Source organism: Diadema setosum, chromosome 17 (assembly GCF_964275005.1).
Source record: "Diadema setosum chromosome 17, eeDiaSeto1, whole genome shotgun sequence".
Classification (NCBI taxonomy): domain Eukaryota; kingdom Metazoa; phylum Echinodermata; class Echinoidea; order Diadematoida; family Diadematidae; genus Diadema; species Diadema setosum.
The window spans coordinates 13,180,211-13,324,389 of NC_092701.1; the positions used below are offsets into that span (position 1 = coordinate 13,180,211).

Consider the following 144,179-nt stretch of genomic DNA (forward strand, 5'->3'; position numbering starts at 1 on the left):
TGTACACTGCAAATACCCCAATTTTAACAAGCATATCCCACAGTTTCATTCATTATCTAATAATTTACCTGTATGTATGTACATTGTATGTGTTCCCTATTAAATGAAACACCTTCAAACACAACTTCATTTAAATAACAACTTTGCTGTTGTTCACACTGAATTTGAGAAACAAATTCTACATGTACAATGTATACAAGCTGGGAGATCAGCACAGTATTCACTAGTCTAATAAACCACAATTTACATTCAGACGGTGATCCTTAACTTCAAGGATAAGCTCGTAGTTAAGTACAGGGCACCAAGTGTCACATGGTCTCTTTCGTCACCAAATTACAATTTCGTAACAATAATTATTAAAAAATTTTTTGCGAAACTGTCATTTCGTGAAAAGAGACCATGAGACACCCGGCACCCCATATTTAACTACAAGCTTATCCTCGAAGTTAAGGATCACTGTCTGAATCTTACTAGTATCTATTACAAGAGCTATGTCCAATAGTCTCTTTGGCATAGAAATTTACACAGCACACAAATTAAATGACTAGCCAACAATCATGGAAGCATTGCATTTATGGAAACACAAGATACTAGATTTCATTGGATGAAAGATTCTGCACATGGCTCTGTACTTTTTCTCCTTAATTTTGAAGACAGACAGCGGTCAACAGGCAGCGGTCAACCTAAACCACAGAAAATTCAATAAGGACAGTGGTCAGCAAGGCTGTCTCACTGATGCTCTGCTTCTTGAAATTCATGTAAACTCACATACAGTTTATGGGGGGGGGGTCCTTCAAGTCTGTGATGTCTCAAGACTACTCAGCAACAAAATATTATAATATTATTGAATCTGCAGCAAATACTGAATCGTAAAATCAGAAATCTGATAATACCACGTGGTCATCTAATGATGCAATATCAAGAGCACTTTCCTTACATGTTTTGGAGTTGCTTTTTGTCATCACTGACTATATGGAGTTAATATCACTTCATTTCAGAAAATACTCTGCACAGAAATATCATAAAATGCCACGCTCAGGCCAATGGCCGTTTAGTTCCACACGATAATGATATCCCTCTCAAACTCAGCGACCAACAATGCATATTAAACATAACATAACAAGTGCAGAGTAAAAAAATAATAATAATAAATGGACTTCTATCAAGAAGTACTTTATGGCAGGTCAGTGCAACCCAGCTCTGACAAGAAGGTCATATCAGGTGCAATATAAACAGAGGAAGCACTTGTCCTATATCTGCCAAATCAAAAAGGAATTAAAAAAAAAAATTGGTTCTCTCTGCATAATATCATTCTGAGTCCCTTGATTTGCAGTACGAGGGACCCTCATTACAAAAAGAACCTAAAAACCATGACAATTATCTTGTTATATCAGGTTTCACACTATATCAGGGTGCAATAATACAGGAATATAAAGAGTTAGTACCTTCAAGATCACCTTGTAAGAGAGTATTGTTATATCCAACCTCTTTATAACCAGGTTCCACTGTATTTGTAACTACAAATCATAGCCATTTCTACAAAAACACCACATATTATACTTGTATCTAATCATGTATCATCCTAGTATTCACACATGCACACTTGCAATATCTACTTTGTTTCCACACTAAATGTCTGGACCTACAAAGCATGTCTTACCCATTACTCACTATGCACTGAATGCCAGGGCTGCAAAATTAGTTATGTATTAAATAGGATATCTTCAGCCGTGTAAAGAAGCATGGTTTAATACTTTGCAATTGCTATGACTTTTGGGCATTTGTCACACATTACTGCCACACTATTGTTCTGCGAAAGAGTATTGACCTACAGTCTCAATAAAGTGATAGGTATTTTGTTAGTATCTGTTCTTGTTTGGTACATAATTTCTTTATTTCACAAAATTCAATGAAGACTTACACATACATGTATTTCAGGCAATGTTTTGATTTCTCTTTTTGTGCATGTTTGCATAATCCCTATTACATTGAAGGGACTGTGAGACTTCAAAAAAAAAAAAAAAACCCCAAAAAAGCCAGAATAAATAAGACAAAGAATGCATGTTTAGGTTAAAAGCCTTGCAAATATCTGACCAACACTGACCCAGCTCTGCTCATGCTGCCTTGTTTACTAACAAAAGGTGATATGATAGAATGTGCTCAGTATGTATTGTCCTCACAGCACCAACATTTGTTGGAGGGACTATATATGTGCCAGAAAACTGAACTTGGCAAGACAAACAATGGGTACCAGGAAGGCCTGTGTGGAAACAAAGCGGTGAGGGATTTCCCAACCTACAACCTAGGTACCAGGTACTCCATTACTACCAAAAATATTGGAGCTTCCATTGTTTTTAATCTTCTCATGAAGTGATTGAAGGATAGTAACAAAATGTTTGCTACTAATTTATAATAAAGTATGCCCACTCTTATCCTATCCATACTCATACACACTCTATTTCAAAACTTAACTCAAAATATCCTGTAGTGGTTAAAAATTATGTATGATGTTACACAAAAGTGTATGTTTACAAGTATATTTCATCTTTGATGTTCTTTTCAGCATAATGCTACTTGTCTTCTTTTCTTTTGGACATGAATAAAGTTTTTTTGATAAACTACTACACAAGGATAACAAGTGTGTAATTCTTATGATGTAGAAAATTCTCCAGGGTTGTACCATTCATCCTGCAACTCTAAGGACACATACTGATTTGTATAATGAATATGCACCATTAGCTCAGTTGGACTTTAAGATCCCTATGGAGATTTAAGCATACATTGCTTAAAACTAAAGCATAGTTCTCAGAAGGGCTCAAAATTCATCTTCCATCATTTGGAATTTGCTTGCAAAAGGCTCTACCATGAAACCTGCCTGGCTGATGCAATTTGCGCAGATAATGAATTGTTCTGTGAGATCAAGTGTGCAATAATTTTTATTGTAGTACACAACTTTTATGCCTGAAGCCCCTCCCCTTTCAGCAGTAGGTTCGTGAATGTTACTATATTGCAGTACAATGTACTTAATGATCGAATTGTGCCCTAGCAGTACTGAATTGCATGCAACTAACTAACAAGCTGATGCATATGCGATTCACTTTTGCAGCATGGATACTGCTACAGCCCAACATTTGTAATTAACATGTTCGAATACAAAACATCACATAGCAACCACGATCGGGTATGCCCTGAGATTGCAATACTTTTCGCATACCTTTTTCTGGGTAATATCTCGCGTTTTCATTGTTACCCACCTGAAATTGGGTTATCATAGCGTTATTTCACACATTTCTTAGGCATGTCTCCATTTTAGATTAAAATTCAACAGTTTCTGAAGCTGGATGAGAACTATGTTTTGCCTTTTAAATAGTTTATAATAAATATATATGAGACACAGAGTCAAACACACCGAGATCTAAGAACTACAAACTCTACTCTGCACATTCACAACACACTGTGAAATGCTTGGAACACTCCAAAAAAAAGCCTCTACCTCTGAGTGAAAACTGACCACATATGATGTAAATACATCTCTACGGAATTACACAGTAAAATTGCCGAATCATGTATGTACAGAATAGCACCTTTTAAATTCATCATCATTGCACAAAGTCAGTATTTCTGCTCCACATGACAAATGAAGTAAAACCAGGGCCCCTCACCTCCCTTCCATTTGAGTTAAATCAAACATACTGGTACAAGACCTGCTTAGCGCTTCCAGGGTTAGGGAGGGGCTACCCTATTTCGAGGGCAGCAGTCCAATATCTGTGCAGGATTTAACAGACCCACATTAATGATGATATAGCACAGGAAAAATTAATCACAATAAACTTCACACAGGATAAAAGTCACACTTCATATAAAGTCAATATGGCTTTTTCACAAAGAAAAAAAAAATGCAATAAATGTCACATGTTACAAAATTTCACAATCATAACAACTTGAGACAAAACACCTGTAGATTGACCAATTACTCTGCAAAAGAAGAAACATTTGTTAAGCACCACGGGTAGAAATAGAATCTTGAACCAACTTGGACCGATGCCCTAACAGAGAATTACTTCTTTTGCCACAGTGAAGAAACACACACAATATGACGACAAAAAATGCCCATGTGAAATCAGAGCTTTGGATTTTTTTGTTTAGTTTTGTTTTGTTTTTTTACAGGAGCACACCACAGGTTAAAAAAGCAAGCATACAAAATAAGCCTCACATTACTTTATTTCATGAAAAACATACCACATTTCAGAGGGAAATACTACATGTATGTACATTGAAGGCCTCTACAGTTTGGCACAAATATCATCCAACATTGGTCTTGTCTTTTGGTACCATTTGTTTTGCTTTCTTTATCCCCTCATAAGCATCCGAGTACACCAAGGGATGCACTAATGGCTGTGACTTTCAATTTGCATTACAGTGTCTACGGCATCATGTGTATGACAGGGCGCCACACTAACTTTTATTTTTGGTGGCCCAAAGGCAAACATCCGACCTTTTTTGGTGACCCTATCAGGTAACCAACTTCTTCATTTCTGAAATTTTGGTGGCCCGATGTGTGTTTTTGGTGGCCCCGGGCCACCAGGCCACCGTTAGTGTCGAGCCCTGTGTATGAACATAAAAAAGAACACAAGACCGTCTGTAAAGATTTGAACCATCCTCTCACTCACTGACAGATGATAAAGTCTGCTACACACATGAGATAGAAAACAGTGAGATCCAGCTCCTACTTCAACCAACAAGACAACCATACAGTCTGAGTCCTGCCTTCAAGACAGATTTCCTTCTTTGGATGATCTCACATTATTTATCTCTCACAGCTAGATGAGGGAGAGGTAGGGGGGAAGCCTTCTTAACAAAGGGGGTAAAATAGGGAAAATCTTCCATGCGAGCACCCATCAGCGATGGTTTTTCTGCTTAGAGTTGCTTTGTTGTTTGACTCCTGTTGTTCACTGGGCTCTCTATTCATCAGTTTCAACCCCTAAACATGTTGACGTTTCCAATCAATGCAGTCATTTTCTTGCTCTTTAAAGCCAAGATATTTCATTTTTCTTAGCTTGTTAAAGTTCGAATTGCCCTTTGCTATTTCTGGTGGTGAGAAAGTTGCATCCCCCTCTAATGTTTTTATAATGCAACAATGCACCATAATACATCGACCTCACCATCCCATGTTAAACAGACAAGGCAAACTACATCTTTGATTGCAGCTAGATGATGCGTAGATGGGTTCGCCACACAGTGGAGAACAGGACGTATGAAATTTGCCGGCACCACACCGCCAAAGCGTCAGACTTCAATGTCAAAGGTCAAGTGTGGCTGTAGATAAACAAGAGAAAAGACGAGAAAATGTGATATGAGACTGACAATTTTCATTATAGATGAATCAGAAAATAGTTTTTATTACACTAATACTTTTAAAACCTGCCACTGTGTACACTTGATACTCAAGCTTACAGATAAGAGGCAATTTCGATACTTTGAGAGTTACAGGCCAGTCTACTACCTCATGTGATTGAATTTTTTTCCAGTTTTCTGTGGGTGCTGTTTTTGTCTCCCAGTCACCTTGCAATAAAACTATTTGAGACAGAATTTGATGTAAGAAGACTCAACAGAGCAGCACTGTGAGCCAAATAGCCAAATATCAATTCATCTCAGTCTAAGCCACACAGTGGGAAGTTAATGAGTGTTCCTACAGTCAAGAATCTGCTAGCTATTCAATAATTCCACTTCAATTCGAATGTATTAACTTAGGGCCAAACTGTTCTCCTCATACCCATAAGAAATGTTTAAGATGAAATAAGGATTGCAGTGGTAACCACAATGAATAGGTGATTACTAAAGCAAAGCAAACACAAAAATAAGGCATTTTCATAACTACCTGTACAGCACAAGACAAATTGATTCTTTGCAATAAGAACTGTTCAGTATAGGGTGGTATCATACTGTGGCTACACAAACGTAGGCACACAACAAATTATGGCAAACATACACATGATGCACAATACAAGCATTATCTGTCGTCCACTAATAACATTGTCTAACAAATTGACAGTGTTATGTACAAGATGACTTTCACTTCTTGGTGATCACTGAAACACTCTATTCCTGCGGCTGTGTCTAGTGCAGAAACAGATTCAAGATTTCTCTCCTAACCCAAGATACATCTGGCCATACTCACGCTGTTCTTGCTGAACTTGAGCACAAACTCATCGTCGGAGTCCGATTCCAGGTGACTCTCATCGAGGAGCATGGACTGCATCTCCAACTTATTTCGTCGCCATAGCTTCACACTGCTCTTCCTATGACCTGACGACTTTGAATCCTCATGGCCAACCTGCTGCTTGGCAAAGCTGATAAATACCTACACATATAAAGTGTGCAGACAAAAATATTATAAATTTGCATCAAATATTCACATCATCTTAAGGTCAAGAAAATGAATGAATAGACATGAAGATACATTGTTGATACAAGTGGACACAAAGATGGACACCAGGTATGACACTGAAAAGGGGACAAGTGGACAGAAGGAAGACAGACACAGGGCACGAAGAGATATCACAAATTCTTCTAATGCCATCATGCAACATTCTACAACTTGAAAGTAATTAGTATTTCATGATGTTAAAACTTCATCTGTACAATTGCCCTCATTGTCACTGTCTTGAATAGCTAGTGTCCATCACTGAATTACAACTTGTTTAGCAATACCACCAAGGAAGCACGGAATGTGTGTATTAAAGCAAGCAAACACTGGACATTCAGCTGCAAGTTCCTTCTGGACTGTGCACTGAGGACAAAACGCCTGGCCCAAAGGCACAATCGATGTTTCCAGGGGACTTGAACCAGGGACCTAATGAGAGATAGTTCATGGCCTTTAATCTACCAGTATGTACGGAGACGCAACAACCTCTCCTTGCCAGATTGAAAAGATATAATCGTAATAATGATAACGCACACAGGAAGAGCCAGACTGACAAAGAGCTGGACTGACTTACATCGTCTAGAGTGGTCTGGCTGACAGAGTAATCCTTGATGTGAAGCATGGACCTGACATCCTCTAGCTGGCTAAAGATGGCTGCCAGGTCTACCTGATCAAACTTGATGCTGTACTGGACCATGTTAAAGTGTTCCTCCTGCAATCCATGGACAGAAATACCAATCAGAATTATCCATGCCTTTCATATAATGTGGGTGAAACAGAATTTAGAAATATCCTACAATGTACCTGCTGATTTTAACACATTCCAAAGTACAATGTATCTTACACCTGTTTCAATAGATTCCTAAATGGAAGTCTCAATCATTACACAGTTTTTTTAAGCTAATTTGTGTGTAATATTTCACATGGATGCATTAAAATAAGAATTTTCTCCACTGTAGACATCAGTACATATTTTTACTTTCAGCCTAATTCAGTAGCTAAGTCAGAGAGTCTACAAACCATATTTTCTGTAAACATTAGATCTCATTTGCACCTTCAAAATATTTGTTAATAGCATACGAATTGACAGTAATCATTTCCAACAGGAATGGATAGTTTGTACCATAAGGTGAGACATGAGCACTAACCATGAGAGAGGAATGCGGGAAGGTGTGTTGGAACCAGCTTGTGAGCGGCTTCAGGTTGGGATGGCTGCCCTCCACACGCAGCGTGATGGTATAGCCGTCGCCATAGCAACGCTTGAGGTGCTGGGCACTGCCCAGACACTTGAACCTGCCGTTGACCATGATGGCCAGCCGGCCGCACAGGGCCTCACACTCCTCCATGCTATGGGAGGTGAGGATGACAGAGCGCTGACCCTCCCCTACAATGGACAGCAGACTGTCCCAGAGGAAGCGACGCGAGTGAGGGTCCATGCCTGTGGTTGGCTCATCCTGAAGTGAATCAAGAATAATAAAGTTCTCTCATCCATGACAAGGTCTTCACCAGGGGGGCTTCTCATGAAGAATTTTGCCAGTTATGTTTCTTTGGACAAACTGTTATACATTTGTATGCTACTGAAATCCTTCCATCTGATTAGCTGAGAGCAAATTTGTCCCACAAATTTGATGGACAAAAGGCTTTATGAAATGCCTACCAGGAAAACTGATGCTGTTTTGTTTCTCTTTGTTCGTGTTTTTGGCATTCATTAAGTCTTTGACAACTGGTCAGGTGTTTATGGATAATGAGCGTTATAGCAAAATCAGCCCATCATCAACAGGGTTGATAGCTACATGAATATACATTGTAATAAGCATGTCAAACTTTCTCAGGAGAAACTCTTGCAATGTAAACATGCAAATTTAGCACCACACCTGGGGCCCATTTCATAAAACTTGTCATCAGTGACAAGTTGTCATAGATGTGACAAGCTACTGAAATCCTTGCATCTGATTGGCTGAGAGCAAATTTGTCATAGACATGTGGCAGTTGTCACTGATGACAAGTTTTATGAAACGGGCCCCTGATATCATGTCAAATTACACCTATTTGACCTTGAATAGTACATGAGTATTCTATCATAAGACATATCCTAACTTCTAAAAAAAACTTTAACTGAAAACAAAAAGATTTAAATCATGTGGCTTTTCCTAGTGGCAAACCATAATTAGACTTTCTCGCCCACAGTTTTTAAAATAGAAAAAAAAAATCTTGTTCTGAATGACCTACGAGGTGTATTAATAAATTACTGTATAATGTTCATGTTATGGTGAATTCTAACAAGGTGACCTTCTACAATTGTATGTTCCTTAACCACTGATGAAATGATGTTACTATTCTTCACTGTGGAAAGAGGAAAGTGTGGAGGTATTATCACAATGAGAGAGAGCCTTCTACCAAAGGTACCATAAAGACATTGCTTCTGCACTCAGCACAACTGATGGCATTTCTGCCACACAGAGCTTTTCATCTGAGCACTTTGCAGTAAACCCAAAATATTGTACCACAGCTGAATGGGTAAAATACTGTATGAGTGGAAATATTTTTGATTGTTAAAGGTAAAACTAATTGGTGTATTGATTTTGCAGAATAAAAACAAAAAACAAAAAAAAACCCACAAAATTCATCTTACCTGGCTGAGAGCAAAAAATTAATCACATGAATATGTGCACTTTTACAGTACTCAGTCTTACCATGAATATAATGTCAGGGTTGCCAATGAGAGCGATGGCAGTGGATAATTTCCGCTTGTTGCCACCACTGTAGGTTCCCACAGGTCTGTCGGCATACTGTGTCAGTGCCATCTTTTGTAAGGCCCAGGTGACCACCTATATACCATGGGTTACACAAAAACGATTGGATTCGAATTCCATCATTAAACAAAAAGCATGGCAATATACTCCGGAATTCAGGTTTGTATAATACAGTTAACAAAATTCTAGGCCAAATTGTACACACTTTTTTTTCATTTTCAGATATGACATCAAACCGAAACATACAATGTAAGTTATCTGAATGTATTACAAGATTATGGAAACTTTCATGAGAACAGAAGTGAAAGTACATGTATGACCCTATCATAAAAACGTTAAGTACATGGAAGCCTGAGATATGTTGCTGGCTGTTTTTACCTGTTTTTGATCTTTTCGCTGAACCCCTTTGATTCTTGCGTAGAGAAGTAGATGCTCTCTTGCAGTCAGCTCATCAAAGAGAGCATCAAACTGTGGACAGTATCCTATGCACCTATAGGCCTTCATCTTCTTCTTGAATATACTAGATGTGTCAGAAAGAAAGTGAGAGAAAAACAAATTAGGCAAATGATAATAGAATTAGCATCAAGACGTTATGAAGTCTGCTAGAATGTATTACGACTTAACAGTAAGTTTATTTGATCTGATTAAAGAATACGCAAGGACAAGATTGTACGTAAGAGAGAGAGAAAGAGAAGTAGCCATGAATGATGAAAAAATGGACAGAATCCACTGACACAGGCACAAAATGTAACACAAATGGCAGAACATCAAGGTGATGAATGATTTAATTACATGTCTTGAACATCAGTACCAACTATAATGTCATAATATAGACTAGAAACACAACTCATATCCATTGGAATGACATTTTTTATAACTTTTTGATGTTAAAATTAATTGAAGACAATAGGCAACGATAATGTTACTCCATAAACAGTGTACATGAGAATACAAAAGGGTGACTGTATCTTTCTGTCTGGACTCACCTAAATCCATTGATGAATGCCTCACCCCCAGTAATTGGTAGATCCCCACTGAGCATCTTAAAGGTGGTGGTCTTGCCTGCACCATTAACTCCAAGCAGGCCAAAGCACTGAATGGTGTAGAAAGCACACAACAAACAGAGATATTATTCCTGCAAGAGATACCGGTACTCAATTTTGACCTCCCACAGTCACAACTACAAGCATGAGAACTCACTATGTGAGTCAGAAAAAGTTACTATCAAAATCTGTTTGTTTTTTATTCCTTCAAATTCGTGAAAGTTTCATGCCACAAAAGAAAAGCGTTTGGCTCAAGTTCGCAAAAATTTCAAGCCGCAAAAAAAGGTCTTCAGCTCCAATTCATGATACATGTACATGTACTTTCATGTGGCAAATATTTCTGGGTTTTCACTTATACATTGTATTTCTATACTCTGGGAACACAGATGGCCAGAATGATGTAAAACTCACCTCTCCTTTGGGAACACCCAGACACAGACCATCAACAGCCAAATGTCTTCCCAATCTCCTGGTCTTGTAAACCTACAGATAGAAGACAGCAAGAATAATTTCAGTGAGACACTGGAAATGAGAAACAAGTTGCTCTGCAACCCCACACTTGACCCTGCAGGCTAGTGGCAGGGTTGGTCTGAATTATTTCAGACACATCTTTGCATCACAGATTGGTCTGAATTATTTCATCACAAGAGAGGGTCTCGAGATTACAAGTTTAACAGAAACCACATCTTTATGCCTCCGCCAACGAAGTGGCCGGAGGCATTATGTTTACGGGTCGTCCGTCCGTCCGTTCGTCCGTACGTCCGTACATCCATCACGTTTTGTTTTTGTCGATATCTCAAGAACCGTGAGGTGGTTTTGCATCAAACTTGGTATGAGGGTATATCCTGGGGGGATAATACTTTGTTTGGATTTTAGGGTCACGGGGTCAAAGGTCAAAGGTCACATGTTATTTTGTGAAAAAAAGGGTTGAAATTTCATGTTTTTCTCCATATCTCGCAAATGGTTCAAGGTATCTTCATGGAACTTTAGTATATATGCATGTACCGATGGGCAGTGATTATCTAGGGAAGTTGGGGGTCATGGGTCAAAGGTCAGGTCAACTCCTCAAAATATCACTGCTTTCCTTATATTTATGCAATGCCTTAAGGATTTTTTTTTTAAACTTGATGTATGCATGTATAACCCAATATATATTCTGTGGGAAGTTTCTTGCCAAAAGGTCAACGGTCAAAGGTCAAGTGAAAGTGCTAAATTGCACTTCTTCCTCCATATCTCAAAAGTAACTCAAGGTATTATCATGAAACTTACATATTTATGCATGTTCTACCTAACAGTGAATCTCTTTGGAACTGTGAGGTCAAAGGTCAAAGGCCAGGTTTAGATAATACTATTTTACCATTTGATACTGAAATTATACTTTTTCTCAATACCTTGAAAATTACTCAATGCATAAACTTATAAAAGGGTCAAAAGTCAAGTAAAAATCATCAGTTCCCCCAAATACCTGCACTCTGACGTTTTAATCATTCATCCAATTAAACCTAGTTCTAGGAAAGTGAACATTCAGCACATTTGTGGCAAACCTGTCATTTTAATATTTTGTCAATTGTGTGAAACTTTCATCACACATTGTCAAGACATTGTACTATAGACCTATTAGGAGAACCATGCATTATGGCGGAGGTATACACCAGTCGCCGTAGCGACATTTCTAGTTTTTAATGTGAACAAAAGGAACATTTACATGTACATGTATTTCTGTTACAGAGAGCTCAGTAGATACTGATGTATGGAAGCATTCATCCTACACATAGGTAAAGTGAGACCTACAGCTTCTATATGTCCTTCCAGCAGCATCCCCATTATTTGAACATTAATTTGCTACCTCACACAAGGCATACACACCTTCACCTACTTTTATTTCACTGTCTCGAGGAACACCATGTGAGTGACAGAACAGTTACATGTATATGGCAGATAAACATATATGAAACATTTACGTTCACTTGAATGAAAGAAGAAAAAATTCAATATTTACTGGATGTAATGTTACATACATACTTTTCTACAATCAGTCTGCAATAGGAATGTACTGCAAACAACACTTTTTTCATAAGTGGAACCTCAGTTTTTATAATTCAAACCATTTTTGCACATGCTACACGCTGTATATCACACATCCAATTCCGGGAGGGCCTAAGTAATACAAGCTGTGCTTTTCATTCATGTCCCCGCCCCAGTTTTGTTTTAATTACTGTTTTGTATTACCATTTTTGACTATCATTTACATCATGAAAACAAAATTTCATTGAATCATAACAGTTATTGTAATGCAGTTATGTTTGTCTCTTTGTTTTTGTGAATACAAAGTACAAATAAATTCAAATCAAATTCAATAACACCAGAGGAAAGTAGTGTACCAGGTTCTAGTACACTCACGAGAGAGAGGAGGAAAAAAATAACTTGAAGGTAACATTCTCAAATCAGACTGTCTGCATTGTATTTGACATTTGACATACACTGTACCTGTATACATATTGCTATATTGTGCTGTCAAATGAGATACACATATAACATGATAACTACATTACACAGTGAATGCTCAATTTGGTTGTTTGGAAAAACCAAAATAACTAGAGATTATATTAAGTTAATCTTCAGATTCACAGTCCTGACCTTGGTTAAGTTTTCGAGTCTGAGCAGGTCCTGTGACGCATCCCCCATCAGCACCCTCTGTCTCTCTCTTAGCACATCCTCATCCTCACTGAAGAGCAGACTCTTGTCAACTTTCTTCCTCCGAATGCACGGGAAAATTTCCCTGAATCATCAAACAAACAAACAAACGTCATAATGAATCACAGATATTGATAACAACTTCACTGATGTTGACATATGATGATGGATCTTCAGATTGCTTACAATAACAAAAGAAAAAAAAAAACTTGCCAGGAAAAAAAAAAATATTAATGCAGTTTGCACTGTGAAGTTGATAGACTACTGTACGATCTGAAATTTTCGCGTACAGATATTTTCGCGAATTACTACTAGGAGGACATTTTCACGTGTTGTTAATTTCATGGTTGTGAGGTCTAACTGTACTCATCTATTCTCACATTGTTATTTTCGCGTGTTGTTATTTTCGCGGTTCAAAGGCGATTCGCGAAATTCGCAAAAATAAAACCACCGCGAAAATTTCAGCTTGTACAGTAATTGGTGGTACACACTCCAGGCATTAGTGCCTGATGACCAAGCACATTCACAACAAATTAACTGCTATGCATATCTGACAAAAGGTTGTTCATACTGTGCAACAACAACAACAAAATACTTATCTGGCTGAGAAAAAAAATCACTTGAGTAAGATACAAACTTTTACAATTTTCATTAGTTTTTCAAATGTGCAGTGCACATGTACATAATATACAAACAAAATCAGTGTTGAGAAGCAGTATGTCTAATTTCAAATGTTACAATTATTTCAATACCAAGGAGTTAATACTCCAAATAAGTGAGACTCTTTAGCATGGACATGACGGTTCATATACTGTATTAGCTGATATTTTTGTGAAGGTTTAATTTTCGCAAATTTCGCAATCACAGTTGGATTGCAAATTTAACATGCGAAAATGCGTCCATGCGCTAAGGCTGGGCTCGACACTAACGGTGGCCCGGTGGCCCAGGGCCACCAAAAACGCACATCAGGCCACCAAAATTTCAGAAATGAAGACTTAGGTGGCCTGATCGGGCCACCAAAAAAGGTCGGATGTTTGCCTTTGGGCCACCAAAAATAAAAGTTAATGTGGAGCCTTGGCTAAGGTATTAGCCCATTTACACAAGCATCGGTGTAAATATGCGAAAACAACATGGATTGTCGCGAACATATATGTACTCGAAAATACCAGAAAGTACAGTAAGTACAGTAGGTTCAGATATTGCGCTGTTCTAAGCTCTGCGATACCTCAAGCTGAAAACCAACTCGTGTTCAACTCCTACTCACCATGTTCTGGCAATGTAACCATACTCCCAGAGCACAGTGAAGCTGAATGCCCCAATGGCCTCCATGGCCATGACAAAATACATTCGGTTCAGCATGTCCCAACGGAATGGCGACTTCACATCCTCATACGCTCCTGAGTGGCAACAAACAAAAATGTATATCCATCAAATGTTTACTCACACCTTGCTAGAATCAGCACAATGCCACTGCAAGTTCTACATTGCATGTAATGCATATTGACAGAACTGGCAAGATTACTAGTTCCCAGTGACTTTCTGAGAAAGTTGCTGTATATACCAAACTCTCAAAGGGTTCAACAGTTGCACCTAAAAACTGCAGTGTCATTAACCTGTTTAAGACTAATCCGCAGTATACTGTACTTGGGCAGGTCTCTATGGGAAAAAAAAGTGTTATTACAAAATGTGCTCATCCTCAACAGGGTTAAACATCAAAATTTAAAAGAAACATCCCTTCATGGGTTGGCCAGGACACAAACACAAACACAAGACACATGTACAAATATATACATGTATGTATGTATTCCATTCATTTTAACCCTAAAGGGGCCGGGCTTTTTTGGCTATGCTCAGGCCGGGGGGGGATGGATTCCGCCCCCCCCTGAGATCTCGGCCATCGGTGGCGCGATCGCGATGAAATTTTGCATGCGTGAGACCTGCGTCATAATCTACAAGATTGTGTCATAAGATTTTTTGAAACAAATAATTTCTAATTTTAATTAATTAATTATGCAAATTAAGCTCAAGATCATATTTTAGCCTAATTAAAAGCATTGAGAGTCTAATTTTTGGTCTGTAAATCTGTTGCAGCATATTCAACGATTGTACATCACAAAAACTTCCAAAATTCATTTCAATCCTTATGTATTTTATTGTTTTCAGAATTTCTTATGTATTTCTTTGTTTTTCAACTTTTGTTTTTTCTTTGTTTTTTCATTGGAAATTGTCACTGACCACTTTTCTACCATAATTAGCACAAAACTAATCAATGAAAGTGATTAATTGTAAAAATAATCAGGTTTTTATGACTTTCACGACAGAGCACTGTTTTCCATAGGAAATGTACACAAAATCACAAAATTGTGCCCGTTTTGGGGCGACATTCCGTTACAAAAATGGGCGTGGCTTCGCAAAAGTACGCGCGGACGTCGCAAATTTGGTCTCAAAAATTGCGAGAGACTTGAACAAACAAAGTCAAGAAGCCTCGCGACGAGGCCTTCTCGCGTAACAGAATTATAGCGCGAAACGTCTAGGGGGGGGCGGATTCCGCCCCCCCCCCCCCCCCCCCCGGCCCTTTTAGGGTTAAACAATTCTTACTTCACTCCAATGATACTTTTGGTATCAAACAGCTCAATGATAAATTAAAAATTTTGATAGAAATGTATCATTATGACCCTGATATAACTGTATTTTAAGTTTCATTTTCATTGTATGAGTGACTGGTCATATCTGCTTAGGGTCCTCCTACACAATCCTCCACAATTCAGGCCTATGGCATGTAAAATTCAGATCAATGGATGCATTCACAGTGCACTTACCAATCTTGGTGTAATATTCATTCATGTAGTCATTGTAGGCCAGATCCATCAACCCCCTTCCCAGACAGTAGTTGGGGAAAATCAGGTACACTGTGTACATGGTGTCATACACTTGCTTCAATAGCTGCAGCAGAAACAAATTTGATAGGGTTCTTTCATCAATGACAGAAAGAGATATCTGGTATTGAAGTCTTCATAGATTCAAAATGCCAACAAAAAAGAAACAACCCAAAAATGTGTTAGAAAATTATGGACACTTGACTCTTGCTGCCAAAGATTCCATACAACTAGTTAAATTGGTAATGCTGACCTATTTGTTACATTGCCATCAATCTTTTACAGCCAAGAGCAAGAAGGAAAATGTGCAATCTAAAACCGAATATGCCATACATTTCACAGGGTTTTATTTCACTAATTCAAGTGCTAATTGGAGACACATCGAAATATTAACTCTGATCCGGACATGAATGTGACATGGATGCATAAATTTCTTAGTTCTTAACTGTACTCCAAGATCACACATTTAACCAATCGAAAATTGTCAGGAATTCCCGATATGCAAAAAATTAGACTCATTATCAAATATCTGGCGTATACTGTCATAAAACTCGAGCATAACGAAACTGTCAATCAGAAAGTGCTAATTACAATGATAAGAATCTACTGAGCAAAGGAATCATTTCACGGCAGATTTGAGTCACTAATCATTGTGAGGATTAGGGGGAAAAAGGTGGTACACATGTAGATTTTATATTAATCTCTCACTCAATAGCAGCAACAATTCACTACATTTTTCAATCACTCCAGTTCAGCATTCCTACAGATCTATTTGGTTTCAGTGAGTTTTTGTTTTTGTTTTTGTTCTTGTCTATTTCAGCCATGACTGGGGGCCTCAATATGCCTAACAAAAACTGATTTATGCACCAACACAGCGATGCACCTGGCTTAATGCATAACCCATTGAATCATCTTTCCTCCTTATTTTGGAAGCTCCCCCACTTATGGCTGACATTTTTTTTTTTTTTTTTATGTTTTCCAAAAAAAAAAATAGGTCTATAGATTCACTTTGCATAAAACAATCACACATGCACAACTGACAAAGACTAGCATACAAATGTACCTCATCATCCAGATTAAAGAGCTCCACAAGGAAGCTACCACAGATGGTGGTGATGCCGATAAAAAGGTTGATGACAATCAGAGAGACGTAGGCCAGACTGGACTCTTCAAAGTAGAAGGAAGCCGGGTACATCATTGGTGTGATGGAAAACCTGAAGGTGGGTAGAAAAAGACCTTTTTAAACCTACTGACCATGATCTGGAAAGTCCACATTTTGAGGACATACCAGTAATGTAAGACGTTAAAACATTGCATGTTATTGTACCCACAGTGGCTTGAGGTGCACTCTATGTGTAGCTTTGATTCCAATGTCAAGAGAATTGATACATTGTCAAGCCACTTATGCAACAAGAAACTGGAAAAATCACTAATATCTTGATCATTATTGCACAATAAAGAGAGATGTGATCATGCAGATTACATGTAGTTCTGTTCAACATTCTGCTCTTTTCTAACAGTACAAAATAAGTGCAGAATTGAATTGAAAAATGCAACCATTATGCTTACTACTGACACATCAAAAGCAAATGCACTTTGTAAATGCCAATGTGGAGTAATATTACAGTCACAAACTTTCAAAGTTCATTGCTTTCAAATATCAACACTTACAATGTATCCGTATAGTTTCACCTACTGGGATAAAGTAATAATAGGTACATAATTTTGCGAATAAAAGATTTGCAGACTTACTCCCTTACTCATCATTTTTTTTTTCTTTCCTTTTTTTTTTTTTTGGTGATACTTGCATGGCAACATCTCTCTGACATTTTGCCTACATTTACCAATTATTGCTGGTGCTGTAAGCACTTGATGCACATGGCTAAAAGAACATTTCAAATATTGAAGTCATTAGTATGAATTGCAAGTTTCTATCTAAACGACTACAAATACACTCCTAAATTTAATATGAAATATCACTTGCATGCAAGTTGAAATCAATGAAGCAATAAAACAAAATCATCTTTCCTAAAACCACAAAAATCAAATGAATCACGGTATTTCTGAGATTGGATACAAATAAAAAAGATCTGCTGTAGTGTCTCACCCGTAGAGCAAGAAGAGAATGATGACAGCGGGAAGGTTGGTGGCGGAGGAGTATGCTGGGATATCAAAGGCTTTCAGGATAGTCACACAGCAGGCTGCTGGAATCAGGTAATTCATCTGGAATACAAAGCAATAAAGTTAGGACTCTACCGTATAAAAAAACTGGAAATATCTTCACACTTTTTCTTTACATGAATGGCTTCACGAGCAACTGCAACCCTTAGTACCCAAATATGATAATCTTGAGGTGAGTGTATGAAGACGTTGACTGCCAAAAAACAAACGAACAACAAACAAATGGGAGAATATAATAGCACTACCCCATTCTCTCTGATGTGGAATGATTCAAGCAGGTAACCCACTGGAGAAGGCAATGAATGAGAGGTTGACAAGTACTGGGTTTGAGCCCATATCTAACCCTACATTCCTTCAAGTCATAAACCATGCTATGACTTTGTCACTGAATACACTGGAGGTTAATCAGCAATGAGATTGATACTGAATGTCACTGGGAGTCACAAACTCTATCACTATCACAGCATTAGAAATGCACTGTTTGAAATTTCTATTCCACTGTACTTTACTGGCTACCATGCTCATTGTAGGATGACTGGGGAAAAAACAAACAAACAAACAAAACAAATAAACATTGGCCAAATTACCATGTCCCAGAAGAAATTGGAGAGCCAGTAGACAAGGGGGCTAACACCACTAACAAACTGGAGGTGTTTAGCCTTCGACGAGCGCTCAGCGACCAGGAACACCACAAAGCTAGCCGGTACAAAGGACATTGCAACTATGATGAACATTGCAATCAGCACCTGGGAAGTCTCTTGTACACTGGAGAGGGAAAAAAATAATACAAACAAGAACTAGAAATGTCGCTTTGGCGACTGGTATGCCTCCGCCATAATGCATGATTTTCCCAATAGGTCTAGATAGTACATGTGGACAATGTGTGATTACATTTTCACAAAATTGGCAAAATATTGAAATGACAAGTTTGTCACAAATGTGTTGAATATTCACCTTCCTTGACCTAGGTTTAATTGGATGAATAGGAGAGCATGTATCTAGGGATTTAAGGACTTTTAACTCGACTTTGACCCATTCATACATTTAGGCATTCAGTAATTTTCAAGGTACAGGTGTGGAAAAAAAGTGCAATTTCTGAATTGAATAGTAAATTGTTACCATTTTCATCTGGCCCTTGACCCTAAAATTGATAAGATAATCACTTTCAGGTAGAACATGCATAATATGTACTAAGTTTCAAGATAACTTGAGCCACTTCCGAGATATGGAGGAAAAAGTTAGTTCAGCACTTTCACTTGATCTTTGACCTTTTGACCTTTGAGGCAAAAAAAGAAGAAAAAAAAAACTTTCCAGAGAATTTCTATTAGGTTACACATGTATGCATACACCAAGTGTAAAAAAAAAATAACCCTGCTGGCATTGCATGATAGGAGGGAAATAGTAAAATTTTGAAGTGTTGCACTTGACCTTTGACCCCTGACCTTTGACCCCATGAACCTCATGAACCCCATGAAATATACTATGTTCCATGAAGATACCTTGAACAATTTTCCAAGGTATGGAGAAAAAAAAAAAGAAGTTTTAATATTTTTACTTGACCTTTTGACCTTTGACCTTTGACCTCATGACCCAAACTTTCACCAGAGAATCTTGATTGGGTAATACATGTATACACTAAGTTTCAAGAAAATATCTTCACGTATTCAATAGATATGGTGGAAATAGTGAAATTTTATGTATTTGACCCTGACCTTTTGACCTTTGACCTTTGACCTCATGACCCAAACTTTCACCAGAGAATCTTAATTGGGTAATACATGTATACACTAAGTTTCAAGAAAATATCTTCAGGCATTCAATAGATATGGTGGAAATAGTGAAATTTTATGTATTTGACCTTGACCTTTTGACCTTTGACCTTGAGCATGTGCACCCAAAAGTTGATAGGCACAACTTCACCCCCTAATACACATACATGCCAAGTTTCATTAGGATACCTCAACAGGTTTCGATAGTTACCTTGTCCACAAAATTCATTACGGACGGACGGAAGGACGGACGGACGGACGGAAGGACGGACGGACGGACAACCCGAAAACATAATGCCTCCGGCACCACTTCGTGGCGGAGGCATAATAAAAACATTTCACATATTCAGCTCAAATAAGACTTCCTACGAACATGATTTTCAATTTCACCCATAAGAATGCCCATAAATTCAGCTAGGTAGGTGATTTACTAGTATAGAGCAATCCATTATGATGTTTGATTTAAACACTCACAGTAAAGTGCACATGGACTAATCTTCCGAAGCATCTCAGAAAGGACAGGTTACAGAATCTTTGTACTGAGATTATTCACAGGCAAAAATAAAAACCACAGAGTACACATTAAAACAAACCCTTGAGAGAGTATGTGAAATGTGAATGTGAAATCAGTTGGCAGGCTACAAGATGATTACGTACAACACAAACTTGTAAATAAAAGCTTGAAAGATATGTCACAATACTGTTCAGAACTTTGACATGATCAAACTACATGTATCGCCACTGAAGCCTGGTACATTTCTTTTTCCTGACTTTGCACAGCTTGGTTTTGAATAAAAATCATTTAATCACAAATTTGCCCTTTGAGTAATATGTAAGGTTGTATGACGTACAGCATAGAATAGTAAAAATATATCCTAGCCACCACCAATGACCACTTACTTGTAGTCATTGAGGATGGAGGAGCTGGTCTTGTTCATGGGATGGTTGATGACTGTGATGCCGTAGGCGGAGGGGTTGCCATGGATACTGGGGTCAAGGTTAGCCCTCAGGATGGCATTGTTGATGACGTTGAGGTAAGTGGGCAGACTGTGAAAGCCTTTGTGGTTGTACCAAGTCTGCAACAAAAACAGGAATGTATGTACACTAGTATCAGCCATTAGTGATGGAAGAGCTGTTTTGAACTGATCTTTCAGAAGAAAATAAGTGTAAATGATTACCATTTCATTTCATTTCATTTCATTTCATTTCATGAAAATACAAATTATACAACATAGAAGAAGGTGAAACAAAGTACGATATTTACAGAAAAAGAAAATGATTTTGTACTCAGATTAACTCAAAATTGGGGAGGGGGAGGCAAAATCATTGTCGTGTCAAATACTTAATTTAAACTACATTTAACAGTGCTAAAGGTTGTTTGTTGTTTTATGCATATTGGCATAAAAATGTACATATTCATATAAAATACTACTGTACAAGGATACATGGTAATTCAAAATCGTAATGGGGTCAGTCTAACCTCAGCAGAAAGGTTGATACTTTTTTTTCCAAATAGTCCTAAAACCAGTGACTGATGGTCATAAACTGGCCACTGAACTTAAAGAATCACAGAGGTCTATTGTCCTTGTAAGATGCTGGTAGTGGGACACAGTTCTTGAATAAATCACGGGCATGCTGGGCAATACTTTTATATACATGTATGTCTTACTGTTTGTAATGCTGTCTGTTTCTGTTATATGTTGATTTTTATGGAAGTGTTAAATAAACCTCAATCAATTATTATAGTCACTATATCATTTATAAAATGTCCTTTTTATTGTTCGTGCCACAAGTGTATACGGTAGATTCGTGCAACTGCCACTACACTATACAATATAATACAACACGGTTTGAAAGAAATAACCTTCCTATCGTTTGCACTGACAAAGATTTAATAAAAGAAATAAGATCAGCAAATCACATATCAAAGCAACATCAAGCCTTCTGCTACTGTAAAAATGGGAACTACCGTGAAAATAAAAGCATGCAAACATTTCTACATGTTATATGTTCCACTTTTAAATGTCTTGATTCCACAGAATTAAAAATATGCAAAATTCATCTGAAAACCGTGAAAAATTACTTGCATAAAACTATCTACTTTTACAGTAATTCATACGGACTCACCATGGCTGCATTACGCACTGCAATCTTCTTGTATGTGGTTGGTACATCATCATTGAAGGTGGGAGGAACAAAGTTTCTCACATTCCCAAAGGAAATCGCTCCATATCTAATGGTTGATGGCAAGCAAACAGCAACATACACAGATTCCATTACAAAGAAAATATGATATGATAGATTGAAATAAAAAAAAATCAACTCAATTCAAGAAAGATCTAAACGTGTCTAGGCTTCTGTAAAGCAGCACTTTTTAGTGCTTTTGCCACTATAGTGTTTTGTAGCTACAAAATATGTTCTCTAACATAGTGACAAATCACACAGCAATTTGTGTGTGCTCCTTAGATCATTATCATTACACAGGGCTGACATCATTCACACATTAAAACCAGGGAGATTCTCAAGAGATTTCAGAGACTGATACTTGTATGTTATATGCACCTCAGTGGGCCATCCCCAAAACAGGCAGGTTTTTCACCTTTTCTGGTCAGGACTAAAGTAAATGGTGGAAGTTTAAGACAGCCTCCTGTAGGATCAGGAAGACTTGGCAGCTCTGCATGCTCACACTAAAAAAAGTTCAGTTTAGAGTTAAGAAAGGAATCGGCTTACCTTTGCACATCTCAAACTGATGGTACACCCTAAGAGAATTCACCCAACTTACCTGTGCAGCCTGAACCTGTTGGTGGTGTAAAGGAGGTACTCGGACAAGTTCCGTCCACTAACGTCCAGCAGCCTGTCGCTGGTGATCACCTTGAAGCTAGCCGGCTCTGGCGTGCCCACATTGTTAGGACACTGGAAGTTCTTCCTATCTTCTGTGCAGACACACTTCACTTCTTTGATCTCCATCCCACCATGGGCCTCTATACATTTGCATTGTTTGGGGGAGAATCAGGGGAATGAGAAATAATTGAGTACCAGTCTTCATTGGTCACCACTTTTAGCTCTTAAATGGCATACAGGGATTTTCTCCATAAGAATACCAGTGTTTTTCAGTCACATCACATGGATCTTTACTTGTCTTTAAACCTAGTACAGTGTACCTGTCCATACACATCCAAGCATCTTTGTCTGTATGTGTATCTCAGACTAAAGATTAATTATGTTATCCCATGCATCATGGTTGTATAAAATGAAATTTGGGGTTTTTTTAATCCATTTGAAATGATACAATAATAATCTATTCTCAACCATATATTTTGCTTTTTATTACCAGAGCATGCCTAAAAAACATATCCTAAACTAATGATTTAAGGCAGCATGTTATTCCCTAAGAAAATTTGACATATGCAAATGACTTGAGGTCAACTTCTGCTTCAGTAAACAGCAAGCAGGCACTTTAAAGATACAGCTTTATAGAGACAATGAAGTTCAGAATATATTGAAACAATTACTCCTGTCTCTAAGAAGTGTAATGAGTGATTTGTCAAAATTACATATACTATTAATTCATATTTATTCAGCTTTCTATATTCTTATCTATTTAATCATGTCTTTAACTGTTTATCTAGCTATCTATCTATATATTCATTTATTCATTATGTACTTGTACCAGTACATACTTAAGGCTCCGTCTGCAATGCAATATTTTTTTTTTCTTCCCGGCACTTGAAACTACTAATGGCGCAAAAATATCTCAAGAAACAGTTATGTGGTATGCCAACACTTAATGGCTTCAGTGTTCTAATGCAGTATGTAAACATTCAAACACTCGCTTGGTGCTGCAGTATATCATGAGTATACAAGAATAATTTCAGAATTGATATGAAAATGAATGTGAGAACACATAAACTACATTTTTGTCATCCACCACTGCATAAAGAAAAACATAGAAGTCACCACCTTGAATGAAATGTGAAGCAGACAGTACGCAATATTTAATAGCAGTATTTATGAGAGCACTTGTATGTTGATTTTCTTCTGCAACACCGCTAAAGAGTAGAGTGAGATGTTCCACAATAGAGTAACAGGAAGCACAAGTACACACAGAATTTTACCTACACCTCTGCAAGAATATGAAATTTAAATACAACGTTTAACTTTGTACACTTTGGGCGTCAGTTGAGTTGGTCATCCATCTATATCAGCACAAAAATTCCACTTCCCCAAGTAACCATCAATATCACTGCATATCTCATCGTCATAAAACAGCACACAGAACTGGTTAGAAATCCTACTATCCTCCAGAAAACTAAACAACTTTAATTTCACAACATCAAGAGTACTTCTCTGCCTGCCAGCAGGTCCCTCTTGTTGTTGCTGTTGTTTTTGTTGGTTTTTTTTTTCCAAATCCAATCATTATATTCCATCGGACATATGTGTGTTAACTTTTCTCCATCAAGCCAGATTAATGCTTCCCTATACATGCATCTCTAACCTTTCATATAGCACACCTAAAATTAATTTGTTTGATTTAGTTAATTACCTCTCTCAAATCTGATCATGTTTAGGAGCATTTCTATACATTTTCAGATGCAAGGAATTGACCTAAATCTTTCATTCATGCTCTAATAGAATTAAGCTTGTCCCTGACTTTCTTAGGTCATTAATCTGCCAAACAGAGTGGATTCCATTAAAGTTGATTAGAAAATTTTACAACTTTATCTTGCACTTTGGTCTTTACATGTTGTTTTGCAACAAATCATATCTGGATTTATCATGGATGGTTGGTGTTAAAGAAGGTAAACAGAAGTTTATACGAAACATTCAACAAGGAGAGGGACAGTTTTAAGTAACCCCACACCAGTCTCTCTGTTATGGCACTCAATCTAAAAAGACATTTATTCAAATTCAAATGTTAGTCACAGTTGAACAAAATAAGCAAAATGTCTGGTATTCCGACTATTCATCATAAGCTACTAGTATGCTCTAACACAGGCTTTCAGCATCAAATGCTTCATGAAAGGCTGGTTGACAATAAAATAAATAACCTCTATTTCATGAATTTTGACTATTGTCTGCATGACCAAAAAAAAACAATCACTTTGTAATGGTATCACTGCACACGCACACACACACACACACACACAAATTATTAAATTTCTTAGAATATCTCTGAAGTTTCAATTACCTAAAAACAAAGAAAAGGTCAGAGTTGAACAAAATAAAGGGAAATGATAACAAAAATTGGATGTCTCTTGCCAACCATTGCATGGTAGCACAGAAAGAGAGAGAAGTTTTTAGTAAGTACCCATGATAACTCATTATTTGTAGCATTGTTGAGATCATGTGCATCTACACAGAGCAAAATAAAAGAGTGCTGTGATGGTGTAGTTCATCACATATCATCAACAGACAATAAAGACTGAATTTGTATAGAAGACAAGGCAAAGCAGTCCCAGACACTAGCATTAGCATACAGTGGAATACCACATTGAAAGCAATCTGAAATGCAGCCTTTCTATGCGAAGCATGGAATATTTTTGCACTACTGCAAAGCGAACATACGGTGTGGAAGAATCTCACTATTCACATTCATAAAAAATATCACCTTAGTAACCACATCGGTTGACATCGTCTTCAGATATTAACTCTATACATTCCAATTGTCACTCACAGTAACACCACACTACCCCATCTATAGTGAGCGTCAGCAAGTCTAAAAAAAAAGTCTGCATACTCTAGGTGAACAGCTAACTTAAGGTGAAAACAACCAAATCCAAAAAAAAAGAAAATCATGGCTGTGAAATAGTGAAGTTTTTGACCTTCCAACTACATTTGCACATGCAGGTGATGCTTGATGAACATTTTGTAGTTCAAAAGCAGTTAGTTTGTGACAGCTACTTTGTTTGTTTGTTTTTTTCTGTCACATTCCCTCGACATCCAACGGCCTCATACAGGGATGTTGTATTTTGTACACAATAGATCACTGTCATACATATTTTGTAATCGTTGAGGTTGTGTTGTTTCTTTGTACTAGACTCTCATTGAAAGGGAAAGCAATCAATGCAATAAATTGCTTCAACTTTTATCTTTTTGTCACTTATGTGCAATTCTTTCTGGTCTGAATAGTGTCATAACAACATCATAAATAATATAACAGTATTGAACATATACTATAATTTCTTGTGTATGCATATGCAAAATACAAAACATAATATTACTTTTTAAAACAAAGAAAGAAAGAAAAGGAAGGTTTCAAAGTGAAAAAAGTAAGACTAGAAAGCTGAATAAAAATTTACAATTTTGTAATGGTGCAAAAAAAAAAAAACAACAGTGCAACTAAAAGCGGTGAAGTCACAAGCTAGGCACAAGCAACATCTTTTTTTTTTCATGCTGCTAGACAGCAAATACCTTGTTAACATTCTTTGGAACGCACATTTCAAGCATGCAATGTACTTTAAGCTTGAAGTGGAACACAAACTTCTGCTGCGCATTCATCCCACTGTGGACTTGTTTACAAGCAGTGAAATATTTGATGCATGTTGCAACACATGAATGAAACTCTAGCAAATAAAACATCTTTAATGACCCTAGAAAGTGTCTGTAATGTCTTGCTGCTCACAATTTTTGTTAAAGAGAGCGCAGTGATAGTTTGTACCTACAGTTGAGAAGCAAACATCCTGGGCCCAATGAGTATAGAGTACCAAAGTGTGATGTCACAGCCATTCATCACCATGGACACTGGTTCTAAACAACTTCACCTGGCCCAAGTGTTTCTGCTTGCACCTGGTTCCATCATAAATGACTGTGACATCATCACTTTGCTACTCTATGATGTCATCATGAGCAGAACACACACCCATTGTAGTATACAGTGTACTTAAGAGCTGAGGCTGCTATCTAGTGTCATTGCTTCACAACCAAACCCTTGGTACAATGTATTCCAAATGTGAAAACATCACGCTCCCTTCAACGGCAAAAAAGGTTATGTGAAAGCATCTGTTCTATTACTAAGTGCTTGAAAATGTAAAATCTAATACAAAAATCCATGTACTCACTGTTATACCCATCTAGAGCAAGGGTAGAAAAACATACATGCAATGGAATGCAATGGGAAACAAACAGGGAAAGGTTGTGAGGTTATTTGGGGAATGAAGCTGCAATCAAAATAATCAGAGGGTACATTCTTGGCTAAAGCACTGTTAACATATTTTACTACAGCATATTATAGGACTTACGCTCGTAACATTGTGCAGGAATTGTTCTCATGCTTTGAAGTGTACCGTAAAAACAAATCACTGGTTGGCCATGGTTTGCTAGCAAAATCACTTGAACATTACATTCACACCTTTTTTTTTCAGGTTTCATACAAAAAAAAAAAAACCCACAAAAAACCCACAAAAAACACACAAACATTATCTTTTTGAGTAAGTTTAACAATAAATCATCTGAAATTCCTTTCACAAATATACCACATCAGCCACATATTTGAACCCTTTTACACATAACACAAAGGTCAATGAGTTTGACCTTTGAACTAAAAACAGACTTTTAGCCATGCATGCTGACGATGCTTCTTGATTTCTATCCCCTGAACCAAACCACATTGAGAATTTCCCATCTTATTTTTTTTTTTAATTTCTGACACAGAAATCCAATTTCTATTTAAAAGTTGGTGACCTTTGACCTTGCTTTTGACTTTGCAACCCCATCATTTCATCTCAATAATTGTTCATTTATTCCTATCCTTTATACCACATCATATTACCATTTACTGGCTTAAGTTACAGCTTTACATGATTTTTAGGCCAGCGGCAACACCTTCAATTTAACCTTTCACCTTTACCCCTAAAATTTAATACTGTCTGGAAAATGTCATTTGGCAAAAAAAAAAAAAAAAAAAAAAATGACAACAACTAACAGACTTCGAGCTTTGATCTTAAGCACTTTATCCTATGACTATTTTGTATGTCATGCATATCTTATATTACAATACCACAACCATTCATCAAAAAAAAAATAATAATAATAAATTTTTCCTAACTTTGCTTGTTCAAGAGATGTAAGGATAGATGAAACAGCAAGCTTCCATGAATAGTACCTTCTTCACAATTTAGGGTGTGGGCAAGAAAAATGTGAGAGACTGAATTAAGGATTTGTTGCATTGTTGTTCAAGAGTGTCAAGAACATGTCAATGAATTTGGGGGTTGTTGAGGAATTGTGGCGGATGTCATTGATTGGTAAATTAAAGCTCAATCACACACATGAACAAAAAAATATTCTTTATGTGTACATACACATATATACAATTCTTGATAAAAATCATTCTTCTCGGAACTTGAAACACACACTAACAAACACACTTACACATATTCATATTCTTATGCATTTATATATACTTATGTATCATTGATAGAGAATGTAACAGGATGCTACATAACTTTTTATACCACTTACCGATCAGGCAAGCAGAATTTCAAATTGCAGAGCTGCCAACTTTTGTAAAAGCCTTTCAGTACTATGATGGCTGAAAATCAGTAATTTGCACCTTTTTTGAGTGAAAATCAGTAATCCTTAACAGTGTTATAGAATTTATCACAGACAATGATTTCTAAAATCAGTAATTTGCTTGTAACCTTCAGTATTCTTGTCCAATTTCAGTAGAAATTACTGAAAATCAGTACTAGTTGGCAGCTCTGAAATTGTTACAGTACACTTGCTTGAACATGAATTTTACTTGCCCGAAAAGCAAGTGCAAAATATTAGAAAATTGTATAGAAAATCACTTGTAAGTCAAGGGCTATTAAAACACAATAATCTGAATGAACAGCACATGTTGATTCGCATGCTTGAACACATTGGAGCATTCCAAACATGGTTTGATCGAGTATTGGTGCTGCATTGCATTGGAGCATCTTCATGTAAGTGTTGTAAAGTTGCTCAAGAAATTAAAGTGCATTGCATTACTAAGTAGTCATTATCTTTGTATGGTTGACTTCATGGGTTTGTAGAGGGGATAAAGTGCACAAAAAAGGTGGCTTTAAAACTTTTTGTTTGCCCAATTCAGGCAGGCATTTCTGTTTCCTCATTGTTCCAAAACTTTGATTTTCACTTCCCCTGGGCAATCGAGTAAGTGCTTATGTAGCACCATGCTGTAACTATAATCATATTCTTTTAGACACGCAGAACAATCTGCAGGAGTTAAATGCTGTTTCAATTCATAATTTAGAAGTCTGTTTGATCAGTGGTATGTAGACATCTGCATTTAATGATGGATGAATGGAAATTCTGTGTGCAGTACATATTCAATTTAAGTGTGAATTGTGCCCCTTGCAGCTATTACCTTCAATTTCCTTACTGTATTATTGACTTTTTTGGCAAAGCATACAGCAAGGTGACAACAGTGAATGCGAGCAACGTGTTCAACCTATCAGCATTCCGATAAAGGAATGCCATTAATCCAACTACACTGCACTTGGTTAGCAGTAAAAACATACGCCACTAAGGCCAGAAAAGACATTGTTGCCTTAAAAATTTGAGTTTGCATAATTGGCATACTTTTTGTAGCTTCACCAAAAAAGCACAATTCTAGACTACAAAAATATTGGCCAAAAAACAAATTAGTTCTACAAGACTCATTTTCATTGAAAAACTAAGTAGTCAAGAGGGTAATGAAATGCAAAAAATATCTACAGTGACACCTTTAGTCAGTCATTTTATAGTGGTTAATCTTGAATTCCAACATAGAAATCTGAATGGAAATATGAATGAAATGGTTACTGGAGACTCAAAATCTACTACAAAAAAGAAACAGAAAAAAAGTATTATCAAAAAAAGTAGTATAACAAACTGCCCGTAGGAATAGCTGTGACCACGTAGCATACTCATTTCAGGTCAGGAGAAATTGTAACAGAGGGAAACACACTGATTGCATATCCAAATATTATCACAAATGGGAACTTACCATCGATGATTTCTACATCCGTGCGAGCTTTGGAGATGGGTGGAGTGGGCACGTAGTTGGACAAGGGTTGTCCCTTGCGGAAGGACTGCTTGCACATGGGGTCGTAGTACTGTGCCGTCAGGCCCACTGACCGAGTGTAGTTGGCCGACATGACCAGCTGGTCCAGGGTGCCATTGAAGGGTGTCTTCAGCACACAGCTGGCACCCACGCCGGCCGGGAAACGGAAGGTGTCAGCCAACTGCTGGGGACCAGCGTCGCCGCACTTGGAGTGGTAGATGCGGTAACTTCGACGCTTGTTCAGTGCCTCATCTGCATAGGGTATGACATTGCCTGAGGGAAGAGAATTGAGAATAAAAAATTCCCTATGAGTAATCATCTTTGACAGGCATTCTTTGCATTTTTGTTCCTTTTGAACTGACATTTGAACCAACCAGCCTTTTTTTTTTAATTTCATGACAGTTCAACAGTTAAATCTTATCACACTAGTCTTCTGAAAAGCACTATTTGATATCTTGCTCAATATGTTAACTACAAGTATGTCCTAAAATTAGATAGATAATTTCTCTTGTTTCTATATTCAAACATCAAATAGCATCAACCCTGGTTATACAGCATATAAATATACATTTCATTTAATTCTGAGATTCACTCTGCCCTCCAAGAGTCTCCCACATGCTGAGACAATGGGTGTAGTAATCAATGTCAAGTTCCTTCTGTACAAGATGTCGGAATTGATGGAATTTTGAGTGTAATATTCCGCGTCAACAAACTTATTCGAACAAGCTCCTACCTTCTGGGTACTCGAAAGGGTGGTACTGTGAGGGGGATAAAATGAGGGCTGGCAGGTCCCCAATGTGGGGCGCAGAGAGGGCCACGCTCATGGCAATGGTGACAAAGAAAGCTGGCAGCAGCAGCTGGGAGAAGAGGCCCTTCTGGTTGCGTTTGACGTGGTGCACCCGCTTCTTTAGGAGGGCCATGAAAGTGATCAGGTGGTGGAAGAATCCTGTGTACCTAGTGAAGATGATGTCATTGGCGAGATGGGCTGCATCTGGGAAGAAATGAATGTGATGCATTGAGAGATTTCAATTCAATTCAACTGATACTTTACTTCCACTGAACAACGGGTAATAATATATAATATATATATATATCAAATAATATATAATATATAATGCAAAGTATAATGCAAAGTATACATATGACAAATTATGACATTCTAAAAATTTGTATGAAGAACAAGAACATAAGGTAATGATACATTATTACATTGTTTGTACGAATGAATATGCTACATGATGAAATTTGAAAACGTTATGTTTAAATAGAAGATATACTTAACTGCATCTTTACACATGTTGTACATCTAGAGCCTTTTTACTAAAAACTGTATTCCTATATTGGTCAGTTTTCTCAACTATCTTATAATGGGTTGTTCTGAATAAAGTGGGCTAATTTCTACATTATCACAAAGCTTGATAGCTTGAAAACAGGGGAAAACAAACAAAGATTAGAATACTGATATATACAATGTAACATGCTTGCACGGAAACAGACCATATGACTGTACTAGCCAGGCAAATAAGCTGAAACATCAACACCTACTCTCATCTTGCGGGGATGTGGCTCTGTGGTGTGCGTCCCCGGTGACATCCAGGAGTGGGACGTCACAAGTACTCTCGCTCTTCTTCTGGCCTTTCCTCCTCCTCCACAACCTGGTGAAAGCTCCCCTAGCTCCTCCACCACTGCTACTACCACCACCGCTCCCCTCCTCTCCTTCGTTCCCTCCTGTTGCACCTGTTTCAGCTCCTTCCGTCTCCCCAAGGGTGGGGCTGCTCCTGGAGGGAGACTCCCCTGATGCATGCAAATTCTGGTCCCTGAAGAGAAAAAAACAAAACAAAATGGAAGTCCAGCTTGATAACAGTGGAGTCCTGAAATGCAAACACTTCTTTTTATCTTCTTCCTTTTTTAATTTTTTTTTTCATTGTGGACCTGCAACTGCATCAGCATTCTATCATACAATTTTTAAGTATGAATTCAAACTAGGGCTCCAGGCCACTGGTTACACCTTTCTGTGTCCGGGACTTTAGACAGTGAGTACAACTTTGTGGGATTATCTGTGCCAATTTTCACTCAAAGCACACAAAGGTTTTGGTAAACTGGCATATATTCATAAAATAGAAGGGTAATGTAGACTACCACGTATGTGTACATACGTCAAATCAGTGAGGAAACTTATCAACAAATTAAAAAGGATCATCCTTGATGAGTGCATTGATCCTAAAGGGGGTACTGTATTTGGTGCACAAGTCTCTGCTTTCAAAAGGCAATCATTTAACACACACCCCAAAGATTCTTCAAAAACAAAAGATTTCTTGACATGCGTGTGTGTGTGTGCTTAACTTCAAAAGGCATCAACACAACTGAACTGAAATAAGTACTTCCGCACTCCATCACTCAATGGTACATCACCCACCTTGTAGTATGGGATGAAGTGCTGCTCTGTGTCTCATAGGATTCACCAAAGCTCCCTAATCCTGAGGATGAACTGGCTCTTGAGGGCACATCTAGAAACAAAGACACATGTACATTGTATAGTGAGCCAAAGGTTTACCCACATTGCCAAGATTCTTCAAAACAAAAGACCTCTTGGCAAAGCAAACAAACTAAGACACTATGAATGAATGACTAGTTACACTTTTCTTGGGGAATTAGAAATTCATACTGACTCTTTGTATTGTTCAAAGATTGTGGAATTCATGTGAATAAGGCTTTATGAAATGCACTTTAAAACAATACAACTTTCAGTGCTTGAAGGAAAATCAACTCTTTACATGTTCATGAAAGTATGTTTACGAAAGAAAAGTATGAATAAAAGATATTACTGCAGGTATAAATAAAAAGAAAAATAAGTTGATTTTGTTATGCCTAACATATAAAAACACCAAAGTTTCCTTTCCAATAAAGCTCATGTTTGAATTCTTATATTCCATTATTTTGGAATTACATCTGTATATACAGCACCTTGCTTATTGGCTCCGGTGTTTTCAGCTACTTTCAGAAAGACTTCCTCCAGCGTGGTGTCAGAGAGGCCATAGCTAAGAATGTGCAGCTTCTCCTTCTTCTGCTCCAGGGCAGTGAAGAGCTTGGGGAAGTATCCGCAGGCGACGCCATCGAAGGGCAGTGTGTAAGATAGCTCCCTCAGTGACTGGCCCGAGAGATAGGCACCAGGAATCAGGTCAGTGATGAATTGGGTCACTGTCCTCTCGTCACAGTGGGACCGGAAGGAGCTCGCCGCTGCTGAGGCCGAGTCATCTGGGGGGAGAGGTGGAGGAGAGAGAGGGAGGAGGATGAATGCGAGGATTTCAGTGACTTCTTCATTGTGAGACAGTGTCATGTGGCACATTGGAAGAATGAGAAAATATACATTCAATATCAAAGAGATATAAGTTTGGATAATATGAGGTGCTGAAGGATTCTCTTTGTCTACCATGCAATCGATACTTTCAGTTCATGCAACAGCAAGAAAAAGAACAGCACATTCAACAACTTCACATAGTCAAGTATGAAAATCAGTCATCCTGTCCAAACAAAACTTCATGCAAGAGGTGATGTAAAAACACATTATATACAATGCAATCTGGAGGGTTATAAAGAGTATGACAGATGAAGTTCTAAGGCACTTTTTGGTCTTCTGGCTATACACAATGTCCAATGATATGCTGAGATTTGTAATGAAGAACTCACCAGCTATGCTACTGCTGCTGCTACCGGCATCAAAGCTACCCTGGCTGGGCAGTCCAGCAGGCTTCTTGACCAGGGTCAAGTGGTAGCCGTCTCCAAAGGTGGTTTTGAGGAAGAGGGAAGAGCCAGCACACTTGACTTGGCCATGGGAGACGATGGCGATGCGGTCACCAAGGAAGTCAGCCTCATCCATGTGGTGGGTTGAGAGTAGAATGGTGCGACCTGGACAAGCCAAGAGAAGAGTATGTTCATGAATTAATTTTGTATTAAGTGACTTCTATGATTTCTATGACTTCTACGAGGATGATGCAACAGCACTTATATACAATGTAGTGCCATTCATCTGTAGAAATACTCCAAGGCACCTGGCTCCCACAATGTGTCGCACACCACTCACAAAGTTGCCGAAAAAATAGGTCATCAGTTCAGATTTGAAGGTATTGAGGTTGTTACAATTCTGAAGTAGGATTGGTAAGCATTGCACATTGCACAGTGTAAGCATAATGGTAATTGGAATGCTTGAATGTATAAAACAATCAACCACAGGACTGACGGCGTTGATTCCCGTTCAAAGGACTAGGAAATGAGGATAGATTGCCTTGAAAAGGGACACAACTGCTGCAGCCAGGGGAATCGATCCTGGCACATCATGATTGCTAATCCATGGTCTAATCAACTGAGCTACAACATATTACAGCTCCACATCTTGTTTGTCACATGCATTATATTTTACAATCACTGACAAAATGATCCATCTAATTGCCACATGCAAGAAGCTTGCAATGTAGCACGCGGGTAATTTCATTCACAATTACCAGAGAGGATATTCAAAATATCTGCTTTTTATCTTTAAAATAAACAACACTGGATTGAATTCATTACGAAATCATATTTTATCCAGATCCTTGGTCAGCATTCTCACCATGTTTGTACTTGAGCAAGAGATCCCAGATAGCCCGTCTAGCACAGGGGTCCACTCCCGCTGTGGGTTCGTCCAAAATGACGGTGCGACAGCCACCAATGAAGGCGATGGCGACAGACAGACGGCGCTTCATGCCGCCAGAGAGGCGCTCCACTGGAGTCTTACGCTTGTTGTTTAGGCCAATGTCTCCAATGAGCCTACAACAAATGTTTGTAAATGTTGTAACTCTAATCTTTGTTGCCCATCATGTTTGACATTTCACACATCAGTTTTATATCTTGGCAGAAACAAGCATTCAACAGACACACAGCATATGACATTGAATTGTATTGAATGAAAACACACACACTACAGCTTTTGATATTAGTGGGTGTGTTTACACCCACTGAACTTCTTGTTATTTCATTAACAGTGAGTGGGACAAATCTGTAGAGTGAATGGGTTTGAGGTAAGCACGCTTGGCTACTGCTACTCATTAATGAGACATGGTAATCAGCAAGAAACTAATTTACATAGAACAACATGCAACATAGGTATCAAAAGTTACTGCGCTGTGATAACTCCATAAAAGAATCAAATGAAACTAAAATTGATCTAATTTTCTGTTTAATCGAGCATTTGGCTATTCATTTCATAATTTTCATGTCAAGGTTTAATCTATAATTTGCTCTTTGAATTACCAGTTACCAATTCCTGTTTGACCTACATAACCATGAATGCAAGTATGAACTACACAAAATTCTGAAGAGTTTCACTTTCAATCCAGAGGTTCCCTCAGAGACATCACAATAACTGTATAACTGGTTGTCTTTCTTTTGTATTTAAAAAAAGAAAAAAAACACCAGGTGTATAAAATGGGTACCTGGAAACGCTGGGGTAGTAATAATGGCAGGGCCCTCTGGTAAAGCAGTGGCAACACTGAAGAGGCTACCCTGGATAAATATGATCTTATTATTATTATTATATATATATATATTTTTTTATCTATCAAAGGGAAGTATCGTTTGGCAAGCTTACTTGTTAGTCTCCTCTTTGATCTGCCATTTGGGCTTGCCTTTGAGCTGTGCATAGAACCAGATGTGGTCTTCGACACTCAGTCTGTGGGCAGATGTCAAACATAACAGGTGAGTGAAATATTCATGAGTCTCAACAACTGCCTTCCACTGCCTATCAGCCATCATAGAGACATGTCATAAGAACATATACATCAGAAACATCTGTATGAACAACCCATCAGCAAGACATACCACACAACCTACATGACTGATGGTAATCGGAGCATTATCTAACCACAAGTTATGTTAGAAATCTGTCTGAGAGGATGGCCCAATGCACAGAGGTAAAACAGAACATTACACAAAGCAGGTGCAGATTTCACATTGTTATCAAAATACAATTTTCTCTAGTTTCTAAACCTCACTCTATAGGCCAATGCAAAATTCAGAGTTAACAACCATCTGAACAAAACTGTCACTCACTTGTCAAAGAGGGCATTGTGCTGTGGACACATGCCCAAGCTCTTTCTGATGGCTGTCATATCGGTGCGGATGTCATGGCCGTAGATCTTTGCTGTCCCTGACGTTGGGGGAATCAGGCCAGTGAGAATGGACCTACACACAAGAAAACAGAGCCAATAGAAAGAAATACAAGTACATGAGCGATAGAACAGAAAGTCTTGTATCTCTTACCCCTTCCTTCACAGAAGAAAAAAAAAGCTTCATTTAAATAATACAATTATATGAGTCAACATAATCTAACTGTATAGAAAATTGTGCAATTCAATGATTCTTGCATCAAGTCGTTTTAACAGGAAAATAAATTGCTGTTTATCAATTAGAGAAATATGCACACATGGATTCTACAATCACAACAGAATATTAACAGAATAACTTTAAACTTTCCAACACATGTAGCAGATTGAAGTTTCTTTAAACTACTACCAATACAAGATTTTACAACTTTAAAATTCTTCTTTACTTCTGTATGCATTTAACTGAAATGCGTGAGTTGGACAGGTTGTCTTTATCACTAGCTTCTACAAATTGTTACATTTTCTGTTACATAAATTACTAATTGTTGCCTCATCTTGTATGTAGTCTTCAGACATCTACTCACATTGTAGTTGTTTTGCCTGCCCCGTTGTGTCCAAGAAAGGATGTTATCTGGTCTTGATATAAATTCAGACACAGGTTGTTCACAGCCAGCTTCTTCCCTGTGCTGTAAACCTGAACACAACCACACAGAGATAGTATCAAGTGATTTGTCAGATACATCCTGTCACATAGAAGTCAGAGTACATACATACAATTAGCAGGGATTCACATTAGTGGTGACCTGGTGGCCAAATTGATGTTGGACCATTAAATTTCCAAAAAGGCTATCTCTCAGTGGCCCGATCAGGCACTTAAGATTAACAACTGACTGCCATGTTTCTGTTTATTTTGGGTCACCTCATTCCTTTTTCAGGTTACCACAATTTCATATCAAAAGATTTTGGTGGTGCAAACTGGCCACCAGAAAAAAAAAAAAAAAAAAAAAAAAAAAAAAAACGCAAGTGTCAAGCCCTGCTATAAATCTTTTATGTGTTCCACTTCAAGTAGTACAGAGCTTCATATAGAGCTTGCTATATACATTACATCACAAAGAATAAGAGGAATCTCTTGCATATCATACAAGGCTATCACACTTCTTTCTCTCTGTCAAAGTAATGTAACTTGAATTACATTCTTTTTCTTGCCTACAGTCATTTACTGGAGAAACTGTCTTGTGTGAGAGGACCAAAGTACCATGACTCTTGACAAATCACATCTACTATTTCATTTCATAGCCCCGAAGTTGATTCTAGTAAGCAACAATCACATCATGTGAGAATGTAACACAGGAATGAGAGATGTTGGAATAGCAGCACATTCATCCTGTCTAAATCTTTCTGGAATTCATTAGGAAATCTCTCCCACCTTTCACTGCCTAAATCTCAATAATGTCTGATACAACTGGTCATCATCCTAATGGGGAGCAGCTCTCTGTGATACACAGAGCATACAATGTCACATACAATGTACCTTTGTCAGGTTCTCGATGGTTACACCAAGTTCTAGATCCACAGGTTCAGGTTCAAAATCGGGTTCTGTGGATAAAGAAAGACACATCCATAGAGTAACTTATCATCATGCAAAGAAAGAAGCATGAACAAAGCATAACATTACTTCCACACAAAGGGACATATGATGTACCTTCCCTTTTTGGTATCCACTCCTTAGAGGTGTTGAGTTAATATATCAAACCATGCAAGTATATAAAGGTCCCATCTGGTGGAACGAACTTACCATCCTCAGAATTAGACATGGCGATGGCTTGATCATCCTCCGTTACGGAGATATGAGAGTACCTCTTGGGCTTCCAGAAGGACTTGGACATCATGCTTCCCTTGAAGCAGTTGGGACCAAACCAATAGGAGGGCTGGACGGGGAAGTACCATGGCCTGGGAAGCCCATACGCACCTATGCACGATTGGAAAATAGTGCATGTGTACAAATTATGAACATTAAATGGAGAAGCAGTAAGGCAGCTATCTTTGCACTTTCAATAGACATGATGCATGATGTTTGACAAATGTAATAATTATCAAACAACATACAAGGTGTAGCTCATGCATCAATCAGATTGATTAACTTTTTTTTAATAATTTTAATACATTGAAAAGAAAAACTTGAACACATTTCTCAGAAGGAACATAAAAACTTTTTAAAAATTGGGTTCTTCATGACATTCAACCTCTATGTGCCCATGCTCTTAGAAGTAATTTGAAATGCTTTCCATTAACATTCAGATGATTTTTTTTTTCAAGGTTAACAAACTAGGAAGGTTAGCCATATATTCAGGAGGAACAATGTGCCCCAGTCTAATTGGAAGGCCATAGTGATAAAATAGAGATTACAGGGATTAGATAATCTTTATCTACTGATGATTAGTTTCCAAACATTGGTACTAATTGGTGAAGAAAGCAATCCTGCTGATGTGTCAAATGGTGAAAAAGCAGAGTATGGGGTTAATAAATCTCCTCACGAAGAGGACAGCACATAGAAAGCATCAGTGCAAGGCAGTCACCTGGATGTACGCCCTCAATATACCACGTGAGGAGCAGGTAGAGGACACTGTCTATGATGAGCATCACAAACACCTGCTGCAAGTTGAAGTCATCATGCTCTACCGGACTGAGATGCAGGGTGTGCCACTGCACCCCAACGCCTCCGATCTCATAGAGGGCAAAGTACCGGGCCCCAAGACCAAAGGCAGTGGTACAGGAAAGGGACTGAGGGGGAAAAATAAGACGCAAAAGATTGCAAAGTATCCACAACTTCTCATGAAGGTTGATAAGGCTGTGAAATATGTTATGTTGCTTAAATGTTCAGGTATGGCATACACAGCATGAAAGTGTGAACAGCAACCTCTGCTTGCTACTTGTAAAGACATTTCTTAATACGAAATGAAGGCCCTGTTTAATCATCATGACAGAAAATGTCCTCTCTTTTTTTTTTCAGCACATCAGGACCTTTCAATGATATCAGGCATTTCAATAGTATAATGCATCATCATGATTATTCATTACTATCATTTATCACTTGTAAATATGTACACAAATATTCACATATATTCCTCACTGTACCACTGTATATCTAAACTGTCTCACATCTCATTACCTCTTCTTATACTTATACTTATAGTCCTATACCTGTGCATCATTTTGCAACATGAATGCATTCTCACCATGTGATCTACACTACTTCAAATACATGAAATGAATTATTGCTATTTATTGATTTGAAGAAGAAAAAATTGCAGTTAACCATTTCAGTGCTAATGAGTTGACTGTGCACAAATTTCACACACAAACCTACACACAGATAATTTATGTGGGACACAGAGGGTTCAAGAGGGAAATTAATGAGACTTACAGCCAGAGACTTGACGGAGGAAGAGATGGTGGTATAGGCCCACGTCTCCTCTCTGATCTGGATGTAGATGCAGGGCACAAAGCTGGTGAAGTACATGATGCCTGCACAGGCTGCAGCCACTTTGGCCTTGGAGAAGAGAGCACTCACCAGGAAACTGAGTGGATAACAGAAGAGGGGAAGGAAGAGAAGTGATGTGAAGTCACTTCGGATTTAACCTAACAATCTTCAGACCCTTCACTCATCATTTCTCAATGAAATGAAGAAATTATCACTTGGAGCTTTCCAGAAGGGATGTATTTACTTCAAATGTTGTTGTTCCTTTTTCTGGAAGACAGAAGGCAAGTAGGATTTGTCTTCTACAAGTCCCGAGGCGCTCATTGTGGAATGGAGCAAAGGGATCAATGCAATAACTAATCCTTTACTTTCACATGTGAATATATTACAGACATATACAGTGCATGTAACAAAAAATTGTGGAAATTGTCCAAAATTACCAGACTGACTAATGCAATTTTTGTGAATACAATGATAATTAAAACTGACTTAATCGTAAAGCAATGCCATACAGAGAATTCATCAAATCATATCATATATCACATCACATCACATCACATCACATCACATCACATCACATCACATCACATCACATCACATCACATCACATCACATCACATCACATCACATCACATCACATCACATCACATCACATCACATCACATCACATCACATCACATCACATCACATCACATCACATCACATCACATCACATCACATCACATCAAATCAAATCAATCTAATCTCACCTGAAGCTGATGACGCAGACAGAGAAAGTGGTGAGGAAGAGCCATACGATGACAGGGTTACTGTTGGCCAGCACCTTGCCTGCAATCAGCATGGCTGTGAGGGCGCCGGTCGTCACCGAGAGCTGTAGGAAACTGGTGATGAACCAGGCCACCCAGTGCACTGCATTGCTTAGTCCCATCATCTTCATTACCTGCACAGCCAGATTCAACATCAATGTCTCTCATTTGCTACAGGAAATCAGGCATGGAATATCTACTCAGTATAATAACAGACATCCTCTTTGAAGAGGTAATTATCCTCTGTACACTGAACACAATGCTGACAATGCTGACAATGCACACCACATCATTACTTGAATGCTCAAATGATACATACAAATTAATGAATCACTATGATTGTTGTGCACTGAATAATTAACACTTAACCGCATTCAAAGGAGAAATTTAAAACAAAACAGGCATCTTCGACAATAATTACATGTAATTGTTTGAGTTTCAGTATATTTTTCTCCACAAATGAAATTGCTGTCAAAAATTATTTGGGCAGGTACAGCAAACATAAAAATTGACAAAATAAATTACTCTCAAATGATGCAATATTGACAAGAAAGGATAGATCTGATGTCAAACACCAGAAAATTATTAGAAGCATAGTTTGTACAATCTGTGTAGGTCCCATTAGTGCGAATAAAGAAATCTTACTGCTATGACTCGGAGTTCATGAAATGCATATCATTCTTCAGCATACGTAGGTGAGAAGACAACAAAATTTTATGAACACAAATTGGTACATAGTTAATGCTCAGCAACAAAGGAAAATAAATAACACAAAACAAAAAACTCTCTGAGCACACACATACCTCTTTGAGACGGAGCTCCTTCTCATAGACAATGCTCTGGGTCAGCATGGCTACAGAGTACACCCAGGAGATGACCATGACCATTGGCATGACTTGCTCTATGGTGAATGGGAACCTTGGCAGAGGAAGAGTTAATATGGCCATTATCAGACAAGCCTAATCAAATAATTACATCATATTGCTAAAACATGGTGCACATGAAGAGTTTGATGGTAAAACAGGTGAACTCCAGTCATGTTAATTTGAGATATTTACGAATGAAGCTGCTAAAAACAAAGAAAATATTACTAATATTTGGGAATTTTATTTTTACTTTTTTAATCATAATTTTAAGAATATTCCTTGTTATACAACAAGTGAGGTATCATTGGAAAGGTTTTACTTTGCCTGACCTGATGACAGACAGACTTAGTTTTAAATCTTTAAGAAAAATATTTAGCATGTTTTACGATCAAACTTCACATACTGCATATCACTATCTCACAGCTTAAAATACAAGTAGAGAATTTGTCATACATGTAAATGCTTGATAGTGTTGCTTGGACGATAACCAGTAGTAGATTTGACAGGCCTAAATGAGCAATTCACAGAATTTCTTTGGGGCAAACCTGTGCGATTATTGATAAAATAGTCCACTGATTTTATACTCACATGTCAGAAACATAACAAGGATAGGGGAACTCTTGTGAGTAGCTGCCTGGCTCAATGACAGTCCGCCCCACCCTCTTATCTATGAGCGCACGGTCAATGATGTCCTGCACCCAGACAAAGCCATAGGTGTAGTAGCCGAGGATGCGGTGGTGGTTGGCCCCGGGACGCCAGAATCGTCGGCGCACCAGGTCAGTCCTGTCGGTGAAGGAGGAGTTCTGGCGGATCTTGTAGACAGTATGGGATGGGAGATTACCATTCTCATCTGTCTGGAATGCGACACCTGTGAGAGAACAGATTGGAATACAAAGGTTGGTGACACAGGAAACAAGTACCCAAGTATTTTTCCAGGTCATCTTTACTTTATCTTTCTCCTTCTCCCATTGTTTGGGATGTGATACTGTAGAACACAATATATTCGCGGCATAAAAATTTCATGAATTGGAGCAGACAGCGTTTCTCGCAGCATGAAATTTTCAATTGCCACTTGTACCCAATGCATATTGTGTGGGCAAGAACTTTCGCATGCATTTTGATTTCGCGAATTTTGGCGCTCCCAAAATTAACAAAATTAAAATGCACATGAACACTCCTTGTTTTACAGTAATGCCATCTAGTCCATTCCCGTCTTCCAATATAGGATTCTGTACTACAGTACTACACACTAAAGAGTTTATTTAGCTGAAGACATACAGTGTTCAACAGGTTTGATGATCCTAAAATGTACATGTACATTGTAGGTAGAGGACCAAAGGTCCTCAATTGGAGTAGCTGCCATGTCACATTCTGTATGTTTGACCTGAATGCCTCAAGAAAGGAGGCTTCAATATATTCATTTAGATGTAGAGGTAAATGGACAAAATGCATTTACAGAGCAATTACTGTAAATGTGGACCAAACTATGGTGACGATGAATGTACTAAAAGAATATATAACCGTAGTATTCATCCACAAAAATATAAATGGGTAAAACTGACTGAAATGGATTAGCACAAAAATCATTTGTCCAAGAGTTTCCTCTATCACAGAATATCACTGAAGGCAAAATTGATAATGCAGAATATATAGTCAGATAGATTTATAATGTCACAATACCATGAACTTTCTTTTGACAGTTTCTTCATCTTTTTCCACCATTAGTTCATACAATCAAAATGTTCTTGACGTTCTAGACGTTCTTGACATTTCAGTGACCTGTTTTATAAAGAGATTAGGAAACATGGCAAGCTGGAATAATTGTTTTTTAGCTTCAATGGTAGCAGCAAAGATCAAGCAGCTAGCCTCAGGCATTAGGTTGTTGCTATGGTCACTGCAGCAAAGACTGCAATTTACAACAAAATGCAATCAGTTTTACAGCATGAGCCTCAAGGGCCCGTATCATAATCATAACATAATTTCACTTCCCTACAGATGTTACAAAAAAAGGGGGGGGGGGAATGACCACAAGATAACACTGTATACAAACAGGATTATTTTGTCACATGAAAAACTCCCCTTTCACAAAGATCATTTTCCCTGGTAGCAGCCAGGAACAACCCACTAGCCTCTGACATTACGTTGTTGCTTCAATGGTACATGACACTGCAATGACTGCAATACACAAATTCAATCAACTTTAGAGCAAAAGCCCTACGGGCCATATCATATAACACAATATCACTTCTCTGCATATCTGTAAATAGGGGGGGGGGGGGGGGACAACTAGAATCAACTTTGTTTCTAACACTGTTTACAAACAGGATTATTTTGCAATGTCAATGCCCTCCAGATCAGAGATCATAATGAAACAAGTCAGGTGGCTCACTCGCAAACACTGTCCTCCCGTCAGCGGTTGACTCCTCCAGGGCATACTTCACCATAGTCTCCTCATCTGGGAAGCCCACAAAGAAGTCCCATTGGATGGGTCTGGTAAGCTCCAGCCAGGCGCAGGCAGCGTTGTCGATGACGTCGAGGTGATTGCGGATGTAGGGCACGGAGACGAGGGAGCTGTTGGTGATGAAGGCCTGGAGGTCGGGACTCAAGGTGGAGTTGCTCAGGAATTCTGGATGTTCACTCAGCTCCTCTTCCATCTACAATATAGGCAAGGAAAGATATGACAATGCTGTTAACTGGCAATGGTCCGAAGGTCCCTCACCAGTAAAAATCACTATCGGACAAGCAATTATGTCAGGAATGGACAAGTAAAACAAGGAAAAACTGGGTACTTACTGGTCCGACAGACAAGTCAGACCAGTAGAAAATATGGGTTAGTGTGCAGCCCTGGATATGGTTTGTTGTTATTTACTCCTCACACACATCATTCTCTGACATTTATTCCATATAACATTCACCAACAGTGTATAATCTTGAATCCATTTTACAATATCATATGCACAACAGATCTGCATAATTAGCTCAAGTGCAATATCATTTCATCTCAGTCAAAATAGAATAGTAAAAGGGATAATTATGCATTGGAGTGCATACAGGCTAGAATAGTGGGAGAATGGCCATGTACTATTCGTTATTGTTAATGAAGTGTATTTACAACTTTGATTTGTCTAGGCCTGATGTGGATACTTAACCATATTCCTAAACTGATAGTGCACTATTCAAAGCCATAGATAAATCACATCAGCTCAGGATCTGTTCCATAACCAATAATAAAAGCCATTGTTTGCTAATGGAAAGAAAAATAGAGATTGCAAAATGAAACCACGCATTTAGAGCATAACTGAAACAATGCTCAAACACGATGGAACCTTGCCAAGTTCTTTTTATATACATCACAGTCTTGTTTTGTTTTGTTTTGTTTTGTTTTGTTTTGTTTTGTTTTGTTTTGTTTTGTTTTGTTTTATTTTTCTTTCTTTCTTTATCAATCCATCTAGACTCATCAACCTTGAGTGAGTATGAGCTATGCAGCTACACACAGACAGATCTCAATTGTAGAGTCCATTTTGACTCCAGGACAACTCACCTTGCCCAGGAACTCCAGAGCCTGCTGGGTAGTATTCTTCTCCAGGTACTCCCTGATGGTGTGGGAGACATTCAACCACACTTCAGCACTGTGAGAGATGTTCTTGGCCAGGTAGATGAAATCACTTGCCTTTGGAAGGAAAACAAACAGGAAATAAAGGGAAGGGGAAATATTTCAAAACCATTGACTGATCAACATTAAAGGCATAATTTACCATTTGCAGATGAAACAAAAACCCAGCATTAGTGCTTTAAAATAGTTCTAAAATGTGAGCTAGGGATAGAAACAACCACTGTAAAAATTTGAATCCGCATAATCAATGTTAAGTGCTGTTAAATACACAAAATGTGAACAACAGTTATAATAAAAATGTTTCCAGACTAAACCGTCTACAGTTGTGGTTTATTGAGAAAAACACTGATAGCTCCATATATTTTAGGCTTTATTGCGAAAATGTATATGGTAGGACGTTTTGTGATACAACAGACCTCTACACATATGCATCAAATGTGATATCTTGAACATTTTTTAAATCACTGCTCCCAAAGGTAAACAGGACCATTAACATTTTGTGTGATTTGAAGTGATTTTACCGTCTCTGTCATGTAAATCGGCAGGGTGAAAATAAACTTTATAATATCCTGCATTTGACATAATTCAAACTGCTTGTAAAATCTAAAACTTGAAAAAAAAAAAACCTTCAGTGATATCATATATAAATGAGCTTTTTTATACAATTGAGATATTAAACTGCATGACTGCATAAAGATATTGAAGACAAGGTAATCTTTGCATCAAAGAGATGGCATAAAACTATTATCAGATGACAGCAGTTCTTCTTTGATATCCCTCATAATTCTGACAAAACTCACTCCAACACACTAATATTTGCTCTGCCAATATTGAGTATTTTTATCCCTGCATTGCTTCAAAAGTGTTGAAAATTGAGAGAAAGTATAACTTTTTTTTATGTCTCATGGTCTCTGTTACTACTTCAGTTGCCTTTTTTAAGAATGTGATATTTGAAATCAATCTCGGCCATTTCAATGCTTTGTCACTGTCAAAAGCTGAGCATTTCCATTTCCTTCTCTAGATTCTGCATCAATCTTAGAATGCCATCAATAATTCCTTGAGTCTCCAAATCAAATATTGAAGCTGACTGCATGACATATGGCCTACTTTGTCTATGAGGTCCCGCACATCTGGTGTGTTGGGGGAGTAGAGGATGGTTGGTCGGCTGAACAAGACGTGGAGGAGCAGGCCAAGACTCTTCTTCTGGACACGAGTCAGCTTCAGTCCCCTGATGTCTCCCTTGGCTAGCAGTGCCTCGTTCACCCTGGGCTGCACCCCACACACACTGAAGTTCCAGGGTCACAAAAAAGGTTTAAGAAAATGAAAATGCATAAAATTGGATAGAGAGAGCAAATGGCTACTAAAAGTCTTGCAAATATCAGGTAGAAGATGAAAATATATACAGCACTACATTTAAATGAATTGCATTTAATCATCCAACTCTGGAAATCACTGGAAAGAAAATTTCAGAATATTATACACACAGATTACCTCTTATCCTGGACATTGGCATTTCTATTTAAAAAAAAATAAAAAATAAAAAATAAGATAAAGATCACATAAGCCCAACAAACAAAAGGGAAAACTGGTTTCTCTGTGAGCAAAACACACCAAACAAATAATGAAAACAAACCTGTACTGCATCTTGGCCCAGAAGCGGTAGAGCTGCGCCACTTTCTCTTTCTGCTCCTCACTCTTGGTTTTGGGTTTGACATTGGGCTTGGGTTTGGGCTTGGGTTTGTTGATGGGTGTGCTGAAAACGGGCGTGGGGGTGGTTGAGGGAACCTTGGTGGAAGTCACATTGAACCATGATGCATTCCAACTCAAAGATGCGTTGGTGAAGTTTGTCAGGAAGTCATGGCCAAGTATCGTGACAGATGGCTGGGTGCTTGTGTCCATGGACTGAGAGGTATTCCCAGGGACAGGGGAGCCAGGGCGTGAGTCGAGGGTGGGGCCATCTGATGTGGATGAGGGGGAAGAGGAGGGCGTCGTTGCAGCAGGGGTGGTTGGCGCCTCTGTGGGGGGAGGCACTGTGGTGGGGGCTGGACAGGCATCTCCGGGAAGTTTCAGCGCAAATTCGTAAACATCCTGCAGGGTCTGCTGAAAGCGAGCAAACTTTTGGACCTATGTTGTAAGGAGAAAAAAAATCAAACAATTATCTGCATCCCAATACTGAGCGCACAACCAGCACACTCATCATAACTGTTTGTTTTGTATTTATCTTGTGATTAAAACCAAGGCAATATATTTGAATATTTTTCATCCAATGACACAAACAGCTTCAGTAACAGTAGCCTATCTTCATCTCCATCCCCACCCTCCCCCCCCCCCCTTAAATAAAAAAGAGAGAGACTCGTCAGTCTAGCCTTCCCCTGAGCAGTGCACTTTATGTATTATGCGTGTTTAATACTACTGTTTGTGTTACTACTTCCTGAGCTAAGATCATCAAGGAGAAATCAAACTATATCTCTGCTTTTCGCCTCAAAAAAAAATAATATAAGAATAATGAATCAATGCATTGTGAGATTTAGAAATAGAGTTTTCGCATGCTCCTTGAGGCTTTCATGCTTTGGCTTTTACCCCCTCTTGGCTCCATTCTATAGATCACTTACCTCTTTTGATGCCAAGAGAGCCTTTATCCTACTGTGTAGGAGATCATCATCGGTGAGATTAAGCTGTTAAGAGATCAGGGTATGTCATTAAATTCAGGCTTTTCAGTCTTGAAAATCCTGAGCTGATAAGGAATTTCATTGTGCAGTATGTTGAAGGTTTATTGAGATTACCCAACCAGGCGTCACTCGATGTACAGGTAGAGAAATTTTGTTTACTGCCAAACCCAAAGTATCTTATTTACGAGCAAACATAAAATGATACCACAAATTTGAAATGATTTGCAGAAACTACATGTACCAGCAATTTAAACACCTGCCCTCCTCACCCCCCCCCCCCCTTACCCCACACACAAATTCTGTCCTTTGAATTATAAGGACTTTCTGCTACAAGAATACTGAATTGTGCAGTTGTCAACTACACACCGTTATTACATATTTTTACTGACTAAATTTCTGTCATCTGCAGGACAATTCAAAATGTCTTGCGTGATAGTCGATACCACTCTCACAGCATAGACCACGAAACATCTTGTTGGGAAAAGCTGAATAATAACAAGTTGCTCTGGATAAAGAGGAAAATGATGTGGGCACATGACAGCAATTCAATATTCAACAAATTCTCTCCACAAGGACGGTAGCCTCATTGACATTAATTCAAAATCAGTTAATGTCAAACTTCAGTATAACTTTCCAATTATGTGGTGAACCCAAACAGACAATCAAACCATGACATTTTCTAAATCTATAAAGGAGTTTATTATGGGCAAGGACATAATTTTGATGTACTGTAGGTACATCAAAATGAAAAGAATAAGTACTTTGGTTTTTTTAGCTGATGTATGATTGCAATCCTACATTAAAATATTTGAAACTTTAACAGAGACCACAACGCTCCAACTGTATCTCACAGACCATCCTAACATAAGGTATCTTTAGAATATTTACAGTATTATCGTCATGCCATTGGATATCAGTGATTTTCCTACACTGCCATCCTACCTGGTCTATCAGCTTGTCGAGATCAATCTGTCTGTGCAGTTCTTGAGAGAGACTGACAAAGAGTGGATAACTCTCCTCATGGTTGCACACTCTGTCTCTGAAATCAGCCTGCAAATGATACATTATATCATAGAATACATAATCTTCACTCAATCTACTCACTCGGGATTCAATATACACAAGCCTTCATTGCAAAGTCAACGAATGAAAACCATGCATCAAACTATTGTAGATACACAATGATTTCGTGCTTATTATGGTGATCATGGGATGTGACGTGCAAGTACATCGTTAACCACAATACACAATGTAGAAATATAAACAAAGATAAACTTGGTTCATTTAATAGAAGCTCAATAATGTTACTGTCAGGTTCTTCATGAATACATTGTATCTCTTTACGCTCGTGGTATCACACATACGCGTGTATATTCACTACAACAACTTTCTTAATGCATTTAAAACTCCAATTCCAAGGAAAGATGTTTATTATCATGACTGTATGATGATAACAATACATGTATAACAATCATTATCGCAAGAACCTGGACCCTGTTTTATCAAAAGATATAATCATTTTTTTTTTTTTCCTTACCACACAGGCTGCCATATAATAGAAATCAACTTTATAATCAATTTTAACTCTTCACAAAACAGGGCCCTGAACAGGGCCCTGATCTTCTCAGGCTTGCCTCTCCAGTTCCTTGTTGAAATAGTGTATACAGTATACAGCTTGCTAGTGGAAATGACAAAGCAAATAGTCTAAGCACAGAAGACAAAATTGTTATCCTGTTTTGCATACTGCAATGTACAAGGCAACAGAGCTACCTGTGTGAGGAATGGAGTCGCGAGTGAAGCTTTTATTTTACTGTAGCATTTGCCAATTTATCAATCGGTTGGGGCAGGCTTGTGCATTTGAGCAAAATATGTGAGTTTGGTACGCCATTAACTGAGTGGGACACGAGAATGTGGCACATAAAGAGATAATACAATTCATGTGCCATACACAGAGCAGTTAACTTTAAATACACAATTCGTAGCATTTCAGTTTCACACCTCTCCATTCACACTTCTACTTTCATTTTGCTTTTCCAATGATGGAGTACACATATCATATGCTTTAATACTGGAAAAAGAGCAGTCATTATAGTTAAAGGACAAGTACACCTTCATATACATGACATGTGGATTGAGTGAATGCAGCAATATTAGTAGAACACATCAGTGAAAGTTTGGGGAAAATCGGACATTCCGTTCAAAAGTTATGAATTTTTTAAGTATCTGCACAGTCACTACTGGATGAGAAGACTACATGTACTATAGCGTATGATGTCACATGCGTACAACAATATAAGGAAAATATAAAAAGAATTTCACAAAATTTTACTTTTTGAAAAAAAGTGCACATTTCTCCGACTCGTCCCTGACGTATGTTAAGGGTAATATTATTCTCCTTGCCTTCTGAAAGAGGGAAGTCAAGTGTTCTTTTATTATGCAAGAAAAGTGAAAATATCTTGAATTTTCTTTATATTTTCTTTATATCATTGTATACATATGACATCACAAGCTGTAGTAGTCTTCTTATCCAGCAGTGACTAAGCAGAAACTTCAAAAATTCATAAAGCTCTTTTGAATGGATTGTCCAATTTTCTTCAAACTGTTGCCGGTCAATGTGTTCTATTAATATTGTGGCATTCACTTAATCCACATGTCTATGAAGGTGAACTTGTCCTTTAATGTTTACTGCTTCCTTGATATCACTACATAAGGAGAAGACACAAGTTCACATCATTTTTTTATCTGTCTCACATCCTGGCGCATTACATATTATCTTTTCATGTCATTAGTCCACTCATAATTCTTCTTTGTTATCTGCTAGTATTCTCAAAATACTTGACATACTTTTATTATGCTTCATATAATGCTATCAGTTCATGTACATATCATGTAGGTATTAGATTGCACTATAAGACACTCTAATGAGATACGGAGTGCCTATGACCCCGTTTACAGTGCGAGGCTCGGCCGGGGCCGAGCCGGGGCTGAGCCCTCCTTCATTTCAGTGTAAACGCGCAAAAGGCCAAATGCCAGGCCAAAATTGGCCGCGCATTTGGCCACACTCTGGAGGTGGTCTCGGCCTCTTCTTGGTGTAAACGCAAACTGGGCCAAATGCGCGGCCAATTTTAGTCTGGCTTCCAGACCCTCTGCCCGTACTATTTCGCTATTCACGATATCAACCCCCTCAACGTCGAAAACTAGTATAGTTTAAGGTGGTTTTGTCCTGCAAAGGATTTTTCCTTCGGCAAAGGCCTTTGCCCGAACGGCGACTTCATCGCCACGGAATCCAGTTGGCAAAGGGTCTGAAAACCAGGCTATACCAAATTGCGTTTGTTTACAAGCAGAGCCCCACTACGACAAAATATTGAAAGGTTTGAAATAAAAGCGCGGCCGAGCCCAGCAGTGTAAACGGACAAAATTGCGGGGCTCAGCCGCGGCTTGGCCGCGGCTCGGCCCAGCCCAACACTGTAAACGGGGTCCTAGATCAGGTCAGATGTCTAGTGGTAGGAGTACCACATTAAAATGTGGTTAACTTGAGGGAAATGATTTCAGAAGCACTGAATGACAACAAATCAATTAGTGCTCAGTAATGAATCATGATACAGCAATTTACTTTTTTTTTTCTTTATAGAGCTAAAAGGTGAAACAGTCTTGATAAAATTGCATTTTCTGAAACAACTGACAGACTGACATCAGTTTCAGACTGACTGTAAGGTATGACACTGCAATTCAATGGTATCATGTGAGAAAGGTCTGGTGAAAGTTACAAAATGTACAATGTACATGTACATTTTATGCAATCCAGCACAGATCAGCATCTGTTTGTTATGTATTAATAACTTGAAAGTGAAAGTCATTCACTTTTGCACACAATGCCTCACCATATTTCTGCTGAAGTTTTGTTTGTGGCATGACAATGGCAACCTTTCCATGCACTATACACACCCAGACACTACATTGTACACATGGTGTATGGTAGGCTCTCACTGTTTATAACATATATTCACCCCTTGCTCACATCAACTCTACATTGTACAGTCATACATTTCACATACTGTACCAGTTCTTTTTTAATCAGATAAAATCTCACTGAAAATAAACTCTAGTCAATGTCTTCTGGAGCAAGCATGAATCCAGAGTGAACTCAAACAGCAGTATCTGTATGAAAGATAATTCCAGTGACTGATAACATCCTTTCTGGCTTAAAGATAATAAAAAGTTTTGGTACCTCAAAAGTTTCCCTGAATTTCCTTGTCTTAGTTTGTGTTTCAGGTTAAAGTACGTTGTCTGTGAGACTTACTCGCCCCAAAGTGCTCTCATGTCTTAGTAATCATGCAATAATGGTTTCGTACCAGAGCCGCCGCCGTACGGCGGCGAGGTAGTATTGTACGAAACCACTGACTGCGACCAGCAGCCCCACACGCATAGCGTAATGGGGCTTCGCATTGTAACATTCAGGATCATGACAGATTTAGTATCGCGGGTAAATGTCAACTTAAAATCCAAAAATTTCTTCAATTTGAAGACTTACCAATTAAGTTGAAGTATTGAAAACAGGCTTCGGACAACGTTTGGTTCTGCCAATAGTCCCTTTCTGTTCGAATTGATGATTGAATGTGACTCGGTCGAGAGGACCTTGGGAGAGCTACATACATGTACACTGAATACTACGGCCAGCGCATGCGCACACAAACATCTTATCCGTTCATGGATTTGAAATTTGTGCGCATGTGATGTGTTCGCGATCGCATGCATTGGCTGTAGTATTCAGTGTATGTACAATTGTAGCTCTCCCAAGGTCCTCTCGACCGAGTCACATTCAGTCATCAATTCTAACAGAAAGGGACTATTGGCAGAACCAAACGTTGTCCGAAGCCTGTTTTCAATACTTCAACTTAATTGGTAAGTCTTCAAATTGAAGAAATTTTTGGATTTTAAGTTGATATTTACCCGTGATACTAAATCTGTCATGATCCTGAATGCTACAATGCGAAGCCCCATTACGCTATGCGTATGGGGCTGCTGGTCGCTATGCGTATGGGGCTGCTGGTCGCTGTTGATTTTGCATGATTACTAAGACATGAGAGCACTTTGGGGCGAGTAAGTCTCACAATGTTAGTTATATGAAAGGTACTTTAACCTGAAACACAAACTAAGACAAGGAAATTCAGGGAAACTTTTGAGGTACCAAAACTTTTTATTATCTTTAACAACACAGTGGAAGGAAGTAGCGTGCCAGTGTCAGAGGTACAGTTTTGTAACATAAACATTTATTGTCGTAATGTTCATTCACGATCCTTCCACTCTCAAATCATAAACATCTCCTTATACATAATCTGTACTTGGAAGCTGAAGAGAGTTACATCCTACATACAGTACCATATAGTATTTTGTTTTTTATCTTTTTTTTTTTATGCAATAATGTAGCATTGTGGGCATGTACTACATACAGTAGGACCTCAATTATCCAGCCATCAATTATCACAATTCTCTGTTTTCTGGACGTCGACTGGCTAACAAATCTGTTTATGTTTCCATGCACTTTTAGTGCCAATCTCACTCAAACAGATGTTCAACCATTATCATGCGAATACACGGCGGGACACATTCCAATCATCACAGCAGACTGTTAACTTTTAAGTCAGTTCTTAAAACGAAGTCAATGACTGGTGCCGCGCTTGTCACTGACACTGAGTTCACAGCAGCGGTTACAGTACAATGCAGCGGCAGGATTCGATGAGTCTCAATATTGATCTCATTGTCAGTCAATGTCAATCAAACAAACAATACATGAAGGGATATTTTACTTATATTCAATTTCCATTCGGTATCAATTTAAAGTATGAAACATGACAATGCAATGCAGATAATCATAATACTAGTGAATTGATAATAACATGTATATACCCCTAGCACGATATGCCAGAAAGTGCTGCATTTGAGCATATCTCTCTTATCCAGCCAAATCGATTATCTGGACGCCTGCCGGTCCCAACGTGGCCGGATAATCAAGGTCCTACTGTATTTAAAGATGTTTCTTAAAAAAAAAAAAAAAAATGAAGCTGAAGTTTAGATGTTGGTATTGCAATAATGAATCAGGCTACTTGTTAGCTCACCGTTGAGTTCTGTGGGTTGTCAGAGTCGGAGGTATAGAGAAGAGTTCCCTCCCCATCACTGCACGTCAAGTCTTGGAGTTCATCTGGGCTCAACAGTTTGTCCTGGTATTGTAGGGGAAATAGAGGAAGACAGTGTAAGGAACCAATTCATCCTCTCGGGAACTAAACTTTCTACATCACTGCATTTGTTTTCAGCATGAATTTACATGAACAAAACAACAGCAACACCAAGGTATAAAGTTAAATATTACACTAGAGTTAATATTTCAATGAAGAGCTCCATATCAATGCATTGCAAGAGACTTTTCCTCAGATCTTTGGATGGATAGCAAATATTTTTTCAACATTCTGAATTTGCTGAAAGAAATAAATGAATTGAAAGCATACTACCTTCTGAAAATGTCTTTGAAATTACAAAAAAAAATGGATTAAAATGATTTCTTTTTACCGTTTATTCTTAATCTTTGTACCATTCTACATTTCTGATTGCTATTTAGGTATGCAGGTCCCCTTGGAAGAACAACTTGTACATTGAGAAGGGCTACAATACTTGAAAAAAGATTGAATAAATAAGTATAACATAATCATACAAGTACTTCCACCTCTGAAATTCCAAAAGGCACCAATATGTAAAACTTACATGAATTGATTCTACAGTGCGATAAAGTCATTTTATCACATATGTCCTGAGTACAAGAACTTTTTTTTTTGGGGGGGGGGGGTACATGTACTTGTACATGTACAAACAGCAAATAACAATCGAATGAAGAGTGGTTAAAAGACCTGCTATTTCTAAGATACATGTGTAAAACAAATATTTCGTTAATCTCTCAGAATCATTTTTGTAAAAGAACTCCTCTCAGTTAGCAATCCCATTACCAAAGTGTCCAAGTCCATCCCATCATGAGTTTAACATGTATACATTTATGCAACTTGTATGGTTACATTCAGCAGAAACACTAGCCAAGAGTTGTGTCCCTATTTTTGAGGGGTAGAGAAGGAGTAGGTGGGATCATCTTTCAAACCAGTTGTACATTTACATTTTTTTACATTCCTCTATCACTAGTGTACATATATGAAGGGTTTGTTTGCAAAAACCGATAAGTCCATTTTTGAAGATTTTGAAATACGATATCTGTCATAAAGTACAAAATAATACCTTTTAAATGATATATTGGTCACTACATATAAAGGTATATTTTTGAAGTTATGGTCAAAAGAAGCAAAAATTTTCTTATTATTCTCTTTATTTTTCTTGACCTTTAATCGCAAATATCTCCATTTGGCAAATATGGACTTATCGGTTTTTGCAAACAAACTCTTCATATACATACATGTACATATGTATGTAGAGGAGATATGCATATCAAGACCATATTAATGTACAGCAAATACAATTGAGAAGATACATGTAGACAGCCAAAGAGACTATAAGTTAAAGCAAATAAATGCAGTCATCATCATAATAATACTCTCTGAATACCAGGATAATTGGATACCATGTAACCCAGAGATGACAACCAGGCTGTAAACAGCATTGGAGTATTCTGAGGGCTGAAAAGGCATATTATTGGTGAAAAAAACAGCATTTTTACCTTTCCCGTCTGATCTCACATTGCTATGTTGTGTAACAGCAGTCCATCAAAGATACCCCTATCCCAATACATACCCGAATTGTAATAGCTATATACAGAATGAAACTCCCTTCACCAACACGGGTTGGACTTGCTGAATTATGGCTTATGACACAATTCACATACACAGAGTCCATCTATGAAAAATCAAAATCTAAGATCCCTCAAAAAGTAGACGTGTACATTTTGTATATGATGGGCTGCACACATAGCTAGGCAATAATTACAATTTGACGTTTTATCCTTCCTAACCACTGGAATGGTTCTTGCAGACCTAAAAGCTTGGGAGGAAACACATCAGGGGGAAATGATAGATTAATGCTGGGCACTAATTCATTCTCTCACAAACAGTACAGTGCTACTCATTCACATGTATGAGACCTTTATTCAATAAAGCTGATTAATGTTGTGCAATTATGATAGAATTATAATAATTTTTGCTAGGTCATTTGGGGAATGTGGGAAATAATCCAATCTTTGAAGCAATAATGGGCTAGGTGCCCACTTAAATGCAAATGACCTGGCAAATGATTATATTTCTTTCATAATTGCACAACATTAATCAGCTTTATTGCACAAAAGGTCTCATACATGCGAATGAGTAGCACTGTACAGTTTGTGTGAGAATACACTAGCAGGCACTTGGCCCATTGCTTCAAAGATAGGATTACTCCCCCAGAGTCACTGCATCACAGACCCAGTTCTCACTTTAAACATGATACAATATATTGTCGCTGGGGGGAGGAGACCTCGTTCTACAAAAGGTCAAATGTTCAGGGGAGAAAAAAAAAAACAATGACAGCCAAAGCACTATATCAAATGGGATAGCCTTTCCTTTGACATGCCGTGGTGGCTCCATTTGGGGGTAAGACAGCTACTGTGTAGGATTTGACAGGGCATCACTTAACTTATTATCTCACCATTAATCCAAAAAAAAAAAAGTCATTTTCACCGAAATTTGAGATACAAGGTCTTGTCACCCCAGCGAATATTATACAATCTATTATATCTATTTCATGAATCTATAGTGTGTATAGTATGACATTTTTGATATTTCAGATGTTCAAAAATGTCATTCCTATGACATCCATTTTCTCCATTATTCAGATAGCCCTAAATCTGTCACACTGAAAAGCACTATTGCAGCAATGGTGGGAAGAATCATGTGCTTGCAACATAATATCATGTGCTTGTTTTTTACAATTGCTATGCAGGACTTCTAACTCAAACAGATCAATGTCTATGCCATTTGTGAGCAGGAAATTACAAAATACAAAATACTGATTGTAAAATCCACTATTAAGTGGTACTCAGACTTACTACAAATTTCTGAGGTTATGCCACTGAAATTTCGAGCAGTGGCATACAATTTTAGAAAGCATGATAGTGCAAAGAGTAATGTTACTACAGCATGATGCAACTTCCTGTGATAGCATTGTACAACACATGCACAGTATGCTTGGCGCATATATGAAAACAGACATTTCTGTATATAAACATGTGATGCCAGCTTCACATGGCAAAATTTTACTTGGCCTTACAACCTCTTCGCACTTCACTTTGGACTTGTAGATTTGTTTCTCCAACAACAGATAAAAAGTTCTTTTGGAAGGTCAACTGAATATCTCACAAATATCAATCACTCATCTGCTGATTTGTGTTTTATGTAGCATTTCAAATCATCACAATTATGATAATGCCAAGGATTATTTCCTTCAGACAAGTTTCTTGACAATTCATGCTCTTCCCAGACAAAAAGAGTTCATGAACTAGCAGCACATCCTGTTTACAGTCTGTTTGGAACTTGAGGAATGTCGGTGTAGAGCACCATTTTATTCCAAAATTCCATTCCCCCCCCCCCCCTCCACTTCCCGGCAGTAATGATTTTATCTGGCACAGTTTTGTGCACATAACAGATATTGACTTTCAGCATGTGGTATTCTTTTTGACAATAATAAGGTCTTTATTATTGTTCATCAGATAAAAGCTAGAGCAAAGTGACTGCCATCCACAAAGACAAGGGAGTCACCACCATCCCATTTGTATGTGGCAATTACATTGTAAGTGCAAAATTTTGTTAAAAATGAAGGCAAAGTACAGTGACCTTGACCCCATTGTTTGTGATTTTTATCTTTTAAAGGCATTGTTTACCATTTGCAGATGAAACAAAAACCCAGCTTTACTGCTTCAAAACAGTTCTGAAATGTGAGTTAGGGATAGAAACAACCACTGTAAAAAAGTTACTCAGTATGATCAATGTTAAGTATTGTAAAATATAAAAAAAATGTGAACAATAGTTATGATAAAATTGTTTCTGGACTGAACTGTCTACAGTTATGGTTTGGTGAGAAAAACAGTGACATCTCCTTATTTGTAGGCTTTATCGTAGAATTTTTATATGGTAGGAAGTTTTGTGATACAACTGACCTACACATGTGCATCAAATGTGATCACTTGAACTTTTTAAATCACTGCTCCAAATGGTAAACAATACCTTTAACAAAATACTTGACTATTCACTTTGATCTTTCATAATTGGTTTCCAAGGCTCAGTAGGGAGCTCTGTGATTGGCGAGTATGTTTCTTTGGCTCCTTGGAAAGTTAAATGTCATAGTAAAGCCTAGCTTTTACTATTAAACAGGACACACTCCACATTTTGTGACATCCTTGCATTGACGATTTCATTGTGCTCCTTACACTACGGTATACATGTACATGTATTTGTCAAGATGTACGTAATATACACTATGTGCAATATTCCACACTATGAAGATTACAAAGACGAGTTGGTTTGGGCTTTACCTCAAAGTATTGGGCAAGCTGCTGAGATGCGGACACATTGTTGCCCGTCGTGTCGGACACTCCTGGACTCTGGCTGAATACATCCACCAAGCCATCCATGCTGTACAGGTCCCCAGCGCTCACTGTCCTGTACAGGGCTCCTTTCTTCACGTGGCCGAAACGGCGGTCGAGGAAATCGCTGAAATCTGTGGCGTTGTCCACTCTGTAAGGATTACTGCTATTACGGGGCTCAGTTCCATACAAGGATTTGAACAGCTGGAAATAAGCACACATTATCATTAGTAATCATTAGGCCTATGTCACATATTGTTCTTGGGATGACAAAACCTCCTATCTCCAAATGTCACATGTACAGTCGTACAGTCCACAGTGAAAAAACATGGCAGCCAAAGCACTGCAGCTAAAGGGATTGTCTTTCCTTTGACATGCTGTGTTTTTTTTTTTTTTTTTTTTTTTTTACATAAGGCAGATAGGATTTGGACAGGACATTACTGAATTGATTGTCTGACAATTAATCCAAAAAATAATTTCAACAAAATTTGAGATATGTCTTGTTACCCCAAAAACAATATATTACAAAAGATGTAGGCACAGAGGCAAGAGACAAGACCAAAGAAAGAAAAAAAAAATATCCTGGTGAATAAAAGAAGTCCTCACAATACCTCCTCAAATGATAATACATGTACATATATGTTATGTACATATTTCAGTTCTGCTCCTGAAAAGCACATACAGGAAATACTGTAAAACATGAAATATTCGCGGCATGAAATTTTCGCGAATTGGAGCCGAAAGCCTTTTTCGTGGCATGAAATTTTCACGAATTGCTACTGGCATTCAATGCATGTAGTGTAGACAAAAGCTTTCGCGTGCATTTTAATTTCGCGAATTTTGGCACTCGCGAAATTCGCGAAATTAAAATGCACGCGAAAATTTCTCGTTTTACAGTAGCATTCTCACATTTCGGGCACGACAAAAATATCACACAAAGTCACTATACAGCAGAAATTTTTGCGCAAGAAATTTCTTGCGCTCTGCTGGGTAAGATTAATTTTTCATGATTTTAATTTCACAAATGGTCACAACTATTGGGCAAGCTCTTCACAAAACTCACCACTGCCGTGGCAGCGAAAATGAGTTTGCAGAACATATTACTGTAAACTGGTCTGCATTACAACAGGAAATTCACTCACACTACAGGACTAGCACACATGAAGAAAACTACAAATAACGTAACAGTTTACCCCCACAATATGTACACTGAGATCAAAGATATAAAATACACACAAGCATTTATTAAAAGCAAAAAAAAATATGGGTACCTTTCTTTTTGTATTCGTTTCATGTTGCACAAAATGTGTACGAAAATTTCCACTTTCACACTATATGAGAGAAATACGTTGTAACATACACATAATCATGATCAATAGTGAGGTGTGATCACTGCAAGAAAAAAAAAAGAGACAGACAGAGTAGGAAGGTGCATATCAGGTTCATTAGAAAATCTAGAAAACAAAACAAAAACACTAGCATTGGTACACTCCGGTGTACAGTATTCCATCAATAATTATTTGATGGAAAATGACATCATAGCAAACTTAAGGTAATTCTTCTTAAGATGCTGACTATCATGCATGCAGCAAATGGAGAGGAGCAAGAATGAAGGTATGATATACAATGAATCTCCTTCACACTAGTTAAAGGGAAGATAAACCCCAAGAACAATGTGAATTGAGTGAAAGCAGCAACATTAGTAGAACACATCAGTGAAAGTTTGAGAAAAATCGGACAATCGATGCAAAAGTTATGAATTTTTAAAGTTTTGGTGTTGGAACCGCTGGACGAGGAGACTACTAGAGGTTATGACGTATGAGTGGACAACAATACCAAGAAAATATAAAGAAAATTCTACAAAAATCCATTTTTCATGAAAATTACAAATTCCATCAACTTGATATTGACATATGTTAGGGGTAGCAATTATTCCCCCTGCTTTCTGAAAGAGGTTGGTCCATTGCTCTTTCATAATTCTAGAAAAGTGAATTTTTGTTGAATTTCCTTTATATTTTCTTTGTATTGTTGTCCACTCATACGTCATATCCTCTAGTAGTCTCCTCATCCAGCGGTTTCAACACCAAAACTTTAAAAATTCATAACTTTTGCATCGATTGTCCAATTTTCCTCGAACTTTCACTGATGTGTTCTACTAATGTTGCTGCTTTTACTCAATCCACATTGCTTTTTGGGTTTACCTTCCCTTTAAGTTTGTTGTCATTTTCAAAAGGCTGTTTGATTTGATATTTTCATTTTGCTTGTCTGCCTCCTTCAAGTGTTTTGACCTGTGGTCATCGTTGTTTGTATTCATTCACACATGGATTCAAAGAGAAAAATTGTTATGTGGAAGAAGGTTACAAAGATTTCACATTAAAAGCACTAACCCCTTTCCCTCACTAAACATACCGGTACATTAAGGAACCAGCCTATGGGATTTAAAGGGATAGATCCAGCCAAAATCTCTGTTCTTCAGGAGTTACAAGTAGTACTACACACCTGTAGTTCAAGGCATGTCTCAGTCATAAATGAATTATCTACATCTTTCAAAATGAGAAAAAATGATAATTAAAAAAATAATAATAATATATTATATATATATATATATATATATGTAACAATGCAATAGCAGATTATGTTTAGAAAATCCTTCTTTACTGACACTGATGTAATGATGTCAGAGTGAAGGGGAAAAAATCAATCAAGCATACACAAATTGAAAAAATATATATATATTTATATTTGTAAGCAATCTTCATCATGGTATGTATTCAAAAAAAGTCACTACGTTCAACTGTTTGAGCATGATTTTTTTTTTTCATAGCTTCAAATTCACACTATATCAATGATGTATGTAGTATGTACATGTACCATGTGAGACCAAGCAACTCATATTTCTTTGTGCTGAAAACACCATTTCACAGTGCCTCAAGCTTGGAGATGGCTTCAAAATTTATTTCCACACCACAAAAAAAAAAAAAAAATGTTGCTCAAAATGAAATTTGATATGATAACAGCAAATTTTGGAGATCAGCTCATTAATTAATTATCACATCGTCTTCTGTACAACAGGGAAGGTGAGTACAACATCCATATTTCCTGGGTATTTTTAGAAAAAGCCCTAGACAAACTGCAGCTCATTCAATATTACGCACACATCACTTCAAAGGATTGTTTATTCATGTGCAAAGTACAACAATGCTGCATGGGCATACTATGGTTCGATTATTGTCAGAATACACAGAATGCACAGTCACACGTGAGGAGATTTTTCCCATTAATGCTAATGAGGGGGAGTTGGGTGGCAATAGAAACTCTATAAACCAAACATGATTATAAGTGCTTCGGCTGAATGAGTCATGACCCAATACCTGTCTGGTGCTGATGTTGTGATGAACGATGTGGTGTGCATCGCCCCGACTGAGGCTGAGGTTCTGCACCAGGAACCGCTCGAATCCGTCATCATCATTGAGCACAGCAGACAAAGGGAAATCTGTAGGGAAGAATGGAGGACAAATGTACAAACATACAGACGATACAAACAGACAGAGCAATGTTATGATGATAAGATTAAATGATAACATCTCTCATTTTTCAAATTGATAGGAAAAGATAGGTGGCCGTAGATTAGAGTGGTCTATCGTATTATGAGTGCTTATCATCTGTCTTTGACAACATACTGCTGAATTCACTACAATTACATTTAATCCAATGAAGTAATTCTATTGAAACTGCATCACACTGTAAATGCTGCTATGTGCTCATGAGAAGCAGGGTTTAGTGTAATAGCAGGAGCTACAAATGTACAGTTGCTGGTAATCAACATCAAGAATCAAGGTATTGACTCACAAAAACCCCATTGGTTTTACATGTAGCATTTAGTTTAGGACAAATGTATTAGTAAAAAGATTTAGCAGCTACGCCCCTACTCGATCTTCAGAATTTTACTGTAAAATCATTACAATGATGGAATAATTTGATGTATTAAAGATACAGCTGTACATTTCCTTCTACACATTTAATCGATAATTTTCTCATTTTGAAGAGATTTGTGCATGAGGCAATAAGAGACTACACCTCATTTACATTAAATACAGTATGTAGTTGTGATTGAAATCATTGTTTTGTGAAATTTGTTACTTGGTTTTGACTGAGATGGGGATTCCCATTTTTGTGAGATACATTTGTAATTTAAACCCACTCATATATGAAGTATTTACGTGCATGCAATTTCAAAAGGAATCAAAAGTTTATTTGATGACAATTGGTTTAGAAATGGCTAAGGTATCCAAAAAACAAAGCAAAACAAAGCAGTCCTTTTGAAATAAAAGGTGGGACCGACCTTTTCTAAGGACCACTTTACTATTTCATACAATACTGTAAGTGGTTTCTGATTGTTGTCTCACATCTCACATCTCAACCAGAACTACGTGTACACTGTATACCATCCCTTGTAGCAGGGCAGATATGTAACAAAATTTGGCCGAGATGCTCACATCCGGCGGAAAGTATGAAATTTTGCATATAGGGGTATTTTGGGGCGCTGATTTCAAATATTGCCGGATCCAAGAGATCTGACCACGGGGTCGGCCGCCATTTTGAATTCCAATATGGCCGCCATCACAAAACAAATTTAAAGATCCCTACCTTCAGTTCTGAATGACCTGTGGCACCAAAATTTGGCACACATGAGCGTTTTAACATATTAAATTTGATGACAGATTGATTTGAAGTGTCTGACAAACATCGAATGGCCGCCATTTTGAATTCCACTATGGCCGCCTCGACGAAATATTCAAAATCCCTACCTCGATTTCTAAGTGGTGAGTGACGCTGAAATTAGGTGTAAACGAGTATTTTAACATACTGAGTTAAAATATTAACTACTGTTGACGTGTCTGACAAACGCAATGCCTGCTATTTTGAATTCCAATGTGGCTACGAAGACAAACACCACGACTAACATTCACGGGCATGTCAAAAACTGCAGCAAAAAGGAAGCATAATGCACCTTTCACTGACGTCACAATGTAAATACAGCAGCGCGCACTCAATCAGTTACAAACGCGCGCTAAATCAGGTAGCCTAATTTACAAACCCGAGATAGAGATTTTCAACACTCCAACATGACAACTTTGTATAAAAATTCAAATTGGCTGCCGTGCAGCTTGTCAGACATACAAAATAAATCTGTTATTGAAGTCATCATATCACCATGCTTTTATGTATCAAAGTCCAATGGCTTAAATGCCATTCAGAACTAATGATAGGGATCATTGACGGCGGCCATATTGGGATTCAAAATGGCAGCCGACCCCGTGGTCAGATCTCTTGGATCCGGCAATTTTTGAAATCAGCGCCCCAAAATACCCCTATATATGCAAAATTTCATACTTTCCGCCGGATGTGAGCATCTTTTTCACATATCTGCCCCACTATGAAGTGTTCTGCAAAATCAGGGAGACTAAGCATTCTCTGTCTTCACTAAAAATTCAAGAACATTCTCATTTCTGGCAACATTACTTTTTCATTGATGAGATTTTGGGTAACATTTTTCAGACTCAAGTATGTCCATTATTTGAGCTAAAACCCTGCTGATCCTCTCCACATTACAAATGTCACCTCAACATCTTTCAATCATAATTTTAAATTCAGGGGACACTATGTCTTCACCTGGGGCAGAGGCGAACTTGTATTCCACAGAGTTTGGGTCAGCGAGGATGTCTTGAAAGACATCGGGTAGGAGAGACAGGTCCTCATGGGAGAAGCGCTGGGTGAACAAGGTATTCCTCTTCAACAGCCGATTTAGCTGCTCTAAAAACATTGATGCCCTGCAGGGACACAGAGATCAAGAGGTTGCAGGTAATGGAAGGGCATTGTATACATAGTACATGTATACAAACTCTACACGCTAATGTGACATCATTGAGCTGACATGATCATAAATACGCCCACTAGTGCAATTGGAAAGGAGGGTATACTTTATGAGATTGTATTACAAGTAAAAGCATCATCATCAGATCTAATGCCTGTATGAAGAATGGAGAACTTTTCTTTGAAACACCTGACATTTTTTTTTTCTCTAGTTGGAAAAGTACAAGAAATCTAAGTAACTACAGAGTAGGATAACAATGATTATGATCACATCTCAACAAATGTTCACGCAGCTTCCACTCAATTTTCACCTGTGTCTGTACTAGAACAATCAAACTCAGGTTTTGATGTCAACCATCCACACTGCAATAATAAAACACACACACACACACACACACACTGATTTAAATTCATTCATAGGGCAGTTCAGCGTGCTGACTATTGCCAGTCACCTGGGGCAAATTACACAGAGTGGGCCCATCACTGAACATGTTTTAAGGCCTACATGTACATCCTGTCCCTTGTGACAAAGTGAATCCAGATTTTTCATGTGCTTGAAATGTAATGTGCTCACTCACTTAATGTCATTTCCATGGGGCAAAAATGATTCACATCTTTTTCAAAATTTTTACATTCTGAAACATAATTTCTTTCCCGGAACTGGTTACTGGAGATGGTTCGCTGAAATCCAGCAATACTTTACACTACAATATGTACATAGAATACATAATTCTACAGGATCTTGGAGTGATAAGTGATGACAAAGCTGCAAATTTCAACATCATATCAAAACTGTCTGTGAGGCAGCCTACATCTTATACAAAATTGTAGGTGTATTTTGGGATTCACAAAATTTAGTAAATCAGGACTCAGACTTCGAAACTACCCCATACCTTCATATCCCCCATCTTGATTTTTTCTGGTATTCCTGAATTAATCACATTTACTTCCATTACAAAGAATTCAAAATACTGCTTCAAGAAAATCAGAGACACACACAACATTTCTCCAATCTTGCATTCACTTTAATGCTCCCTAGACATCATTTTGATCATAAAGTTTTCCTTCAATACATTGTTAAAAACAAAATATCCTCCACAGTCATGCTCTTGAAGATGTATAGTATGTACAGTATTTAAGTATCATGTAGACCGATACATCATACTGTATGTCTTTAAATTCTTCTAGTGCTGTGAGATCTCTTTGTTCAGCTCGTGGTTAACTTCTCTTCCCCTGATTCGAGCTGAGCTGCAAATAAAGGCACCCTTGTGCACTCATATGTGATCTTTCTTTTTTTTTTTTCATCTGCTTTTACACTACAAAAAAAAAAGAGAAAGGTAAAATTGCAGCTGTCATATACATTGTACCTCCAACATTGTTTGCAACACCCTACAAACTAAGATAAAATCATTAGCCACTATTTCTAGATCCACTTGGAATGTGCTATGGATGACTCACAACTACATTTGTGTTATAACATCATACAAAATGTACACACCAAAGTGCATAATGCACTCTTGATATGAAATTCTTATTCTTATTATACTGTCAAAAAATATTCAGTGTGTCCTCATAAAGAAATGACAGGTAACCATTTGTTCTGGAGTGAAAAAGAAATAAACACACTTAATGTGACATACGCTTTGTAACAGCGATCTACAAGTATCAGATAACAGAAAGAGTTCTTGCATTCTCTGTTGTCTAAAATGTGTGAGAATGGCACAGGCTTGTCTTCCATTCTAGGAAGCAGGACAAAAGGTGTAAACAAAGACTGAAATTGTGTGCTTCCTCTGGAAGTGATTCATTTTACCCAATAATCAATACGTGGTGAGATAGGCCCAGGAGAAGCACTCAGTGTAGGGGAATCAATGTAGTAGCTCTGTGCTAACATGTTACTTACAATAGATGGATCAATTCACAAAGAACCCTTCCTCAACTATCATTATCAAATTACATTCCATCAATGCATTAGCATGTCAAATTAATTTGGTATTCAGGCATATCAAAGGGTGCGCATGCATGAAGGGAGAGCCTGGGAGGGAAAAGGGTGAGCACTGTGTTTAAGCATTTGGAGAAAGCAAAGCCTTCAGACTTCAGAATTCAATCCTGCCATCTTAATCACCTCAGGCCAATACATGAACATGATATGATAAAACATTGTAGCAGTAGAAGGTGATTAAAGGGAAATGGACCCAGAATTTAGGAGGGCATGTACAGTGTACATGTTGTACACGTAGCTGCTGCACGAACCCAAACTTTCATATCTGCCATGTTCCACGTGTCCAAACAAAACGGGTTTGTTTGTGGAGTGATTACAAACAAAAATGGTTGAAATAATGTTAATCTCAGTTCACCTCTTGATTCATGCTGTTCTTGGCTGGTTCTGCCTACCATAAATGTATCCTTCACAGACCAATGCTTGTTTGCAAGCTAGCCACAAAAACTTGCACACATGTAAATAAATTAAACTGGTACAGTACGAAGTAGTCAATGGATTACTACAGTTTATAGGTTAAGATTGGATTGCTCAATCTTAGAAAGATCAAAATGATTGCTCTGGTCAGTTCAACATGCACTGTATAACATACAAGTTTTAAAAACTAATGACAGCAAATCATGAATGACTACTGAACATCCATGTTCAAAAGAGAGCTCGTGCAATATTCGACCGTGATTTCCTATGATTGACAGTTTAAGCAGGAAATCAGTGATCTTTATAATGAAGAAGGTGGCAATCACCATGCCATCCAGCAGTGGAATTTTAAAGGCAGAATTTACCATTTGCATATGAAACAAAAACCCAGCATTCATGCTTCAAAATACTTCTAAAATATGATTTAGGGATAGAAACAACCAATGTAAACATATGAATCAATATAATCAATGTTAAGTATTGTCGATACAAAATGTGAACAATGGTTATGATAAAAATATTTCTAGACTAAACCGTCTACAGTTACAGTTTATTGAGAAAAAAAAGTGATATCTCCTTATATTTCAGGCTTTATTGCAAAAATCTTATATGGTAGGATATTTTGTGATACCACTGACCTACACATATGTTGCATCAAAAGTGATTATCTTGAACATTTTTTTTTAAATCATTGTTCCCAAAAGTAAGCAGGACCTTTAAATCCTGGACCATGTGTGTCCCTTTAAGAACTACAATTGTAGTAAACGGCCAATCAGTGATACGCAATGTGTGAACGAGCTTTTGGATAGATGAACTATTTCCCCTACCATTGCTAACTACTTTATTATCACCAATGATAGGTTTAGCTTGTGAATATGAAATGGATGTACAAGTACACATTCTTGTATTAACACTGGGTGCATGAATATCAGACAAATAATGTTCCTTGTCATAATACGATATGTCAGCATGAAAGTCATTCATTAAACGATATCCTACCAGTGATTGTCAGTTCATTTATAAACACAGAAGTCTTCACTAGCTGCAAAGATCAAAATATTTTCTGTCATAATAATAAACTTCATTGGTCTGGTTGGATGCATGTACGAAATGACAAACTACATACATTTGTAAACACCTACAGTAGTAATACAGTACTTACTGACATTAGCAATGCTCCATGAATCCTCCAGATGAATATCTCCAAAAATGTTCAGTTGTATACTCTACTATAAATATGGTCTTCATTTGTGTTAATCATCTTTGGTTTGCAGTACATGCACACATGTATCAATCATTACAGAAGTACATCACTGTGAAAAATATTAAAGTTCAAGGGGGGGGGGGAAATCAAGGAGGACATTCTAAGCTACAGGCAACTCCCATCAATAATGAAGTCCTCAAACCAGCAGATTCCTTTCATTACACTGAAAATTTCTTATACCCAAACAATATAAAAGTTTATAAAGCTAAAGATGACAATTTTGGAACCTGAATTTTCACTTGTCTTTAAAAAAAAAAAAAAAAAAAAAAATTGTCATAATCATGTTCTAGTGTACATAATAATGGGAGAACACAGTACAATGCTAGCATGAAGCACAATGTTGTATATCATGTATCTTTATGTATAACACTATAAGCCTTTATGATTGAATGACATAACATACACGTTACTTCATACCAAGGGTATATGAGCACATACATGTAGACATTCAAGCTTAATTGAACTGAATATGCAGATTTAAGTCATCACAGTTATCTTAAATTCATAAATGTCACAGAAAAATTCACAGTGATGCACACACACACACTCTTATACACACAAGCCCAAGCTGTATACACATAGCTTACGTTCGATGTACATGTAGCAAATCATCACCTCCTACAGTGTATTGTAGACTGGACTGTGACCTATGTTTGCCATGGCCCACCAATGTAACTTTACAGTATCATTAGACATAAAACTGTACATGTACAAGTACAATGTACAAATTCATTGTACAGTACTGTACATCACATTGTAAGTCACCTACAGTATCATGGTGCATAAAAAACGGACAATCACACTACTTTATCACACTTTAGATACTCTTCATCATTCATATCTAAGCAGAAAAACACAGTGAGTGCTACAAAATCATGCCCCAAGTATCAAACATGCACCTGCATGCTTCAACATGTCCTTCACTAGTCATAATTTGATAGTGTGTGCTAGATAATGGTTATGAGAGGAAAAAATAAAAACCCATAGCAATCAGGCTATCAAATTGTTTCTCCAAGGGACCAAGGTTTTCATAACCTAACAAGACATTGTGTTCAAGCCCTAATAGAGAATGCATGAGACAAACACAATGTACATGTACATACATGTATGATACAGGGTACATGGTAGAGATTCTGTGGTTGCCAGCTAATTTTCATTTTTACTTAATTTATGACCTCTCCTTTTTATAATTTACACTATCATCAATCATTTCCAAGCATGTCAGACCTTGTTTAAAAGCAAATTTAGTGAAAAGACAATATTCAAATAAAAGTTAACCCACATGAAATACAACATACCTATTTGAAAGTAATTTTCAGTTCCTATCCAACTTGCATTGTAGCATTTCAAAGACAAATCAAATTCCTAAAACTCTGATAATTAGCTAATAACAAGGTATTTGAGTAAAAAAACAGAAACCTATGATCACACAACACACTCAAAACTTATACATACCGACAAATGGGCATCAACAAGCTACAATGTGTAGACCTCTTTTTTTTTTTTTGGGGGGGGGGGAGGGGGGTTACTGATGTTACAATAATGATGACACTGAAACTACAAAAAGTTGTACTTGTAAAACAGAGATACAGCAGTACACTGTAGATAGCAATTTCTACACATGTCTAGGTATCTGTTAGGAAAATCACAGACATGTAAGAGCAAGAACTACTGGTAGAAGGTAATGTAAATACTCACTCCGAATTTGGGTGGTCAGGTAGACCAAATGGATCCCGGACTGCTGTTGGACAGAACACTTGCATTACTGGTATCACTCCTGAGGAAGGCAGGGGTTGGGCCATGTAATATCCTGGAAAAATAAGAAAAGATAAAACAATTTGTACAAACTGGAGTGCTCTCAATGGCACAAAAAAGTGTCTGAGATTACCATAAATTTCTTCTATTCCCAAGTTTTTCTCATGTACAACAGGGCAATGAGCAAAACCTCAGCTTATCAATCAATTAATCATTGCTCCCATTTGACATCAAGCATTGGCATCATCAACAACACAGGTGGTTTTTGTATTGCAAAGTTTAATCTATTGGTTGAAATGCCTGACAAACTCAACAGGCTGCCCCAGTCTGTGAGGTTAGAAGAAGAAAGTAAAACTGACAGAATGTTGTAAATCCAGAGCACATTGCAAAGGTGGCAGGCAATCACTAGCATACATGTATATTAAAATGACAGAAAATATAGAACATGAATGGTAACAAGTAAAATAAACATTGTAGTTTTCAACCTGAGAATGGTCAACAAAGGAAAGGAAACAAATCATATTTTTTTACTGTTTTGAAATAAATGGCAGAAGAGATACATTTCATGTCACTTTGAAGAAAAGAGAAAGAGAAGAGATCCATGCCCCCTTCATCAATGGAATATTAAAAGATTGCAATAATTATTATACTGTGTAAACCCTGTTTACGTGCAACTTTGTACATACTGTACTGCAATGTAGTAGGTAGTACCTGTACTGGCGAAATACAATATGAATGTACATAATACAATGCACTCTATTCAGCTCTAACCAGAGTGAGAGAAGCACTTTCTGGAGTAAATTTGAATTACATGTAGCAAGCATTTGATCATACATGTAATTTTATCATTCTGTTCATAAATACAACACCTACAGCTTTACATATTGTACAAAGATTCTAGCTTTAACATTGGTTGATCACTTGCCATGTGACATCCCACTGAAAGCATGCCATTGCACACAGGCCATGTTGAGCTTGCAAATTTTGTCAACTAGTTTTGGATAATGCACTGTTGACATTTACTGTGCTTCTTTACACTTACTCCCGTGGTAGGCTCATAATTAACTGCACTTTCCCACTCCTGTACCACATGATGTACATTCAATTTTTCATGTAAAAATCTCTATCTCAGACCCTGTTTACAGTGAGTTAAAAGGCCGGGCTCGGCCGCGGCCGAGCCCGGCCTTCATTTCACTGTAAACGCAAACTGGGCCAAATGTGGTACCAAATTTCGACCGGCGTGCTCCCAATATAGTCATTTGTTTACAAGCAGAGCACCACTACGACAAAATATTGAAAGGTTTGAATTAAAAGCCCGGGCTGAGCCCGGCACTGCAAATTGACAAAATTGCGGGGCCGAGTACTGCAATTGAGGCCGGGCTCGGCCACGGCTCGGCCGCGGCTCGGCCCGGCCCTGCACTGTAAACGGGGTCTTATTGATCAGAAGAGAGGCTTTCTCATTTTCACAATTCTCAGTGTGCATACACAACATTCCGTTAAAATTTCTCCTTTCAATTAAGACAGTCTTTCCAACTATATGCTCTTTTTTAAAGACAGCAAAAACTATTTTTCAGAAAAGTCTACAGAAGATAATCCTTCCACATTTTTGGAGAAAAGTATTTCAAATGTCTCCACGGCAGTAATGAGAAATGACATGCATGCAGTATTTGAAATGCCACTGTAAAGTGCAAGTTATTCATTTGTAGTATTTACATTGGCCCTACTGTCTAAATTACTATTGTATGTATTTTAATTGGTAAAACACATCAGCGAAGTTTGACGAAAATCCTGCAATCAATTCAAAAATTCATGAAAGTTAAAAATCTTGGTGCAACCTATCACTAAATGAGAAGACTTAAAGTGTTCGTGACATCACTGTAGAATGAAAATATATTGTAAGAAAACATGAAATATGAAGAGGGCATATTCCTTAGACTGGTTACTGACAAACATATTTATCAGGTAAGTTAATTGCTCTTTTATTGTATTAGAAAACTGAAAATATGTTGAATTCTCTGTTTTTTTAATCAAAATATCATTGTTCGGAAGTACTGTATGTCACAAACTGTTGAAGTGTTCTCATCCCGTGATGATGGCACTAATACTTTTAAAAAATCATAATTTTGAACATATTGTCTGATTTTCCTCAAACTTCACTGATGTGCTCTCTTAACACTGTTGCATAAAATTCAATCATCATGAATATTTTGAGGAACTTCCCCTGCAATCAAAGTGTATCAGTGAACCTACAGTGCTGAATTCTTTGCAGTTTAGAATGCATCCAAACAAAGAGCTACAGACTCAAAAAGAGCCATGGACTCAACTCATTGACGATGCAACTGCCTCATGGAAACTATATAGACAGCAATACAAGGTTACCAGGGTGCTAGGTATCCAATAAGCACTGTCACACAAGTGCAAAATAATGGTACTGTACTTGCTAGCCAGATGTAGTACATTCATACAGGGTGAGGAGAAAAATGTCTTTAGTCAAGCCTTGGCTGAGGCTGCAGTACTTGTTCTGTGGTGTACACCATTCACAGCACATTCAGCTGGCATACCAATACATCATGTAGGGGACAATTATGTAGAAACTATTTGGTATCAATACTGATTTGTCACTCTACTACCTCTTGAGACTGAAAGTTCTAGCAAGGAGGTTCGAGAGATGGAGTCACAACTGACTATAATTATCCAATCAGCTGTCAGTTTTCTATAGATGGACAAAAGAATTCCACAGGTGCATTTGTGCCTTTGATGTTCGATGCTTGAAGCTGCCATCTTTCTGAGCAATCTGAAGATTCATTTTTAACGCTAACATAATATTGGGTATATGCTGCTCATTTATATATCAAATGCAATGAAATTTCACCTAATGATAAAACATATAAAACAAAAGTCAATTCCATTCAAAAATATGTGCAAAAGTGTAAATCTGAGTTGTATTTTGTGAAAGTGTTTGAAATTTTACCCTCATGGAAAGCCGGTTTTATCACTTTCCTCCTTATTTCCGCCAAATGAAACTAATATGGTGTCATCTTCAAGTATAGTTCTTTATAAATTAATATGTCAGATTAGCGTACAGACACATACAGTCAAGTAATTTTGATATCTATTTCAGCAATATTTGAGCAATTTCTATTTGCGCATCCCCGTGCCTTTACCATTGTCTACCGCCCATCGTTTGTAAGTAGGGATAGCGAAAAGTAGTTACCATCACAAAGACATATCTTCCTTGGAAAGTGGCTGGTGATTATACAATGAGACACGAGTCAATTGTCTTTGCATCTGAGCGGCAGATCCAGTTTGACACATACTTCAAATATTTTTGAGTGGCGGCTTAGAGCATGGCATCAAAGCAAATAAGACTGTTGTGACTCCATTTCTCGAACCTCCTTGGTTCTAGTATGATTGCTGCTTCTCAATCAATTCATGTTTCAAAAGGAATTGATAGTCAACATCAAATCAAAAAAGAAAGTAACTAAGTCTATTAAACCTCTCATTCAATGATGAATGCTTCAGTTCTGCTCCGAACTAGATAGACTGAACTTTTTGCAAGAAGCCTGGCAACAGAATTTAGGACTCTTTAATATGTGATTTATTTCATTAGCTAATGGAACATAATTATGGCATGCAAAAATATTGTCCTGCTTTTGTTTTTTCACACTAGCCTCTGGGTGCGCAAAATGCGCAAAAATTTCCACACTACAAAAATTTCCACTTTTACAGTATATGCCAATTTCTTCTGCATAAATACACATGACAGACTGTGTATGCCGACCGACGTCCAACAACAATTGCGCCTTGACAAGCACAAGTCAAGGTATGCCTATTTCACGCTTGTTTTAGTTCATGGACTAAATTCAAACCATGGTCTAAATCTAAACCACCTCTGTGAATTCACAGTAGTTGTTCAGTGATCACTGCTTGCACAAGATACTGTTGCACAATCAGCACACTTCATACTCATGCAGGTGAGAGCATTGTGCTAGGAGCCATGATATTACAATGTACTCCATGCTTGACAAGAATGTCCAAGCCTTACTGAATTCAATCATATTACACCTGTGACAGATGGTAGTGCTAGAGCAGACAATTCTAGTTTTACTTCAAGGTGTAATGCTTTAAATCTAACAGGGCATTGCATAGCATCATACACATTTAATATACATTCATGATCCTACAGTCCTTGCTCCAACATCACAGGCATGTACTTGCCCAACTGCTACTACCACTATATAAACTTACATTTCAGGCTCAACAGCAACATCCATATTTGGAATGAAAGTTGCTGTTGCCTGTATACAACAATGGTAATATTCCTACATATTAACCTATTCCATAAGGGAACCTGGTGACCTGCATATTACGCCTAGATGGGCATTTCAGAATTCAGTATGGAACAGGTTAAAACAATTCATAACACTAGTTTTTCAGTGATGTTGGGAAACCAGACTCAGGTGATATACTGGTACAATACAAATTCCACATGGCCTACATCTTTGTATGAGGCATAGAGGAAGGGGGGGGGGGGAAGCTGAGATCATGATCACACTGTTTGCAACAATGTGGTTTGAAAATTATGTCTGCCTCAAATAGGTGGACTTACTCTGACGCTCAGGAACAGATGGCTTGTGATGGCGGAGAGACACGAGAATGAAAAACAGCGTCAAGGGTATGCTGATTTCCAGCAGGAGCACAATCTGGTAATGAAAAAAAAAAAAAAAAATTGGGGGGTAATACTGAAAACATGACCATATGGCTTCAAAATCATCTTCTTCAGATAAGGCTGTCATCAACATTGAGGAAATGATTACCGGTACAAGCATCATGTAAAAGTCTCTTGAAATCTCAAAAAAAAAAAAAAAAAAAAAAAAAAAAACAATTAACGATGGACAACCAAAGTTAGATATACATGACTGACATTGATTTTCTGAGAAAACTATGTGACTACCATGTCTCTAAAACACTTGTACATGAGGAAATATTCCATGATGTATGCACAGTAGTTTGTTTTTATTTGTTTGTTTTGTACAGTGTCTTCCATTGAAAGTACTCTACTCCTAAACACGAAACTTGCTGTTGATAAATATTTGCAGAGGTAAAGACCAAATTTCTTTACATGTTAACACCTTAATATGACTGTGCAGAACCATTCCATTTTTAAAGAAAGATAACTTCAATCTTCCTAGGCCTACATTTTGAATCAACAATGTGTATGGAGTCAACAACAAATGAGCAATGAGGGCTCAGAGGAAACAGAAAGTAAAATGGCCAGTACTGTGGATGTGTGGGTTTGGTTTTACCAGGTACTTCTACCAACTTGTACAAGGGAAAACAGTTCATTTCATGCGTAAAATGTCACAGCACGCTTCACCACTTCTCTTCCGAACTCAGCCACGCAAAGGCTATGAAAAGGAAGGCTCTTCTCTCTGAACTTTAAATGTACCAATCAGGCATGAGAAGTCAAGTAGAGATGTCGTGTTCTACTTACTGGACTCCTCCTTTTCAGTGTCCAGTTCTTCCACAACAGAATGAGCAGTTGGTGATAGAACCCCATGGTAGACGGCACTGGTCTCTCTCCACAAGTGTCAAAATTGTCCTTTCTCCTTATTCCTCACAGCATTCAGCTAGTGATCACACCAGTTGTCTCCTCCAATGCCCAACTCCGAAGACTAATGTGTAAGTTGGTGCCAGTTGTTTGGGCAACAACTCTGTTCCCTGTTGACAAAGAAAGAGACAGAAAAGCAGAATAAAACTGATGTAACAAATATGCATTGCTACAATGTACTAGTATGATACATCCTATAGCAGGATATCTCTTTACTGTACAGCTGTAGTTATGTTTATTTACTTGAGAAATTTGAAAGTTTCACTGTTTCTGTTTGAGACCATGTTTGATAATCCACTACTTCTACGAAGATACTCAGCAGGATCCATAAGTCAGGATGTAGTGCTGGTCCTCCATGTGTATATATTATTCATTAACTGTCCATCCATTCTTTAAATTTTGTGGGTTACAACTGCATGTTCTTCACACTGAAAAATATCATGTTGTGTCTTACAAAAATGTACATACATAGTCCGTAGATAGGTTAGGTCAAAATGCAAGAGGTACATGTAGGCCAGTAAAAAAAAAAAAATAAATAAAAAAAAGCAAGTAGTTTTTCTCATCCAGATCTTTTGAGAGGTAATGCAGGAGGTCCTTACTATTTGATATCTTATGGATTTTCTGAACTGAAGCTGCTATACATGGGCAATTGCAAACTAGCACAAGGCACAAGTGTACTACATGTAGTATTGCACCCCTTTACATTAGACATCATGTGTATACGATGATAAAAATCTGGATGAGGAAATATTTCCTATTTTTTACTTGACGTAATTCCTGCGTGACATCAAAATTGGTACCCGGTATGCCAAATTCCAATACTATTTCAGCCACCCTCAAAAGAGTAATATCAAATAATTGATGTGGATGACTTTTGTGGAAACTCAACAAAGATGAGGAGCACACATGTTTGTTTGTTTTTTATTCCATTTTGAAAATGGTCAATGGTAAAAAAAAAAAAAAAAAAAAAAAAAAATGACATGGCACCAAAACTGGATATCCGCAAGGACAAGAAATTACAGCATGCTGGTACTTTCATTTTTCACTTGGCCTCATACTGAATGTCCTTTGCATTGGTAATGAACAATGACGGAACAGGAGTGAAGGGTGTCTGTTCTATACTCTATATACAGTACATATTGTATAAAAGGCCATAATGCGCACAATTTGTGTACCACATCATGTGTTTTTGTCTTTTGTTTTTCAAATTATCATTAACTGATCATCTCATCCCCACCTGCAACCCTTGTGAGTTAACGAATCAATTAAACTAGATATATCGCTACGGCGACTGATATGCCTCCGCCATAATGCATGGTTCTCCTAATAGGTCTATAGTACAATGTCTTGACAATGTGTGATGACAGTTTCACACAATTGGCAAAATATTAAAATGACAGGTTTGCCACAAATGTGCTGAATGTTCACTTTCCTAGAACTAGGTTCAATTGGATGAATTATTCAAATGTCAGAGTGCAGGTATTTGGGGAACTGATGATTTTTACTTGACTTTTGACCCTTTTATAAGTTTATGCATTGAGTAATTTTCAAGGTATTGAGAAAAAGTATAATTTCAGTATCAAATGGGAAAATAGCATTATCTAAACATGGTCTTTGACCTTTGACCTCACAGTTCCACAGAGAATCACTGTTAGGTAGAACATGCATAATATGTAAGTTTCATGATGATACCTTGAGTTACTTTCGAGATATGGAGGAAAAAGTGCAATTTGGCAGTTTCACTTGACCTTTGACCTTTTGACCTTTGACCATTTGGCAAGAAACTTCCCCAAAAATATATATTGGGTAATACATGCCATACATCAAGTCTAAAAAAAAAAAAAAAAAACCTTCAGGCATATTGCATTTTAAGGAAAGTAGTGATATTTTGAGGAGTTGACCTTTACCTTTGACCCCCCTGACCTTTGACCCATGACCCCAACTTCCCTAGATAATCACTGCCCATCGGTACAAGCATATATAATAAGTTCCATGAAGACATCTTGAACCATTTGCGAGATATGGAGAAAAACATGAAATTTCAATTTTTTTTTCACAAAATAACCTGTGACCTTTGACCTTTGACTCTGTGACCCTAAAATCCACACAAAGTATTATCCCCCAAGGATATACCCTCATACAAAGTTTGATGTAAAACCACCACACGGTCCTTGAGATATTGACAAAAACAAAACGGGACGGACGGACGTACGGACGTACGTACGGACGGACGGACGGACGACCCGAAAACATAATGCCTCCGGCCACTTCGTTGCGGAGGCATAAAAAAAATTGTTGGGCTGAAAAAAAAAAAAAAAAAGGAAAAGTAGAAATTACGCGGTGCGTAATATATGTCCCCGCCGGAAGTAGCATTTAGTAGCAAAATGTACAATATAGGTAAAAAGATCAAGGTCAAAGGTCAAAGAAGTCAAAGGTCAAAATTCTGTGTAGAAGTTTTGAAGCCCTCACCTAGTGCCATCACATAAAGCAAACGGAATCGAAATCGGGTTAGAAATGGCAAAGGAGTAGCATTTTGTAGCCAATGTACAATATAGGTAAAAAATCAAGGTCAAAGAAGTCAAAGGTTAAAATTCTGTGATGAAGTTTTGAAGCCCTCACCTAGTGCCATCACATAAAGCAAACGGAATCAAAATCGGGTTAGAAATGGCGAAGGAGTAGCATTTGGTAGCAAAATGTACAATACAGGTCAAAAAATCAAGGTCAGAGGTCAAAGAAGCCAAAGGTCAAAATTCTGTGTAGAAGTTTTGAAGCCCTCACCTAGTGCCATCACTTAAAGCAAACGGAATTGAAATTGGGTTAGAAATGGCGAAGGAGTAGCATTTTGTAGCAAAATGTACAATATAGGTCAAAAATCAAGGTCAAAGGTCAAAGAAGTCAAAGGTCAAAATTCTGTGTAGAAGTTTTGAAGCCCTCACCTAGTGCCATCACATAAAGCAAACAGAATCGAAATCGGGTTAGAAATGGCGAAGGAGTAGCATTTTGTAGCCAATGTACAATATAGGGCAAAAATCAAGGTCAAAGGTCAAAGAAGTCAAAGGTCAAAATTCTGTGTACAAGTTTTGAAGCCCTCATCTAGTGCCATCACATAAAGCAAACGGAATCAAAATCGGGTTAGAAATGGCGAAGGAGTAGCATTTTGAAGCAAAATGTACAATATAGGTCAAAGGTCAAGGTCAAAGGTCAAGGTCAAAGGTCACAAATGAAATTCTGTGTAGAAGTTTCAAAGCTCCCATGTAGTGCTATCATATAAAGCAAACAGAATCAAAATTGGCTCATAAATGACAGAGAAGTAGCAAATTGAACATTTTGATCACACACGGACGCACAGATGGACGGACGGACAGACAGACGGACGGACACACAGACACACACACGTACGGAGCCCGTTTCATAGTCCCCTGCTCGAACTCGTTCAGCGGGGACAACAAACAAACAAACACACACATCAGCTCAGGGTCTTCCAATTATTACTGTCCCATTTCTATGTCATGAACTAATATGATAGAATCTCCTGTGCTGTGGTATTTAGGGCTGACGTTTGACCGAAAGATCGGTCTATATCTGGTCGTCAGGGATATGTTCCGCGGAGACTGCATCTGGCTTCACGGTTCGGAGGAGAGCGATAACGTCAAAAAAATAAAAGACTCCTCCGGACAGACGGATCTTTCTGTCTAGGTTGACAAGGAAGAAATAATCTTCAAAGCATAACTGCATTGCGGACCTGCACACAGCTCGCTGTTTACAATAATACAAAGCATCGGTAATTTATGTCCTTTTACTTTGTCTTTGTAAGCCAACAATCCAATGACCACTGCAAGAACTGACAATTTATTATACACAACTAGAGTCTACTAGTTCTAACAATAACATTAGTCAACTGAAAATCTAAGTGTATACAGTTATAGATCTAGTAACTATAAATTTTACACAGCCCTGTGTAGCTTAGCGCACGGGGTCTGGTCGGGCTATAATAGATCTAGCATACCCAGTGCAGTCATTGGGTGTCCGGACAGGTTGTACCGGACGCGTACTGTAAAGTGCGTCTGGTTTGACACGACGCGCCTACATAAACAGTTGTTTGTCAGTGAGGAGCTGTGCGTAAATGCGTATTCAAAGTAAAATATTAAGCAAGTCGGTACGCGACAATCTTAAGTGTCCGGACACCCAACCCCCCATCCTACCACTAGACCTAAATTTATCTCTTCCCACCTCAACCTAACTATGCACAGCCCAGTTGCTGTAAAACGTCGCGTTTTTACAGCGACTGTGCTGTGAATTAGATCACCTTATGTGACCTAGATCTATACTAAGGGGTAATATAGTAATAAAGCATAACTGTTAGAGGTCTAGTTACCCATCTCCCTGTCTAACGTTGTTAGACCAGTTGCTGAGTTAGACTTAGGTATAACGCGTATCATTCAGCAGCTCAAGACACTCGACAGTCACACGCACCACACTGGTCAGTGGTATCATGAAGATACAACTTACGTCTCAGTTTCTTCCTAACTCCACTACGTAGGACTTCTCTCTGTCTTCCATCATAACATCACAAGTTTAAAGATTGTATTATGCAGGATGCATCAGACGCCGCAGACGATGTTGGTTCACACAGATCAGCTGCTGTCAATAAAATGACCCTTGGTCAAGTGACGTTGCTGCCCTTGCAAGTATACAGTGATACCACAGTAGACAACAACACACCGGTGCATTGGCAGTGCTCTACTACTGGCGATGCTGCGGTAAAGACGTGCCTGTACGGATGCTACTTGTGTTTCTTCTGTTGGTGTCTGTGTAGTGTATATTTTTGTATGCGTGTGTGTGTACCACAGAACTAAGGTGGTGTGTACAGTGGTATGGATTTGTTGATATTTTCACAGAGACATGGTACCTTGCACTATCAAGATGGCGCTGTGCCACTTTTTGTGGAAAGACGCTTTGAGCCTGCACATCACCCCTTCGAGAGTGGGTTCTAAGGGGGTGTTGCAAGAAAGTTGCAATTAATTGCAACTCCCCAAAATGTATTGCAAATCCTGCAATCAATTGCAAGCTCCCTTCTTTCGATCTTGCAACAGCAACTTGCGATTGTTATGTAAGTTGCAATATATCTATTGCAAAGTTTGCAATAGATATTTGCAATTAATTGCAACTCTATGCCCTATTTTCCTGCAACACCCCGAAAGACTGTTATTTACTCTTCCTCCTATATTAGACAGCTTATTATCACATAGCGGAAGGAGAGGAAACGAGAAAAGCAAATTAAGAGGTTATTAGATATCCCCCTCCTTTTGAAGTAGTCCCGATTTAGATCAAAACTGCATTCCAACAGCATTTCGTCAACTCCCAGAGCTATCGTCCCGACAAAGTAACCCAAAAAAAAAAGTCAAATCCCAGGTACATTGATATAGGCCTACTAGGTCCTAACTAATTGTGCGATGTTATGAAATTGAACTTCTGAAATGAATTGTGAGAAGTCGCAGATCAAAGTGGCAGTCAGATACAGTACATGTATATTTTACAATGCTTAAGTATCATACATGTGGCTATGTACAGGGATGACTTTTTCAGGGTATAAAGGGAAAATCCAGTCCAAATACAAGTTAGTCTGATAAGAAAGATCTTAGTGGAATAGGCCCTATTGCGAATTCAACGATACAAATTTGATAAAATAATCGAATAAAAAATAAGGAAGTTATGACATTTTGAGGTTTTGCTCTTTTTTTTTTGGGGGGGGGGACAGTTCTTGAACAGTCAATATGAATATGCAAATGGCAAAGTGGGCACGTCATTCCCTCACAATTTACCATAAAATAGTTTGTACATAAAATGTTGAAATTTCCAGTTTTTCGTTCAAATTCAATTATGCCCGAGGCTCAAATCTTCATATATCTAACTGATCACTATTCAGAAGTTATTCAACCAGGAATAATGTCGTGTTCCAGACTTCACGCAATGACAGAAACATTTGATTTTGTCATTTTTTTTTTTTTGTACACGATCAAAGGAAAATTTGTGAGGGTATGACATGGTTATATTGCTCACTCATAAATTATGCGTATACGCATATTCATATCCACTATATACAAGAACTGTTTTGCAGAAATTAGCAAAATTTCAAAATGTCATAACTTCCTTATTTTTCATCCAATTTCAGTCAAATTTTTACCGTTGAACTCGTAAGATTTTACTCTTTTTTTATCAGACTAACTTATATTTAGACTGGATTTCCTCTTAACGGTCCAGGACAAAATGGATGCATGGGATCGAATATTAGGTCCTAATAGCAGTTAGTTGTTGCTGTTATATAATTATATCATACAGGAGAGCTTAAAGGCATCATTTACCATTTGCAGATGAAACAAAAATCTAGCTTTAATGGTTCAAAATAGTTCTAAAATGTTAGTATAGGGATAGAAATGACCAATGTAGAATGTTTAATCATTATAATCGATGTTAAGTATTGTTAAAATACAAAATGTGAACAATAGTAATAATAAAATTGTTTCTCGACCAAACCGTCTACACACTCTAAAAACGCAAATGTTGAATCAACATTTAAAAGGGCCGAGGAGTGACAGCATTTTTTGAAGTGTTGCATCCAACTTTTAAAATAACATTTTATATGTTGAATCTAGCAGGAAAACCAACACTTTCAAAATGCTGTCACTCCTCGGCCCTTTTAAATGCTAATTCAACACTTGTGTTTTTAGAGTGCAGTTATGGTTTAGTGATAAAAATAGTAATATCTTCTTATATTTTAAACTGACCTACACATATGCATCAAATGTCAGTGTTTACTATACAAGAACATCTTTTAAATCACTGTTTCCAATGGTAAACAATGCCTTTAATCTAAATGCTTAACATGAGGCATGCAAATTTCAAGTCTAGCAGTCAAGGTGGTATAATATTTGCCAACTTCACCATTAGACTCTGAATTTAGAAAGTCGTTGCATGAACTACGGATCACGCCTTTCCACTATAGCTGTGATGGAGAAAAGAAAATATACTGGTACTGATAATCTTACGGGTACAAGGCAATAATGCGAAGCGAGCATTATAAAGACGGTTATAACGTGTTACAAATATAATATATGATAGTTGTTGTTGTTGTTGTTTTCTTAATGTTTGGCATCGAGTTTAACGTTGATTTCTGTCAATGATAGCAGAACATCAGCGTAGAAATACAAATGTACCACTAGGGAATTCAATGTACCAGATTCTGTTAAATTTTCGCGGAGTTGACGACAGCAAAATGGCCCACAGAAAAGCATAAACAAAACGAAAAACGCCGGCTAGAAAGCCCCAGTGCCTGTGTTTTCCTTGGCACTAACCAGGGAGCTAACAGCACTAAACAACTCAAAGTCGCACTTTGTATGCTTTTTTCATACACGCACACTCACACACACTCACACACGCACACGCACACACACACACACACACACACACACACACACACACACACACACACACACACACACACACACACACGAAACGTAGTGCCTACAGTGGCATATTACACAAGTCCGGATATTTTGTTGCCGGTTCAGATAAGATCACAATGTCATGTGCTGATGTTTGCATTCGCCTTTGTTTTTGTTTTGTTTTTGTTTTTGTTTGGGGGGATATTTGTTATCTTTTCAGATGGATATTATACACGAACGTAATCCAAGGTCGGAGTTCAGAAACGACACTGTCAGTTGTTTAGGCAAGAACCGGATGCAGGTCTTAAAAAAAAAAAAAAAAAAAAAAAAAAATCCATTACAACAAAATAAATGAAATACTGACTGACAACATTAAACAATGCGTTCCTTTGGTACTTCATATTACCTTTTGTATCGTGAACATGCATGGTTATCTACCACGTGAAATTTAAAAAAAACACACACACACACACACACACAAGAAAAGAGAAGGGTTTTCAACACACTCAGACTTCATAACTGAACTTGTAGGAGCTATGTAGTGCAAAAACATGTGGAATTGTATTGATTGATATCACCTTGATTATCACTCTTAAGGAAAGGTATACGTGCCAACTGTCTTTTGTTAGTCATCGTACTTAGCTGTGATTGACAGATGATGTCCCTGGCAGAATCTCGGTTTGAAAGGTCGTTTTGGGGGCGTATTCAAAACAATTCTGAAGAAAAATAATCTACAAATTAATCACAATAAAGATAGCAATGGCACGTACTCATTTCGCCGCATAGGTGATGTTGAGGGTATCATGAATCACCACAAGTCAGCCTGCATTTGCGATGCATAGTTTCTTCAAAATAATAATCAACCAACGCCCATCCTTCTCCCTGTTCTCTGTACACTATTTATGTAGATATAAAGTTCTTCCTGTCATTCACTTTACTTACATTTCCTCTTTCTTCTTTTACACTAGAGCTGCCTCGTGTTAATGTGTGTGTATAATGTGTAGTCCTATATATATCGTTTCTGTCTACACCCGGTGCGCTCGCTCCCCCTGGATTCTCCACTGCATGTGTGATGAAGAAACAATAATTATTGTAACAGGTTACTCAAAAGCAAAAGAACATTTGAGAATCACACGTGCGTGTATTGATCAGTATCTTTGATTTCCTGTGTACACCCATATGGTAATGCTAGATTAGCCCCACCCTAATAACTACTCGATTTATATCTTTGATTTCCTGTGTACACCCATATGGTAATGCTAGATTAGCCCCACCCTAATAACTACTCGACAGAAACGGTGACACCCCCCCCCCCCCCCCCCCCCCGCCGTCCTACCGGGTTCGGCAAAAATTATTTAAGTCTTCGGAATATACATTATATCATATAGTGAACAAAATTTATGATAAATTTTCAACTATTTTTCTTTGCAGATTCTTGGATACATCTACCAAAAAAAAAATAAATAAAATTAAAAAAGAGAGAACACACACTTCCAAAAGGTACTCTGATGTTAATAACACTAACCACCATCATTCCAAGACATATAGAATGCACCTTCCCCTAGACCGAGCATAACTTGTATGTTTCCCTGGTGGAACTATTGTCAATCATATTAATAACATGTAGGCATGCATGCAAGTAATGCTCATAGAGTCTAGGGAAAGGTACGTTCCAATGTCTGTTGTTAGTCATAATGTAGCTGGGTGATTGACAGAATCTCCGTTTGAAAGGTCGATTTTTGGGCGTATTCATATATTATCTGAAGAAAAATAACACACAAGTCATAATGAAAGTACATGCCACGTGTTTAGATATTCATTTATCTGCATATAGGTGATGTTGAGGGTATCATAAATCAACAATTAATGTCAGCCTGCATTATTTGTAACTTATAGTTCCCCTCTATGTTTAATGGTGGCATGCGACTTCATTCCAACTTTTTTTCTCTGTATCAGATTCGTTGTTTCTGGGTATCCCGGGTTTGCTTTTCATTCTTCTCCCTGGCAAGAGGGAGCTTTCGCTATACAAGACAGGAAGACCAAGAGTACAGGGAAGCAATCAGCTGTGACAGTCCCCGCACTCGGACTCCCGTTCCCATATCAAAACTGTTTCGCTTTTTTTTACGTGGACTCCACTTACTTTTCCTCTTTCTTTCTTTCACACGAGAGCTGCCTTGTGTTAATTTATGTGTCCTTGTGTACTTTCTCTCTCTCTCTCTCTCTTACTCTTCTTCTGTTTTAAGATAATTTATGTAAGATTTTAGTATATCTTTACGGGGACTGCAATTTTTTTTAGCAGTCCCCTCCATTTGGAACAACTTCTTTGTGTGTTATGAAATTATGGTATTTGTCGTGAAATTGACAACATTGTATCTCAGTTTACAGTTTGTTTGTTTTTCATCGCATTGTTGTACGTGAGTATTCTGATGAAATGAAATAAATGAAATGAAATGAAATATATATGGTTAAGTAATTCATCCGGTTAAGTTAATATTTATGAGTTAATCTATAACCATTGCTTCATGGGCGATTTTTGCCATTCCGAATTAAGGATCGTGAGTAAGAAACTGAAATGAGGTTCGTTATTCCGAAATATTGTTATTCCCTAACAAACTAATTCCTATACCTATATAGATGTTCATTAATCGGAAAATTAAATAGAATTTGTTAATCTAAAAATGAAAAGAAGGTGCGTAACGTACCTTTGGAGTAAAAAAAAAAAAAAAAAAAAAAAAAAAAAACTTTATTTCTTTTATTTTAAGATTACCTATAGCGATTAGTGAACCATATCTCTTCGGATTAACAAATCGTCGGAATAAGGAACTGTAACCTGCTTTATAGCGATGTTATGATATATTTACAACTTCAGTTTTTTGTCACTATACGTGGTTTAATTTAATGGGGTTTTTTTTTTCTTTAAAAATATGCTGGAATTAAACAAACAAACAATCAAACATATCTTCTAAGATATGACAAAGAAATGTTAGAATTTTCACATAAACAAGATTATACAGCAGATTTTCGAAGGTTTGGCAATCATGCTTTTAGCATCCATTCGCAAGCACATACAGCAGAGTGTGGTTGGAAATGACAAACTCAAGCATTGTCAAGTTTTCCCAAAATTCTGTTAAAAACCACAAGAATCCTCCACATGGCCACAGTTTAGTCCAAGAGGTGAAAAGTGCTGAAATCACACAGCAAAACATGACAATCCCCTTGATTTTCCACAATTCTCAACACTCCATTTGCATCAACAGTTTTGCTGTAATTTCAGCAAAACTTAGAAGTGCATCTAGGAAGATACTTACTTCTGGAGTACTGCTATCAGCAAAACAAGTTTTGCTGTAATTACAGCAAATCTGTTGGACCGTTGCAGATGCACACTGAACACCATGCAGGTGGGGTCTTCCCTTGCACACTTTTTTTTGTGATCATTTATTTGTTGAAAATAATTGTATTTGGAAAAGACTCCTGAATGTATTAAAAGAGACTTAAAGGAAACCAAAACCCAACGAGAAATGTGGATTGAGTGAAAGCAGCAACATTTGTAGAACACATCAATGAAAGTTTGAGGAAAATTAGAAAATCTGGTGCGAGTGATGACTTTTTAAAATTTTTGGTGGTGGAACCCCTGGATGAGGAGACTACTAGAGGATATGACGTCATGCATGGACAACAATATGAAGAAACTGTAAAGGGAATTCCACAAAAAGTCATTTCTCATGAAAATTACTTATTCTATCAACTTGATACTGATATATTAAAGCGTGTATATACAATATGTACAATATATTAAGGGTTTAAACTAGTAATTATTCTCCCCTGCCTCCTGAAAGCGTTTAGTCAAGTGCTCTTTCATTATGCTAGAAAAGTGAGTTTTTGTGTAATTCCCTTTATATTTTCTTTATTGTTGTCCACACATGACATCATGGCCTCTAGTAGACTCCTCATCCAGCGGTTCCAACACCAAAACTTTAAAAATTCGTAACTTTTGCATTGATTGTCCAATTTTCCTCAAGCTTTCACTGATGTGATCTACCTGCACGTACTACACAATCAGACCAGTCACACAACTAGAGAGGCAAGTCGGTTTATGACTTGTTGCACGACTCAATAATGCATATGATCAAACTACACATACATGTATATAGGCTTACGGCCGTTATGGTTTCAGTACATTATAATGTAGCATGATTGACAGAAAGCCCATGACCTGTTGTGAAAATTGGACATGTCAAATCTCTCCACCTGGCAATAAGACCCAGTCACATGACTGAAAACTGGCAGACTGGTACGCTTCCAGTCTTAAAGGGGAAGTACGGTTTTGTTGGCCATGGCACATCTTTCTGTTATTTAGTGGTACCGGTATTAGCAGAATACGTGATAACATTGTGTTAACCGGTAATGTGGCAAAGGCATGAAGTGTGTGGTCTGACTTAGGACGTTACAAAAGCTTCTATATTGTGAAATCGGGAGACTTTCAGCATACTATAAACACTTCAGCATGCTATGAGTACGTATGGGTAGAAATCGGGGGCCCGTTGCATAAAAGTTACAATGGTGACAACTTTGCCATCCAATGGTAACCGCCATGGCAACAATACTCAACAGTCAATCACAATCAAGAATTCCATGGAAGTTACCATTGTATAGCAAAGTTACCATCATTGTAACTTTTATGCAACAGGCCCCAGTTATGGAAGAACAAGATCAGTGATGGAAAAGAGAGCTCTGCATGCTTGGTGGAGGTCTGCACTCTCAGAGTGCTTCTCTAGTTAAATTTGTTATTGAATTACAATGTAATGTGTTCATATCCATTCAATTTCCAGGTTGAGTAATGAACTTGTATGAATTTTTGAATGATTTGGAAATATATAGTGTGCAAAAGCCTCAATGATGGAGCATATCACTTTTAGCACTTACATGAAGTTAGATTATATTTGTCTCCTAGACTCAATCTTTCTTCATTCAAAAGTATTTGGGGGGGGGGTGAATTCAAATGGATTGAATGGATAATAATGAAGATCTGCATTTCCAATGCATTGATAAAGAGTGCTATTGTATTCTATTACACAGAAATGCAGTTGAAATGTAGTTTGAAAAAAGAGTACAATTAATTTAGCATAACATTGATTTTTTTTTTTTTTGTCAAAATGAGATGAAAAATATGGAATGAATGGCATTTTAATCCTATCCCCACCTGGGGGAGGCATTTTGGACCCCCTTGACATTTTGCATGATCATTCCGCAACGCATGATGCTCTCACTGCGACATTTTATAACTTTTTACTTTCAAGTATCACATAACTTTTTAGACCAAATTTGTCGCTCTCGTTTTGAAGCCACCCTGTATGCCCCTTTGAAAAATATTTGTCGACCCCAAAATTGCTAAAAAACATAATTTTGTGTACAAATCCAATGTAGATTGTGTTTTTGCATTTAATTCTTACAAAGATAAATATTTTTACTTTCAATGGCTGACAAAAATTTATTTTAGGCTGATAATGCTTTAAAAAGTTTCTGCGACAAATTTTGACAAAAAACAACAACAAAGAAATACATAAGACATTCAATAAACAATAAAATTCGAAAGAAGTAATTATAAACCAAATTTTTGCTTCAATATTATTGTTAAGGATACTGAAAATAGTATGTTCACCTAAAAAATTTTATCTGAAAAAAAAATGCATAAATTAGCATTTATTAATTTAAAATACATGAATCAAAATGTGAAAAATCGAACCATACAGTCTTGTAGATTACATTGGCCTCTACCTTAGTGCAAATTTTCGCGAGGACCACGTGATCCACAACTGAGATCTGAAGTGGGGCCAAAAAGTCGTCCCCCCCCCCCTCCCCCGATGGTTTTTAAGTCCCTCAAAAACCAGGTGGGTGTAGGGTTAAAGTTCTTGAAAAGTCAATAATGAATATGCAAACAATGAAGTGATGTTGCCATACACTCTAAAAACACAAATGTTAAATTAGCATTTAAAAGGGCCGAGGAGTGACAACATTTTGAAAGTGTTGGTTTTCCTGCTAGATTCAACATTTAAAATGTTATTTTAAAAGTTGGATGCAACACTTCAAAAAATGCTGTCACTCCTCGGCCCTTTTAAATGTTGATTCAACATTTGCGTTTTTAGAGTGTACCCTCACAACTTGCCATACAATTCAAATTTTGAATTTTCTGTTATTCATTTAAAGGCAAACATGCATCAGTCTAAAATCCTGATAGATCGACCTGATCATTGAAGTTATTTAACCAGGAATAACATCACTTCAATACAGAAAATTGAATCTTATCATTTCTTTGGACATGATCAATAGAGAATTGTAAGGTTATGACAACATCAGCTCACTCATTTGCATATTCATGTCAAATACATGTATGAAAATGTGTAAAAACTGTTCTGCAGTCAACAGTTCTGCTTTCAAATGTTTGAAAACTGTTCTGCAAAAATTAGCAAAACTTCACAATTTCATAACTTCCCTATTTCACTATTTATCCAATTCTGATAAAAAATGTTCACTGTTGTCCTCCCAAGTTTTTACTCTTATCATACTATACAGGCTGATTTTACTGAGCATGTGAACCATTTGCAAAGGATGTAAATGTCAAAAATGGCAAAGTCCAACATTCTGAAATTTTCACTTTCTTTTTTCATTTGTTGCGACAATGGCACTGAAAATAATTCTCATCACGAGTAACACACAGCTAAACATTTGTAAGTAGAAAAGCACTCGGAGAGCGCAGACCTCTGTCAAGCAGCTCCCACTTTCCACCGTCATCTTGCTCTTCCATAGAGATCAGTGATTTCCGTCCACTGAAAAAAAAAATCACCCGATTTCACAATATAGAAGCTTTTTTAACGTCGTAAACCCTCAGATGCGCGGCAAGCCTCGCCCTAGCAGAGATTAGAGCGTGCACTTAAGTGCCTGCATGGAAACCTCAAATATGCGCAGCCTGAACTCCCAAGTACATTGACCCTTCCTGCCAAAATATCAAAAATCCTTTATAAATTCCCCAAAAATTCTTGGATCACTACAAAAAGTTAATCGTTTATTACTTGTGTCGTTCTCAACCTTTCCTGCAAGTTAATCCGTTAATCCCAATCCCAATCCGTTAACTACTTTTTGAGTTATTTTGCGCATGGACAAACTAACTATGTAACAAACAAACCAACGGTATAATGAAAACATAACCTCCTCCCTTGGCGGAGGTAGTATAATAATGCCTCAAAAGGTATGTGAATAATTTGCAGATATGTTGTAAATGAAATGAAAAACTTCACAGATTTTGCTATTGACATACACGAGATATTCTACAAACTGTTGAGTTCCATATGGAAGTTCACAAAGATTTCCAGAGCATTATGCACGTCTTGTGAAGGTTCTATATGTACACATATGACAAGGCTTTAACACCCTTTTTCAGAGCAAATTATGAGCAGATCACAAACAAATGTGCAAATGCACAAGAAATTGTCCTATTTTTGTTGTTTTTTTCAAAAACTAAAAATGACACCCACAAATATTTCACAACACTTTCAATTCCCTGCTTAGGTTTTGCAATCATTTGCAAACTATTAAAAATGTGAATGTTGAAGTTTGCTAGTTTTTCATCCACATCCTTTGCCAGGTTTACAAGCTCTGAAATCAGTGCTTGAACCTGGAATGGAATTCCTGCTTAATATAGGTTTTCCCGGCCAATTTCGCACTTTTGTCAGTCCATTTGATAAAAGGTTCATTCAATTTAGCGAAAATCCTCGTCACTGCACATTCTGTCATTCAAAATTGCAAGTTGGTCGTTCAATTTAGCATTTCGATCAATGAAATTTGCACATGTGCCATTCGAATTCGTAAAACGAGCATTCAAATTGGCACGTGCTCTTCAGTCATTCAAATTCGCCAACACTGGCCGAAAGGGGTATTTCAGTCATTCAATTTCGCGTATGGGCAGTCAAATTCCTAACATGTTCATTCAAATTAACGTCATGTTATTTCTCTTTTGAAAAGGTGATAACATTTAAACGCGTATTTCTATGTGACTTTTTGTTTCATCCACGCACTGTTAAGCAGTAAAAGTATCATATTTTTTACCATACATAACTCGGGTTTGTTGTTCTGTAACGCCCCTTTTCTTTCATATATGTCATTTTAGGCCTACATGTACCAATACTACAGATTAACTTCATCTTCTTACAGTCATGACAGCACAAATTAGATACATGTGCAGACGTATTTCTCAAAAAGACAGAAAAAGAATTATAGAAACATTTGATGATCATAACCTTGACTTCCTAGAACTGGCCGACACACTCGGAATAAAGCACTCAACGGCTAGATAAGTTGTGGCCACATGATGTACTAAATATTGGGACTGGAAGAATCACTAAGCACATTGAAGAAAAAAAAACTGTTGCCAAAATCTCTAAAATGAGTACGAAAATATGAAATGTCATGACGCTTGCAAAACAGTAACTGTGTTGACAAAAAAAAAATAAAGAAAGAACCAAAGCATAAACATGCGTGCTAAATTGACTGCAAAAGATGTTAAATTAGATGCCCAAAAATGAATTTGAATGAACGAGTGCGGCATGTCCGTGATCACGTGACTATATCATTCTAAATTGAATGAACGAATAACGAAATGGTGCTAATTTTACGAATTTCAATTGAAAAAGTGTTAATTAGAATGACGCTAAAGGTAATTTGAATGCTCCAAAATGAATTTGAATGAAGAGATCATAAAATTGAACTACCGAACATGTCATTTACGCTAAACTTTGCTAAATTGAATGCAGCAATTAGGAATTGGACTGACACAAGTGCGAAATTGGCCGGGAAAACCTATAGTAAATGTTACAAAACAGTGTAATAAGGCACCAATATGTGATATGTGGTAGACTTACCATTATTGTGTAGGACTTAAAGATTTGAATAGAAATAATATTGTAATTAATTAAGGATACTTGTAGAAAACTTCTCAAACAATTAGGAATCTAAGGAGCAAGCATTTTGTATTTTGTTTGTTTACAACTTTGTTTAGTCTCTGGCATCACAGCAATGCTAAGCTTTAAGGGAAGAAATGAAAATGAAAATTAATGTAAAAATATGTTGCGGTACATTATTGTAAGCTTTACAGAGCAGCACACTGTTGCTTTGTGAAAGAATACATGCTGCAGTTTTTGCAGAACTCTCCTCCGCACAAATTTTAACTCTTCTCATTTGTTCATTTCATTTGTAGGGTATCAGTTTGATGGATTCCAGCTTCACGCAACATCACCAACAAGCAGCATCAGTCCAAAGTTTGATGTAAATCCAGGGGCATAATGGTCGCACCTTCAAGTATCTGGTAGTTTAACAGATGCATCAGTTATCACAGAATGCATACTGGTGTGCCACATGATTTAGGGTAGTACAGATCATTATAACATAAGAGTTTAAAAATCTATGACTGTAGCTTAAAGGACAAATTCACCTTCATGGACATGTGGGTTGAGTGAATGCAGCAAAATAAAATAAGTAGAACATATCAGTGAGAGTTGGAGGAAAATCGGACAATCCGTTCAAAAGTTATGAATTTTGAAGTTTCTGCTCAGCCACAGCTGGATGAAAAAACGATAGCTTGTGATGTCACATGTGTACAATGATATTAAGAAAGAATAAAGAAAATTCAACATATTCCCATTTTTCTCGCATAACACAAGAACACTCAACTTCTCTCTTTCAGAAGACAGGGGGAATAATATTACCCTTTTATACTTCAGTAATAGGTCGAAGAAATGCGCACTTTATTCAAAAAGTGAAGTTTTGTGAAATTCTCTTTTTTATTTTCCTTCAATCGTTGTATGCAAGTGACATCATACACTGTAGCAGTCTTCACATCCAGCAGTGACTGCGCAGATACTTAAAAAATTTCGTAACTTTTAAACAGATTATCTGATTTTCCTCAAACTTTGTGTTCTACTAATACTGCTGCATTCTCTCAATCCTTATGAACATGAAGGTGGACTTGTCCTTAATTGTCTTATCACAGAATGATACAAAGTGTGATTTATAAATTCAAGTAGGTTAAAAAGAATGGAGTCACGACCATCTTATGCCAGATGTTGCCAGATGTTCGATGCTGCCACTCAAAAATATTTGAAGCATGTGCCAAACTGGGTCTGCCGCGCAGATAGGAATACAATGGACTCGTGTCTCATTGTATCACCAGCCACTCTCTGGGGAAGATGTGTACATCTTTGTGATGGTAATTACTTTTTGCTATCCCTTCTTATTAAAGACAGGTGATATAATTATGATGGTTAAGACACAGGGATGCGCAAATAGAAATTAAAAAAAAAAAGGAAATAAAGATGAAAATTACCAGACTGCACAAGTGTCATCGAAACCAGACATAAGACTTTTTGTTAACATGAAACAACGATTTCTAGCGCCATACCCTAAATCCTAACTGTACTTGGTCTCGTTTTATCTTTGTGATGGTACTTACTTTTTGCTATATCCCTTCTTATTAAAGACAGGTGATATAATTATGATGGTTAAGACACAGGGATGCGCAAATAGAAATTTAAAAAAAAAGGAAATAAAGATGAAAATTACCAGACTGCACAAGTGTCATCGAAACCTGACATAAAACTTTTTGTTAACATGAAACAGCGATTTCTAACGCCATACCCTAAATCCTAACTGTACTTGGTCTCGTTTTATGAAGAGTTAGAATTGATTACAAAATTGACTTCTATCATAAGTCTGTGGCAGCAATTTAAAATCAATTATATCTTTTGATTAAACAGGGTTCTAGATTATTTTGAACCATGGAGATACAAAGGTAGATGTACAAGAACCGTTTTTGTTAGTATCGCATAATGCGTTGCCATGGCAACGGCAAATTTTCATAAAAATCTTTAATTGAACTACTCTCATTTTTTGAGCAATTAACCCCAAATGTGGCATGTGTAACTCCTATCAAAAGAAGATGTGGAAGACACTTTCTTCATTGGTATAGCCTGGCGCATTGCCATGACAACAGCAAATCAAAAAAAAAGAATACAGAATGTTGTGGATGGAAGCACTCTTTCATTTTTTGAGTAATTGACCCGAAATTTGGCATGTGTGACCACTTTCAAAGGAAGATGTGCAAACGCTTTTTGTTAGTGTTGCATAATGCATTGCCATGACAACAGCAAATTTTGACAAAATCTTATACATTGTGGTTGATCAAACTACTCCTCAGTTTTACAGCAATTCAGTTGAAATTTTGGATATAAGATGCCGTCAATGTAAGGTGTAGTTCTGCAAGATGCCATTTATGTATGTGTGAACAAATATGTTGCCATGGCAACAGCAGTTTTTGTACCAATCATACAAAAAAAAAGAGTGGATTGGCCTAACTCCCTGTGTTTTTGGAGTACTTGACTTGAATTTTGGCACATATGTGACGACTACTGTGTGTAGAAGTGCAGAACAGATCTTCTATACACGTTTATCAATACGTTGCCATGGTAACAGCATTTTTTCATTAAAAGCATACCTTTATATGCTTTTTTGCTAACTCCCTATTTCTTTGAGCATTTAGCTTGAAATTTAGCCCATGTGACTGCTATGATAGATGTGAAAACTTTATCTTTGGCTATTGTTGAATGATGCATTGCCATGGTAACAGCATATTTTGAATGAAAATCGTCCAAAATTACTGTGGATTCAGTCAACTTCCTCAGTCTTTGAGCACTTGGCTTGAAATTTTGCATATGTGACCACTATAGTACGTAGATATGCAAACTTAATCTTTCATCATTGTTGAGCTATGCGTTGCCATGCTAACAACATTTTTTTCATTAAAAAGCATACAAAAATACTGTGGATTCAGCCAACTCCCTCAGTCTTTTAGCATTTAGCTTGAAATTTGGCCCATGTGACCACTATGGTATGTACAAAATGTGGATGTGCAAACTTAATCTTTTGCCATTGTTGAACAATGAATTGCCACGGTAACAGCATATCTTGAATAAAAGTCCTACGAAAATACTGTGGAAACAGTTAACTTCCCTAGTCTTAATAGAGCATTTAGCTTGAAATTTGGCACATATGACTGCAGTAGTACAAAAATGTGCAAATTTAATCTTTTGTCATTGTTGAACTATGCGTTACTATGGTAAAAAACATTTTTCCCTATAAAGCATACAAAATATTGTGGATTCAGCTTACTCAGTCTTTGGTCATTATTGAACAATGTGATGCCAATGGTAACAGCATAATATTTTCAATGGAAATCATGCAAAAATACTGTGGAAACCTCCCTGAGTCTTGAGCATTTAGGTTTAAATTTGGCACACGTGACCACTATGTTATGTAGATGTGTGAACTTACAGGTGTTTTAAATGTGAGTGAGATAATATTTCTACAGGGTCATTGGCACCTCCATGCCTTCAATTGTCCTTGATGTTGGGAACTTAATTAATAATTTCATGAATTTTTACATGCAAAAATAGATAAATAAATGAATAAAATGAATACAAACACTTAAAATATGAGAAAGAGCAAAGAAATCATTTGCAAAGCTCATCAAATATTTTTCAAAGAAAAGAAATGTATCCATTTTCCTCCATTTTTATTTGTTTTTGAGTGGGTCCCTTTTGTGTTTTATTGTTTATCTGTAAGTTTGTTGAGTAAGTCTCATAATCATGTGAAAGTATAAAAACAGCTAATTATCTCTATTTAGAAAGACTTACCACCATTCTCAGAAGGAAACTTTTGTGAGGTAATTTTTTGTTTTGTTTTATCTGTTCGATCAATCAATGGGAGCAGTTTTATAAAATTTGTACAATTATTATTCATAAGGCCTGACTGTTAGTCATTGAAGCTATTTAAAAGTTAACAATATGACAAAATTATTTTGAATGAAATTGTGTATGTCTTTTATTTATCCTAAGTTTGTATCATTTGAGCAATTCATATCCAAGATGCCATAATGATTGCAGTGTTTTTGAAATGATGAGAAAACACATGCAGCATCCTAGTATTTTGCATGAGTTCTGCCTGTAAATGTACATCATGAATATTGCCTATATTTAAGAATTGTCAGTATTCTTCTTTTCTGATACAGCATTTTTCTTTTTCTTGTATAAATTCCCATGTGTATTACAAACGCCACATACATGTATCAAGTACCAAACTGTAACACACCCCCCCCCCCCAAAAAAAAATGGAAATAAAGAAATGTCTTTCAACAATAAACACAAATCTAACTATATCATTTATAATTATTTGGTATCTATTGATAGATGTACTGAGATATGTTTTGCGGAGTAAAGAGGAAATAGAATGGAAGACAAGACATTGAGTTGATGAATGACTTGTCTTACTTCTGTCAGCTATATCATGGAGAGTGAAAGCCTAAACATGTTTGAAATCCATCATATGAGACAAATCCATCGCATTTAGTTGACAATTACATACTAATATTGTCAATTTCAACAAATTAACCATGACATATGCATAATAAAAAAAAAAAATACGCACTCCAGTATCTGTCCAAAGACCTATATAATTTTGCTGAAATTACAGCAAAATTTGGTCTGCATGGAAAGACCTGCACATGCATCATCTTTCCTGAGCATTTGTGACGGTCCAAGAGATTTGCTGTAATTACAGCAAAACTTGTTCTGCTGATATCAGTACTCCAGAAGTAAGTACCCTCCTAGATGCACTCACCAAGTTTTGCTGAAATTGCAGCAAAACTGTTGATGCAAGTGGATTGTTGAGAATTGTGGAAAATATCAAGGGGATTGTCATGTTTTGATGTGTAATTTCAGCACTTTTCACCTCTTGGACTAACCTGTAGCCTTGTGGAGGATTTATGTGGTTTTTAAGGGAATTTTGGGGAAACTTGACAATGCTTGAATTTGTCATTTCCAACCACACTCTGTTATAGACAGATTGACAGAGGCCATTGTGCACCATTCTACAACTATTATTCAAATTCATGAAATTCTTCCGTTTTTCATTGCAACTGATTGACAAATTGCCCTGCAGCGACATTAACAAGCACTGAATTGATCAGTGTTTTAGTAGTAGCCATGATAAAAATAAACAACATCATGGACGTACATACTCGAGCAGGATTCGAACCTATACGACCTCCTAACCTCCGGATAAGCGTCATCTCCACTAGACCACCGAGCTTCCACCCGACAGCAAATATTAGGTCTAATCCTTATAGTTTGTAGCGGGTACTGCGTAATTATTCAAATTCATGAAATTCTTCCGTCGTCGATGTAGGGCTATTTGTCAGTCAGTTGCAATGAAAACACATCTCGGCGGAAGAATTGCATGAATTTGTATAAACAATTATGTTTTCTTCATTAAACAATTCTTGACTTTAACAGTAGGCCTATGAACTGCATGCCGTAATTTCATTTTGATAGATTTTCAGTTCAAGGTTAAAATGCATGTGAATGCATCAAATTTATATGTTGATATGCGAAGACAGTCTTTATGATTTTCGTTAAAAAAAAATGGAAAGGAAATACATAAAATTTGTGCAAAATGCACAAATGCGGGTATTAAAGAAGTGAACGTTTTCAGCCCTGACGGAAATGCAGCTGATAACCTTCCATTGTGATTGATTAAGTTTTTTCATAAAAATATTGCTATTTTGAAAAACACACTGCTGTTTAGTGTAACCAGATCGCTACACTGCAAATTGGATGTGTAAAGTTGTGTAAAATATTCTTACACATCAGGTTAACACAACCCCACAACCCGGGTTGTGTAAATCTTACACGGCGTTGTGTATCACTTTTTACACAATAGTTGTGAAAAAACCTTGCTACACAACAAGTGATGTATAATGTTTCCAACAACTGTTGTGTAAAAATTACTGGTTGTGTACTTGAGATGTGTAACTGCTGTTAGCAACTGTCGTGTAAAAATTACTGGTTGTGTACATCCAGAGCTTCAAGAGTGGGGGTTTGAGCACTTCATTCCACATTTCCAGCCTAAGTACAAGTAATGGGGCCTTTGACTTTTACGAGATCCACGTAGTCTTTTAAAAATATATGATCAGAAACAGTGTAGCTTTTGGACCCCACTGACACAAATGAGGCGAAATTGTACACAAATTGTTGAATGATAACTGCGCCGCAGACAATGGATGCAACCACATGCATGCATAGCTGCATGGTAAAAACACACGCGTGTGGCTGTATACAATAATATTATAGGTCTAGGCCAGGGAACGAATTTAAATATCAGTGCGGGCAAGAAAGGGGCGCCAACAATCAGTCGTGTCTTTTTACTAATTGTTTTAATTAGATAGAAAAATGCAGCCTATCTGAACAAGACTCATACGCACTGAGTTACCATTACCATCACCAGAGCAGTGCCATTATCTTCTTCTTCTCCTTCTTCTTCTTCTTCTCCTAGTAATAATTCGGACTTTTCTTCCTTTGAAGGAGAATGTAATGCACACACACGCACTCACATATATACGTATATATGTATATACGTGTGTATATATATATATATATATATATATATATATATATATATATATATATATACATATATATATCTCGGAATTTTCCACGTGTTGGACTTCGAATGTTATAATTATAAAAGAATGAGTTTCAAATACACCATCTGTAGATCCAACAAGAGGGTTTTTATTCACAAAATTTTCAACCCGCCTCGGGCCTTCGTCAGTGTAGTGTATATACTAGGACAATAATAAGTTTTTGCAAACATAAATCACAGATGGCGTATTTGAGACTCATTCTTTTATAATTATATACATATACAAAGTAATATATGATTATGAAGATACATGATATCAAGATGATCAGACAATCCTTTCAGAAGTTACGAATTTGTAAATTTTCGGTGCCATCATTGCCATGATTGCTGGATGAGAAGACTACAACATTTCGTGACGTCACCGCAGGGCGATAAGGAAAATATCAAGCCAATTAAGCATACTTTTTAGCGTATAATAATGAAAGAGAACATGACTTTTCTCTTCAGTGAACAGGGGAATGAAATTAACTTTAACATGCAGTGGCGGATCCAGAGGGGGGAGCAAGAGGCGCACGCCCCCCTTCTTTATTGTTAAAAACAAAAGAAATAAAAAGAAAAAAAAATGAAATGAAACCCGGAAGTGGCACCAGAAATATTAGTTGCGCCGCCCCCCCCCCCCCAACTTTACAGAATTCCTGGATCCGCCCCTGACATGTGCCAGTAACAAGTTGAGGAAATTTTTGTTTTTCATTTAAAAAAAAGATGCAATTTGTGGAACATAAATATTTGTTTCATTCTCGACTATGCTGACCCGAATTATGATCGATAATATTAAAGAGGACAGAAAGTAAAAGAAAAAAAAAAAGATGACCTGCAGATGAAAGAAATATAGGCCTGCTGCATTATGCATAATAGTCATGAAATGGCATGGCAATGTACTTTCACTTCCACATAGCTCATTATCATCTATAGTGGCCTCGTGACCGGAGGTATAATGGGATTTCCCAACCCATTTACTGCAGAAACGGAACACGCCCTGCAAGACCACGTATTGTATAGCACTACGCCTAGCCACAATGCTCTTAACAAACAACATCAACAACAACAACTACAACAACAGAAAATGACCTTAGAACCTCATGAAAATAGCGTAATGGATTATATGCAAGGTTTGTGAACAAAGACATTTCTCGTTTCGCAACTCCGTGATTGCTAACTGAGTTTTCTATTATTGTTCTTCTCTTCTTATTATTATTCTCTTTTTTTTGCTCAGTTTAGCAGATGAGTAAAAAAAGAAAATAATGTATATACATTTATATAAACATAGTTAGATAGATAGATTGGCACCTGTTACTTTAAGTGCTTTACGGGATCATCATTGTTTTAATACTATTGTCATTTTATTTATTCGTTTATTTATTCATTCATTTATTTATTTTGTTTCAGAAGGGTAGCTCTGTCAGTGGCTTTACAAACAATGTTATTCTCAGAGGCCCTACACATACAATACTATACATCACAAACATACATTGTAGACACATTAAAATACAAGGAAAATAACATAATATGCAATGACGGTACACTTATAACATGGCCACAATATATATTTTGCATGAGTGTATATATACAGTGTATATATATATATATATATATATATATATATATATATCGATTGATTGATATTGATACCGTGTAACTTTAATTACTTTTTTGGATCATCATCGTTGTAATTCTTTATGATCATCATTGATATTCTATGCATAATTATGCATAGCAATGATAAGTCTAATAATGTCTATGCATAGATACATAAGTATATAGATAGACGTATAATGTTGTCGATATTGAAAGTGATTCTTCAGCGCTGGAGAGTTCCCTGCTAGCAGTGTAAGAGACAATGTACAGGATATATATGGGGAAGAGAACACTATACAGAGAAACTTCAAAAACCGCAGAGGAAATACCAAAAATCCCCGTATGGAATCCTTTTCTTTTTTAAAGAGAGAGAGAGAGAGAGAGAGAGAGAGAGAGAGAGAGGGAGGGAGAGAGAGAGAGACGAAAGTCACAGAAATGTCGGTTCTCTTCCGATACCTATTGTGGTTCTTGTGGCCTTGCATTTTATAGTTAGGCGTGAAATGAAACTAGTAAAACTATACAGTTTACATGATTACGTTATTATAATATGCAAGTGTTGATCAACCATTCATTCAATGTTCGCACGCCAGAGCAAACGGGCTAAGGGTCAAATGTGTCTCTTTCCTGGAGTTGTGAGCTGTACAAACCACATCGGTAGTCGTAATACCTCCTGCATACTGGTAAGTCGCACTTAGCTACATTCTTATGATATATGTTTTTCTTGTTAAATGTATTTGTTGCAACCAATAGGTACTATAATAAAGAGATTGATCTTTGAGACGATTATTACTCGATCTATTTGCCTGAAATACTTCATATTTGCACTCCCTTTCCGTTAATCAATTCTGTCACTAAACGTTCGCTTCAATACTATTTGGCAATAGACTATATACATATAAAGATACATTATCAACAAGCTAAAAACGACATCTGGAAAAAGAGTTGCTTTCTGTATTTTCCGTTATTCTAACGTGTCAATGACAAGCGAGTTTTTTAATCTTTCCGTAAAATAACCTTTTATAATTAATATCCTTATCTCATTTTGAATATAATAATTTAGAGCCAAGATGGCTGAAAGTTTGTGATAACCCAACTTAAGGGGAAACAAGCTTGTAAAGCAGACCACTTTAAACATAATAATTTTCAAATACTTTCTTACTTTATACAATTCCTCCAGCCCAAATCTGATGTCCTGCAGTATTCTTCTCCTTCCGAAGATGATCCATTCTAAATTCAACTAATGACTCTTCCCTCCACCCCCCCCCCCATTTCGTTTAGTTTTGTCGTCGATGTCATGATCACTTTAGATACGTTTCTTTGCCCGTATATGCAATATGGTAACATTTTCTGTATCTCGTTAATAATGACTTTATAGCTTCTCCTTCATTTTCAGCATTATTTATGAAATATCATGCTTCTTGGCTTCACAATTCACTAGTACATTGTGAGTTCATATTACATTTCAATAAATTATGAAGAATGTGTATATTTCTTTGTTTGCATAATGTACTTTGTACACTTTGACCCCGTTTACAGTGCGGGGCTCGGCCGCGGCCGAGCCCGCCTTCATTTCAGTGTAAACGCGCAAAAGGCCAAATGCGGGGCCAAAAATGGCCGCGCTTTTGGCCACGCTCTGGAGGTGGTCCAAAGAGAATTTCTTTAAGGTGGTCTCGGCCGCGGCCGAGCCCGGCCTTTTCTCAGTGTAAACGCAAACTGGGCCAAATGCGCGGCCAATTTTAGTCTGGCTTCCAAACCCTCTGCCCGTACTATTTCGCTATTCAGGATATTAACCCCCTCAACGTCGAAAACTAATATAGTTTGAGTTGGTTTTGTCCTGCAAAGGATTTTTCCTTCGGCAAAGGTCTTTGCCCGAACGGCGACTTCGTCGCCACGGAATCCAGTTGGCAAAGGGTCTGAAAACCAGACTATACCAAATTGCGTTTGTTTACAAGCAGAGCGCCACTACGACAAAATATTGAAAGGTATGAATCAAAAGCGCGGCCGAGCCCGGCAGTTATTAGTTCGGTGGTGTAAACGGACAAAATTGCGGGGCTCGGCCCCGCAATTGAGGCTGGGCTCGGCCCAGCCCCGTACTGTAAACGGGGTCTAAGAAGAGGCCAGGCTCGGCCGCGGCTCGACCGCGGTCGAGACCACCTCCAGAGCGTGGCCAAATGTGCGGCCAATTTTGGCCTCCCATTTGGCCTTTTGCGCGTTTACACTGAAATGAAGGAGGGCTCGGCCGCGGCCGAGCCTCGCACTGTAAACGGGGTCTGTCTTATATCATTTGCTGAAAATTATTTTGAGCAAATAAAATGCAATGAATTATATCTGAATTAATAACGGTCGTTAAACTTAATGCCGTGGTATGCATGAATATCCATACTGGTGTAATGACAAATCTGTTAGCTTATCAATATCGCACGATGTAGACTTCAATTGCTTCCATTAGTATTATCATAGTATATTGTCAGAAACTACAACAGGGGGAGCATATCTATGAGAAATACATATTACTCTGTTCGTGAAATGGAGTTTTATCGATTTCTTGTTCGCAAAAAAAAAATAAATAAATATCTATCAGGGTTTAGCACAGAATTAGCTTTGACTGACTAGGGATATTTTGATATAAATAATGATAATAATAGTAAGTTGATTCGAGAACTCTTTATCTCCAGATCGTGTAGATATTGATGATTAAAGGTCATTTTCCAAGCATTCACGTACTCGGAGTTAAAAACATGCTTTGTCAGAAAGCAGGCCGAAAATAATCTATCAATACTAAAGCAGACAAAATGTTGGAAATACAATCTGTATGCTGAAGACATGACAGAACCATTTTGAAGTCATTAAAACAATTCACACACACAAAAAAATGATGACATCGAATATTTTAGTCATAAATATGGTCATAACGCACCGAGTAATCATTTTCGACGTTATAGGTATATTAATGAGTAGTATACACAGCATTCTGATCTTACATTTACAAGTTTGTACTGAACGCAAGTATAGGCCTGCGCCATTCAGTTTCATCATTTTTGCTGAGAAGACAAACAGGTGAAGAGGTCAGTAATTGCGCTGGTACTGAACAACGGGAAACAAAGTTGCCTTAATACTTAATAGAATGCAATAAATGGCATTATAACAACTTTTGTCGTTGTCTCGGACACGAATAGCTATTGTAGGGTCTCTCTTTTATACTCAATGAACTACCGTGTGTGGCAAAAGCTGTAGAGTGTCATCCATGCCCGTAACACGTGTTCTGCATCCCTTAACCCTGTATATTTGTGTGTGTGTGTGTGTGTGTGTGTGTGTGTGTGTGTGTGTGTGTGTGTGTGTGTGTGTGTGTGTGTGTGTGTGTGTGTGTGTGTTTCAAAAGTGGTTGATAGGAACTTGACTGTTTTTCGTGACTGGTCATTAGGCAAGAATTCAAATTCAACATGCTTTTGATATTTTCTTCCTTTTTAAATGAATGCATGAACACTCGTTTACGGTGTACGAACTGCAATCTGCCACAGACTGATTCATGTATATCATATAGGCTGTATGCTGAACATAATTCATCACATTTCTCATTTTATGAACCCACAGCGTGTAATGCATTGTCAAAGGAGCTTCTTTCATCACACGGAGTATTTTTATTTCTAAAATTGATCATTTTGAGCTTGATGAGTGCAACTGTACAGTACCACATTGGAAGTACATGTATAATACGCATATGAAAGAAAATATCATTCAACGTCCAGCTGTAGGTTATGGTCAAATGCGATTGCAATATTCTTGGAGAACCCTCTATAGCAATTCTTCTATAGATAAATTCACCAGTGCAAATATGGATTAGGCCTATAGAATTTAATTATACATGCAGAAACAATTGAAACTGCGGGTCGGGATATGATAACGTGTGCATATTTACACGTATAAACTGATAGTCTTTGTTGCACAACCGTTCATTAAACCCACTCACGGCTTTTGACGTAGCTAAAACACGCTGATCCAACTCCATTGATACGAATGATAGCATAATGTGGATGAAGCGAAGCTTTAAGATTTCAGATGAGACTATTAATAGGCTTGATTTTTCTTCTGTTCATTTTTGTTTAGTTGTTGTTATTGCTTTTGTTGTTCTTTTTCTTGTTTTTGTTACTAAAATCATTAATACATCCATCGTAACATGAGTATTGTGTCTTCATGTTCATGTAGAGCCTATCTACTGGTTGTCTTTAAAATGAAAATAAAGAAGATTGATAGGAAAATCATCCCTATCAACGTAATTATGTGTGTATATATATATATATATATATATATATTATATATTATATATGTATATATATATGAAGAGTTTGTTTGCAAAAACCGATAAGTCCATTTTAGAAGATTTTAAAGTACGGCCTCTGTCATAAAGTACAAAATAATACCTTTTAAATGATATATTGGTCATTACATTATAAAGGTATATTTTTGAAGTTATATGGTCAAAAGAAGCAAAAATTTTCTTATTATTCCCTTTATTTTTCTAGACCTTTAATTGCAAATATCTCCATTTGACAAATATGGACTTATCGGTTTTTGCAAACAAACTCTTCATATATTTATATTTTTATGTATATAAATATGTATATAGGTGTAAAGTGTGGGGAAAAAAGTTTTTGTAACCATGCTGAAAGAAATTGAGCCGAACAAAATACACATTTAAACAAAACAGAGAAGCATTGGTAAGGATTTCTTGAAAAAAGAGTGGCTGGTCGTATATACTACATAAACCATGTCAGTACGAGATGGATTTTCTTTCAATACTAGGTTTATCCTCAACAAAGATTTATTATTTTGTGAGGGATGTGAGACGAAACTAATATTAGCCATGACGTCACTACTACCATTATTTTAGTGAGACATGTTCTTTGAGGGTTTGTGAAACGAAACTAATATTAGCCATGACTTCATCACAATATTACTGCAGTATTACAATTTCAGGGAGACATAATGTTCTGTGAGGGTTTGTGAAACGAAACTATTATTAGAGATGACATCACTATGCACTATCATGATTTCAGAGGGAAGTGGATTGTTGGCACTTAAGAACCAAGTTCACTCTTACGTCAATGTCGCTAATATTTTCGTATAAAGAATGCCAAGCCATCCAAGACTCATGCGCTGTTGCATGGAATCATGGCTGAGAGAAGGCACCTCGCTTCACTTTCAAAAAATAATCCGGTTCAACTGCACGTATACATGGCTTCATTAATGTCTGTGTATGAAACCCTTTTTCATTTTCCTTCAAAGCGCTCATGGCAAATGTGTTGCCATGGTAACCACTCGTTTTTGTATCAGATTGAACCATTTAATCTACGAAGGTGAAATTTGGTGTGTATGATGCTCTTTAAGTGTAGTTTTGCAAAATGTCCTTTGTATTTGTATCGGACAATGCGTTGCTATGGTAATCGCATTTTTTTAATCCTGTGGAGTGAACTTCTTTACAGTTTTCAAGCAATTGAAACCAAATTTGGTAGGCATTATGGCCCTGAGGTATAAATGTGGAACACATAATTTTTGTGTTTGTCACACAAACCGTTGCCATGGTAACCACAATTTTACCAAAACCTTGCAGATCGAATAACTTTTCCGTCATTCAAGCAATTAATGTCAAATTTAGTATGTATTATGATCTAGAAGTGTAGTTTTGCAAGACACCAATATGTTAGTTTAAGGAAAATGTGTTGCCATGGTAACCACTCATTTTTGTATCAAAATAAACCATTCAAGCTATGAAGGTCAAATTTGGTGTGTATGATGGTCTTTAAGCGTAGTGATGCTGGGGGAAAGCATGTTTCCATTTGCTGTAAGTTTTATACTCAGTGTCAACTCTGTAATTGTACAGTAAACTAAAATTATTCTGTTTCCAATTCGACAAGTGCACAAACTTGGTATCAACGGCATTGCCCTCATGACATCACATACTATAAAGCAACACTAGGGGCGGGGGAATTAATCACCTTCAGTGATAATTCTAGTTATCTCTGTTTCTATCATCATCATCATCATCATCATCATCATCAACATCATCACCATCATCATCATTATCATCGCCATGTCATTCTTGTCGTGCAGGAATGACAAAATTTAGACAAATTAGAAAATGGGTCTGGAGAAGAATCTTCTCATTGTTCCCCACATCGAGATTGTAATGATATATTGTCACTATATAGTCATTTTGTCTTTGCACGATCAATACTATCTACTAACTTCAGGAATATTACTTTTCCGATCCTTGTTCTGTGAGCATGATTGCTCTCTCTTTTCCTTTTTACAAATGTGCACGAAATAAGCCAGTTCGTAATTAGCTCATTGCATGTAGGCATTAGTACAAATGACCTTTCTTTTTTCTCAGTTCGTTAGGCACTTCACTCGTTTTCAAAGCGGCATAATGCATGAGCTTGCCCGACGTTACAATTTATGGAATTCTATGTTCAAATAAAGAATGAACTAACACGAATACGGAGACTTCGAGGTTGTAATCTCGGTAATGGGTTCCAGTAGTATAATATGTTTCATAGATTTCAGGGCTCTTCCACTTTTGGGATCATGTACAAGTACAATTAAAATCTTCGTATATAAGTGCAATTAAAATCTTCGTAAAAGAATGTAGTGCTGTTTGTATGAACATAAATTCATTCGGTATAGGAGTAAAACGTTGTTACAAGAGATTGAGATGGCCCATATCTTATTTAATTGCAGTATAGGAGACATATACATACGACAGTACTATATAGGAGTTGTATCGCATGAAAGAGCCTTTCGTCGGCACTTAATTCGGCTTTAATTTTCATAGTTTAAATCTTGTTACAACTTTATAACTTGTGGTCGTTCCATTTTATGTTACCATTTGGCAAGACTCCACCAAACATGCTCTCTTTCTTTTCAAGCAGCTGATGGTCTACTGCTACCTGTCTTATGACCTAAACATAATCTTCCTTTCTAAAAACACATAAGGAGGTTAAAGAGATGGTACAGTATTGATGGAGATGAGAATTGGGCTTATTACTTTTTGCGAGATACCAAGAAAACACTTATGATATAGTACAAAACATACCATTTTAAGAGGAATTCAAAGTTTACTTGATGAAAATCGGGTTTGGAATGACTGAAACACCCAAAAACAAAGTAAAACAAAGCGATCATTAATAAGTGTGGGTCCCACACTTTATTAGAATTTTTTTTTTGGATATCTCATCCATTTTAAAACCAATTTTCATCAAATAAACGTTGAATTCCTCATAGAATTACATGCTCTTTCACATTTCATAAAGAGGTTTCTCATCATCTCACCAAAAAATGTAAGAAACCTGAAAGTAGGTCTCAACCAAAACTATACGATCCTTTTAATCTTCTTGATGTTTAGTGATAAGTTATTGCAGTTGAACAGTTTTGGACAATTTGGTCTTAAGAATTCTTACGACAGTTTATACATCTATGTTTGAGGGTAATGCACAAGTGGCATTAGCAAAGATATCATAGCAATAACTCGGGGGGGGGGTCATCCAAAATTGATGTAAAGTATATTGTTTGCAAATCTTTTTAACAAATTGGAGAGACTCGGGAGAAAAGAAACAGGTCGTTTGTTTGAAATAGCGAAGGAACCATCTTTTATACATATTGTTGTGACATTTGTGATATGTATGCGATAGGAAATACCCCGGGAAAGTGCTAGATTACAAATGTGTGTTAGTGGTGCTGGTATGAAGATATATACCACCAAAGATTTGTCTTAACAAGTTTACACCCACATGCAAGAAAGTTTTGATATATTATGTTGGAAGTGATTTGATGTATTTATTTAACCCTAGGGAACCTGTGATATGTTATGACAATCCTTGTAAACTGAGACCCATGTTAGTTATTTGTGTGTGTGTTAGTGTGTTATTCTTAATTTTCTCTCATAAGTTTTGTTTGTAGTACTAAATAATCTTTTGGTAAATTGAAAATTGGGGGTCTGGGAAGGGTTATAATGAATTGATATATTGCATAATGTATATTGTGTAATAGATTTGTAGGGTGTTGTTTGTATTCATTGTGCGTGACATAGACATATGTAATTGTGATGCGAGATATGTTTGTACTGTCATGATTATTTTGGTACAATGAAATGTCAATGGAAACCAAATTTCAATGTCTGACATTGACCAATAAAGATGAATGAATAAATGTATGAATAAATGAATGAATGAATGAATGAATGAATGAATGAATGAATGAATGAATGAAAGTGTAAAGTAAGGCATTGTCACATCGATTCGGCAGGAACATCTGAGTCAGTATGACCTATATTGGACCAAAACGATCGAACTAATCTTGATAATATTGTCAAAGCAATATGTCATGTCTTTTGGATCACATGACAAGTGTCCTTTGTGCATTTTATGATAATAGGCAACATTTCTCTCTTTGTCCAGTGCTTCATGATGACACTGCGTACGTGACAAAATTGCCATCGTCGGTATGATTTAATTGTTTCCTGACAATTCCGTCTCGAGGTTACCTGATAAAATTTGTTGACTTTTTCTCAGCGCTTAATACGTATTTTTTTGGGGAAGTTTCTCAGGAATTACGTAGACTACGTATCCCGACTTGGTGCTTTCCCTCAAAGAACACATCTGTATGGTCCTTGGTTTTCCCCGTGTATTTTTTAAGATTTAGGGACAGTAATAATAGAAAGATTTCCCCCCCCCCCCTTAAAAAAAAAGAACCTCTCATTATACACTTTTAAGCTAAACTTGGCTCACTGCAATCCATTAGCCTATTCCAAGTATCAATTTTGCAACTCATTGAATATAGCAATATTCACCGGAATGAATTATCCATGAGCTTTTTCATGGTCTTGGGATGATTCATTTTACCACACATTAGGAATATAGACAAATGGTCTGAAATCTCACTGTACAAACAGAAGCCAGAGTTTGGTTTGCCTTCATTAACATCAGTAAATGTAATTTATTCTATCAGTAAACAAACTGGCACTTATTGTCCATGCGGCCTGGTTTCAGGATGCGTCTGTAAGCAAGCGAAATCAGATTCACGGAAGAGAAAAGAGCAGGGAAATTCAGAGTGAATATATAGGAAGTTACATGTGTGATCAAGAAGTAATGCGATATCATAACTCATCATAACCACGAGTACCATCTAAAAAAGACGACAGTTATTATGAATGCCTGCATATTTGATGGTACGGCATTAAACATGGGTCGTTCCCATCAAGATCGTGACTCGTATAGGGTCCGCCTAAAATCTGGCAACCTGCAGGTATGTAGATGGGATAAATAGCTGTAGTACAGGTCTAACTGGTGACTCGGGTCAATCTGACGTCATCAGACATCATCGATTCCCATCGTCCCGTGCCTGTCTTTTGAAATCAGTAGAAAAAAATAGCCTTATACACACTTTGAATATGGTGTATATAATACACGCGCGCGTGTGTGGGGTACGTTTGTATTTGCATATGATACCTTAATGAACTGGTTCGCCTCTTGGTCTCTACTTCTCACGCATCATTTTCCACTCTGTTTTCTCCGTTTTATTCTGGGGGCTCACGTTCACATGTTTCTGGTATATCTGTTTTCGGGAATATATGTATGATCTTGTGCGTTCAATATCTATGCACAGTGGTCTTGCTAATAAAATCATGGTCGTCAAGAAAGTGGCTGTAATCGGCGGAGGGGTCAGCGGCCTTGTGTCCATCAAAACGTGTTTGGAGGAGGGTTTTGAACCAGTGTGCTTCGAACAGACCGACCAATACGGTAAGTCACGAGAGATGTTATTAGCTCTTTAAAATCAAATTGAATTTAACTTTATTCTCCGAAAACCTTAGATGGAGAAATACAATCAATCTGTTCTTGTGAACATATATTTCAAGCCATGCACTATTTTTGGTTACGTCGGGAAAACCTCAGCAAGCTTGAGATAAATTTTGATAATGAAGGTGTATACAACTGCATAAACACGAAATATTAGTAATCGGTCTATTTGTGAATCGTAAGGTTTGTTGTATTTGTCGATATACTTGATGATCGACGATGTATAAAAATCAAATAAAAATTAAACGTATGATCAAGGCGCATTATAGGATCCACACTATATCAATGACTGCTTTTCCATTCAAAGTAAACTCCCACTCCAAGTTCGAATCGATAAATGAAGTAAACTTAAACAGAAACACTACCGTAGAAGTTTCCCATTCTCTTGCACACTTGCACAATCTTCATTATATTTTGTTGTTGTTGTTGTTGTTGTTGCTGCTGTTGTTGTTGTTGTTGTTGATGACATGAATGGAGAAATGGTGGCCTTACTATTATCAGCGTGATCAATTTTTTGCTACAGATCCAGCAGTCTGGTAATGTCGAATTCGCTGAAATATTCGGAGAAATTGTTAAAGATTTCATGAATGTCGTGAGACGATCAACATGTCAAGATTGCATGATTACCCTTGAAGTCCCCGTTCGGCCACTCGCTTCTGAATTAAGTTCTACAAATCGTACACGATTTTTTTATCTCTCATCATTTTTCTGAGCACTGAATACTTTTCTTCGGACACAGGTTTGGCAGAACTATCTTTGATTTTCTTGCCCGTCCATATATTTGTTACTCTTCATTGATCTCTTGTTGTATGCTGTAAATGTAATTTGTGTGGAAACTTTATAAGATAATGAAATGAAATGAAATGAAATATCAGTATAGAAGAAACTTACGAAATGTCATGGTCATCAAGTAGGCCCTATCACACATTTGTTTACACATTGATTCATAGATTTATATATTCGGGTTTTCATTGTTTATCGTATTCATTATTACTTAATTAGTTTATTCACTCATTCATACATTCATTCACTTCACTCCATACTCTTTGTCTATTCCACAGGTGGAATCTGGGTGTTGAGGGATGAGAAACCCAGTGGGCCATGTCCTGCGGCTGGTATATACGACAGCCTCCTTACCAACTCCAGCAAGGATATGATGTGCTTCAGCGATTTTCCCTTCGAGGGAAGTTTGCCTCCATATCTCCGGCGCAAAGATCTCCTCGAGTACTACCGGGCATACACCCTGCAGTTCGATCTCGAGCGATATATACGGCTGAACACGTTCGTCAAAGCCGTTGAACAGACGGACGACTTCGAGCGAACAGGTGAGGAATATATATATATATATATATATATATATATATATAAAGGTTTATTTATTCATATTATATCTCGTAGCCCAGGGGCTAAATTGCGTGTAACATTACAAATAATTTCAGACAGTTACAAAATAAAGCATTTACAGGCATAAAAATAAAAATAAAAAAATGAGTGAGAAAGTATCATAATTACACAAATCAATAGGTTGAGCAATATCCGATATATAAAACGCACGGTAAAAACATATTCCACATTGGTCAAAACAAGCAGAACTATATAAAAAATACTGTGATAACTGGTTTGCCTCTACTCCAATAAAACTACAAAACATCATACACAGGACATCAATTTTGCATGACTAATAGTAACAATAAATAAGATATTTAGAAATATGTAATTGCACAACCCCAAATATAATTATATCAACTGTTTATATATTTCAACTAGATTATCCCGTGAAACATATATTTGGGAACCCTAGCATTCTCACCCGACTCCAAGACCCCGTGACCCACATCAATTTCTTCTTTAAACATCGTCCAAATAACAACATCAAATTTTTCAAAATATTTTTTTTCTTGACTGTCCCGAAATATACATAAAATTTCATATAACTCCATTCAGAATTGCAGAAATATAAAGGAAAATAACATTATGAGAGTGATTCTCAAAGCAAGTATCAATACGGAAGAAGTGTGGAGTAGGGATACAAAAGGGATAGGGGAGAAGGAGAGATAAAGATAGGAATAAGGAGATATGTGTATACATTACACACACAAATACACAGCCATTTGCATGTACACGAATATACAGTGTATATATACGAACATTAATTTGTATGGGGGGGGGGGGGTAGAGTGAAAAAAAAAAACACATTTATGGCCTACTTAGCTTTCTCAATAGAATACATATCATGGACCACACATATAAAAATTGGAAAAATAAAAAGATAACTCGGTTAACAGCAACATAATCAGAAAGATGGCCCCCATCAAAAACAAAACAAACAAAAACAAATAACATTATCAGTGAAAGTTTTTGCCTGACGGAGCAGATGGGAAGGATGGGGCAAACTGAATAAAAAGGGGTCTAGTAAACATGTGGATGTGAATATGTGAATAGGTATACACATACAAACACAGCCGTATGCATGTACACACTTATAAGTCCAACAGCAACATAATCACGAAGGTTGTCCATAAAAATGATGAAGTTCATATGTAATCTGGTAACGATATAGAAGTTATGACGTTGAAAAAAAAACACTTTTCTAAACAGGAAAGGAGGAGGTAAAAGGAGAGAAAGAAGTAAAAGGCTGAAGTAGAGAGAGAGAAAAAAAAAATAAATAAAAAACCGTAAGGATTGAGTATGAGGGGTGTCATCGTTCTGAACAAACATATATAAGACTTATCAGTCGTCTTAACCCGGGATAACAATTCAAAATAATTTACATTACTTTAGAATTCAAAAGTCTTGTGAGGTAAGGAATATGACATAGAATTTAATGAGAACACAATCCTTTCAGTCGTTGACTCTTGCTCGGGCATTACCGTGGTTCAAAATTTATTTCTCAAGGAGTAGCGCAGGGAAATATCATGTGCCCCGCTTGTTTTCAACTCAATCATAGATTACTGATACTTGCTAGCACTAGCATCGTGTTATTATGACGTCATAATTAACTATAGAAATGACGACTTATGTAGGAGTTGGGCTTCGTAGTCATGGATAATGATATTATGATCTGTGCTTGTATTTATTTCTGTTTCTTACCAACGAGAGAGTTTGTAAGGCGGTGGCAAATTGCCTCATCTAATCGACACAGACATCCATTGCATTGTGATATACGTAGGACTTTCTAAGTCAGAGTATGAGAAATGACACGTGACACTGCTTCCACCTCAATTCAATGACTACTGTATTCAATTCAAATGAAATTTTATTGCTAATAGCACATGTTTGTGGTCGATACAGATTCAAAGAAATCAAAACGTACAATGTATTACCAAAAAAAAAAAAGAATCTATATATGGAACTAATTGTTCAAAATAGTAATATATTATGTATAATAATATCTGAATATATTATTCAAAATGACCTCCTCTCTATTTAGCCACCAAAGATGATTGTTGTTGTTGTCGGTGGTGTTTTGTTTTTGTTGGGTTTTTTTTCGTTGTTGTTGTCTTATTTTTAAGAGAATTGCGTTAGTACAAAAGGCATGACCCGAAGCTGCTGAGCATCTCATTCTGGTTCAAGAAATCTTGCTCGATGTGCGATGTTCGATGCGTGGACGCTTGTCACACGGTTGAATGTGGAATCAAAAATGGCGTCGAGTAATGGCCATTTAAACCACCCCGTTCCCTTACTTTTTAATTTCAAAAACTTTTAACGCTTTCAATGTCATGCAAATTTATTTATTAGTAATACTCCAATACCGATTGCGCGCATGCCAATGTTATCATTTCCCTTACGGATGGATTGTGGCATTTGACACTTAAATCGTTGTGTGAAACCATATTGAGAAAAAAGGCAAGAAATAAATAAATAAATGTGATAAGTACTTCAATGACGATATCTATGTACAGGTCAGTGGCGGGTTACAACACAGACGGAAGGGCGATGTGAGGAGGAGGAAATATTTGATGCCGTATTCGTCTGTACGGGTCGGCATACTGAAGTGTCCATACCGGACGTTCCCGGGATGTCAGACTTTCGCGGGAAAATCAAGCACAGTGGCGACTTCAAGAATGGACGAGAGTATGTCGATAAGACGGTTGTTGTCGTAGGTAAATTAAATCATTCTGCCTTTCACTGAGACAAAGTACGGAGCCCCCTTATGTAATAAAGATCTGAAAAGTTTTGCGGCTTAAGATAATGTGCCTTGTTCACTGTCAAAACTTCCCCTGTTCCAGTGGCGGATCCAGGCGGGGGCGCATCGGGCGCCCCCTCCCCTCCCTTCATTTTGTGTTAAAACAAAAGAAAAAAATACGGTGCACCCCCTTTATGGAATTCCTGGATCCGCCCCTGCGTTCTATGGGAATTATACGAATGTCTCAAATTGATAGAGTAAATTGGCATATACTGAGGATATTTTACAAGATGATTTATGACACTGTCAAGCGCTGAAACCAAAGCGTTTTAACTGCGCCTCCGATGTAACTGTTTTCACCAGCTATACTTTAACTCTGGCAACCTCGAATGATGCATTCTGCATTCCACCATTCTGCTGTCTGTTAACATGAATCTATACTAACCATAACATAATCATATTGTATCTAATATGAATTGAGAGACAGAGGGGAGATGGCTGTTGAACGTATTCAAATCAATAATTCACAGAAATCTGGGCATAATGTATGTTGATCATGAATTTAGTTTTGATATTTTCATTCTACTTAGGTGGGTCACATTCTGCTGGCGATGTAGCAGTTGACATTAGCCGACACGCAAAGCAGGTAATGTCACCTTAACAATTATTTCAGTGTTTTTATGATTGCAATGCAGAGGTTTCGAGCAGATATGTTTTCCTTGTCTGTACAGCTGTAATATATGTATAATGATTGTATGAACCGAATGAATGTAACGCGAACCGACTACAACCTGTTGGTTACGTGTCATCAAGTGAAACACAATTAGAAACTGTCCGGGGAAACTGTGTGATTGCACACTGTCATATTGTTTTGATAGATTATTATTCACTTCACGATGAAAAGGATAACTGAGATGTTTATTCATGTCAGTCATACTTACCAACATGTATTATGGATTTATGTCAAATTGATCCATAGTGCTTTCAGTGCTGCTGTCAGAGCGGAATTCTGGTCTGGTTGTTTGATTTGGCGACGACCAAATTTTGAAATTGTTGTCTCAGACATTAAGATACATGAAATTGTTGTATGTTTTCCCCCATCGTCTAGACGTATCTATTGTTTATCCCCATCTTTTAGACGTATCTATCCACGAAAACAGGTGCATGGGTACTTCCCCGGGAGGGTCCGGGTGGCACGCCCATTGACGCCTTCGTCAACCGACGGCTGGCCGGACTATTACCGAGGCCAGTGTTCCGAAACTTGATTAGGCTGCACGTCAGAGAGCGCATGAACATGAACCAGCTCGGACTGCAATCGGAGAGACCGCTCTTCCAGACCACGAGTCTTATGGTCAACGATGAGATTGGGGTGGGTGCAAGTAAGATCGTAACCATAGCTACGTTTAACCCACTCGCCGGTTAAAGAGATGGGACAGTATTGGTGGAGATGAGAATTGGGCTTTTAACTTTTTGCGAGATACCAAGAAAACACTTATGATATAGTACAGAACTTACCATTTTAAGAGGAATTCAAGTTTATTTGATGAAAATCGGGTTCGGAATGACTGAAACATCCAAAAATAAAGTAAAACAAAGCGATAGCAATAAAGTGTGGGTCCCGCACTTTATTATAATCGCTCTTTTTGGGATATCTCAGCCACTTCAATGCCAATTTTCATCAAATAAACGTTGAATTCCTCATTGAATTACATACTCTTTCATATTTCATACGAATTTTCTCATTATCTCACCAAAAGGTGTTAGAAACCTGAAATTAGGTGTCAACCAAAACTATACAATCCCTTTAAAGACATTAATTGACATTGCGATGGCTAGGACTATATTTCTGTAATAGTGTCGATATTTCCAGACAGAACTGTACGATGATATTCAAATGCATGAGAAATGCTAAAACACCAAATCATACTGAATTATCATAGTCTGACACGGGAAATATTGAGTACGATATGTAGGGCCTATTCTGTCACTTACAAATATGCAAAGTATTCAGAGTTAAGTTTCAACACATTTCATTTTAGTAGCTTCATATAAAAAAAAAAGCGGGACTTTAGTTGGTGTTTGTGGGACCGTGCTGTTATTATAGACTCATTTTACACAGAGGGTTACACCGTGACAAATCATAAACACACACACCAGGGGCGGATCCAGGAATTCCGTAAAGAGGAGGCGCCATTAAAGAATTAAAGGAGGATGCTGACGCCCCCCCCCCCCCCATTTTTTCTTCTGATTTCTTTTGTTTTAACACAAAATAAAGAGGGGCGCGCGCCCGGTGCGCCCCCTCTGGATCCGCCACTGCACACAACAGAAATAAAACAGTATAGGCCTAAAGGGAATAGAACTTCATCAATTAATCTTTACGAGGTCAACGACGATGGGACAGACAACGACAAACTCTTGTGAAAGCACTTCAGTTAACCTCAGTGAAAATCTTCCAAGAAGCATTTCTGAAGTACGTTTCCCTGCTTAAATTTCTTTGAATGATACCACAGTGAGAGTGGGATGAGATTTATACAAAAGAGAGTATTTTTTTTTCTTCTTCAGGACCTGGGTATCTGTTCCAGGTTTATCGTGTCACTGCGGGCAACCAGGTATAGCCTGGTAGTAGTGTCGCTGCCCGGAAGGCATGGGAGGCAGAATGAAAGGTTCGATTCCCGCCGGTTCCCTTTTCCGACATGTTTGTTAACCCGTTGAAGACTGGTCCCGAGTGTACTAGTACTCGGGCAGGTGTCTATGGGAAACGTGTGTTATAGCACAATCAGCGGGTTAAATTGTTAAGATCAGCAGTAGCGATCTTAACAAATACATTTGTACAGAGGTTGACAATTGAGATTAGTGTTACTATAGACATTAGGTTACATCATTGTTTTATTTATTTCCCCTCCAGATTCGCATCTGGTGCGGCTCCTTGAAGTCGAAACCAAAGATCTCCAAGTTTACCGAGACCGGCGTCGTATTCGATGACGGCACTGAAGTCGATGACGTCGACGCAGTCGTTTTTGCCACTGGATTTGAAGCCAAATTTCCGTACTTGGATGCATCCATTCTCAGACGTGAGTCCAGCCACAATAACTTTCCGTCAGAATAACGTTCTGAGAGCAGATTACTTCGTCACCCACAAATGTATTTATCCCAATGGTGTCTTTTTTTTTTTTAGCTTCACCTTACCTCACTCCCCTCCCCCTCCCCGACCCGCCCAGAATCCCTACAAGAAAATTAATTGGAACACAAGAAATTTATGACTTCATTGATTTTGTACACTTTCCCCGACCAAAGATATTGAGGATACAGTGTACTGGAATAAGACTACTCTAAAGCTTTATCCTGTCACATGCTTAACATTGTAGAAATCTTTGGTTGCCAAGAGGCAAACTGATGAAAACGCAAAGAAAACATTAAACTTACGGCAGGAAGTTGTTTAACGTTTTGAAACTATACCGCATAAACGATCGAGAATACGCCCAAAATGTTGCGGGTAGATTAGGAAAATTTTACAGAAATACTGGTACATTCTCAGTATTGAAAAAACCCGGGATTGGTGGATAATATCAAAATTGGTGTTTTGATCGTGTAGTAACATTTTAGTGTAATTTTCCGTTTTGAGGTTAGGTCAGCTTGGCAGACAACCTAGGGTATACATCAGATAGAAAAAAAAAAGATGAAGAAAGGATTTTGGAAAATGGGGAGATCTTGCACAGAATTATCTACTTCAGTTGTAACATGTTTGGTTCTGAATGTAAACAATGCAAAAGTAGTTAAAACTATTAAGAGTTTAACTTATCAAGTTGTTAGAGCGTGATAAGGTTTTGCCCATAAACGATAATTGAATCGAAGAAATAATTCCGTCGTCGGAAGCACAAATGAAAAAGTAACGTTGCTAAAAATCTCGTAATTAAGCTCAAACGCATGTCGTTTTATGTGTGTGTGTGTCAGTGTGTTGTTCTTGTTGTTGTTATTGTTGTTGTCGTTGTTTTGTGTGTATGTGGGTTTTTTTGGGGTATATCTTTTTTCTTTTCTTTTTTTTTGGGGGGGGGGGGTTAGGATAGCTAATTAAGAAGAGTTCGAATATTGTACCGCAATGAAACATCAATAGAGGAAGAAGCAAATTAATGTGTCAAACCCATACAAACAAAGGTCAGATAAAACAAAGACTACAACTACCGCAATACAAGGAAACGAAGTGGTCATTCAATAACAGAATGAAAGGGTGATTAAGTTAGATGTAGTTCAACTCCCAACCATCCCCAGTACAAGGAAAAGTCTCCAGTTCTCTGTGGACTGCCACAATGCTATCTAATGGTTTGCCGCGGTGTTTTTTGACGGGGGAAGGGGAGGGTATTTACTTTCGTTGGGCAGTCAAGGTAAGTCAATAAAGGTGATTAGTAATCACCTGCAATGAAATTGTGGAATATAGGAATATGAAATTACACTCATATCAAACTAGTCAAATTAATTTGTGAAAATTGAGCCAAAAACGGTATATGCCAGAAGTGGTCTGCTAGTAATTTATCATTTTATCACCTTTCCCTATAGGGTCGAGTCTTTCTGAAGGGACTTAAAGTGCTGAATGCTCCCCCTCAATTTATAATGATATACACGTATATACATTAAGAGAGTGATATGATTATCAGACATTTTATACTGATGTTGAAGATTTACTGAAATCAGACATTATAGGAAAGTTAGAATTTTGACATTTGCTTGTTTTTGGTGGGTTTTTTTTTTTTACCAAGCACCGGCATTTGTCCACAATTATAGATACAAATCCCTTGATTTGATGATGCAATAATTTAATAGCTATTTGTCTAAAACTTCTATTCTAATATGTTTTCTACGTATCAAACTAGTATATTTTTATCTGCATATACTGCCTTTTTTTAGAGAAAAAAAATCATATCGTCCAGCATTATCATTTCCGAAATTCTGAAATACTTCAATGCAAAAATATTATTTCTTCTCTTTGGATGAATTTCCGTTCAGGAAATCAAAGATCTATAAATCATATGACTGTACAGTCATATGACTAAATTCTCCATCAAATTTGAAAGAAACTGTCACTACGCTGTGTAATTCATCATATTTTGTTTGTAAAGAGAGTTTAAACATAGCTTTCACATTAAGTTTACTTTAAGACTGTATAGATGAATATTACAAACCAAAGTCAATACTGAAGATAACGTGCAATGATCTTTCTTCACCTAAAATACAGACAACCATCCCGACCCGGAGCTTTACTGGCACGTCTTCCCTCCCCGCCTGGCCCGTCACACCATGGCAGTCATCGGTATTGTGGCCTCGGTCGGAGCTCAGGGACCAGTCTATGAGATGCAGGCACGGCTGGCGGGCCGAGTCTTCAAGGGAGCAGTAGAGCTTCCAGGCCAGGACGAGATGCTGGCAGATGTAGCCAGAAGAAAGGGCATGTACTTCAAGAACTTCGGCAATCACAAAGTATTCGTAAGTTAACCCAACTACAACCTTGTAACGTCATTCGCATGTCGCACTCATTATCAAGAAATTGAGAAAATATAGCTTTCTTATAATTTAGACATGGCACACAGTAAAATTCATTTCATTTTTCTTTACTCACTTTCCTGTTATCAAGATTTGCCTTTGATATTACTAGATTAAAAAAAAAAAACAGAACCTTTCAGTCACACACGCCATCTTTGTCAAGTATGATTTTTGCGTTGTATTGAGATATAACTTTTGTATAACTTACATCTCTTATTTCATTTTTGGGTTTTACTCTGAATGTTTGTGTATGTGTAGGCCCTACTTGTTTAATACTTTTTATACAAATCTCCTACAAAGATCGTTTAGAGTGATGTCACAATAGTATACGAAGTTGAAGCATGTTATTACAGTTAAGGGACTTGAGGCTGCCTTTGTCTACAACTTCAGAGACATAAAAGGTAATGCAAAGGTGGTTAAGTCAACTGCTCAACCCTGCTGTACGACAGACTGCGTCGTGTTGTGTGCGCTACTGTGGATTAGCATAACATGAACACGGTTGTCCCTGCGACAAGCCCTCAGCTGTTCCAATATTTGACTAATTCATTCATTTAATCTAATTTAATCTAATCTAATTCTTTCATCTTCATGAGCACTATTTCGTAGGGATGGAAATCATTTGTGTGACGTGGTAGGACAAGAATTTTCATTTTGGCTTTGACGTCCTGTTTTATCATTTTTGGAGCAACTTTTTGTTGATTCATTTTGTTTTTCATTTATTTTCCATGCTCTTTATCTCGTCAATCAGTTTCCACCCATACCCTACATGGACATGATTGCGATGAAGATAGGATGCAGACCTGCCTTTAAAGATCTCCTGAAGACGGATCCATCCTTGGCATACAAGTTTATATTTGGGCCAAACTACCCCATGTTCTACCGTCTGGTCGGTGCACACGCCTGGCATGGTGCGCGGGACGCAATTTTTCGCGCGCCCGCAGACACGGCGAAGGCAACGAAGACGCGCAGCGTGACGAGCCCCACCCCGGATATCCCAGACACTCGCATCTTCGGAAAGCTCATGATGGCCGTTGTGTTGATCGTACTGCTCATTGGCATTTTGGCGTAAAGCAGGGAAATCAGGAACAAATGACAATGAACTAAGAAGTATATTTTAGAAACTATGCTGCAAACAGATATGCATTGAACGCAGTAACCCAGCTAAGGTCGAAATGATGTGAAGGCATAGATTGATAGAGATTATACTGAAGTACATACATGTATGATATTAAATATCTACGTGTGAAGAGATCCAAAGTAAACAGCAACAACCTACAACTCGCTGTAAGAAGAAAAAGAAGGACAGATGCATTAAGAAAACCCCTACATCCTGCTTCATCATAATATAGCCTTGTATTTGATAGTGCGCTGACTTGTCACCTTACAATGATCTTTACGATGAATACACTTGGAATACTGGATGCAGCGTATAGTTGTCTTCCACCTTTTATCAATGAAATCCTGTACCGTGTACTGTAGAGTTGTAATAATGTGCTTAAAATAAAATGTTTATGCAGCACAAAACCACTGTAGGGCGATAAACTTTGCATGAAATGGTCCAACATTATCGGTGTATAAGACAGATATGAGTTGTATTCTATTTCATGTTCAGAAGATGTGAAGAGCAACATCTCAGTAAATATCGGAAAGTAATTCAGATTTCATTTTCATATTCAGTTGCTGAGCCTGTGTGTTGGGGAAATGTTAGGGCCAAGCAAAGATCCATCCTGGAGCTGAGCCAAGGATTCTTATATCAAATTCTCTAAATGTTGCAGAGAGGATATCAATTATTTAAATGACATGCCCACTTGTTGAAGATTTCATAGAGACAGAATTTTTTTAATCTTGTAAGATCTGTAAAGATCTGTAAAAATATTTCAGTTCAGTTCAGTCTATTTCTGCATTCCGTTTTCAACACAATGTTGTATAAAAAAAATTAACAATATATCATAAATCATGATTGTGAATTGTTCCAACGCGTTAATACACATTTTGAGGTACGATTGCAGAAAGAAAACAAACAGGGAGAAAAATATACGACAATTTCGAATTGAATATAAATTGTATGCTAAGGATTGAGTTTAAAGAATATATAATAAACAAATTATACAATATCATATGAAATTGGAAATGCAGCTTGACTAGGAAGATGGCCCCAGATAAAATTATGACATAGAATGAAACTATATCTATAAGATACAGCTCTTCACAATATGTATAGTGAATATAGCGAATAGCAGTGCTGAAGGTGCACATGTACTGTGAGGTGTGCGTTGTGCTGTGATAATATTGATCTGTAAAAGTCACACAGCACTGTATATAGTTCATAGTTGGGTAACAATAGATCATCACCTCAAACTTGTTATTCAGAATGAATAAAAACAAAACTTATGACATGAATTTATCTAAATTTCGGGAAAATATTGAGAATTTAGGCTCAATGCTTACAATTTGTTTCCTCTGGCCAATTGTATGTATGTGGTGGAGTTATTTGGGGTATCTCCTCACAACACCTTTACTTGGTTGAGATGTACATTCCGTATTCTATTATCACAGTGTCGTTGTACAATTATGTAAGTTAACTGTCGATAATCTGTATCTTCCATTTACCGCTAGGTTATTTGTAGCTTGTAATTAACTTTCCTTTACTGAGTATAGGCATCATGCATATTTGGGCTACTCAAATGTTCTCTACGATCTCGGTAATACATGGAAGTTTAGTTTTATTACGGAGATTATGTATATACGATCAAACTGATTGTTGAGACAGAGCGGATTCTTCACGTGACATAAAGCGAACTTTCCCAACATAGAATTGTGTTTAAAGTATTTTGTTTTGTCATTGTTTTTTTACATTCACTCTTATACTGGTAACTGGTACATTTTCAAAGTGTGTATGGGTATATATATGATGCCCAAGTTTTACACTGTACAGAAAATGATACAAAATGGTGCAATTGCAAACGAAAATTAACTGTTCTAATTACCAGCCACTTCATTATGAATACGAAGAGTGATGAGAAAACTTCATTGATTGACCGTGATGTTGATAAAGAAGATAATAATGATCCTCACAAAAGTAATCTTGTTCTCACAATTTACGATATACACGATCTATAAAATTTACATGTTGTGTAAGATCACTTCAAAACGATTATTAACTTTCGTCGGCCTTATGCCAAAATGACCTTAAAGAACTTCCCCTATTATGCCGAAAGGGCACTAATAGTGTACAAAGTCTATAGTGTTAAGGGCCATTTAGCATAAGAGTGGAATAGGTTTAAGGCCCTTTTGGCATAAGACCGACGATTTATTGCTCTGTATTTTCTAAATTCAAAAGAGACCTGATAACTAATTGAAATTTCTCAAAAAAGTAACTAAATAAAATAACGGAAGAACAGTATAACGAAAAATTGTGAACTGTAAAACGATATTCACTGTGATGTAGCTATGCTATTATTGTGATATTTTTGTGATTATTGATTTGTTTATATGTTGAATCACCATAATGAAATAAATTTCTCGTATGAGTAAAATATATATGATTATGTGCGTTCACTACATATAAAACAATGACAATATATACAGCGCCTTCGGAGATATCGCATGAGGAAAAACTTTAAACTTGATTGGTGTGAGGCAGCTGCGCGGGTATATTCAATCCTAGTGGTAACTTTTCTGCTATCATCCGTATATTATGTAATTAACTATTTAATATCACTTTCTGACTGCAATCAGTATTCATGGTCAAGATCATCCTTCAGCGACTCTTTGTGAGTATGTGAAACATTACTATATAGTACCATGATTGTAAAGTGCTTTAATATGTTGTAATCAACAATAACTGTGACTAAAAGTCGAGAATCATTGAAAATAAGATGATTTGACAAAATACAGAAAATCAGTTTTCATTGACAACTTGATAACTCGACTACACCCTAACCAAACTTTTGAATGCATGAATGTTTTCAAATTCGAAACGTTTTGTTCTGTAAGCAGCCAGTTATCCTGGACTTGATATTTCGTCATAGGAAACTACAGAGCCTGATGAATTTAAAGATATCCGAGTTTTAAAAAAAAAGAAAGAAAGAAAAGAATTAGGTCGGTTACTTCATCCAGGCCACACAATGTAATGGTAACGTGTTTTATGCTTTTCATGTTGTTAGCTAATTTTTGTCATGACAAATGAAGCAAACAATATGGCATAGTGACAAAGCGGACGCTGGCTTTGTCGCTGACATAGATAATTATTCAAATACTCACCACTCTGATACACCTCATGCACGTCCTGTCAATACTGAAGTTGAGATAGGAAACTGAGACCTTAGCTCTTAGAATTTTTATGTGAACTGGTGCTCATGCTTAGCACTTATGAGTGAATTCACACTGGCAGATCTATTTATTTCGTTTGACAGGAACGATAATGATGACAATTTTTTATCCATTTCTTTCCGTCTTTTGGTCTGTTTTATCAACATTTATCTTGCACATGTGAGTTTTATCCCCTGAAACTAGTCGTCCATAATGATACCAAATTGAATTTCGAAAACCGTTACATTAAGGATCACGCATGGCCTTTGTCACTTAGCCCATACGTGAACTGACCGTGACTGGGGTGCTTGCTTGGAGAAAGGATGTTGGTGTGTAAAAATGAGATTATTTCTTTGGTTGGGTTTACTTAATTTAATTATCCTCTGTCTCATTTTACTGAAATCTACTTTTTCCTTCCATGGGTAAAAGTTTCAAGAAAACGATAGTTGCTGAAGGATCAATTGAGGCTAAGTTTTTTTTTTTCTTTTCTTTTCTTTTCTTTTCTTTGGGGGGGGGGGGGATTGAGTAGACTGGCACTGGCGGGTCATCAAGCGTGCATCAACCTCTGAAACCTATATATCAGCATGTATAGATCCTATGTTTTTATTGTACACATGAACCTCGTCACTTACTCGGTACTTTGCTACTTGATTCACTGTGTTATGTTTTCCGTTAGTTCAGAGATACATATAGACCCTACATTGTTTCTCTGAACATTATGAAAAGGTTGACCAAAAAGAATAGATTAAATGAAAAGCTCAGAAATGCAAAAAAGAAGTCTAATCACTCTGTTCTTCGTCATCTGGACTGCAGCGATAATCTACAAACCAACATATTGCACTTCATCCAAAAAAGAACGATTATCACAGTTTCGCAATCATGGGGGATTCAGTTCTGTATGAAACTTTTACGGTTGCTGACCGCAAACTCAGTGACCACGAGTTACATGGATATTGCACAGCTGAACGACCAAAATGGTGGCGCTCTTGATAGTGGGTATGGCAGTAAACTTGCAGAGTGTACCTTTGAATAAAACTATTTTTACCCGGGTGTTTACCCAAGGAACATGATTATGTATTAATAAGCAAGACTTGGTGACAGTTCGTTATTCCGAAGGTTCGTTATGCAGTACACATTGTGTTAAAATTTTCTGATTAACGAATATGTTTGTGTGTTTTTTTTTTCTCGGATTAACGAACCTTCGGAATAACGAATCTTATTTCATTTTGATTTTTCAGACTAAGGAAGAAACAATGGGATAACGAACCTCCGGAATAACGTCACAGATGTTCGGATTTCTGATTTTCGGATTAATGAAAATTATGTATGAGCAATTTGTGTCGTATTATCGAACCTTCGGAATAACGTCCTGACGTCATTTTGCACAAACGTTGCGGTGTTAACTCCCTTATAAATTAGCAAACCCACTATGGAGAGCGCTACCATTATTGGTCGCTCAACGGTGCCATTATCTGACGGGTTTTGAACTGTGTCACGCCAGTACATCGGTGACATGCCTCTTACAATACAAAGGAAATTTGTGCATTGGCGGTACCCCGAATTAAATAAAACGGTTATATCAATATTTCCTTGTCGGTTTGTACACAAAATATCTTAAGAGTGATGTTTTTGTTGATAATTTAGTCCCTACATCCTTGCGATATGTACTTGTTGATTTGAAGTAAACAAGGGGGAAATCAGTGAAGACACAGGTTTGTGACATACGAGGTAATATCCGTGTATAACTTACGGTGACACGACATTTGCTTCTGCGAAAATTGCTCTTATTCTTATTCTCTTATTATTATCAATTTTTTTTTTGGTCTTATTCTCTCTAAGGACTTAGGTTTAGGGTTGTGATAGGGTTTTAGATTTAGTTTGATGTGAGGATTAGGATTAGGGTTCGGATTATGTGTGTGGACAGATATTCTATGTGTGATATGGGTTGCAATAATGTAAACTCTAATATTGTTGTTTTGTACCCCCATGTACGTGTCTAAACCTGCCATTCGTTTTGAATGAAACGGTGGACCTGGTTCTTTTGTATACTTGTTATTCTCACACTTTCTTGAACTTGAATAAAGTCATGATTAAACAACAATGTTTGGCTTAGCGTGCATAATACTCCATGGGAACAATTGTCGCCGGAACAAAATGTGTCATGGAACCATTACTTACACGTGGTTCGTGCCATAATGCCATGGCCGTTTAGTAGGGAAAAAAGTCTAAGCTGTAAGATTCCAAAATTTCTTTCCTGTGGGTGAGGTTTTGATGATTTATTTTACCCATTATTCATGCTATTAACGTAAACATGGGACAGACTTTCACTTTGTAGCTCAGCGGGTCCGGCGATGGCCTAGTTTCTTTTCTTTTCATTTTTTCATGCAGGCATCTATCATTTTTTGCTTCCCCTCTTACCGAAGTTCAAACTAAGAAACAAAGAAATTAACGGTACCAAAACATTAGTAGAGCATGGCTATTTATGCAACCACATTTTATCTTATATGGATTGTTCAGGATAAACATGAATACAATAAATCCTCGAGTTCGAAGAAAAGCACTTGTACAATGTACTCCAAGTTTGATGATTTATTAATAATAACAATAAGAAATCTTACATTGCGATACGTGGGGTTCTTAAACATTTCATAAATCACTTAATAACATCACGTTACAACACAGTGTTTTAATTACGTCCCCAACCTATACTGTTACATGAACATTTCCAACAGAAGGAGAAATAACTCCTTGTAGAAAAACTGCTTTGGTAGTTATATAACCATTATACATTTAGTTCTGAAAGTTGTGCCATAGTTCTTTGTTAATCTCCTGGTCCAAAGAGAACAGAAACATCCTTTCTTTGTTGATGAATATTTATAGTATTTGAAATAGGTCTCTACCAGTTAATAATGGTGTATTTGAAGAAAAACACCCAATGCAATTTGACATCGTAAAGTACTTATAGTACGATGACAGTACGATACGATACGTATAGTACAAATCACATTTCCAGATTTATATAAATAAATGGACAATAAAATTGTATTAAACTGAATTTGAACAAGATACAAACATGAAGTGAAAGAAAACTATAGTTGTTTAGCCTGATTTAGTTTCACATCCTTCCAATGTCAATGAACATCATATCAACGCCACAGAGTATCACAATACGACATTTAAAAGTTATATCTGTATTTTTTCCTTCATAATTACCACATCTGGATATCCTAGGTGACTGTTCTTAGTCATTGGGGACATTAAAAGGGTAAAATAAGAACTTTTTGCGAGCAAGAATCTCACATTGCACGGAACCGAAGATGAGTGTGATTGCCATGGCGTCAAAGAGGATAACAATAATAAAATGTTTCCCACAAAGTAAGGCAGTCCAATACTCCCCATATAAATTTGTAGAATGACTAATTCATCTTCGGTCAATTTTATATCCTGTTCCATTCCTAAGCGCTTCAACTCTGGAGCTACTGGATGTTGCCCGATGTATGTTACAGAAAGAGCTGCACTGTCAAATAATTTACAGACTTTATGGAACCGTCGCTCGAGTTTATGCAGTGAGTCCATGCATTTTGGCGTACCTGGAAGTGACGAATCTCTTCGATTTTCGGAGACTTTAATAGTCAGGACATTGCAGTCTGGAGAAAACTGGTGATCTTGATACAATACATAATAGGATACGTTTTGACCCCCATCACCCCCCCCCCCAAAAAAAAAAAAAAAAAAAAAAAAAAAAAAAAAACACGCACACACGCACACACACAAAAAAAAAAAAAAACACGGCCAAATGAATTCCTCCTTTGACAATGAACTGTACGAACCTGAACGTTAAATAAAGCCATAATATACGTACTGTATCTTCATCTTTTTAACAGACGGTTCTTTCCCTTACCCCACCGCAATCTTTCACCCCTATCTTTTGTCACTGTTTAACTTCCACAGCTCTTGTTCTCTTGCCCTCGATGTGCCCATATTCTTATTCGACTTTTTATGCTCGGATGTTTCTTCAAATATATCCTTCGAAAGTATAAACTTGAATAAAATTGGGAAAGCCCAAAAACAACGAAACAAAAGGAAGGCTACATACTGCTAAGAGGATCTGTTGATATTAGTACACACACACACACACAAACAAACACAAACAAACAAACAAACAAACAAACAACAACAACAATGTATGTATGTATATATATATATATATATATATATATATATAATCCATTTTCGAGGAACCTAGTCCTAACCAGCACCATTATTAGACTTGTTGTCTCTTATTTTCTACCAACTAATGATTGAGCATCATAGCGCACAAGGTTCTGTGCTCTTCTTATTGCTGCCTGCGTTGAATGAGTATTGTTACGTTCCAGTGTTCATGATGTTATTGTTTGTTTGTTTTTTTAATTCTATCATTTGTCCTACTTTTTTTTTTTTTTTTTGGTGACACAGCTGCAAATGATTGAAATGGGATGTAATACAAACGGGTACTCACAATAATCCTTCGAACTTTAACGCTTGCGGAGAAGAAAGCCAGAGAATTCAACCGACCGACTATTCTAACAGGAAAGACGCTGGACATAGATGGAAATATCAAGTAGGGCTATTTACATCTAAGAGGTTTCTAGATCGCATAACTCTCTATAATTGATACCATTAGCATAATTTGAGTGAGTTCCATGTGTTTACTGCCCAACATGATACTGATGTACCAACTACCATTCTATTACGTAATACTCGTATAAGTCTTCAGAGGTTAGCATTTCCCAGGTGTTTAAGGCAGTGAAGTCACATAATGAAATTCAAAGTAGGTAAAAATTCCAGGCAGTCCCAGTTGGCTATAAATACCCGTGTCAGTGAGCAGTAAGCATCTTTTTCAAGTGTGACGGCAGTGAATTATACCAGGGAGGTGAGACACCTCCCTGATTATACATCTCAAACTCCAATGTCTAGTGATCAGGGAGACGACGCTACCTCTCAGCCCCCATCCCCGCGGGGAGATCAGGGCATGGAAGGCCGCCTTGAAGCTCAACTAGAGAGACCGAGATACTCTCCCGCTTCATGGATAGGGCGGCGGCACACCGTGGTAATGACAAACGGCATGCGAGCCATGCCAGCTGGTGCAGGAGAGCTTCTCCTCCCGGCGATTAGTCCGGACATGCGAGCCATGTCCGCGGGGACAGGGGCGCTGCCCCGCCCATCGAAGACTTCAGCGAGCTAGCCATCCCCATCGGCAGCTCAACAGACGACGACGATATTCTCATGTCAGCCTCCTTCCTGGCAAAACTGATTGCGTTGCCCTGTATGGGTGGCCTTGACTCTGCCCTTGTGGTTATGGTCATTTTGACAACCGAATTGATCCGGATGCCATGTCCTTACAGCAAAACTCTTTCAAAGCCTGGTACCAAATCTGATTTTAACTTAAATTCTGATCTCATTTGGGCCAAATTTAAAAATTGGCTGATTTGCTAATGAAGGCAGTCACACTGCCCATATCAGAAGGTAAGTGCCCTATAAAATCGCGAAGCAAATGCTCAATTGCCATTGAATGCCCAAGCAGTTCTCACACCAAAAATCGAGAGCAAAATTTGGGCGATCCTCCTTCACGAGGCCTTGGGTCTTGTGAGCTCCCAACTTCTACAACAAAATGTAGTGAAGGGACTTCTACCACATAGATAAATCCTTTCTGAAATCCACAGATCATGCACGGATAATCATCCATGCAATTGACACGACGAGAATTTTAACAACTCACGTCACCATCGATGGCCTGACACTCCCGGGCTTTGCTTATCGTATGATCTGAGCATGCACCATCGAGGTACCTTGAAACCCCTTCTCAACCCTTCTTAACAACACTTGCGCAGCAAGTCGATTCCACTTGGTAGAAAGTTGTTCAGAAAGACATCTGAGAAAAATTGACAAGTGTCACATAAGCATACATCGTGTGTCATGAATGTCTCTACGCAAGCCAGCAAAAAAAAAAAAAAAAAAAAAAAAGGATGAGTACTGTCCAAAACCGTTCAGTGCTGGAAATCTCAAGCTTTCCAAAGATGACTGGTCAAAATAATTCCCGAGCCTTGGATATTGGCCACAATATTTGGCTATGAAGCCAATAATTTCATTTCAACCCCATACCAATAAATTTTTCCTCTACAGAGTGTATATTCTACCGAGGAGGAAAAGGCAACCCATGAAGAATTGTCTCCGAACATTCTCGCAAAGCAAGCTATTAGAGAGATTCCTCACATGGAGTATCAACTCTATTCTAGCGCTACCAAAGACTGGCGGTCTAAGTCCAATCATAAATTTGAAAAACTTAAACAAATTTGTAAGATACGAACACTTCAGAGTGGAACAGTTTCGCTTGATTACGGCCTTAATTTTGCCCCTCCAAAGGGTGCATATTTATCCGTATCCGTTCACCTTGTTCATCAAGAATAGTCTTTCGAATGGAAATACTAAGTAGTATTTTCACTGCATTCCTTCAGTGCCTTCCATCTGGCCTTAATTCGATCCCACGGAATTTCCTTAAAGTTATGAAACCTGTCTTTGCCTCGGTGAGTAGTGGCATTAGAACAATCACCTATTTCGATGATATCCATATTCTTTCTCACACCAGAGAAGAGTGTCTTGACAAAGCCAATGATCAACTTGTCACTCTTAAAGAGTTTCAGTAAGGATTTCGACAAAGAGTCCAGTTTCAACCCAAAGCACGTCGAGACCTTCCTTGGTTCTCATATTATTAATTCCCAGCAAATGATTTTCAGTTTTTCCTCAGAACAAGATTGACAAGGTTACTGCCCTTGGAAATCCAATCTTGTATGGCAACGAAACCAAATTTCGGGATTTTAATGCCTTCCACAAAGAAATTTACATTCTCGTCACTTGGGACTAGAAAAAATAAATCAACTAATGCTCTGCGTAAAGCAGAAGATGACATCGACACGAAGTTTGGTGTCGTTATCTAGTCATGCGATACAAAACATTCTTTGGTGGTGGCTGTCTCGCAAGACAAAGAATTATTTTCCACCTTCATTAGCATGATAATTTCAAGTGATGCTTGCATCTCAGTATGGAGAGTAGTTAATTCTGAACAATGACAATTCCTTTGCTCAGAGAGTCTGGAGTGCCAAACAGAATTCCCCGCATAGCAATGTGTGTGAACCTCTTGCAATTCAGAACGGTCTTGAAGCCCTGTGTGGCTCGTGTACAAAAAATGTGCTTATTCATAATTCGGTCAGACATTTCTACAGCTAGTAGCATACCTGACCCGAACGAATTCACGGCCAACATTGGAATTGGTGTCTAGCAATTGGATATCAGCTTCACATTCAACAGATGTAGATAATTCTGAAGTTTTTCTGCTTGTCTCGCAGAGACATGAACAACTAATTACTATTTTACATGTTCTTCACCACACAATCCACAAACTCTACATATTGTAATTATGGATTAGCAACACTCCTCATGTCAAATGGAAGCCAAGTCTTATTGCCCTGAATTGTGATGCATTTTTCCTTACCCTAGAACGTTTTCAGTCCTCCACAAGCTTCAACTGAACAAGGTGACCTGAGCAATCCTCACTGCCCCAATGGTGGCGGCAGCCATGGGTCTCATTATCGCTCAAAATGCGAATAGCCCCACCTCTATTACTCCAAGAGAAAATTCTTGCCCCACACCCTCACCCACCGACGAGCCCCCAGCTCACACTAGCCGCCTGCATGGGTGCTCTCTGCTAGCAATGACAAGTGGCAGACACATCGCAGCACATTGCAAAGCTCCTTTCATCATCATGGCGAGACAATACCAATAAACAAAACAAATGAGGGTGCTTGAAGACAGTAGCAATGTCTGTATTCTGAACAATCTTGTGATCCTTTTTAACCCGTCTACAGAACACGTTGTCAACATCTAAGCCTGGTATATAGCATTATAGCTTTTCAACAAAGCCCACTCCACGATTTTTTTTACTCATAGACCTGCTCGGTCTTCCATACTACCTGAAACCGAGAGCTATGACATAGGCAAACAGCCCCTATAGTCAGACTTATGAAGGGCGTATCTAACTCCGACCCTCGCAAGCCTAAATACAACAACACTTGGGATGTTTCAATTGTTTTGAATCACTTTTATCGTTTCAAGATACCTATGAACTATAGATTCCTTCAGTGCCTTGAGCCAAAAACAATTTTCCTAGCTCGTTTCGGCAAAACGTACACAAATGCTGAGACATCTAGTTCTTGACATTACCGGAAGATGATGCCACGTTTGCACATTAGAGATATGGAAGGTATACCTCTAACCAGGTAATTAAAGTGCCTTCTTTTACCTCCAACCCTAAACTCTGTGTTCCGATCAGCTCTTCATGAGTATATTAAATGCACAGAACATCTCCAACGAGCAAGTTCAGAAAGCAAACTCATAATTTCTCCGAAACATCCTAACAAATCGGTGACGACAAGCATCTTGGAGCGGAGGCTGAAAGCCAGTCCCTCGCAGCTGCTTGTATTTAAACACTTAAAATATAACTAATAATATACTGTCAATAGCTGTACGTATACATCCCTGTACACTGTACTGACTGCTGCATACAATTAGGTATGAATGTATTGTTGCTATGGGAACATGTACCGAGTTTGTTCTGTCTTCGAGATCAGTATGAAAGGGTACCACAGGACGTACCTCGTGTTCATATACATAAGGATTTGGGAGCACAGTCATCCCGCGTTCATCCCAGACTCTGGTCTGGTAAGACATCCACGGATGCTAATATGAAAGTTGTATCACATTCTCAGCTCATAGCTACAGAAGCGCCGCAACTTCTAAACTTTCGCGCATGAAGTATAAAGGTCATAATGAAATCTTGTCCACAACTGACTGGACGAACGCTGGCACATTTTGAACCTTCTACCTTCTAACAATTGATTCCACATTAGTTCAACAATTCTCAGTTCTGCTGAGTTAGAAAGATACATGTAAATTGTGATAGTATGTGTATACCTGTATATTAGTATCTCAGTTAAGAACAATGTCATAATACGAGTCAGATAAGACACAAGACCATAAATAAATATTCACGTTATGTTGTGCATTGGAAAATGGCGACACATTATTCGGCCACTCGTTTAGGAGATTCGGTCCACCAAACTGATGAATTTAAACTCTAATATCAACCCAAAATGCAATGGACTTGCCTCTGTTGCTGCAATATTACTATGCCGAGTATGAACTGGTTAATGTCTAATTCCTCCTTCAAATGTACATGAATATTAAGGAACATGATTAGGATTATGTCTTGATTGGAAAATCGGTACAAGAGGTCCATGGTATTTGATTAATTTGTCTGTGCGCTATCATGCTTAATCCTGCTCCAGTTAAAGCACGCAAGGTATCAAAATGATATCATACTCAAAACTTATGCCTTGCACCTTATACTAGTAGGTTCTCAAGCAAACTTTGCTCGAGTTCTTCTCTTGTTTGCGACAATGTGTGTCACCATCGATAGACATTCTCTATGCATGAGGAGTCATGACCAAAGTTTCAACCTTGTTGTGAAAACTGTCCATCATCCTTCTTGTCCTCCTACCCTCACTCATGCCACTAGACTGGCTTCTGTACGGAACTTTGAACATGCTAACCTCTGAAGACTTATACGAGTATTACGTAATAGAATTCCTAAATTATACAAGTAATAAGAAGTATAATTAGAATTCTATTAGTAATAATGAAGTATAAGTCGAAGAGGTTCCCACCCAGCATCTCATTTGATCGATACTCTTCAGTTCTGAACCCTCCCTTTACAACACTGTACAGAAGTCAAAACTGGTGGGCCCTTATACTGTATGCTGATGTTCTGCTTAATTGCTTGACTTGAGATGTCCATACGTATAAGAATGCTCCGTGCCTTTGGAACAGCAATGATTGTGCTTTATTTATTGCTTGTCTGTATCCATGAGAAGGACCAGTGAGCTAATTGTCTGCATTGCACCCAATACTGCATGGTGTTGCTGGTCTGTCTATTTAAAGCCGTATTCTCTTTGAAAAGATGCTTACTGCTCACTGACACGGGTATTTATAGCCAACTGGGACTGCCTGGAATTTTTACCTACTTTGAATTTCATTATGTGACTTCACTGCCTTAAACACCTGGGAAATGCTAACCTCTTCGACTTATACTTCATTATTACTAATAGAATTCTAATTATACTTCTTATTACTTGTATAATTTAGGAATTTTGTAACAAAATATTGTGTTGCATGGAAACTGCTACATGCACTCGACTTTGATTGGGGGGGGGGGGGGGAATCGGAGTAACTAAAAAAAGACAGTCTCTGGTCCAACAATCTTTAAAGTAACTCCTAAATGGCGCCATCTACGGAGAAGCCAAGTACAGGTAAGTTAGTGACGTCATTAAAACCATGCAGTACAGGGCTCACACCTGTAAATAAAATGGAATGTCCCAGACCCCTTCACAAAATCGTACCAAAGCTACCAAAATAAATGAAGAATAATATTAATTAAAAATCATTAATGCAGTTTGGCATAAAACTGAATAGCTGCAGACATAGGCGCGGAGTGGGGGGGGGGGGGGGGGGGGGCAGCCGCCCCCCCCCCCCCCTCCAATCCAAAAAAGTGGGGGGGGGGGAACGCATTTTTGCCCCCCCCCCCCCCCAAAAAAAAAAAGCCCCCCCCCAAAAAAAAAAAAAATAATAATAATAATAAAAATAAATAAATAAATGAAATATGTATAAATGAATATATATATATATATATATATATATATACATAATACAAATGGGGAAATTTATTAGCTAAGACTAGTAATTCTAACAAATGTTTAGACATTCATTTTTCGTTGCATGTGAGCAGGTTATCTCAACCGCATTCAACGGTAACCTTTGCAGGTTTTAGAGATGTTGATCCTGATGTTGCTGCCAGTAATTGCCAGCAGTTGCGCCCGGTGCGTCCCCCCCCCCCCCCCCTTAATTTCCAAAGCGAAAAAAAGTAAAGCTACAAACGGCAATTCTTATACTGTAAAATGTTAACATTTTCAAGCTCGCTCGCATTTAATCGTTATGCCATTGTAAAAGAAAATGTTACTGCCAGTAATTGCCAGCAGTTGCGCCTGGGTCGCCCTGCCCCCCTCCCCTTAATTTCCAAAGCGAACAAAAAAAAATAGCTACAAACGGCAGTTTTGGGACTGTAAAATGTCAAAATTTTAAAGCTCGCTCGCTTTGCTCGCTCGCATTTAATTGTTATGCCATTCTCCTAATGTTGCTGCCAGTAATTGCCAGCAATTGAGCCCGGTGCGCCTCCCCCTTAATTTCCAAAGCGAAAAACATAGCTACGAACGGCAGTCTTTGGACTGTAGGATGTCCAAATTTTCAAGCTCGCTCGCTTCGCTCACTCGCATTGCATCGTTATGCCATTCTCCTCATGTTGCTGCCAGTTATTGCCAGCAGTTGCGCCTGGTGCCCGCCTTATTTTCCAAAGAGAAAGATATAGCTACATACAGCAGTTTTGGGACTGTAAAATGTCAAAATTTTCAAGCTCGCTCGCTCCGCTCGCTCGGATTTTATTGTTATGCAATTTTCCTGAATAGATGTTGCTGACAGTAATTTGTCGTTTTACACCGTCATTCCATAATTCATGTAAGGAAAACTTACAATGTTACTCAATGACTGCGTTGTTGAATGTATCACATTCCGTAATGTATTTGTAGTCCCAAAATTGCAGACTGACAGCGCACACACGCACGCACAAGCATAGACACCCTCAAAATTACTTTTCCACAAGGTGCCCCCCCATGTCTCGACCCCTGTATACATGTATATCATATATATATATATATATATATATATATATATATAATCTATATATATATATATATAATATATATATATATATATAATCTTATATATATATATATATATATATATATATATATATATGTGTGTGTGTGTGTGTGTTTGTGTGTGTGTGTGTGTGTGTGTGTGTGTGTGTAGTGTGTGTATGTGTATATTGTGTAATATATGTATGGTCTATCATGAGCCCCCTTCAATATTTGCCCCCCCCCCCCCCCCCCATCCAAAACTGCTTCCGGCGCGCCTGGCTGCAGATATTGAGTATGAATTCCTCTACAACTGCATTTTGGTTTGAAGATGAAAGCTTTTCTCATTAGAATTTGAAGGTACTTTATTTCATTTGGTGCGTGTACGGAAAATAGGTGATATTTTGAGTGAAAAGAACTCGTAGTCTGGCTTTGCGGACCCTTGGAAAGGGTTTGAGCCGAAGAACCTGCCTTGGAAATTTGATGGATGACAGGGCATAGCTCACTTATCCAGGTTAGTGAAGATGAAATACCTCATTTCTCCCAGCTATTTTACAGAATTTTTTGAAATTTGAATTTTAACACACGTCTCTATGGGCGGGACTTATTTACCCGTGAGAGCCATACAATCTAGGTCAGATGTTGATACTAGTTGGTAGAAGTACGGGTATTACATGATACCAATCATTTCGGCCCACGTTAACTGTAGCTTCCACACCAACTACAATGAAAAAAAAATAGCCATGTATTTTTAACTTACTTCAATATCGAATGTGTTGTTCCGATCGTCTATTAGATAAGAGACCTTTTCATTAACAATATTAGTGACATAGACTCAAGGCATGAACTAAGGGTAGTGAACATGGTTGCAATTCGTTAATTCGAAGGTTCGTTAATCCGAAATGAAATAAAGTCCCGTCTCATGTCCCGAAACGCAGGGTAGCCACAGAGTAGCACCCGGGTAAGATTTTTACTAGGGTAAGATTGTGTCTGTTATGTTAAGACGCAGCACGGTGGATATACTTCGGGTATCCTCCGGGTGTAACAGCCCCATAGTAAATGTGACCCTGCCATCTGCCAGGGTAGACGTGAGGCATGCCACCGGAGAACACCAGGGTAAGGTAGATCTGCTATTCGAAAGCGATACAATGTAAGAAATAAGGTTGGCGAATAGCCATAATGACAAATTAAAGCTAATCTACCATAAAAAAAAATCATGAGCGCGAGGTCATGCTCATTAAATTCTGGTTCTCAAATAATTTGCAAACAATCAACAATACACTTCGGTCTATTGAGTCTCGGCGTCTCTTGGCTTACCTCAAGATTTACTTTGGTAGCTTTGTTGTTTTCATGTTTGAATAAATAATACTCTTAACTCTTCCTCACTTTCATCTTTTTTTATGATACTAATTATTTCCTTCTCATGATATAGGAGTCCTTACTAATCACTTAAATTATGAATCATCTAAAATATTGCATAGAACTTAAATTTATAAACTGAAATTATGAATCATCTAAAATATTGCATAGAGTTTTAGCTTTAAGTCCATTAAGTTATCTTTTAATGGAAAAAAAAGACATTTTTCGTTAATTTCTTTAAAAAAAGGCTAATTCTCGTGAATTAAATGTTATCATATTAAATTCCTTCTTGCGAAAAGTATTCCAATGAATATTGAGGTGCTACAATAGATTCTCAACTAACATGGAACGAATACTTTTATATTTTACGAGCGCACGCGCACACACTCACACACACAAAACTATCACGAAACATGGTATACTTTTCAAGCGGAAGGATCTTTTATCACCCACACAGATGCAAACTTCCACTTCACACCTAAAAAAAAAACAAAACAAAACAAAACAAAACATGCACACTCAAATTTACACCGTCTTGCAATGTCACACTTGCACACACACACACACACACAAACACACACAGACATGAAGTCAATGATGCTGGGCCCCAACGTCATCTAAACCACAACAAAACCTATCCGCACTCACACTGTACGAATTATCATTTCACAGTCTGTCGCCATACCCTTTGGGGATTTCATTTGGGAAGATTTCAGGGATATTGCAGTATCATTAGAATCATTGCATGTACTAGCATTTAAATTTTCAGTAATCTAAATCTTTTTACTTTATTCGTTCAACGCAATTCTGATGCCATCCAGTTTTGTGCAAGGATTTGTTATTTTTAATCTGCAATTTTCTTCCCAAGTTCAAATCGATCGGTTTCTAAGGTAAACTCAACTCAGACTCCTTCTCACCTCATCCCACCCACTCATTCCTCGTTGCAAAAAGGCGACCTTGTAAAGGCCTTGTAGGGTTTTAATTTTGTCGACAATATTCGATGTGTTGTTGTCACTTTACAGATTTTTTTATGCGTTTCTCTGCTAGTACATGGTTACATTTTCGTGTACTTTTTAAATAATGGTTTTGAGGGGAATGCTTTCTAGCTTCCCTTCCATTTTCGACATCTTCGTTGTTATTAAGTAAGGGTCATGTAGCTAGCCTTCTCAAGTTATTGTGTTTATATCATATTTTGATGTGTGTGCAATATTTATATCGGTTTTCACACTGATACTTTGTTGAAATGAAAACAAATGAAATGAAATACAGATACAATATTATAGCTGCAGTTCGTTCTTCAGAAGGTCCGTTTGACCCCAAATGAAGCATGGTTTGTTAATCCGAAACTGGTCATGGGAAAGAGAAAAAAAAATGTTCTCTAATCCGAAACGGAATAAGCTTTATTTTCCTATATGATATTTATGTGATAAGGGACGGGATATGACCTTGAAAGAGGCTTTAGTCCTATTTTGATTTAGATCTTTTATTTTTTTTTTTGCATTATTTGCTATAATTTGTTACCGCAATCGGAGAAAAAATACAGAATTAAACCAATCCAAACCAAATAAAGATAATGATTACAACCAGTGGGGCTATCTCTTGTAACAAGTAACAAGGGGATCGACGGAAACAACGGAGACGAAGTAATTGCACCCTCGCGCTGTTAAGAATGATTTTTCGGGGGGGGGGTGGAGGGGTAATCATGCTTTTTTTGGGGGGGGGGGGAGGGGACGCACCCACACTCTTTCTCATGCAAATAATGGTGCAAGTTTTGATACGTTGATGAGAGTTTGACTCTTGTGAAAGCTAGAATGAGGGCAGCGAATCTGCTGAAGATCATATACCAGCATTAATTTCAAAGTTTAATATGAGTCCTGTAAAGTGATATCGTAGTACGCCCAAGCAGTATCTTGTAGATATGCACTGTCATTGGGACATAGCTTCCAGAATGTTTTGGATAAGATGCGGGGCATTGACTAAGAAATGTTGAATGGAAGTTCTTGACAAAGTATTATACTTCGTTCTTATAACCATCACTCTGTTACATCAATGAAATTCTAATCATATTTTACATATTATCTATGATATTTGAATATTTCAAGTTTAAGATGTCAAGGAACTTGGTTCGTTTGTTCGATGGTAAGAGGTTTTAATATGACACGCTGGTGTATATTCCATAAGTCATACATTTTGCACAAGCAGTTTACTTATGTCTTTTAAAAATAGATTTTATTCAAAATAACTTGGATTCACGCCTGGGTATCTACTTTTTAATGGCATTGTTTAATTTTTAAGGCAAAATTTGTAATAGGTATTTTTCAAGATAGAGAGATCTAGAGATCTTTGATTGCATTATAGATTGGTGATTACATGCTTTTGGAAAATTGATAACCATGTGGTATCAGGGTTACAGTTGGTTATTCCGAAGGCTCCAGAAATTCCGAAAATGAAATAAGGTTCGTTATTGCGAACGGTTAGTTAATATGGAAACAAAACAAAAAAATGGTTCGTTTTTCGGAAGGTTCGTTAATCTGAAAAGGAATTTGGCTTATGGTTCGTATTACCGAAGGTTTGCTAATAATTAGCCACCTTCTTTCCATTTTCGGATTAATGACCGAACCTTCGGAATAGCGAACCTTTTCGTCATTTTCGGATAAGCGAACCTTCGGAATAAAGAGCCTAATTTCATTTTCGGAATTATGGGCCTTCGAAATAACGAACCTTCGGAATACCTCACAGCATCAGGTATCGGAGGGATAACTTAACAGCGGTTTGGGAGCTATACCTTCATAATCGTAAGTAATACGTGTGCGTTAACAGATGTTCCTCTTCTATACAGTCTATTATTTGTCTGTGTGCCTCAGGTATCTGTTTTCGGTCTCTTGTTTTTTATATTGTATTTTATTTTGCGATTGAATGCCTGAATATAAGAACAACCGAAGTCCAAATGTGGCTATCGTCTTAGGAGACCTTTTACGAAGTCATGCTAAGACAGATAATCAGTCAAATGACAGCTTTACACCTAAATTTTTATAATCAACAGTCCACTAACTGATAAACGAAAAAGGCAGGAAATCATTCATTGATTTCGATTTTTTTCGAACTTCTCTGTTATGGCCTTGAATCGTTTTTATATGCGGGCATTGAATTTATTTGTATTATTATGTTATAATATATTATGTTGATGAAAGTTCTTCATTTGTAAAATACAAATCAGGAACAAAATGTGCAATATTAAACAGTATCTCAAACAAATTAACCTAGTGGTTTTCATATAGCCAAAGAATTGAAATGAAATGTAGACGATATTGCATGACTTGTATGATATTTAGAATCAAAGTGATTGATGCACGTAATATGTAAAATGAGCTGCTGACACAGAATAAGATATAAAGTAAAGAGGTATAACTGTTCTTTGAATTATGCCATTATACTTCTGCCTCATCTCATGTAGGTCTATCACACATCGGGGGGAAACTGTGCCAGTTATTTACTATCAACTGTATGTATGTTTTTCAAACAATGTCAGAGCAATCAATTAGATTACTCACAGCGTATGGTAATATAAACATATCATCGCTGTCTGGATTTTTATGTACTTGTATCTCAATGGAATTTTGCCTAAATTTCTTGCCAATCATTTCATTGTCACTTATCCTAGAAATACACAGAATACTAGACACTGAATACACAAACTTGCATATTCCAAATAACAGCTTTAATCAGTCAAGAAGACGCGAAACTTATATGCTGCTCTTCTTTCATCGCATACCGTACCAAAATGACATAATATGTACAATGCAGGACAGAATCTTTTCAGAAAAAGACACAAAATTCATCTCAAAAGTCAATAATAATTATCATTATTTATTTTGTTAGGCCTATTTTAACTATTTAGCAATTTTCTATTTGTAAACTGCTTTTGTAAGCTTGTTTGCAGCTAAATTTGAAGTTGTCATGATGACCTCACATATCAACGACCTTCTCCTGGTATAACAGTGTCTTAAGTTATATCAGGGAAGTGTTACACAGCCATGGTTATCATCAAAGATATATGTACAATACTTGATATCGTTTGGTTGTGCTTGGTTATCGTAAGCTTGGTATTCTATTGGGTATCTACCATTGCAACTCACGTACCTGCATTTCGTGGATTATTGTATGCTAATCCGTACGTGCAAGTGTGGCGGGAGAGAGAGATGCCGGGTACCAGTACAACTCATTTTGTCATGACACGAGCGTAGAATTTTGGAACGGGGAAACCGGTATTCGAGTATGATAAGAGTTAAGGGTATAGTGGTATAGTGGACGCATTTTCTTTCTTTCCTGTTCGATTCTTACTGAAGACTTTACTTAAGGTCACTTAACATAATAAACGACATTGCTTCGATGAAAGAAGGTTTTGTGCAAAATGCAGGAACAGTGAGCCCTTCTATAACCTAGCAGACGGCACAAGAATCACGGTTTTGGGTGTTGAGGTAAGTCACAATTTAGTATTCACAGAACAGTTTATGCCTACATTATCAACTATTCCAGACTGCAAGATTTCGTATATTCAAATATCGACTTCACCCAACATTATGTAAAATTTTGGTTCTCATATAGTATACCAGATGGTGACAGGCCATACGAGGGCAGAATCTTTCTGTTTTAGAACACTTCTGCTGATGGCCAGTATTCCTGTTGTTTTATTTCCTGAAAATTTTTGACAAAATGCATATTTCATTTTGTTATTATATTGATAGCTAAAAATATGCCAAAGTAGTTTCAATAATTGATGCAACATAAATATGTTGCTTAATTTAAGAAAAGATTGAAGAAGAAAATGTCAGAGGTCACGTAATGAATTATTCTCAGATTCCTCGTTTTGCATGTTTAGAGCCCCTGGCTTTTTGAGAGCTGTTTTTGGTGGTTGTTATTGGTTGTTGTTTTGCTTTTCTTCAGTTTATTACATACTTCCGGATATCCATCAAAACTATACTCGCATCATTCACTAGAAATAGTTCAAATCGAGGCATTACGTCACTGCCATAAGATACATGACTGATATACACCAAATATAGGAAAAGCATTGTAAGATTTCCACCTGTCATATAGAGCCTACTTTGTTACATTCCAGGCATGGTTTCCAAAGTACAACTGTTTTTTGTTTGATGTATTCCTTTACATTTTTTAAATTACTTTATGTGTTAAACGCACATGATGATAATCATATTCTCAATGGATAATGGGTGTATCATTTAAGCTGTGTTGATAAATTGAACTGTAAACATGATATGGACTAGTTAGGAATTATGAATGTGAGTGAATGTGGGTCATTTCAGAGCAAGAAAGCTCTGAAATTAGCTGTCAATATTTCGAGACAAAAGGAACGAGATTTCGTTTCCCTAAACGGAGTATCAAAAGTTATCCCTATCTGTTGTTGTTGTTGTTATTTTAAAGATCGAAAGAAGAGAGAGAGAGAGAAATGGGGCCCTATACAAATAATTTGCCCCAGACAGCACTTATAACATAAAACAAACATTATAGATCTTAAAGAGATATAAACAAGAATATTAAATGCATACCAAGTCTCCTCGAGGGAGCTCATATCGTCTCCACGAGGGAGCTCATATTGTCTCCACAAAGGAGCTCATAAAGTCTCCACGAGGGAGCTCATATTGTCTCCATAAAGGAGCTCATTACGTCTCCACGAGGGAGCTCATATGATATTGATGAATACCTCATATTATTCTTCAGACAAACTCAAATAACTACACAATACACGCTCGCGTGTACCGCTATCTGGGGAGAGCAATTTGCAGTTGATTCCAGTTAAGAAAGATAGATATATATAATGTGACGGGGCTCAAGCACAAGTCAATACTCAGTAAATGATTTGTAACCACATGCAAACTGAAAAAGACTTATATATCATACTATGACATAGAGTACATTATGATTATTTACAAAAGCTACGTTCAATTGAGAGTTTTTGTTGTTCTTGTTGTTGTTGTAATTTCCTTTTTTTTGTTGGTCTTCAATGTCTCATGTTAATCATCAAAATTACGCAAATGATTTACAGATAATCTCACTTTTTTTTTCATTATAAGATGTATGTCATATTTTATTTAGATGTTATTTTGGCAACACAAGTGATTATCAGGGTATTATGAACAAATACAAGTCAACACCGCATAGTTCTGTGGCACAATAGAAGTCTGTATATATGTAGAGCACCGTAGAATAAAATCCGAGGACATCAGGATCTATCTAAAATAAATTAGCCTATCTTTTATAACCATCGTATAGTGTTTATTGGAAAAGGAAACAAACGCTCTGAAACTTGCTGGTGGGATGCATTACCCCCCCCCCCCCCCATGCGTCTATCAGAAGCTTCGTACACTCAGTATACATTTTGTACGTGGTTTATTATTTATCATAGCGGCTGTGAGTGGTAACAGGCTCAGGTAAGTTGTCGTCACATCTCACATCCAGCAAACTCGTGAACATTGAATATACGCAGTTTGGTAGTGAGGGGTTTAATAACATCCTCTGTTATCATATTCTCTTTCAATTAGTTGTCGAAATTAAGTAGATTACAAATCCGGCATCTCTGACACTACTGGATAAAACTTAATTTCGACATGGTCATCAAATTTCGCAAATTCCATACAATATCTAATAAATACAGCGTTTAAAGCATATAGTTATACACCGACTCAGTGACCACCTGGTTCACTGAAAGTTTAATATCCTGGATCCCTGCAAACCAAACATGTGCGGCGTTTGCTACAGTTAGACAATTATGATGTGCACGGAAATAATATAATTTGTGAAGGGAACTGGACCGGCAGTGCCTAGAGGTCTTGGCAAAATCGAAACCTCTTTTCACGTGGATCTTTGTCAGCCCTGATGAGTAGGCCCTATAAGATTTCACCGTGTCACATGTCTCAAATATTCAAACTTGCAGTTTGTTGGAAGGGAAATGAAAAAGCACAATGTGACTTTCTGTCTGTATCTAGTTCAGGTTGAGCAAAGTTCGCGGGAAATACAGAAGAAATGGCAGAGGTGAAGCGTGTAGCTGTGATCGGGGCCGGCGTGAGTGGGCTGGTCTCGGTGAAAGCATGCCTTGAAGAGGGTATGGAACCCGTGTGCTACGAACGCAACGATGAATTAGGTAAGCTCGTCATATACATGGTAGGTCTTATATAATATATATTATGCAGTGGTTTGAAGAACATGAAGCCATCACCTTCATTGATTACAATATCAAAGAAGAGAGAATGTCATTGTCATCTCGTGAGCTGCAATGCAGCCCGCCATTCTGCAATGAAAATGAATTCATAGTGATAAGGCGTAATACGAGACATACAATACTGATACAAAGCTTATGTGTGAGCCAGTGATTGTGGAAATGTAGGCCCTATAGAAAGGTGACTTCCTGGCATAGTTCCTGCCTCCAGTGCAGCCAACAAAGACAATAATGTGCCATGAAATTGCAAGGTTAAAGCTCTGTCTGAGAATAATATATGCAAATATAAATTTGGATTTAATAAGCAATATATGTCTCTCTAGCTTCCTATTTTCCATCTATTCAATCTCCATAATGCAACTGAAAGCTGTATATTTGCCACTTATGCCAAGCAATTCTCAAAAGAGCAACCAGACGTCATCAGATCTTTTTTAGGTGTTTGAAAATGTGTGAGTTTTGATGCAGGCCTACATGAGGGGACGAATT

The 144,179-nt window shown here is 37.4% G+C and overlaps 3 protein-coding genes across 3 annotated transcripts in view; 2 read left to right on the top strand and 1 right to left on the bottom strand.

Annotated features, from left to right (window-relative positions):
* Positions 1-5,059: 5,059 nt before the first annotated feature.
* On the bottom strand, positions 5,060-74,954 carry LOC140241189 (ATP-binding cassette sub-family A member 2-like). Its single transcript, XM_072320949.1, has 47 exons — positions 74,734-74,954; positions 73,849-73,942; positions 69,183-69,294; positions 63,607-63,764; positions 61,305-61,426; positions 57,883-58,137; positions 53,447-53,548; positions 48,273-48,380; positions 47,274-47,336; positions 46,295-46,785; positions 45,769-45,946; positions 44,590-44,718; positions 43,438-43,702; positions 41,637-41,916; positions 40,986-41,100; positions 40,126-40,316; positions 39,323-39,476; positions 38,475-38,679; positions 37,694-37,867; positions 37,430-37,494; positions 36,483-36,592; positions 35,846-35,977; positions 35,385-35,465; positions 34,368-34,564; positions 33,449-33,667; positions 32,726-33,016; positions 32,178-32,268; positions 31,307-31,578; positions 30,495-30,752; positions 29,705-30,034; positions 22,523-22,721; positions 21,868-21,973; positions 20,641-20,816; positions 18,559-18,736; positions 17,898-18,013; positions 16,854-17,004; positions 15,734-15,857; positions 14,179-14,311; positions 12,858-12,999; positions 10,632-10,703; positions 10,164-10,270; positions 9,556-9,697; positions 9,118-9,252; positions 7,573-7,878; positions 6,999-7,136; positions 6,179-6,361; positions 5,060-5,316 (listed from the first exon to the last, which is right to left on the bottom strand). The coding sequence occupies exons 1-47, from the start codon at positions 74,797-74,799 to the stop codon at positions 5,287-5,289; spliced, it is 7,746 nt and encodes a 2,581-aa protein (XP_072177050.1). The 5' UTR covers positions 74,800-74,954; the 3' UTR covers positions 5,060-5,286.
* Positions 74,955-109,125: 34,171 nt separating this feature from the next.
* LOC140241033 (flavin-containing monooxygenase 5-like) lies at positions 109,126-120,021 on the top strand. Its single transcript, XM_072320803.1, has 8 exons — positions 109,126-109,240; positions 110,359-110,622; positions 113,200-113,400; positions 114,014-114,069; positions 114,562-114,792; positions 116,329-116,494; positions 118,651-118,895; positions 119,701-120,021. The coding sequence occupies exons 1-8, from the start codon at positions 109,126-109,128 to the stop codon at positions 120,019-120,021; spliced, it is 1,599 nt and encodes a 532-aa protein (XP_072176904.1).
* Positions 120,022-143,487: 23,466 nt separating this feature from the next.
* The window catches only part of LOC140241260 (flavin-containing monooxygenase 1-like), an 8,621-nt gene continuing 7,929 nt past the window's right edge, over positions 143,488-144,179 (top strand). Inside the window, exon 1 of the mRNA XM_072321008.1 lies at positions 143,488-143,618. Within this exon, the coding sequence (XP_072177109.1) occupies positions 143,501-143,618 (118 nt within the window). The 5' untranslated portion in view covers positions 143,488-143,500. The remainder of the gene's footprint in view (positions 143,619-144,179) is intronic.

What these genes read in the sequence shown, in the direction of transcription:
- LOC140241033 (XM_072320803.1), top strand. Translation starts at nt 109,126, where the DNA reads ATGGTCGTCAAGAAAGTGGCTGTAATCGGCGGAGGGGTCAGCGGCCTT. An exon ending in CGAACAGACCGACCAATACG is followed by an intron (nt 109,241 to 110,358) that starts GTAAGTCACGAG and finishes TCTATTCCACAG; the next exon opens with GTGGAATCTGGGTGTTGAGG. An exon ending in TGGTCAACGATGAGATTGGG is followed by an intron (nt 114,793 to 116,328) that starts GTGGGTGCAAGT and finishes TTTCCCCTCCAG; the next exon opens with ATTCGCATCTGGTGCGGCTC.
- LOC140241189 (XM_072320949.1), bottom strand. Translation starts at nt 74,799, where the DNA reads ATGGGGTTCTATCACCAACTGCTCATTCTGTTGTGGAAGAACTGGACA. An exon ending in AGGAGCTCCGTCTCAAAGAG is followed by an intron (nt 40,317 to 40,985) that starts GTATGTGTGTGC and finishes CTGGCTGTGCAG; the next exon opens with GTAATGAAGATGATGGGACT. An exon ending in TCCATCCTCAATGACTACAA is followed by an intron (nt 18,737 to 20,640) that starts GTAAGTGGTCAT and finishes TTCCCTCTCCAG; the next exon opens with TGTACAAGAGACTTCCCAGG.